At 42.4% G+C, this 121,896-nt stretch overlaps 3 protein-coding genes across 4 annotated transcripts; all 3 read right to left on the reverse strand.

Moving 5' to 3' along the window:
• Nucleotides 1-62,643: 62,643 nt before the first annotated feature.
• On the reverse strand, nt 62,644-81,604 carry LOC306927533 (uncharacterized protein). The gene is made up of 8 exons (XM_079507305.1): nt 81,424-81,604; nt 76,579-76,723; nt 75,495-75,603; nt 74,783-74,910; nt 68,572-68,853; nt 67,528-67,920; nt 66,351-67,103; nt 62,644-64,864 (listed from the first exon to the last, which is right to left on the reverse strand). The coding sequence occupies exons 1-8, from the start codon at nt 81,514-81,516 to the stop codon at nt 64,221-64,223; spliced, it is 2,547 nt and encodes an 848-aa protein (XP_079363431.1). The 5' UTR covers nt 81,517-81,604; the 3' UTR covers nt 62,644-64,220.
• Nucleotides 81,605-86,873: 5,269 nt separating this feature from the next.
• LOC306927613 (uncharacterized protein) lies at nt 86,874-99,523 on the reverse strand. The gene is made up of 5 exons (XM_079507414.1): nt 99,397-99,523; nt 95,074-95,355; nt 93,932-94,285; nt 91,603-91,863; nt 86,874-88,229 (listed from the first exon to the last, which is right to left on the reverse strand). Exons 3-5 carry the CDS (start codon nt 94,173-94,175, stop codon nt 87,280-87,282), a joined length of 1,455 nt encoding a protein of 484 aa, XP_079363540.1. The 5' UTR covers nt 94,176-94,285; nt 95,074-95,355; nt 99,397-99,523; the 3' UTR covers nt 86,874-87,279.
• A 5,320-nt stretch (nt 99,524-104,843) lies between these two features.
• Nucleotides 104,844-118,176, reverse strand: LOC306927775 (uncharacterized protein). Of its 2 annotated transcripts, none has more exons than XM_079507628.1 (8): nt 118,055-118,176; nt 116,824-116,959; nt 115,252-115,372; nt 114,381-114,508; nt 113,037-113,318; nt 111,895-112,248; nt 109,566-109,826; nt 104,844-106,199 (listed from the first exon to the last, which is right to left on the reverse strand). In XM_079507628.1, exons 1-8 carry the CDS (start codon nt 118,154-118,156, stop codon nt 105,250-105,252), a joined length of 2,334 nt encoding a protein of 777 aa, XP_079363754.1. In that variant the 5' UTR covers nt 118,157-118,176; the 3' UTR covers nt 104,844-105,249. The 2 variants fall into 2 exon arrangements, with proteins under 2 accessions (XP_079363754.1, XP_079363755.1); XM_079507629.1 differs by lacking the exon at nt 118,055-118,176 and adding an exon at nt 117,043-117,530.
• Between the last annotated feature and the right edge of the window lie 3,720 nt (nt 118,177-121,896).

Consider the following 121,896-nt stretch of genomic DNA (forward strand, 5'->3'; position numbering starts at 1 on the left):
CAAATCCTCAAAAATGATGCAAAACGGCATGCTATAGTATGCCGTTCGAGACCATGGGCTATAGCCCATCGCCATGGTCATAAATTTGAAAAACAAAGGATTTGAAAAAAAGACGAAAATGACTCCGAGACGATGGGCTATAGCCCATGGTCTCGGAGTGATTTTTGTCTTTTTTTCAAATCCTCAAAAATGATGGAAAACGGCATGCTATAGTATGCCGTTCGAGACCATGGGCTATAGCCCATCGCCATGGTCATAAATTATGAAAAACAAGGATTTGAAAAAAAGACGAAAGTGACTCCGAGACGATGGGCTATAGCCCATGGTCTCGGAGTGATTTTCGTCTTTTTTTCAAATCCTCAAAAATGATGGAAAACGGCATGCTATAGTATGCCGTTCGAGACCATGGGCTATAGCCCATCGCCATTGTTCATAAATGATGAAAAACAAGGATTTTTAAAAAAGACGAAAATGACTCCGAGACGATGGGCTATAGCCCATGGTCTCGGAGTGATTTTCGTCTTTTTTTCAAATCCTAAAAAATGATGCAAAACGGCATGCTATAGTATGCCGTTCGAGACCATGGGCTATAGCCCATCGCCATGGTCATAAATGGCGGATTTATGACCATGGCGGTCACAAGGATTTGAAAAAAAGACGAAAATGACTCCGAGACGATGGGCTATAGCCCATGGTCTCGGAGTGATTTTCGTCTTTTTTTCAAATCCTCAAAAATGATGGAAAACGGCTTGCTATAGTATGCCGTTCGAGACCATGGGCTATATAGCCCATCGCCATGGTCATAAATTATGAAAAACAAGGATTTGAAAAAAAGACGAAAATGACTCCGAGACGATGGGCCCATGGTCTCGGAGTGATTTTCGTCTTTTTTTCAAATCCTCAAAAATGATGGAAAACGGCTTGCTATAGTATGCCGTTCGAGACCATGGGCTATATAGCCCATCGCCATGGTCATAAATGATGAAAAACAAGGATTTGAAAAAAAGACGAAAATGACTCCGAGACGATGGGCTATAGCCCATGGTCTCGGAGTGATTTTCGTCTTTTTTTCAAATCCTCAAAAATGATGGAAAACGGCATGCTATAGTATGCCGTTCGAGACCATGGGCTATAGCCCATCGCCATGGTCATAAATTATGAAAAACAAGGATTTGAAAAAAAGACGAAAGTGACTCCGAGACGATGGGCTATAGCCCATGGTCTCGGAGTGATGTTCGTCTTTTTTTCAAATCCTCAAAAATGATGGAAAACGGCATGCTATAGTATGCCGTTCGAGACCATGGGCTATAGCCCATCGCCATTGTTCATACATGATGAAAAACAAGGATTTTAAAAAAAGACGAAAATGACTCCGAGACGATGGGCTATAGCCCATGGTCTCGGAGTGATTTTCGTCTTTTTTTCAAATCCTCAAAAATGATGGAAAACGGCATGCTATAGTATGCCGTTCGAGACCATGGGCTATAGCCCATCGCCATGGTCATAAATTATGAAAAACAAGGATTTGAAAAAAAGACGAAAGTGACTCCGAGACGATGGGCTATAGCCCATGGTCTCGGAGTGATTTTCGTCTTTTTTTCAAATCCTCAAAAATGATGGAAAACGGCATGCTATAGTATGCCGTTCGAGACCATGGGCTATAGCCCATCGCCATTGTTCATAAATGATGAAAAACAAGGATTTTAAAAAAAGACGAAAATGACTCCGAGACGATGGGCTATAGCCCATGGTCTCGGAGTGATTTTCGTCTTTTTTTCAAATCCTCAAAAATGATGGAAAACGGCATGCTATAGTATGCCGTTCGAGACCATGGGCTATAGCCCATCGCCATGGTCATAAATTATGAAAAACAAGGATTTGAAAAAAAGACGAAAATGACTCCGAGACGATGGGCTATAGCCCACGGTCTCGGAGTGATTTTCGTCTTTTTTTCAAATCCTCAAAAATGATGCAAAACGGCATGCTATAGTATGCCGTTCGAGACCATGGGCTATAGCCCATCGCCATGGTCATAAATGATGAAAAACAAGGATTTGAAAAAAGACGAAAATGACTCCGAGACGATGGGCTATAGCCCATGGTCTCGGAGTGATTTTCGTCTTTTTTTCAAATCCTCAAAAATGATGGAAAACGGCATGCTATAGTATGCCGTTCGAGACCATGGGCTATAGCCCATCGCCATGGTCATAAATTATGAAAAACAAGGATTTGAAAAAAAGACGAAAATGACTCCGAGACGATGGGCTATAGCCCATGGTCTTGGAGTGATTTTCGTCTTTTTTTCAAATCCTCAAAAATGATGGAAAACGGCATGCTATAGTATGCCGTTCGAGACCATGGGCTATAGCCCATCGCCATTGTTCATAAATGATGAAAAACAAGGATTTTAAAAAAAGACGAAAATGACTCCGAGACGATGGGCTATAGCCCATGGTCTCGGAGTGATTTTCGTCTTTTTTTCAAATCCTCAAAAATGATGGAAAACGGCATGCTATAGTATGCCGTTCGAGACCATGGGCTATAGCCCATCGCCATGGTCATAAATTATGAAAAACAAGGATTTGAAAAAAAGACGAAAATGACTCCGAGACGATGGGCTATAGCCCACGGTCTCGGAGTGATTTTCGTCTTTTTTTCAAATCCTCAAAAATGATGCAAAACGGCATGCTATAGTATGCCGTTCGAGACCATGGGCTATAGCCCATCGCCATGGTCATAAATGATGAAAAACAAGGATTTGAAAAAAAGACGAAAATGACTCCGAGACGATGGGCTATAGCCCATGGTCTTGGAGTGATTTTCGTCTTTTTTTCAAATCCTCAAAAATGATGCAAAACGGCATGCTATAGTATGCCGTTCGAGACCATGGGCTATAGCCCATCGCCATGGTCATAAATTATGAAAAACAAAGGATTTGAAAAAAAGACGAAAATGACTCCGAGACGATGGGCTATAGCCCATGGTCTCGGAGTGATTTTCGTCTTTTTTTCAAATCCTCAAAAATGATGGAAAACGGCATGCTATAGTATGCCGTTCGAGACCATGGGCTATAGCCCATCGCCATGGTCATAAATTATGAAAAACAAGGATTTGAAAAAAAGACGAAAGTGACTCCGAGACGATGGGCTATAGCCCATGGTCTCGGAGTGATTTTCGTCTTTTTTTCAAATCCTCAAAAATGATGGAAAACGGCATGCTATAGTATGCCGTTCGAGACCATGGGCTATAGCCCATCGCCATTGTTCATAAATGATGAAAAACAAGGATTTGAAAAAAAGACGAAAATGACTCCGAGACGATGGGCTATAGCCCATGGTCTCGGAGTGATTTTCGTCTTTTTTTCAAATCCTCAAAAATGATGGAAAACGGCTTGCTATAGTATGCCGTTCGAGACCATGGGCTATATAGCCCATCGCCATGGTCATAAATGATGAAAAACAAGGATTTGAAAAAAAGACGAAAATGACTCCGAGACGATGGGCTATAGCCCATGGTCTCGGAGTGATTTTCGTCTTTTTTTCAAATCCTCAAAAATGATGGAAAACGGCATGCTATAGTATGCCGTTCGAGACCATGGGCTATAGCCCATCGCCATGGTCATAAATTATGAAAAACAAGGATTTGAAAAAAAGACGAAAATGACTCCGAGACGATGGGCTATAGCCCATGGTCTCGGAGTGATTTTCGTCTTTTTTTCAAATCCTCAAAAATGATGGAAAACGGCATGCTATAGTATGCCGTTCGAGACCATGGGCTATAGCCCATCGCCATTGTTCATAAATGATGAAAAACAAGGATTTGAAAAAAAGACGAAAATGACTCCGAGACGATGGGCTATAGCCCATGGTCTCGGAGTGATTTTCGTCTTTTTTTCAAATCCTCAAAAATGATGGAAAACGGCTTGCTATAGTATGCCGTTCGAGACCATGGGCTATATAGCCCATCGCCATGGTCATAAATTATGAAAAACAAGGATTTGAAAAAAAGACGAAAATGACTCCGAGACGATGGGCTATAGCCCATGGTCTCGGAGTGATTTTCGTCTTTTTTTCAAATCCTCAAAAATGATGGAAAACGGCTTGCTATAGTATGCCGTTCGAGACCATGGGCTATATAGCCCATCGCCATGGTCATAAATGATGAAAAACAAGGATTTGAAAAAAAGACGAAAATGACTCCGAGACGATGGGCTATAGCCCATGGTCTCGGAGTGATTTTCGTCTTTTTTTCAAATCCTCAAAAATGATGGAAAACGGCATGCTATAGTATGCCGTTCGAGACCATGGGCTATAGCCCATCGCCATGGTCATAAATTATGAAAAACAAGGATTTGAAAAAAAGACGAAAATGACTCCGAGACGATGGGCTATAGCCCATGGTCTCGGAGTGATTTTCGTCTTTTTTTCAAATCCTCAAAAATGATGGAAAACGGCATGCTATAGTATGCCGTTCGAGACCATGGGCTATAGCCCATCGCCATGGTCATAAATTATGAAAAACAAGGATTTGAAAAAAAGACGAAAATGACTCCGAGACGATGGGCTATAGCCCACGGTCTCGGAGTGATTTTCGTCTTTTTTTCAAATCCTCAAAAATGATGCAAAACGGCATGCTATAGTATGCCGTTCGAGACCATGGGCTATAGCCCATCGCCATGGTCATAAATGATGAAAAACAAGGATTTGAAAAAAAGACGAAAATGACTCCGAGACGATGGGCTATAGCCCATGGTCTTGGAGTGATTTTCGTCTTTTTTTCAAATCCTCAAAAATGATGCAAAACGGCATGCTATAGTATGCCGTTCGAGACCATGGGCTATAGCCCATCGCCATGGTCATAAATTATGAAAAACAAAGGATTTGAAAAAAAGACGAAAATGACTCCGAGACGATGGGCTATAGCCCATGGTCTCGGAGTGATTTTCGTCTTTTTTTCAAATCCTCAAAAATGATGGAAAACGGCATGCTATAGTATGCCGTTCGAGACCATGGGCTATAGCCCATCGCCATGGTCATAAATTATGAAAAACAAGGATTTGAAAAAAAGACGAAAGTGACTCCGAGACGATGGGCTATAGCCCATGGTCTCGGAGTGATTTTCGTCTTTTTTTCAAATCCTCAAAAATGATGGAAAACGGCATGCTATAGTATGCCGTTCGAGACCATGGGCTATAGCCCATCGCCATTGTTCATAAATGATGAAAAACAAGGATTTTAAAAAAAGACGAAAATGACTCCGAGACGATGGGCTATAGCCCATGGTCTCGGAGTGATTTTCGTCTTTTTTTCAAATCCTCAAAAATGATGGAAAACGGCATGCTATAGTATGCCGTTCGAGACCATGGGCTATAGCCCATCGCCATGGTCATAAATTATGAAAAACAAGGATTTGAAAAAAAGACGAAAATGACTCCGAGACGATGGGCTATAGCCCACGGTCTCGGAGTGATTTTCGTCTTTTTTTCAAATCCTCAAAAATGATGCAAAACGGCATGCTATAGTATGCCGTTCGAGACCATGGGCTATAGCCCATCGCCATGGTCATAAATGATGAAAAACAAGGATTTGAAAAAAGACGAAAATGACTCCGAGACGATGGGCTATAGCCCATGGTCTCGGAGTGATTTTCGTCTTTTTTTCAAATCCTCAAAAATGATGGAAAACGGCATGCTATAGTATGCCGTTCGAGACCATGGGCTATAGCCCATCGCCATGGTCATAAATTATGAAAAACAAGGATTTGAAAAAAAGACGAAAATGACTCCGAGACGATGGGCTATAGCCCATGGTCTTGGAGTGATTTTCGTCTTTTTTTCAAATCCTCAAAAATGATGGAAAACGGCATGCTATAGTATGCCGTTCGAGACCATGGGCTATAGCCCATCGCCATTGTTCATAAATGATGAAAAAGAAGGATTTTAAAAAAAGACGAAAATGACTCCGAGACGATGGGCTATAGCCCATGGTCTCGGAGTGATTTTCGTCTTTTTTTCAAATCCTCAAAAATGATGGAAAACGGCATGCTATAGTATGCCGTTCGAGACCATGGGCTATAGCCCATCGCCATGGTCATAAATTATGAAAAACAAGGATTTGAAAAAAAGACGAAAATGACTCCGAGACGATGGGCTATAGCCCACGGTCTCGGAGTGATTTTCGTCTTTTTTTCAAATCCTCAAAAATGATGCAAAACGGCATGCTATAGTATGCCGTTCGAGACCATGGGCTATAGCCCATCGCCATGGTCATAAATGATGAAAAACAAGGATTTGAAAAAAAGACGAAAATGACTCCGAGACGATGGGCTATAGCCCATGGTCTTGGAGTGATTTTCGTCTTTTTTTCAAATCCTCAAAAATGATGCAAAACGGCATGCTATAGTATGCCGTTCGAGACCATGGGCTATAGCCCATCGCCATGGTCATAAATTATGAAAAACAAAGGATTTGAAAAAAAGACGAAAATGACTCCGAGACGATGGGCTATAGCCCATGGTCTCGGAGTGATTTTCGTCTTTTTTTCAAATCCTCAAAAATGATGGAAAACGGCATGCTATAGTATGCCGTTCGAGACCATGGGCTATAGCCCATCGCCATGGTCATAAATTATGAAAAACAAGGATTTGAAAAAAAGACGAAAGTGACTCCGAGACGATGGGCTATAGCCCATGGTCTCGGAGTGATTTTCGTCTTTTTTTCAAATCCTCAAAAATGATGGAAAACGGCATGCTATAGTATGCCGTTCGAGACCATGGGCTATAGCCCATCGCCATTGTTCATAAATGATGAAAAACAAGGATTTGAAAAAAAGACGAAAATGACTCCGAGACGATGGGCTATAGCCCATGGTCTCGGAGTGATTTTCGTCTTTTTTTCAAATCCTCAAAAATGATGGAAAACGGCTTGCTATAGTATGCCGTTCGAGACCATGGGCTATATAGCCCATCGCCATGGTCATAAATTTTGAAAAACAAGGATTTGAAAAAAAGACGAAAATGACTCCGAGACGATGGGCTATAGCCCATGGTCTCGGAGTGATTTTCGTCTTTTTTTCAAATCCTCAAAAATGATGGAAAACGGCTTGCTATAGTATGCCGTTCGAGACCATGGGCTATATAGCCCATCGCCATGGTCATAAATGATGAAAAACAAGGATTTGAAAAAAAGACGAAAATGACTCCGAGACGATGGGCTATAGCCCATGGTCTTGGAGTGATTTTCGTCTTTTTTTCAAATCCTCAAAAATGATGCAAAACGGCATGCTATAGTATGCCGTTCGAGACCATGGGCTATAGCCCATCGCCATGGTCATAAATTATGAAAAACAAAGGATTTGAAAAAAAGACGAAAATGACTCCGAGACGATGGGCTATAGCCCATGGTCTCGGAGTGATTTTCGTCTTTTTTTCAAATCCTCAAAAATGATGGAAAACGGCATGCTATAGTATGCCGTTCGAGACCATGGGCTATAGCCCATCGCCATGGTCATAAATTATGAAAAACAAGGATTTGAAAAAAAGACGAAAGTGACTCCGAGACGATGGGCTATAGCCCATGGTCTCGGAGTGATTTTCGTCTTTTTTTCAAATCCTCAAAAATGATGGAAAACGGCATGCTATAGTATGCCGTTCGAGACCATGGGCTATAGCCCATCGCCATTGTTCATAAATGATGAAAAACAAGGATTTGAAAAAAAGACGAAAATGACTCCGAGACGATGGGCTATAGCCCATGGTCTCGGAGTGATTTTCGTCTTTTTTTCAAATCCTCAAAAATGATGGAAAACGGCTTGCTATAGTATGCCGTTCGAGACCATGGGCTATATAGCCCATCGCCATGGTCATAAATTATGAAAAACAAGGATTTGAAAAAAAGACGAAAATGACTCCGAGACGATGGGCTATAGCCCATGGTCTCGGAGTGATTTTCGTCTTTTTTTCAAATCCTCAAAAATGATGGAAAACGGCTTGCTATAGTATGCCGTTCGAGACCATGGGCTATATAGCCCATCGCCATGGTCATAAATGATGAAAAACAAGGATTTGAAAAAAAGACGAAAATGACTCCGAGACGATGGGCTATAGCCCATGGTCTCGGAGTGATTTTCGTCTTTTTTTCAAATCCTCAAAAATGATGGAAAACGGCATGCTATAGTATGCCGTTCGAGACCATGGGCTATAGCCCATCGCCATTGTTCATAAATGATGAAAAACAAGGATTTGAAAAAAAGACGAAAATGACTCCGAGACGATGGGCTATAGCCCATGGTCTCGGAGTGATTTTCGTCTTTTTTTCAAATCCTCAAAAATGATGGAAAACGGCTTGCTATAGTATGCCGTTCGAGACCATGGGCTATATAGCCCATCGCCATGGTCATAAATGATGAAAAACAAGGATTTGAAAAAAAGACGAAAATGACTCCGAGACGATGGGCTATAGCCCATGGTCTTGGAGTGATTTTCGTCTTTTTTTCAAATCCTCAAAAATGATGCAAAACGGCATGCTATAGTATGCCGTTCGAGACCATGGGCTATAGCCCATCGCCATGGTCATAAATTATGAAAAACAAAGGATTTGAAAAAAAGACGAAAATGACTCCGAGACGATGGGCTATAGCCCATGGTCTCGGAGTGATTTTCGTCTTTTTTTCAAATCCTCAAAAATGATGGAAAACGGCATGCTATAGTATGCCGTTCGAGACCATGGGCTATAGCCCATCGCCATGGTCATAAATTATGAAAAACAAGGATTTGAAAAAAAGACGAAAGTGACTCCGAGACGATGGGCTATAGCCCATGGTCTCGGAGTGATTTTCGTCTTTTTTTCAAATCCTCAAAAATGATGGAAAACGGCATGCTATAGTATGCCGTTCGAGACCATGGGCTATAGCCCATCGCCATTGTTCATAAATGATGAAAAACAAGGATTTGAAAAAAAGACGAAAATGACTCCGAGACGATGGGCTATAGCCCATGGTCTCGGAGTGATTTTCGTCTTTTTTTCAAATCCTCAAAAATGATGGAAAACGGCTTGCTATAGTATGCCGTTCGAGACCATGGGCTATATAGCCCATCGCCATGGTCATAAATTATGAAAAACAAGGATTTGAAAAAAAGACGAAAATGACTCCGAGACGATGGGCTATAGCCCATGGTCTCGGAGTGATTTTCGTCTTTTTTTCAAATCCTCAAAAATGATGGAAAACGGCTTGCTATAGTATGCCGTTCGAGACCATGGGCTATATAGCCCATCGCCATGGTCATAAATGATGAAAAACAAGGATTTGAAAAAAAGACGAAAATGACTCCGAGACGATGGGCTATAGCCCATGGTCTCGGAGTGATTTTCGTCTTTTTTTCAAATCCTCAAAAATGATGGAAAACGGCATGCTATAGTATGCCGTTCGAGACCATGGGCTATAGCCCATCGCCATGGTCATAAATTATGAAAAACAAGGATTTGAAAAAAAGACGAAAGTGACTCCGAGACGATGGGCTATAGCCCATGGTCTCGGAGTGATGTTCGTCTTTTTTTCAAATCCTCAAAAATGATGGAAAACGGCATGCTATAGTATGCCGTTCGAGACCATGGGCTATAGCCCATCGCCATGGTCATAAATTATGAAAAACAAGGATTTGAAAAAAAGACGAAAATGACTCCGAGACAATGGGCTATAGCCCACGGTCTCGGAGTGATTTTCATCTTTTTTTCAAATCCTCAAAAATGATGCAAAACGGCATGCTATAGTATGCCGTTCGAGACCATGGGCTATAGCCCATCGCCATGGTCATAAATGATGAAAAACAAGGATTTGAAAAAAAGACGAAAATGACTCCGAGACGATGGGCTATAGCCCATGGTCTTGGAGTGATTTTCGTCTTTTTTTCAAATCCTCAAAAATGATGCAAAACGGCATGCTATAGTATGCCGTTCGAGACCATGGGCTATAGCCCATCGCCATGGTCATAAATTATGAAAAACAAAGGATTTGAAAAAAAGACGAAAATTACTCCGAGACGATGGGCTATAGCCCATGGTCTCGGAGTGATTTTCGTCTTTTTTTCAAATCCTCAAAAATGATGGAAAACGGCTTGCTATAGTATGCCGTTCGAGACCATGGGCTATATAGCCCATCGCCATGGTCATAAATGATGAAAAACAAGGATTTGAAAAAAAGACGAAAATGACTCCGAGACGATGGGCTATAGCCCATGGTCTCGGAGTGATTTTCGTCTTTTTTTCAAATCCTCAAAAATGATGGAAAACGGCATGCTATAGTATGCCGTTCGAGACCATGGGCTATAGCCCATCGCCATGGTCATAAATTATGAAAAACAAGTTTTTGAAAAAAAGACGAAAGTGACTCCGAGACGATGGGCTATAGCCCATGGTCTCGGAGTGATGTTCGTCTTTTTTTCAAATCCTCAAAAATGATGGAAAACGGCATGCTATAGTATGCCGTTCGAGACCATGGGCTATAGCCCATCGCCATTGTTCATAAATGATGAAAAACAAGGATTTTAAAAAAAGACGAAAATGACTCCGAGACGATGGGCTATAGCCCATGGTCTCGGAGTGATTTTCGTCTTTTTTTCAAATCCTCAAAAATGATGGAAAACGGCATGCTATAGTATGCCGTTCGAGACCATGGGCTATAGCCCATCGCCATGGTCATAAATTATGAAAAACAAGGATTTGAAAAAAAGACGAAAATGACTCCGAGACAATGGGCTATAGCCCATGGTCTCGGAGTGATTTTCGTCTTTTTTTCAAATCGTCAAAAATGATGGAAAACGGCTTGCTATAGTATGCCGTTCGAGACCATGGGCTATATAGCCCATCGCCATGGTCATAAATGATGAAAAACAAGGATTTGAAAAAAAGACGAAAATGACTCCGAGACGATGGGCTATAGCCCATGGTCTCGGAGTGATTTTCGTCTTTTTTTCAAATCCTCAAAAATGATGGAAAACGGCATGCTATAGTATGCCGTTCGAGACCATGGGCTATAGCCCATCGCCATGGTCATAAATTATGAAAAACAAGGATTTGAAAAAAAGACGAAAGTGACTCCGAGACGATGGGCTATAGCCCATGGTCTCGGAGTGATGTTCGTCTTTTTTTCAAATCCTCAAAAATGATGGAAAACGGCATGCTATAGTATGCCGTTCGAGACCATGGGCTATAGCCCATCGCCATTGTTCATAAATTATGAAAAACAAGGATTTTAAAAAAAGACGAAAATGACTCCGAGACGATGGGCTATAGCCCATGGTCTCGGAGTGATTTTCGTCTTTTTTTCAAATCCTCAAAAATGATGGAAAACGGCATGCTATAGTATGCCGTTCGAGACCATGGGCTATAGCCCATCGCCATGGTCATAAATTATGAAAAACAAGGATTTGAAAAAAAGACGAAAATGACTCCGAGACGATGGGCTATAGCCCACGGTCTCGGAGTGATTTTCGTCTTTTTTTCAAATCCTCAAAAATGATGCAAAACGGCATGCTATAGTATGCCGTTCGAGACCATGGGCTATAGCCCATCGCCATGGTCATAAATGATGAAAAACAAGGATTTGAAAAAAGACGAAAATGACTCCGAGACGATGGGCTATAGCCCATGGTCTCGGAGTGATTTTCGTCTTTTTTTCAAATCCTCAAAAATGATGGAAAACGGCATGCTATATATAGTATGCCGTTCGAGACCATGGGCTATAGCCCATCGCCATGGTCATAAATTATGAAAAACAAGGATTTGAAAAAAAGACGAAAATGACTCCGAGACGATGGGCTATAGCCCATGGTCTCGGAGTGATTTTCGTCTTTTTTTCAAATCCTCAAAAATGATGGAAAACGGCATGCTATAGTATGCCGTTCGAGACCATGGGCTATAGCCCATCGCCATGGTCATAAATTATGAAAAACAAGGATTTGAAAAAAAGACGAAAATGACTCCGAGACGATGGGCTATAGCCCACGGTCTCGGAGTGATTTTCGTCTTTTTTTCAAATCCTCAAAAATGATGCAAAACGGCATGCTATAGTATGCCGTTCGAGACCATGGGCTATAGCCCATCGCCATGGTCATAAATGATGAAAAACAAGGATTTGAAAAAAGACGAAAATGACTCCGAGACGATGGGCTATAGCCCATGGTCTCGGAGTGATTTTCGTCTTTTTTTCAAATCCTCAAAAATGATGGAAAACGGCATGCTATATATAGTATGCCGTTCGAGACCATGGGCTATAGCCCATCGCCATGGTCATAAATTATGAAAAACAAGGATTTGAAAAAAAGACGAAAATGACTCCGAGACGATGGGCTATAGCCCATGGTCTCGGAGTGATTTTCGTCTTTTTTTCAAATCCTCAAAAATGATGGAAAACGGCATGCTATAGTATGCCGTTCGAGACCATGGGCTATAGCCCATCGCCATGGTCATAAATTATGAAAAACAAGGATTTGAAAAAAAGACGAAAAGGACTCCGAGACGATGGGCTATAGCCCACGGTCTCGGAGTGATTTTCGTCTTTTTTTCAAATCCTCAAAAATGATGCAAAACGGCATGCTATAGTATGCCGTTCGAGACCATGGGCTATAGCCCATCGCCATGGTCATAAATGATGAAAAACAAGGATTTGAAAAAAGACGAAAATGACTCCGAGACGATGGGCTATAGCCCATGGTCTCGGAGTGATTTTCGTCTTTTTTTCAAATCCTCAAAAATGATGCAAAACGGCATGCTATAGTATGCCGTTCGAGACCATGGGCTATAGCCCATCGCCATGGTCATAAATGATGAAAAACAAGGATTTGAAAAAAAGACGAAAATGACTCCGAGACGATGGGCTATAGCCCATGGTCTTGGAGTGATTTTCGTCTTTTTTTCAAATCCTCAAAAATGATGCAAAACGGCATGCTATAGTATGCCGTTCGAGACCATGGGCTATAGCCCATCGCCATGGTCATAAATTATGAAAAACAAAGGATTTGAAAAAAAGACGAAAATTACTCCGAGACGATGGGCTATAGCCCATGGTCTCGGAGTGATTTTCGTCTTTTTTTCAAATCCTCAAAAATGATGGAAAACGGCTTGCTATAGTATGCCGTTCGAGACCATGGGCTATATAGCCCATCGCCATGGTCATAAATGATGAAAAACAAGGATTTGAAAAAAAGACGAAAATGACTCCGAGACGATGGGCTATAGCCCATGGTCTCGGAGTGATTTTCGTCTTTTTTTCAAATCCTCAAAAATGATGGAAAACGGCATGCTATAGTATGCCGTTCGAGACCATGGGCTATAGCCCATCGCCATGGTCATAAATTATGAAAAACAAGTTTTTGAAAAAAAGACGAAAGTGACTCCGAGACGATGGGCTATAGCCCATGGTCTCGGAGTGATGTTCGTCTTTTTTTCAAATCCTCAAAAATGATGGAAAACGGCATGCTATAGTATGCCGTTCGAGACCATGGGCTATAGCCCATCGCCATTGTTCATAAATGATGAAAAACAAGGATTTTAAAAAAAGACGAAAATGACTCCGAGACGATGGGCTATAGCCCATGGTCTCGGAGTGATTTTCGTCTTTTTTTCAAATCCTCAAAAATGATGGAAAACGGCATGCTATAGTATGCCGTTCGAGACCATGGGCTATAGCCCATCGCCATGGTCATAAATTATGAAAAACAAGGATTTGAAAAAAAGACGAAAATGACTCCGAGACAATGGGCTATAGCCCATGGTCTCGGAGTGATTTTCGTCTTTTTTTCAAATCGTCAAAAATGATGGAAAACGGCTTGCTATAGTATGCCGTTCGAGACCATGGGCTATATAGCCCATCGCCATGGTCATAAATGATGAAAAACAAGGATTTGAAAAAAAGACGAAAATGACTCCGAGACGATGGGCTATAGCCCATGGTCTCGGAGTGATTTTCGTCTTTTTTTCAAATCCTCAAAAATGATGGAAAACGGCATGCTATAGTATGCCGTTCGAGACCATGGGCTATAGCCCATCGCCATGGTCATAAATTATGAAAAACAAGGATTTGAAAAAAAGACGAAAGTGACTCCGAGACGATGGGCTATAGCCCATGGTCTCGGAGTGATGTTCGTCTTTTTTTCAAATCCTCAAAAATGATGGAAAACGGCATGCTATAGTATGCCGTTCGAGACCATGGGCTATAGCCCATCGCCATTGTTCATAAATTATGAAAAACAAGGATTTTAAAAAAAGACGAAAATGACTCCGAGACGATGGGCTATAGCCCATGGTCTCGGAGTGATTTTCGTCTTTTTTTCAAATCCTCAAAAATGATGGAAAACGGCATGCTATAGTATGCCGTTCGAGACCATGGGCTATAGCCCATCGCCATGGTCATAAATTATGAAAAACAAGGATTTGAAAAAAAGACGAAAATGACTCCGAGACGATGGGCTATAGCCCACGGTCTCGGAGTGATTTTCGTCTTTTTTTCAAATCCTCAAAAATGATGCAAAACGGCATGCTATAGTATGCCGTTCGAGACCATGGGCTATAGCCCATCGCCATGGTCATAAATGATGAAAAACAAGGATTTGAAAAAAGACGAAAATGACTCCGAGACGATGGGCTATAGCCCATGGTCTCGGAGTGATTTTCGTCTTTTTTTCAAATCCTCAAAAATGATGGAAAACGGCATGCTATATATAGTATGCCGTTCGAGACCATGGGCTATAGCCCATCGCCATGGTCATAAATTATGAAAAACAAGGATTTGAAAAAAAGACGAAAATGACTCCGAGACGATGGGCTATAGCCCATGGTCTCGGAGTGATTTTCGTCTTTTTTTCAAATCCTCAAAAATGATGGAAAACGGCATGCTATAGTATGCCGTTCGAGACCATGGGCTATAGCCCATCGCCATGGTCATAAATTATGAAAAACAAGGATTTGAAAAAAAGACGAAAAGGACTCCGAGACGATGGGCTATAGCCCACGGTCTCGGAGTGATTTTCGTCTTTTTTTCAAATCCTCAAAAATGATGCAAAACGGCATGCTATAGTATGCCGTTCGAGACCATGGGCTATAGCCCATCGCCATGGTCATAAATGATGAAAAACAAGGATTTGAAAAAAGACGAAAATGACTCCGAGACGATGGGCTATAGCCCATGGTCTCGGAGTGATTTTCGTCTTTTTTTCAAATCCTCAAAAATGATGGAAAACGGCATGCTATAGTATGCCGTTCGAGACCATGGGCTATAGCCCATCGCCATGGTCATAAATTATGAAAAACAAGGATTTGAAAAAAAGACGAAAATGACTCCGAGACGATGGGCTATAGCCCATGGTCTTGGAGTGATTTTCTTCTTTTTTTCAAATCCTCAAAAATGATGCAAAACGGCATGCTATAGTATGCCGTTCGAGACCATGGGCTATAGCCCATCGCCATGGTCATAAATTATGAAAAACAAAGGATTTGAAAAAAAGACGAAAATGACTCCGAGACGATGGGCTATAGCCCATGGTCTCGGATTGATTTTCGTCTTTTTTTCAAATCCTCAAAAATGATGGAAAACGGCATGCTATAGTATGCCGTTCGAGACCATGGGCTATAGCCCATCGCCATTGTTCATAAATGATGAAAAAGAAGGATTTAAAAAAAAGACGAAAATGACTCCGAGACGATGGGCTATAGCCCATGGTCTCGGAGTGATTTTCGTCTTTTTTTCAAATCCTCAAAAATGATGGAAAACGGCATGCTATAGTATGCCGTTCGAGACCATGGGCTATAGCCCATCGCCATGGTCATAAATGATGAAAAACGAGGATTTGAAAAAAAGACGAAAATGACTCCGAGACGATGGGCTATAGCCCATGGTCTCGGAGTGATTTTCGTCTTTTTTTCAAATCCTCAAAAATGATGGAAAAAGGCATGCTACAGTATGCCGTTCGAGACCATGGGCTATAGCCCATCGCCATGGTCATAAATGATGAAAAACAAGGATTTGAAAAAAAGACGAAAATGACTCCGAGACGATGGGCTATAGCCCATGGTCTCGGAGTGATTTTCGTCTTTTTTTCAAATCCTCAAAAATGATGGAAAACGGCATGCTATAGTATGCCGTTCGAGACCATGGGCTATAGCCCATCGCCATGGTCATAAATTATGAAAAACAAGGATTTGAAAAAAAGACGAAAATGACTCCGAGACGATGGGCTATAGCCCACGGTCTCGGAGTGATTTTCGTCTTTTTTTCAAATCCTCAAAAATGATGCAAAACGGCATGCTATAGTATGCCGTTCGAGACCATGGGCTATAGCCCATCGCCATGGTCATAAATGATGAAAAACAAGGATTTGAAAAAAGACGAAAATGACTCCGAGACGATGGGCTATAGCCCATGGTCTCGGAGTGATTTTCGTCTTTTTTTCAAATCCTCAAAAATGATGGAAAACGGCATGCTATATATAGTATGCCGTTCGAGACCATGGGCTATAGCCCATCGCCATGGTCATAAATTATGAAAAACAAGGATTTGAAAAAAAGACGAAAATGACTCCGAGACGATGGGCTATAGCCCATGGTCTCGGAGTGATTTTCGTCTTTTTTTCAAATCCTCAAAAATGATGGAAAACGGCATGCTATAGTATGCCGTTCGAGACCATGGGCTATAGCCCATCGCCATGGTCATAAATTATGAAAAACAAGGATTTGAAAAAAAGACGAAAAGGACTCCGAGACGATGGGCTATAGCCCACGGTCTCGGAGTGATTTTCGTCTTTTTTTCAAATCCTCAAAAATGATGCAAAACGGCATGCTATAGTATGCCGTTCGAGACCATGGGCTATAGCCCATCGCCATGGTCATAAATGATGAAAAACAAGGATTTGAAAAAAGACGAAAATGACTCCGAGACGATGGGCTATAGCCCATGGTCTCGGAGTGATTTTCGTCTTTTTTTCAAATCCTCAAAAATGATGGAAAACGGCATGCTATAGTATGCCGTTCGAGACCATGGGCTATAGCCCATCGCCATGGTCATAAATTATGAAAAACAAGGATTTGAAAAAAAGACGAAAATGACTCCGAGACGATGGGCTATAGCCCATGGTCTTGGAGTGATTTTCTTCTTTTTTTCAAATCCTCAAAAATGATGCAAAACGGCATGCTATAGTATGCCGTTCGAGACCATGGGCTATAGCCCATCGCCATGGTCATAAATTATGAAAAACAAAGGATTTGAAAAAAAGACGAAAATGACTCCGAGACGATGGGCTATAGCCCATGGTCTCGGATTGATTTTCGTCTTTTTTTCAAATCCTCAAAAATGATGGAAAACGGCATGCTATAGTATGCCGTTCGAGACCATGGGCTATAGCCCATCGCCATTGTTCATAAATGATGAAAAAGAAGGATTTAAAAAAAAGACGAAAATGACTCCGAGACGATGGGCTATAGCCCATGGTCTCGGAGTGATTTTCGTCTTTTTTTCAAATCCTCAAAAATGATGGAAAACGGCATGCTATAGTATGCCGTTCGAGACCATGGGCTATAGCCCATCGCCATGGTCATAAATGATGAAAAACGAGGATTTGAAAAAAAGACGAAAATGACTCCGAGACGATGGGCTATAGCCCATGGTCTCGGAGTGATTTTCGTCTTTTTTTCAAATCCTCAAAAATGATGGAAAAAGGCATGCTACAGTATGCCGTTCGAGACCATGGGCTATAGCCCATCGCCATGGTCATAAATGATGAAAAACAAGGATTTGAAAAAAAGACGAAAATGACTCCGAGACGATGGGCTATAGCCCATGGTCTCGGAGTGATTTTCGTCTTTTTTTCAAATCCTCAAAAATGATGGAAAACGGCATGCTATAGTATGCCGTTCGAGACCATGGGCTATAGCCCATCGCCATTGTTCATAAATGATGAAAAACAAGGATTTTAAAAAAAGACGAAAATGACTCCGAGACGATGGGCTATAGCCCATGGTCTCGGAGTGATTTTCTTCTTTTTTTCAAATCCTCAAAAATGATGGAAAACGGCATGCTATAGTATGCCGTTCGAGACCATGGGCTATAGCCCATCGCCATGGTCATAAATTATGAAAAACAAGGATTTGAAAAAAAGACGAAAGTGACTCCGAGACGATGGGCTATAGCCCATCGCCATGGTCATAAATTATGAAAAACAAAGGATTTGAAAAAAAGACGAAAATGACTCCGAGATGATGGGCTATAGCCCATGGTCTCGGAGTGATTTTCGTCTTTTTTTCAAATCCTCAAAAATGATGGAAAACGGCATGCTATAGTATGCCGTTCGAGACCATGGGCTATAGCCATCGCTATTGTTCATAAATGATGAAAAACAAGGATTTTAAAAAAAGACGAAAATGACTCCGAGACGATGGGCTATAGCCCATGGTCTCGGAGTGATTTTCGTCTTTTTTTCAAATCCTAAAAAATGATGCAAAACCGCATGCTATAGTATGCCGTTCGAGACCATGGGCTATAGCCCATCGCTATTGTTCATAAATGATGAAAAACAAGGATTTTAAAAAAAGACGAAAATGACTCCGAGACGATGGGCTATAGCCCATGGTCTCGGAGTGATTTTCGTCTTTTTTTCAAATCCTAAAAAATTATGCAAAACGGCATGCTATAGTATGCCGTTCGAGACCATGGGCTATAGCCCATCGCCATGGTCATAAATTATGAAAAACAAGGATTTGAAAAAAAGACGAAAATGACTCTGAGACGATGGGCTATAGCCCATGGTCTCGGAGTGATTTTCGTCTTTTTTTCAAATCCTCAAAAATGATGGAAAACGGCTTGCTATAGTATGCCGTTCGAGACCATGGGCTATATAGCCCATCGCCATGGTCATAAATGATGAAAAACAAGGATTTGAAAAAAAGACGAAAATGACTCCGAGACGATGGGCTATAGCCCATGGTCTCGGAGTGATTTTCGTCTTTTTTTCAAATCCTCAAAAATGATGGAAAACGGCATGCTATAGTATGCCGTTCGAGACCATGGGCTATAGCCCATCGCCATGGTCATAAATTATGAAAAACAAGGATTTGAAAAAAAGACGAAAGTGACTCCGAGACGATGGGCTATAGCCCATGGTCTCGGAGTGATGTTCGTCTTTTTTTCAAATCCTCAAAAATGATGGAAAACGGCATGCTATAGTATGCCGTTCGAGACCATGGGCTATAGCCCATCGCCATTGTTCATAAATGATGAAAAACAAGGATTTTAAAAAAAGACGAAAATGACTCCGAGACGATGGGCTATAGCCCATGGTCTCAGAGTGATTTTCGTCTTTTTTTCAAATCCTCAAAAAGTATGGAAAACGGGATGCTATAGTATGCCGTTCGAGACCATGGGCTATAGCCCATCGCCATGGTCATAAATTATGAAAAACAAGGATTTGAAAAAAAGACGAAAATGACTCCGAGACGATGGGCTATAGCCCACGGTCTCGGAGTGATTTTCGTCTTTTTTTCAAATCCTCAAAAATGATGAAAAACGGCATGCTATAGTATGCCGTTCGAGACCATGGGCTATAGCCCATCGCCATGGTCATAAATGATGAAAAACAAAGGATTTGAAAAAAAGACGAAAATGACTCCGAGACGATGGGCTATAGCCCATGGTCTCGGAGTGATTTTCGTCTTTTTTTCAAATCCTCAAAAACGATGGAAAACGGCATGCTATAGTATGCCGTTCGAGACCATGGGCTATAGCCCATCGCCATGGTCATAAATTATGAAAAACAAGGATTTGAAAAAAAGACGAAAGTTACTCCGAGACGATGGGCTATAGCCCATGGTCTCGGAGTGATTTTCGTCTTTTTTTCAAATCCTCAAAAATGATGGAAAACGGCATGCTATAGTATGCCGTTCGAGACCATGGGCTATAGCCCATCGCCATGGTCATAAATTATGAAAAACAAGGATTTGAAAAAAAGACGAAAATGACTCCGAGACGATGGGCTATAGCCCACGGTCTCGGAGTGATTTTCGTCTTTTTTTCAAATCCTAAAAAATGATGCAAAACGGCATGCTATAGTATGCCGTTCGAGACCATGGGCTATAGCCCATCGCCATGGTCATAAATGATGAAAAACAAGGATTTGAAAAAAAGACGAAAATGACTCCGAGACGATGGGCTATAGCCCACGGTCTCGGAGTGATTTTCGTCTTTTTTTCAAATCCTAAAAAATGATGCAAAACGGCATGCTATAGTATGCCGTTCGAGACCATGGGCTATAGCCCATCGCCATGGTCATAAATGATGAAAAACAAAGGATTTGAAAAAAAGACGAAAATGACTCCGAGACGATGGGCTATAGCCCATGGTCTCGGAGTGATTTTCGTCTTTTTTTCAAATCCTCAAAAACGATGGAAAACGGCATGCTATAGTATGCCGTTCGAGACCATGGGCTATAGCCCATCGCCATGGTCATAAATTATGAAAAACAAGGATTTGAAAAAAAGACGAAAGTGACTCCGAGACGATGGGCTATAGCCCATGGTCTCGGAGTGATTTTCGTCTTTTTTTCAAATCCTCAAAAATGATGGAAAACGGCATGCTATAGTATGCCGTTCGAGACCATGGGCTATAGCCCATCGCCATGGTCATAAATTATGAAAAACAAGGATTTGAAAAAAAGACGAAAATGACTCCGAGACGATGGGCTATAGCCCACGGTCTCGGAGTGATTTTCGTCTTTTTTTCAAATCCTAAAAAATGATGCAAAACGGCATGCTATAGTATGCCGTTCGAGACCATGGGCTATAGCCCATCGCCATGGTCATAAATGATGAAAAACAAGGATTTGAAAAAAAGACGAAAATGACTCCGAGACGATGGGCTATAGCCCATGGTATTGGAGTGATTTTCGTCTTTTTTTCAAATCCTCAAAAATGATGCAAAACGGCATGCTATAGTATGCCGTTCGAGACCATGGGCTATAGCCCATCGCCATGGTCATAAATTATGAAAAACAAAGGATTTGAAAAAAAGACGAAAATGACTCCGAGACGATGGGCTATAGCCCATGGTCTCGGAGTTATTTTCGTCTTTTTTTCAAATCCTCAAAAACGATGGAAAACGGCATGCTATAGTATGCCGTTCGAGACCATGGGCTATAGCCCATCGCCATGGTCATAAATTATGAAAAACAAGGATTTGAAAAAAAGACGAAAGTGACTCCGAGACGATGGGCTATAGCCCATGGTCTCGGAGTGATTTTCGTCTTTTTTTCAAATCCTCAAAAATGATGGAAAACGGCATGCTATAGTATGCCGTTCGAGACCATGGGCTATAGCCCATCGCCATTGTTCATAAATGATGAAAAACAAGGATTTTAAAAAAAGACGAAAATGACTCCGAGACGATGGGCTATAGCCCATGGTCTCGGAGTGATTTTCGTCTTTTTTTCAAATCCTAAAAAATGATGCAAAACGGCATGCTATAGTATGCCGTTCGAGACCATGGGCTATAGCCCATCGCCATGGTCATAAATTATGAAAAACAAGGATTTGAAAAAAAGACGAAAATGACTCCGAGACGATGGGCTATAGCCCATGGTCTCGGAGTGATTTTCGTCTTTTTTTCAAATCCTCAAAAATGATGGAAAACGGCTTGCTATAGTATGCCGTTCGAGACCATGGGCTATATAGCCCATCGCCATGGTCATAAATTATGAAAAACAAGGATTCGAAAAAAAGACGAAAATGACTCCGAGACGATGGGCTATAGCCCATGGTCTCGGAGTGATTTTCGTCTTTTTTTCAAATCCTCAAAAATGATGGAAAACGGCTTGCTATAGTATGCCGTTCGAGACCATGGGCTATATAGCCCATCGCCATGGTCATAAATGATGAAAAACAAGGATTTGAAAAAAAGACGAAAATGACTCCGAGACGATGGGCTATAGCCCATGGTCTCGGAGTGATTTTCGTCTTTTTTTCAAATCCTCAAAAATGATGGAAAACGGCATGCTATAGTATGCCGTTCGAGACCATGGGCTATAGCCCATCGCCATGGTCATAAATTATGAAAAACAAGGATTTGAAAAAAAGACGAAAGTGACTCCGAGACGATGGGCTATAGCCCATGGTCTCGGAGTGATGTTCGTCTTTTTTTCAAATCCTCAAAAATGATGGAAAACGGCATGCTATAGTATGTCGTTCGAGACCATGGGCTATAGCCCATCGCCATTGTTCATAAATGATGAAAAACAAGGATTTTAAAAAAAGACGAAAATGACTCCGAGACGATGGGCTATAGCCCATGGTCTCGGAGTGATTTTCGTCTTTTTTTCAAATCCTCAAAAATGATGGAAAACGGCATGCTATAGTATGCCGTTCGAGACCATGGGCTATAGCCCATCGCCATGGTCATAAATTATGAAAAACAAGGATTTGAAAAAAAGACGAAAATGACTCCGAGACGATGGGCTATAGCCCACGGTCTCGGAGTGATTTTCGTCTTTTTTTCAAATCCTCAAAAATGATGCAAAACGGCATGCTATAGTATGCCGTTCGAGACCATGGGCTATAGCCCATCGCCATGGTCATAAATGATGAAAAACAAGGATTTGAAAAAAGACGAAAATGACTCCGAGACGATGGGCTATAGCCCATGGTCTCGGAGTGATTTTCGTCTTTTTTTCAAATCCTCAAAAATGATGGAAAACGGCATGCTATAGTATGCCGTTCGAGACCATGGGCTATAGCCCATCGCCATGGTCATAAATTATGAAAAACAAGGATTTGAAAAAAAGACGAAAATGACTCCGAGACGATGGGCTATAGCCCATGGTCTTGGAGTGATTTTCGTCCTTTTTTCAAATCCTCAAAAATGATGCAAAACGGCATGCTATAGTATGCCGTTCGAGACCATGGGCTATAGCCCATCGCCATGGTCATAAATTATGAAAAACAAAGGATTTGAAAAAAAGACGAAAATGACTCCGAGACGATGGGCTATAGCCCATGGTCTCGGATTGATTTTCGTCTTTTTTTCAAATCCTCAAAAATGATGGAAAACGGCATGCTATAGTATGCCGTTCGAGACCATGGGCTATAGCCCATCGCCATTGTTCATAAATGATGAAAAAGAAGGATTTAAAAAAAAGACGAAAATGACTCCGAGACGATGGGCTATAGCCCATGGTCTCGGAGTGATTTTCGTCTTTTTTTCAAATCCTCAAAAATGATGGAAAACGGCATGCTATAGTATGCCGTTCGAGACCATGGGCTATAGCCCATCGCCATGGTCATAAATGATGAAAAACGAGGATTTAAAAAAAAGACGAAAATGACTCCGAGACGATGGGCTATATATAGCCCATGGTCTCGGAGTGATTTTCGTCTTTTTTTCAAATCCTCAAAAATGATGGAAAAAGGCATGCTACAGTATGCCGTTCGAGACCATGGGCTATAGCCCATCGCCATGGTCATAAATGATGAAAAACAAGCATTTGAAAAAAAGACGAAAATGACTCCGAGACGATGGGCTATAGCCCATGGTCTCGGAGTGATTTTCGTCTTTTTTTCAAATCCTCAAAAATGATGGAAAACGGCATGCTATAGTATGCCGTTCGAGACCATGGGCTATAGCCCATCGCCATTGTTCATGATGAAAAACAAGGATTTTAAAAAAAGACGAAAATGACTCCGAGACGATGGGCTATAGCCCATGGTCTCGGAGTGATTTTCGTCTTTTTTTCAAATCCTCAAAAATGATGGAAAACGGCATGCTATAGTATGCCGTTCGAGACCATGGGCTATAGCCATCGCTATTGTTCATAAATGATGAAAAACAAGGATTTTAAAAAAAGACGAAAATGACTCCGAGACGATGGGCTATAGCCCATGGTCTCGGAGTGATTTTCGTCTTTTTTTCAAATCCTAAAAAATGATGCAAAACGGCATGCTATAGTATGCCGTTCGAGACCATGGGCTATAGCCATCGCTATTGTTCATAAATGATGAAAAACAAGGATTTTAAAAAAAGACGAAAATGACTCCGAGACGATGGGCTATAGCCCATGGTCTCGGAGTGATTTTCGTCTTTTTTTCAAATCCTAAAAAATGATGCAAAACCGCATGCTATAGTATGCCGTTCGAGACCATGGGCTATAGCCCATCGCTATTGTTCATAAATGATGAAAAACAAGGATTTTAAAAAAAGACGAAAATGACTCCGAGACGATGGGCTATAGCCCATGGTCTCGGAGTGATTTTCGTCTTTTTTTCAAATCCTAAAAAATTATGCAAAACGGCATGCTATAGTATGCCGTTCGAGACCATGGGCTATAGCCCATCGCCATGGTCATAAATTATGAAAAACAAGGATTTGAAAAAAAGACGAAAATGACTCTGAGACGATGGGCTATAGCCCATGGTCTCGGAGTGATTTTCGTCTTTTTTTCAAATCCTCAAAAATGATGGAAAACGGCTTGCTATAGTATGCCGTTCGAGACCATGGGCTATATAGCCCATCGCCATGGTCATAAATTATGAAAAACAAGGATTTGAAAAAAAGACGAAAATGACTCCGAGACGATGGGCTATAGCCCATGGTCTCGGAGTGATTTTCGTCTTTTTTTCAAATCCTCAAAAATGATGGAAAACGGCTTGCTATAGTATGCCGTTCGAGACCATGGGCTATATAGCCCATCGCCATGGTCATAAATGATGAAAAACAAGGATTTGAAAAAAAGACGAAAATGACTCCGAGACGATGGGCTATAGCCCATGGTCTCGGAGTGATTTTCGTCTTTTTTTCAAATCCTCAAAAATGATGGAAAACGGCATGCTATAGTATGCCGTTCGAGACCATGGGCTATAGCCCATCGCCATGGTCATAAATTATGAAAAACAAGGATTTGAAAAAAAGACGAAAGTGACTCCGAGACGATGGGCTATAGCCCATGGTCTCGGAGTGATGTTCGTCTTTTTTTCAAATCCTCAAAAATGATGGAAAACGGCATGCTATAGTATGCCGTTCGAGACCATGGGCTATAGCCCATCGCCATTGTTCATAAATGATGAAAAACAAGGATTTTAAAAAAAGACGAAAATGACTCCGAGACGATGGGCTATAGCCCATGGTCTCAGAGTGATTTTCGTCTTTTTTTCAAATCCTCAAAAAGTATGGAAAACGGCATGCTATAGTATGCCGTTCGAGACCATGGGCTATAGCCCATCGCCATGGTCATAAATTATGAAAAACAAGGATTTGAAAAAAAGACGAAAATGACTCCGAGACGATGGGCTATAGCCCACGGTCTCGGAGTGATTTTCGTCTTTTTTTCAAATCCTCAAAAATGATGAAAAACGGCATGCTATAGTATGCCGTTCGAGACCATGGGCTATAGCCCATCGCCATGGTCATAAATGATGAAAAACAAAGGATTTGAAAAAAAGACGAAAATGACTCCGAGACGATGGGCTATAGCCCATGGTCTCGGAGTGATTTTCGTCTTTTTTTCAAATCCTCAAAAACGATGGAAAACGGCATGCTATAGTATGCCGTTCGAGACCATGGGCTATAGCCCATCGCCATGGTCATAAATTATGAAAAACAAGGATTTGAAAAAAAGACGAAAGTGACTCCGAGACGATGGGCTATAGCCCATGGTCTCGGAGTGATTTTCGTCTTTTTTTCAAATCCTCAAAAATGATGGAAAACGGCATGCTATAGTATGCCGTTCGAGACCATGGGCTATAGCCCATCGCCATGGTCATAAATTATGAAAAACAAGGATTTGAAAAAAAGACGAAAATGACTCCGAGACGATGGGCTATAGCCCATGGTCTCGGAGTGATTTTCGTCTTTTTTTCAAATCCTCAAAAATGATGGAAAACGGCATGCTATAGTATGCCGTTCGAGACCATGGGCTATAGCCCATCGCCATGGTCATAAATTATGAAAAACAAGGATTTGAAAAAAAGACGAAAGTGACTCCGAGACGATGGGCTATAGCCCATGGTCTCGGAGTGATGTTCGTCTTTTTTTCAAATCCTCAAAAATGATGGAAAACGGCATGCTATAGTATGTCGTTCGAGACCATGGGCTATAGCCCATCGCCATTGTTCATAAATGATGAAAAACAAGGATTTTAAAAAAAGACGAAAATGACTCCGAGACGATGGGCTATAGCCCATGGTCTCGGAGTGATTTTCGTCTTTTTTTCAAATCCTCAAAAATGATGGAAAACGGCATGCTATAGTATGCCGTTCGAGACCATGGGCTATAGCCCATCGCCATGGTCATAAATTATGAAAAACAAGGATTTGAAAAAAAGACGAAAATGACTCCGAGACGATGGGCTATAGCCCACGGTCTCGGAGTGATTTTCGTCTTTTTTTCAAATCCTCAAAAATGATGCAAAACGGCATGCTATAGTATGCCGTTCGAGACCATGGGCTATAGCCCATCGCCATGGTCATAAATGATGAAAAACAAGGATTTGAAAAAAGACGAAAATGACTCCGAGACGATGGGCTATAGCCCATGGTCTCGGAGTGATTTTCGTCTTTTTTTCAAATCCTCAAAAATGATGGAAAACGGCATGCTATAGTATGCCGTTCGAGACCATGGGCTATAGCCCATCGCCATGGTCATAAATTATGAAAAACAAGGATTTGAAAAAAAGACGAAAATGACTCCGAGACGATGGGCTATAGCCCATGGTCTTGGAGTGATTTTCGTCCTTTTTTCAAATCCTCAAAAATGATGCAAAACGGCATGCTATAGTATGCCGTTCGAGACCATGGGCTATAGCCCATCGCCATGGTCATAAATTATGAAAAACAAAGGATTTGAAAAAAAGACGAAAATGACTCCGAGACGATGGGCTATAGCCCATGGTCTCGGATTGATTTTCGTCTTTTTTTCAAATCCTCAAAAATGATGGAAAACGGCATGCTATAGTATGCCGTTCGAGACCATGGGCTATAGCCCATCGCCATTGTTCATAAATGATGAAAAAGAAGGATTTAAAAAAAAGACGAAAATGACTCCGAGACGATGGGCTATAGCCCATGGTCTCGGAGTGATTTTCGTCTTTTTTTCAAATCCTCAAAAATGATGGAAAACGGCATGCTATAGTATGCCGTTCGAGACCATGGGCTATAGCCCATCGCCATGGTCATAAATGATGAAAAACGAGGATTTAAAAAAAAGACGAAAATGACTCCGAGACGATGGGCTATATATAGCCCATGGTCTCGGAGTGATTTTCGTCTTTTTTTCAAATCCTCAAAAATGATGGAAAAAGGCATGCTACAGTATGCCGTTCGAGACCATGGGCTATAGCCCATCGCCATGGTCATAAATGATGAAAAACAAGCATTTGAAAAAAAGACGAAAATGACTCCGAGACGATGGGCTATAGCCCATGGTCTCGGAGTGATTTTCGTCTTTTTTTCAAATCCTCAAAAATGATGGAAAACGGCATGCTATAGTATGCCGTTCGAGACCATGGGCTATAGCCCATCGCCATGGTCATAAATTATGAAAAACAAGGATTTGAAAAAAAGACGAAAGTGACTCCGAGACGATGGGCTATAGCCCATGGTCTCGGAGTGATTTTCGTCTTTTTTTCAAATCCTCAAAAATGATGGAAAACGGCATGCTATAGTATGCCGTTCGAGACCATGGGCTATAGCCCATCGCTATTGTTCATAAATGATGAAAAACAAGGATTTTAAAAAAAGACGAAAATGACTCCGAGACGATGGGCTATAGCCCACGGTCTCGGAGTGATTTTCGTCTTTTTTTCAAATCCTCAAAAATGATGCAAAACGGCATGCTATAGTATGCCGTTCGAGACCATGGGCTATAGCCCATCGCCATGGTCATAAATGATGAAAAACAAGGATTTGAAAAAAAGACGAAAATGACTCCGAGACGATGGGCTATAGCCCATGGTCTCGGAGTGATTTTCGTCTTTTTTTCAAATCCTCAAAAATGATGGAAAACGGCATGCTATAGTATGCCGTTCGAGACCATGGGCTATAGCCCATCGCCATGGTCATAAATTATGAAAAACAAGGATTTGAAAAAAAGACGAAAATCACTCCGAGACGATGGGCTATAGCCCATGGTCTCGGAATGATTTTCGTCTTTTTTTCAAATCCTCAAAAATGATGGAAAACGGCATGCTATAGTATGCCGTTCGAGACCATGGGCTATAGCCCATCGCCATGGTCATAAATTATGAAAAACAAGGATTTGAAAAAAAGACGAAAATGACTCCGAGACGATGGGCTATAGCCCATGGTCTTGGAGTGATTTTCGTCTTTTTTTCAAATCCTCAAAAATGATGCAAAACGGCATGCTATAGTATGCCGTTCGAGACCATGGGCTTTAGCCCATCGCCATGGTCATAAATTATGAAAAACAAAGGATTTAAAAAAAGACGAAAATGACTCCTATAGCCCATGGTCTCGGAGTGATTTTCGTCTTTTTTTCAAATCCTCAAAAATGATGGAAAACGGCATGCTACAGTATGCCGTTCGAGACCATGGGCTATAGCCCATCGCCATTGTTCATAAATGATGAAAAACAAGGATTTTAAAAAAAGACGAAAATGACTCCGAGACGATGGGCTATAGCCCATGGTCTCGGAGTGATTTTCGTCTTTTTTTCAAATCCTAAAAAATGATGCAAAACGGCATGCTATAGTATGCCGTTCGAGACCATGGGCTATAGCCCATCGCCATGGTCATAAATTATGAAAAACAAGGATTTGAAAAAAAGACGAAAATGACTCCGAGACCATGGGCTATAGCCCATGGTCTCGGAGTGATTTTCGTCTTTTTTTCAAATCCTCAAAAATGATGGAAAACGGCTTGCTATAGTATGCCGTTCGAGACCATGGGCTATATAGCCCATCGCCATGGTCATAAATGATGAAAAACAAGGATTTGAAAAAAAGACGAAAATGACTCCGAGACGATGGGCTATAGCCCATGGTCTTGGAGTGATTTTCGTCTTTTTTTCAAATCCTCAAAAATGATGGAAAACGGCATGCTATAGTATGCCGTTCGAGACCATGGGCTATAGCCCATCGCCATGGTCATAAATTATGAAAAACAAAGGATTTAAAAAAAGACGAAAATGACTCCGAGACGATGGGCTATAGCCCATGGTCTCGGAGTGATTTTCGTCTTTTTTTCAAATCCTCAAAAATGATGGAAAACGGCATGCTACAGTATGCCGTTCGAGACCATGGGCTATAGCCCATCGCCATTGTTCATAAATGATGAAAAACAAGGATTTTAAAAAAAGACGAAAATGACTCCGAGACGATGGGCTATAGCCCATGGTCTCGGAGTGATTTTCGTCTTTTTTTCAAATCCTAAAAAATGATGCAAAACGGAATGCTATAGTATGCCGTTCGAGACCATGGGCTATAGCCCATCGCCATGGTCATAAATTATGAAAAACAAGGATTTGAAAAAAAGTCGAAAATGACTCCGAGACGATGGGCTATAGCCCATGGTCTCGGAATGATTTTCGTCTTTTTTTCAAATCCTCAAAAATGATGGAAAACGGCATGCTATAGTATGCCGTTCGAGACCATGGGCTATAGCCCATCGCCATGGTCATAAATTATGAAAAACAAGGATTTTAAAAAAAGACGAAAATGACTCCGAGACGATGGGCTATAGCCCATGGTCTCGGAGTGATTTTCGTCTTTTTTTCAAATCCTCAAAAATGATGGAAAACGGCATGCTATAGTATGCCGTTCGAGACCATGGGCTATAGCCCATCGCCATGGTCATAAATTATGAAAAACAAGGATTTGAAAAAAAGACGAAAGTGACTCCGAGACGATGGGCTATAGCCCATATCCTCGGAGTGATTTTCGTCTTTTTTTCAAATCCTCAAAAATGATGGAAAACGGCATGCTATAGTATGCCGTTCGAGACCATGGGCTATAGCCCATCGCTATTGTTCATAAATGATGAAAAACAAGGATTTTAAAAAAAGACGAAAATGACTCCGAGACGATGGGCTATAGCCCACGGTCTCGGAGTGATTTTCGTCTTTTTTTCAAATCCTCAAAAATGATGCAAAACGGCATGCTATAGTATGCCGTTCGAGACCATGGGCTATAGCCCATCGCCATGGTCATAAATGATGAAAAACAAGGATTTGAAAAAAAGACGAAAATGACTCCGAGACGATGGGCTATAGCCCATGGTCTCGGAGTGATTTTCGTCTTTTTTTCAAATCCTCAAAAATGATGGAAAACGGCATGCTATAGTATGCCGTTCGAGACCATGGGCTATAGCCCATCGCCATGGTCATAAATTATGAAAAACAAGGATTTGAAAAAAAGACGAAAATGACTCCGAGACGATGGGCTATAGCCCATGGTCTCGGAATGATTTTCGTCTTTTTTTCAAATCCTCAAAAATGATGGAAAACGGCATGCTATAGTATGCCGTTCGAGACCATGGGCTATAGCCCATCGCCATGGTCATAAATTATGAAAAACAAGGATTTGAAAAAAAGACGAAAATGACTCCGAGACGATGGGCTATAGCCCATGGTCTTGGAGTGATTTTCGTCTTTTTTTCAAATCCTCAAAAATGATGCAAAACGGCATGCTATAGTATGCCGTTCGAGACCATGGGCTTTAGCCCATCGCCATGGTCATAAATTATGAAAAACAAAGGATTTAAAAAAAGACGAAAATGACTCCGAGACGATGGGCTATAGCCCATGGTCTCGGAGTGATTTTCGTCTTTTTTTCAAATCCTCAAAAATGATGGAAAACGGCATGCTACAGTATGCCGTTCGAGACCATGGGCTATAGCCCATCGCCATTGTTCATAAATGATGAAAAACAAGGATTTAAAAAAAAGACGAAAATGACTCCGAGACGATGGGCTATAGCCCATGGTCTCGGAGTGATTTTCGTCTTTTTTTCAAATCCTAAAAAATGATGCAAAACGGCATGCTATAGTATGCCGTTCGAGACCATGGGCTATAGCCCATCGCCATGGTCATAAATTATGAAAAACAAGGATTTGAAAAAAAGACGAAAATGACTCCGAGACCATGGGCTATAGCCCACGGTCTCGGAGTGATTTTCGTCTTTTTTTCAAATCCTCAAAAATGATGCAAAACGGCATGCTATAGTATGCCGTTCGAGACCATGGGCTATAGCCCATCGCCATGGTCATAAATGATGAAAAACAAGGATTTGAAAAAAAGACGAAAATGACTCCGAGACGATGGGCTATAGCCCATGGTCTCGGAGTGATTTTCGTCTTTTTTTCAAATCCTCAAAAATGATGGAAAACGGCATGCTATAGTATGCCGTTCGAGACCATGGGCTATAGCCCATCGCCATGGTCATAAATTATGAAAAACAAGGATTTGAAAAAAAGACGAAAATCACTCCGAGACGATGGGCTATAGCCCATGGTCTCGGAATGATTTTCGTCTTTTTTTCAAATCCTCAAAAATGATGGAAAACGGCATGCTATAGTATGCCGTTCGAGACCATGGGCTATAGCCCATCGCCATGGTCATAAATTATGAAAAACAAGGATTTGAAAAAAAGACGAAAATGACTCCGAGACGATGGGCTATAGCCCATGGTCTTGGAGTGATTTTCGTCTTTTTTTCAAATCCTCAAAAATGATGCAAAACGGCATGCTATAGTATGCCGTTCGAGACCATGGGCTTTAGCCCATCGCCATGGTCATAAATTATGAAAAACAAAGGATTTAAAAAAAGACGAAAATGACTCCTATAGCCCATGGTCTCGGAGTGATTTTCGTCTTTTTTTCAAATCCTCAAAAATGATGGAAAACGGCATGCTACAGTATGCCGTTCGAGACCATGGGCTATAGCCCATCGCCATTGTTCATAAATGATGAAAAACAAGGATTTTAAAAAAAGACGAAAATGACTCCGAGACGATGGGCTATAGCCCATGGTCTCGGAGTGATTTTCGTCTTTTTTTCAAATCCTAAAAAATGATGCAAAACGGCATGCTATAGTATGCCGTTCGAGACCATGGGCTATAGCCCATCGCCATGGTCATAAATTATGAAAAACAAGGATTTGAAAAAAAGACGAAAATGACTCCGAGACCATGGGCTATAGCCCATGGTCTCGGAGTGATTTTCGTCTTTTTTTCAAATCCTCAAAAATGATGGAAAACGGCTTGCTATAGTATGCCGTTCGAGACCATGGGCTATATAGCCCATCGCCATGGTCATAAATGATGAAAAACAAGGATTTGAAAAAAAGACGAAAATGACTCCGAGACGATGGGCTATAGCCCATGGTCTTGGAGTGATTTTCGTCTTTTTTTCAAATCCTCAAAAATGATGGAAAACGGCATGCTATAGTATGCCGTTCGAGACCATGGGCTATAGCCCATCGCCATGGTCATAAATTATGAAAAACAAAGGATTTAAAAAAAGACGAAAATGACTCCGAGACGATGGGCTATAGCCCATGGTCTCGGAGTGATTTTCGTCTTTTTTTCAAATCCTCAAAAATGATGGAAAACGGCATGCTACAGTATGCCGTTCGAGACCATGGGCTATAGCCCATCGCCATTGTTCATAAATGATGAAAAACAAGGATTTTAAAAAAAGACGAAAATGACTCCGAGACGATGGGCTATAGCCCATGGTCTCGGAGTGATTTTCGTCTTTTTTTCAAATCCTAAAAAATGATGCAAAACGGAATGCTATAGTATGCCGTTCGAGACCATGGGCTATAGCCCATCGCCATGGTCATAAATTATGAAAAACAAGGATTTGAAAAAAAGACGAAAATGACTCCGAGACGATGGGCTATAGCCCATGGTCTCGGAATGATTTTCGTCTTTTTTTCAAATCCTCAAAAATGATGGAAAACGGCATGCTATAGTATGCCGTTCGAGACCATGGGCTATAGCCCATCGCCATGGTCATAAATTATGAAAAACAAGGATTTAAAAAAAAGACGAAAATGACTCCGAGACGATGGGCTATAGCCCATGGTCTTGGAGTGATTTTCGTCTTTTTTTCAAATCCTCAAAAATGATGCAAAACGGCATGCTATAGTATGCCGTTCGAGACCATGGGCTATAGCCCATCGCCATGGTCATAAATTATGAAAAACAAGGATTTTAAAAAAAGACGAAAATGACTCCGAGACGATGGGCTATAGCCCATGGTCTCGGAGTGATTTTCGTCTTTTTTTCAAATCCTCAAAAATGATGGAAAACGGCATGCTATAGTATGCCGTTCGAGACCATGGGCTATAGCCCATCGCCATGGTCATAAATTATGAAAAACAAGGATTTGAAAAAAAGACGAAAGTGACTCCGAGACGATGGGCTATAGCCCATGGTCTCGGAGTGATTTTCGTCTTTTTTTCAAATCCTCAAAAATGATGGAAAACGGCATGCTATAGTATGCCGTTCGAGACCATGGGCTATAGCCCATCGCTATTGTTCATAAATGATGAAAAACAAGGATTTTAAAAAAAGACGAAAATGACTCCGAGACGATGGGCTATAGCCCACGGTCTCGGAGTGATTTTCGTCTTTTTTTCAAATCCTCAAAAATGATGCAAAACGGCATGCTATAGTATGCCGTTCGAGACCATGGGCTATAGCCCATCGCCATGGTCATAAATGATGAAAAACAAGGATTTGAAAAAAAGACGAAAATGACTCCGAGACGATGGGCTATAGCCCATGGTCTCGGAGTGATTTTCGTCTTTTTTTCAAATCCTCAAAAATGATGGAAAACGGCATGCTATAGTATGCCGTTCGAGACCATGGGCTATAGCCCATCGCCATGGTCATAAATTATGAAAAACAAGGATTTGAAAAAAAGACGAAAATGACTCCGAGACGATGGGCTATAGCCCATGGTCTCGGAATGATTTTCGTCTTTTTTTCAAATCCTCAAAAATGATGGAAAACGGCATGCTATAGTATGCCGTTCGAGACCATGGGCTATAGCCCATCGCCATGGTCATAAATTATGAAAAACAAGGATTTGAAAAAAAGACGAAAATGACTCCGAGACGATGGGCTATAGCCCATGGTCTTGGAGTGATTTTCGTCTTTTTTTCAAATCCTCAAAAATGATGCAAAACGGCATGCTATAGTATGCCGTTCGAGACCATGGGCTTTAGCCCATCGCCATGGTCATAAATTATGAAAAACAAAGGATTTAAAAAAAGACGAAAATGACTCCGAGACGATGGGCTATAGCCCATGGTCTCGGAGTGATTTTCGTCTTTTTTTCAAATCCTCAAAAATGATGGAAAACGGCATGCTACAGTATGCCGTTCGAGACCATGGGCTATAGCCCATCGCCATTGTTCATAAATGATGAAAAACAAGGATTTAAAAAAAAGACGAAAATGACTCCGAGACGATGGGCTATAGCCCATGGTCTCGGAGTGATTTTCGTCTTTTTTTCAAATCCTAAAAAATGATGCAAAACGGCATGCTATAGTATGCCGTTCGAGACCATGGGCTATAGCCCATCGCCATGGTCATAAATTATGAAAAACAAGGATTTGAAAAAAAGACGAAAATGACTCCGAGACCATGGGCTATAGCCCATGGTCTCGGAGTGATTTTCGTCTTTTTTTCAAATCCTCAAAAATGATGGAAAACGGCTTGCTATAGTATGCCGTTCGAGACCATGGGCTATATAGCCCATCGCCATGGTCATAAATGATGAAAAACAAGGATTTGAAAAAAAGACGAAAATGACTCCGAGACGATGGGCTATAGCCCATGGTCTTGGAGTGATTTTCGTCTTTTTTTCAAATCCTCAAAAATGATGGAAAACGGCATGCTATAGTATGCCGTTCGAGACCATGGGCTATAGCCCATCGCCATGGTCATAAATTATGAAAAACAAAGGATTTAAAAAAAGTTGAAAATGACTCCGAGACGATTGGCTATAGCCCATGGTCTCGGAGTGATTTTCGTCTTTTTTTCAAATCCTCAAAAATGATGGAAAACGGCATGCTACAGTATGCCGTTCGAGACCATGGGCTATAGCCCATCGCCATTGTTCATAAATGATGAAAAACAAGGATTTTAAAAAAAGACGAAAATGACTCCGAGACGATGGGCTATAGCCCATGGTCTCGGAGTGATTTTCGTCTTTTTTTCAAATCCTAAAAAATGATGCAAAACGGAATGCTATAGTATGCCGTTCGAGACCATGGGCTATAGCCCATCGCCATGGTCATAAATTATGAAAAACAAGGATTTGAAAAAAAGACGAAAATGACTCCGAGACGATGGGCTATAGCCCATGGTCTCGGAATGATTTTCGTCTTTTTTTCAAATCCTCAAAAATGATGGAAAACGGCATGCTATAGTATGCCGTTCGAGACCATGGGCTATAGCCCATCGCCATGGTCATAAATTATGAAAAACAAGGATTTAAAAAAAAGACGAAAATGACTCCGAGACGATGGGCTATAGCCCATGGTCTTGGAGTGATTTTCGTCTTTTTTTCAAATCCTCAAAAATGATGCAAAACGGCATGCTATAGTATGCCGTTCGAGACCATGGGCTATAGCCCATCGCCATGGTCATAAATTATGAAAAACAAAGGATTTGAAAAAAAGACGAAAATGACTCCGAAACGATGGGCTATAGCCCATGGTCTCGGAGTGATTTTCGTCTTTTTTTCAAATCCTCAAAAATGATGGAAAACGGCATGCTATAGTATGCCGTTCGAGACCATGGGCTATAGCCCATCGCCATGGTCATAAATGATGAAAAACAAGGATTTGAAAAAAGACGAAAATGACTCCGAGACGATGGGCTATAGCCCATGGTCTCGGAGTGATTTTCGTCTTTTTTTCAAATCCTCAAAAATTATGGAAAACGGCATGCTATAGTATGCCGTTCGAGACCATGGGCTATAGCCCATCGCCATTGTTCATAAATGATGAAAAAGAAGGATTTAAAAAAAAGACGAAAATGACTCCGAGACGATGGGCTATAGCCCATGGTCTCGGAGTGATTTTCGTCTTTTTTTCAAATCCTCAAAAATGATGGAAAACGGCATGCTATAGTATGCCGTTCGAGACCATGGGCTATAGCCCATCGCCATGGTCATAAATGATGAAAAACGAGGATTTGAAAAAAAGACGAAAATGACTCCGAGACGATGGGCTATAGCCCATGGTCTCGGAGTGATTTTCGTCTTTTTTTCAAATCCTCAAAAATGATGGAAAACGGCATGCTATAGTATGCCGTTCGAGACCATGGGCTATAGCCCATCGCTATTGTTCATAAATGATGAAAAACAAGGATTTTAAAAAAAGACGAAAATGACTCCGAGACGATGGGCTATAGCCCACGGTCTCGGAGTGATTTTCGTCTTTTTTTCAAATCCTCAAAAATGATGCAAAACGGCATGCTATAGTATGCCGTTCGAGACCATGGGCTATAGCCCATCGCCATGGTCATAAATGATGAAAAACAAGGATTTGAAAAAAAGACGAAAATGACTCCGAGACGATGGGCTATAGCCCATGGTCTCGGAGTGATTTTCGTCTTTTTTTCAAATCCTCAAAAATGATGGAAAACGGCATGCTATAGTATGCCGTTCGAGACCATGGGCTATAGCCCATCGCCATTGTTCATAAATGATGAAAAACAAGGATTTTAAAAAAAGAAGAAAATGACTCCGAGACGATGGGCTATAGCCCATGGTCTCGGAGTGATTTTCGTCTTTTTTTCAAATCCTCAAAAATGATGGAAAACGGCATGCTATAGTATGCCGTTCGAGACCATGGGCTATAGCCCATCGCCATGGTCATAAATTATGAAAAACAAGGATTTGAAAAAAAGACGAAAGTGACTCCGAGACGATGGGCTATAGCCCATGGTCTCGGAGTGATTTTCGTCTTTTTTTCAAATCCTCAAAAATGATGCAAAACGGCATGCTATAGTATGCCGTTCGAGACCATGGGCTTTAGCCCATCGCCATGGTCATAAATTATGAAAAACAAAGGATTTAAAAAAAGACGAAAATGACTCCGAGACGATGGGCTATAGCCCATGGTCTCGGAGTGATTTTCGTCTTTTTTTCAAATCCTCAAAAATGATGGAAAACGGCATGCTACAGTATGCCGTTCGAGACCATGGGCTATAGCCCATCGCCATTGTTCATAAATGATGAAAAACAAGGATTTTAAAAAAAGACGAAAATGACTCCGAGACGATGGGCTATAGCCCATGGTCTCGGAGTGATTTTCGTCTTTTTTTCAAATCCTAAAAAATTATGCAAAACGGCATGCTATAGTATGCCGTTCGAGACCATGGGCTATAGCCCATCGCCATGGTCATAAATTATGAAAAACAAGGATTTGAAAAAAAGACGAAAATGACTCCGAGACCATGGGCTATAGCCCATGGTCTCGGAGTGATTTTCGTCTTTTTTTCAAATCCTCAAAAATGATGGAAAACGGCTTGCTATAGTATGCCGTTCGAGACCATGGGCTATATAGCCCATCGCCATGGTCATAAATGATGAAAAACAAGGATTTGAAAAAAAGACGAAAATGACTCCGAGACGATGGGCTATAGCCCATGGTCTTGGAGTGATTTTCGTCTTTTTTTCAAATCCTCAAAAATGATGGAAAACGGCATGCTATAGTATGCCGTTCGAGACCATGGGCTAAAGCCCATCGCCATGGTCATAAATTATGAAAAACAAAGGATTTAAAAAAAGACGAAAATGACTCCGAGACGATGGGCTATAGCCCATGGTCTCGGAGTGATTTTCGTCTTTTTTTCAAATCCTCAAAAATGATGGAAAACGGCATGCTACAGTATGCCGTTCGAGACCATGGGCTATAGCCCATCGCCATTGTTCATAAATGATGAAAAACAAGGATTTTAAAAAAAGACAAAAATGACTCCGAGACGATGGGCTATAGCCCATGGTCTCGGAGTGATTTTCGTCTTTTTTTCAAATCCTAAAAAATGATGCAAAACGGAATGCTATAGTATGCCGTTCGAGACCATGGGCTATAGCCCATCGCCATGGTCATAAATTATGAAAAACAAGGATTTGAAAAAAAGACGAAAATGACTCCGAGACGATGGGCTATAGCCCATGGTCTCGGAGTGATTTTCGTCTTTTTTTCAAATCCTCAAAAATGATGGAAAACGGCTTGCTATAGTATGCCGTTCGAGACCATGGGCTATATAGCCCATCGCCATGGTCATAAATGATGAAAAACAAAGATTTGAAAAAAAGACGAAAATGACTCCGAGACGATGGGCTATAGCCCATGGTCTCGGAATGATTTTCGTCTTTTTTTCAACTCCTCAAAAATGATGGAAAACGGCATGCTATAGTATGCTGTTCGAGACCATGGGCTATAGCCCATCGCCATGGTCATAAATGATGAAAAACGAGGATTTGAAAAAAAGACGAAAATGACTCCGAGACGATGGGCTATAGCCCATGGTCTCGGAGTGATTTTCGTCTTTTTTTCAAATCCTCAAAAATGATTGAAAACGGCATGCTATAGTATGCCGTTCGAGACCATGGGCTATAGCCCATCGCCATGGTCATAAATTATGAAAAACAAGGATTTGAAAAAAAGACGAAAATGACTCCGAGACGATGGGCTATAGCCCATGGTCTCGGAGTGATTTTCGTCTTTTTTTCAAATCCTCAAAAATGATGGAAAACGGCTTGCTATAGTATGCCGTTCGAGACCATGGGCTATATAGCCCATCGCCATGGTCATAAATGATGAAAAACAAGGATTTGAAAAAAAGACGAAAATGACTCCGAGACGATGGGCTATAGCCCATGGTCTCGGAATGATTTTCGTCTTTTTTTCAAATCCTCAAAAATGATGGAAAACGGCATGCTATAGTATGCCGTTCGAGACCATGGGCTATAGCCCATCGCCATGGTCATAAATGATGAAAAACGAGGATTTGAAAAAAAGACGAAAATGACTCCGAGACGATGGGCTATAGCCCATGGTCTCGGAGTGATTTTCGTCTTTTTTTCAAATCCTCAAAAATGATTGAAAACGGCATGCTATAGTATGCCGTTCGAGACCATGGGCTATAGCCCATCGCCATGGTCATAAATTATGAAAAACAAGGATTTAAAAAAAAGACGAAAATGACTCCGAGACGATGGGCTATAGCCCACGGTCTCGGAGTGATTTTCGTCTTTTTTTCAAATCCTCAAAAATGATGCAAAACGGCATGCTATAGTATGCCGTTCGAGACCATGGGCTATAGCCCATCGCCATGGTCATAAATTATGAAAAACAAAGGATTTGAAAAAAAGACGAAAATGACTCCGAGACGATGGGCTATAGCCCATGGTCTCGGAGTGATTTTCGTCTTTTTTTCAAATCCTCAAAAATGATGGAAAACGGCATGCTATAGTATGCCGTTCGAGACCATGGGCTATAGCCCATCGCCATTGTTCATAAATGATGAAAAACAAGGATTTGAAAAAAAGACGAAAATGACTCCGAGACGATGGGCTATAGCCCATGGTCTCGGAGTGATTTTCGTCTTTTTTTCAAATCCTCAAAAATGATGGAAAACGGCATGCTATAGTATGCCGTTCGAGACCATGGGCTATAGCCCATCGCCATTGTTCATAAATGATGAAAAACAAGGATTTTAAAAAAAAAAGAAAATGACTCCGAGACGATGGGCTATAGCCCATGGTCTCGGAGTGATTTTCGTCTTTTTTTCAAATCCTAAAAAATGATGCAAAACGGCATGCTATAGTATGCCGTTCGAGACCATGGGCTATAGCCCATCGCCATGGTCATAAATTATGAAAAACAAGGATTTGAAAAAAAGACGAAAATGACTCCGAGACGATGGGCTATAGCCCATGGTCTCGGAGTGATTTTCATCTTTTTTTCAAATCCTCAAAAATGATGGAAAACGGCTTGCTATAGTATGCCGTTCGAGAACATGGGCTATATAGCCCATCGCCATGGTCATAAATGATGAAAAACAAGGATTTGAAAAAAAGACGAAAATAACTCCGAGACGATGGGCTATAGCCCATGGTCTCGGAGTGATTTTCGTCTTTTTTTCAAATCCTCAAAAATGATTGAAAACGGCATGCTATAGTATGCCGTTCGAGACCATGGGCTATAGCCCATCGCCATGGTCATAAATGATGAAAAACAAGGATTTTAAAAAAAGACGAAAATGACTCCGAGACGATGGGCTATAGCCCATGGTCTTGGAGTGATTTTCGTCTTTTTTTCAAATCCTCAAAAATGATGCAAAACGGCATGCTATAGTATGCCGTTCGAGAACATGGGCTATATAGCCCATCGCCATGGTCATAAATGATGAAAAACAAGGATTTGAAAAAAAGACGAAAATAACTCCGAGACGATGGGCTATAGCCCATGGTCTCGGAGTGATTTTCGTCTTTTTTTCAAATCCTCAAAAATGATGCAAAACGGCATGCTATAGTATGCCGTTCGAGACCATGGGCTATAGCCCATCGCCATGGTCATAAATGATGAAAAACGAGGATTTGAAAAGACGAAAATGACTCCGAGACGATGGGCTATAGCCCATGATCTCGGAGTGATTTTCGTCTTTTTTTCAAATCCTCAAAAATGATGCAAAACGGCATGCTATAGTATGCCGTTCGAGACCATGGGCTATAGCCCATCGCCATGGTCATAAATTATGAAAAACAAGGATTTGAAAAAAAGACGAAAATGACTCCGAGACGATGGGCTATAGCCCATGGTCTTGGAGTGATTTTCGTCTTTTTTTCAAATCCTCAAAAATGATGCAAAACGGCATGCTATAGTATGCCGTTCGAGACCATGGGCTATAGCCCATCGCCATGGTCATAAATTATGAAAAACAAGGATTTGAAAAAAAGACGAAAATGACTCCGAGACGATGGGCTATAGCCCATGGTCTCGGAGTGATTTTCGTCTTTTTTTCAAATCCTCAAAAATGATGGAAAACGGCTTGCTATAGTATGCCGTTCGAGACCATGGGCTATATAGCCCATCGCCATGGTCATAAATGATGAAAAACAAGGATTTGAAAAAAAGACGAAAATGACTCCGAGACGATGGGCTATAGCCCATGGTCTCGGAGTGATTTTCGTCTTTTTTTCAAATCCTCAAAAATGATGGAAAACGGCATGCTATAGTATGCCGTTCGAGACCATGGGCTATAGCCCATCGCCATGGTCATAAATTATGAAAAATGAGGATTTGAAAAAAAGACGAAAATGACTCCGAGACGATGGGCTATAGCCCATGGTCTCGGAGTGATTTTCGCCTTTTTTTCAAATCCTAATAAATGATGCAAAACGGCATGCTATAGTATCCCGTTCGAGACCATGGGCTATAGCCCATCGCCATGGTCATAAATTATGAAAAACAAGGATTTGAAAAAAAGACGAAAATGACTCCGAGACGATGGGCTATAGCCCATGGTCTCGGAGTGATTTTCGTCTTTTTTTCAAATCCTCAAAAATGATGGAAAATGGCTTGCTATAGTATGCCGTTCGAGACCATGGGCTATATAGCCCATCGCCATGGTCATAAATGATGAAAAACAAGGATTTGAAAAAAAGACGAAAATGACTCCGAGACGATGGGCTATAGCCCATGGTCTCGGAGTGATTTTCGTCTTTTTTTTTTTGAAATCCTCAAAAATGATGCAAAACGGCATGCTATAGTATGCCGTTCGAGACCATGGGCTATAGCCCATCGCCATGGTCATAAATTATGAAAAACAAGGATTTGAAAAAAAGACGAAAATGACTCCGAGACGATGGGCTATAGCCCATGGTCTCGGAGTGATTTTCGTCTTTTTTTCAAATCCTCAAAAATGATTCAAAACGGCATGCTATAGTATGCCGTTCGAGACCATGGGCTATAGCCCATCGCCATTGTTCATAAATGATGAAAAACAAGGATTTTAAAAAAAGACGAAAATGACTCCGAGACGATGAGCTATATCCCATGGTCTCGGAGTGATTTTCGTCTTTTTTTCAAATCCTCAAAAATGATGGAAAACGGCTTGCTATAGTATGCCGTTCGAGACCATGGGCTATAGCCCATCGCCATGGTCATAAATTATGAAAAACAAGGATTTGAAAAAAAGACGAAAATGACTCCGAGACGATGGGCTATAGCCCATGGTCTCGGAGTGATTTTCGTCTTTTTTTCAAATCCTCAAAAATGATGGAAAATGGCTTGCTATAGTATGCCGTTCGAGACCATGGGCTATATAGCCCATCGCCATGGTCATAAATGATGAAAAACAAGGATTTGAAAAAAAGACGAAAATGACTCCGAGACGATGGGCTATAGCCCATGGTCTCGGAGTGATTTTCGTCTTTTTTTTTTGAAATCCTCAAAAATGATGCAAAACGGCATGCTATAGTATGCCGTTCGAGACCATGGGCTATAGCCCATCGCCATGGTCATAAATTATGAAAAACAAGGATTTGAAAAAAAGACGAAAATGACTCCGAGACGATGGGCTATAGCCCATGGTCTCGGAGTGATTTTCGTCTTTTTTTCAAATCCTCAAAAATGATTCAAAACGGCATGCTATAGTATGCCGTTCGAGACCATGGGCTATAGCCCATCGCCATTGTTCATAAATGATGAAAAACAAGGATTTGAAAAGACGAAAATGACTCCGAGACGATGGGCTATAGCCCATGATCTCGGAGTGATTTTCGTCTTTTTTTCAAATCCTCAAAAATGATGCAAAACGGCATGCTATAGTATGCCGTTCGAGACCATGGGCTATAGCCCATCGCCATGGTCATAAATTATGAAAAACAAGGATTTGAAAAAAAGACGAAAATGACTCCGAGACGATGGGCTATAGCCCATGGTCTTGGAGTGATTTTCGTCTTTTTTTCAAATCCTCAAAAATGATGCAAAACGGCATGCTATAGTATGCCGTTCGAGACCATGGGCTATAGCCCATCGCCATGGTCATAAATTATGAAAAACAAGGATTTGAAAAAAAGACGAAAATGACTCCGAGACGATGGGCTATAGCCCATGGTCTCGGAGTGATTTTCGTCTTTTTTTCAAATCCTCAAAAATGATGGAAAACGGCTTGCTATAGTATGCCGTTCGAGACCATGGGCTATATAGCCCATCGCCATGGTCATAAATGATGAAAAACAAGGATTTGAAAAAAAGACGAAAATGACTCCGAGACGATGGGCTATAGCCCATGGTCTCGGAGTGATTTTCGTCTTTTTTTCAAATCCTCAAAAATGATGGAAAACGGCATGCTATAGTATGCCGTTCGAGACCATGGGCTATAGCCCATCGCCATGGTCATAAATTATGAAAAATGAGGATTTGAAAAAAAGACGAAAATGACTCCGAGACGATGGGCTATAGCCCATGGTCTCGGAGTGATTTTCGCCTTTTTTTCAAATCCTAATAAATGATGCAAAACGGCATGCTATAGTATCCCGTTCGAGACCATGGGCTATAGCCCATCGCCATGGTCATAAATTATGAAAAACAAGGATTTGAAAAAAAGACGAAAATGACTCCGAGACGATGGGCTATAGCCCATGGTCTCGGAGTGATTTTCGTCTTTTTCTTCAAATCCTCAAAAATGATGGAAAATGGCTTGCTATAGTATGCCGTTCGAGACCATGGGCTATATAGCCCATCGCCATGGTCATAAATGATGAAAAACAAGGATTTGAAAAAAAGACGAAAATGACTCCGAGACGATGGGCTATAGCCCATGGTCTCGGAGTGATTTTCGTCTTTTTTTTTTTGAAATCCTCAAAAATGATGCAAAACGGCATGCTATAGTATGCCGTTCGAGACCATGGGCTATAGCCCATCGCCATGGTCATAAATTATGAAAAACAAGGATTTGAAAAAAAGACGAAAATGACTCCGAGACGATGGGCTATAGCCCATGGTCTCGGAGTGATTTTCGTCTTTTTTTCAAATCCTCAAAAATGATTCAAAACGGCATGCTATAGTATGCCGTTCGAGACCATGGGCTATAGCCCATCGCCATTGTTCATAAATGATGAAAAACAAGGATTTTAAAAAAAGACGAAAATGACTCCGAGACGATGAGCTATATCCCATGGTCTCGGAGTGATTTTCGTCTTTTTTTCAAATCCTCAAAAATGATGGAAAACGGCTTGCTATAGTATGCCGTTCGAGACCATGGGCTATAGCCCATCGCCATGGTCATAAATTATGAAAAACAAGGATTTGAAAAAAAGACGAAAATGACTCCGAGACGATGGGCTATAGCCCATGGTCTCGGAGTGATTTTCGTCTTTTTTTCAAATCCTCAAAAATGATGGAAAATGGCTTGCTATAGTATGCCGTTCGAGACCATGGGCTATATAGCCCATCGCCATGGTCATAAATGATGAAAAACAAGGATTTGAAAAAAAGACGAAAATGACTCCGAGACGATGGGCTATAGCCCATGGTCTCGGAGTGATTTTCGTCTTTTTTTTTTGAAATCCTCAAAAATGATGCAAAACGGCATGCTATAGTATGCCGTTCGAGACCATGGGCTATAGCCCATCGCCATGGTCATAAATTATGAAAAACAAGGATTTGAAAAAAAGACGAAAATGACTCCGAGACGATGGGCTATAGCCCATGGTCTCGGAGTGATTTTCGTCTTTTTTTCAAATCCTCAAAAATGATTCAAAACGGCATGCTATAGTATGCCGTTCGAGACCATGGGCTATAGCCCATCGCCATTGTTCATAAATGATGAAAAACAAGGATTTTAAAAAAAGACGAAAATGACTCCGAGACGATGAGCTATATCCCATGGTCTCGGAGTGATTTTCGTCTTTTTTTCAAATCCTCAAAAATGATGGAAAACGGCTTGCTATAGTATGCCGTTCGAGACCATGGGCTATAGCCCATCGCCATGGTCATAAATTATGAAAAACAAGGATTTGAAAAAAAGACGAAAATGACTCCGAGACGATGGGCTATAGCCCATGGTCTCGGAGTGATTTTCGTCTTTTTTTCAAATCCTCAAAAATGATGGAAAATGGCTTGCTATAGTATGCCGTTCGAGACCATGGGCTATATAGCCCATCGCCATGGTCATAAATGATGAAAAACAAGGATTTGAAAAAAAGACGAAAATGACTCCGAGACGATGGGCTATAGCCCATGGTCTCGGAGTGATTTTCGTCTTTTTTTTTTGAAATCCTCAAAAATGATGCAAAACGGCATGCTATAGTATGCCGTTCGAGACCATGGGCTATAGCCCATCGCCATGGTCATAAATTATGAAAAACAAGGATTTGAAAAAAAGACGAAAATGACTCCGAGACGATGGGCTATAGCCCATGGTCTCGGAGTGATTTTCGTCTTTTTTTCAAATCCTCAAAAATGATTCAAAACGGCATGCTATAGTATGCCGTTCGAGACCATGGGCTATAGCCCATCGCCATTGTTCATAAATGATGAAAAACAAGGATTTTAAAAAAAGACGAAAATGACTCCGAGACGATGGGCTATAGCCCATGGTCTCGGAGTGATTTTCGTCTTTTTTTCAAATCCTCAAAAATGATGGAAAACGGCTTGCTATAGTATGCCGTTCGAGACCATGGGCTATAGCCCATCGCCATTGTTCATAAATGATGAAAAACAAGGATTTTAAAAAAAGACGAAAATGACTCCGAGACGATGGGCTATATCCCATGGTCTCGGAGTGATTTTCGTCTTTTTTTCAAATCCTCAAAAATGATGGAAAACGGCTTGCTATAGTATGCCGTTCGAGACCATGGGCTATAGCCCATCGCCATGGTCATAAATTATGAAAAACAAAGGATTTAAAAAAAGACGAAAATGACTCCGAGACGATGGGCTATAGCCCATGGTCTCGGAGTGATTTTCGTCTTTTTTTCAAATCCTCAAAAATGATGGAAAACGGCATGCTACAGTATGCCGTTCGAGACCATGGGCTATAGCCCATCGCCATTGTTCATAAATGATGAAAAACAAGGATTTTAAAAAAAGACGAAAATGACTCCGAGACGATGGGCTATAGCCCATGGTCTCGGAGTGATTTTCGTCTTTTTTTCAAATCCTAAAAAATGATGCAAAACGGAATGCTATAGTATGCCGTTCGAGACCATGGGCTATAGCCCATCGCCATGGTCATAAATTATGAAAAACAAGGATTTTAAAAAAAGACGAAAATGACTCCGAGACGATGGGCTATAGCCCATGGTCTCGGAGTGATTTTCGTCTTTTTTTCAAATCCTCAAAAATGATGGAAAACGGCTTGCTATAGTATGCCGTTCGAGACCATGGGCTATATAGCCCATCGCCATGGTCATAAATGATGAAAAACAAGGATTTGAAAAAAAGACGAAAATGACTCCGAGACGATGGGCTTTAGCCCATGGTCTCGGAATGATTTTCGTCTTTTTTTCAAATCCTCAAAAATGATGGAAAACGGCATGCTATAGTATGCCGTTCGAGACCATGGGCTATAGCCCATCGCCATGGTCATAAATGATGAAAAACGAGGATTTGAAAAAAAGACGAAAATGACTCCGAGACGATGGGCTATAGCCCATGGTCTCGGCGTGATTTTCGTCTTTTTTTCAAATCCTCAAAAATGATTGAAAACGGCATGCTATAGTATGCCGTTCGAGACCATGGGCTATAGCCCATCGCCATGGTCATAAATTATGAAAAACAAGGATTTGAAAAAAAGACGAAAATGACTCCGAGACGATGGGCTATAGCCCATGGTCTCGGAGTGATTTTCGTCTTTTTTTCAAATCCTCAAAAATGATGGAAAACGGCTTGCTATAGTATGCCGTTCGAGACCATGGGCTATATAGCCCATCGCCATGGTCATAAATGATGAAAAACAAGGATTTGAAAAAAAGACGAAAATGACTCCGAGACGATGGGCTATAGCCCATGGTCTCGGAATGATTTTCGTCTTTTTTTCAAATCCTCAAAAATGATGGAAAACGGCATGCTATAGTATGCCGTTCGAGACCATGAGCTATAGCCCATCGCCATGGTCATAAATGATGAAAAACGAGGATTTGAAAAAAAGACGAAAATGACTCCGAGACGATGGGCTATAGCCCATGGTCTCGGAGTGATTTTCGTCTTTTTTTCAAATCCTCAAAAATGATTGAAAACGGCATGCTATAGTATGCCGTTCGAGACCATGGGCTATAGCCCATCGCCATGGTCATAAATTATGAAAAACAAGGATTTAAAAAAAAGACGAAAATGACTCCGAGACGATGGGCTATAGCCCATGGTCTTGGAGTGATTTTCGTCTTTTTTTCAAATCCTCAAAAATGATGCAAAACGGCATGCTATAGTATGCCGTTCGAGACCATGGGCTATAGCCCATCGCCATGGTCATAAATTATGAAAAACAAAGGATTTGAAAAAAAGACGAAAATGACTCCGAAACGATGGGCTATAGCCCATGGTCTCGGAGTGATTTTCGTCTTTTTTTCAAATCCTCAAAAATGATGGAAAACGGCATGCTATAGTATGCCGTTCGAGACCATGGGCTATAGCCCATCGCCATGGTCATAAATTATGAAAAACAAGGATTTTAAAAAAAGACGAAAATGACTCCGAGACGATGGGCTATAGCCCACGGTCTCGGAGTGATTTTCGTCTTTTTTTCAAATCCTCAAAAATGATGCAAAACGGCATGCTATAGTATGCCGTTCGAGACCATGGGCTATAGCCCATCGCCATGGTCATAAATGATGAAAAACGAGGATTTGAAAAAAAGACGAAAATTACTCCGAGACGATGGGCTATAGCCCATGGTCTCGGAGTGATTTTCGTCTTTTTTTCAAATCCTCAAAAATAATGGAAAACGGCATGCTATAGTATGCCGTTCGAGACCATGGGCTATAGCCCATCGCCATGGTCATAAATGATGAAAAACGAGGATTTGAAAAAAAGACGAAAATGACTCCGAGACGATGGGCTATAGCCCATGGTCTCGGAGTGATTTTCGTCTTTTTTTCAAATCCTCAAAAATGATGGAAAACGGCATGCTATAGTATGCCGTTCGAGACCATGGGCTATAGCCCATCGCCATGGTCATAAATGATGAAAAACAAGGATTTGAAAAAAAGACGAAAATGACTCCGAGACGATGGGCTATAGCCCACGGTCTCGGAGTGATTTTCGTCTTTTTTTCAAATCCTCAAAAATGATGCAAAACGGCATGCTATAGTATGCCGTTCGAGACCATGGGCTATAGCCCATCGCCATGGTCATAAATGATGAAAAACGAGGATTTGAAAAGACGAAAATTACTCCGAGACGATGGGCTATAGCCCATGATCTCGGAGTGATTTTCGTCTTTTTTTCAAATCCTCAAAAATGATGCAAAACGGCATGCTATAATATGCCGTTCGAGACCATGAGCTATAGCCCATCGCCATGGTCATAAATTATGAAAAACAAGGATTTGAAAATAATACGAAAATTACTCCGAGACGATGGGCTATAGCCCATGGTCTCGGAGTGATTTTCGTCTTTTTTTCAAATCCTCAAAAATGATGCAAAACGGCATGCTATAGTATGCCGTTCGAGACCATGGGCTATAGCCCATCGCCATGGTCATAAATTATGAAAAACAAGGATTTGAAAAAAAGACGAAAATGACTCCGAGACGATGGGCTATAGCCCATGGTCTTGGAGTGATTTTCGTCTTTTTTTCAAATCCTCAAAAATGATGCAAAACGGCATGCTATAGTATGCCGTTCGAGAACATGGGCTATATAGCCCATCGCCATGGTCATAAATGATGAAAAACAAGGATTTGAAAAAAAGACGAAAATAACTCCGAGACGATGGGCTATAGCCCATGGTCTCGGAGTGATTTTCGTCTTTTTTTCAAATCCTCAAAAATTATTGAAAACGGCATGCTATAGTATGCCGTTCGAGACCATGGGCTATAGCCCATCGCCATGGTCATAAATGATGAAAAACAAGGATTTGAAAAAAAGACGAAAATGACTCCGAGACGATGGGCTATAGCCCACGGTCTCGGAGTGATTTTCGTCTTTTTTTCAAATCCTCAAAAATGATGCAAAACGGCATGCTATAGTATGCCGTTCGAGACCATGGGCTATAGCCCATCGCCATGGTCATAAATTATGAAAAACGAGGATTTGAAAAGACGAAAATGACTCCGAGACGATGGGCTATAGCCCATGATCTCGGAGTGATTTTCGTCTTTTTTTCAAATCCTCAAAAATGATGCAAAACGGCATGCTATAGTATGCCGTTCGAGACCATGGGCTATAGCCCATCGCCATGGTCATAAATTATGAAAAACAAGGATTTGAAAAAAAGACGAAAATTACTCCGAGACGATGGGCTATAGCCCATGGTCTCGGAGTGATTTTCGTCTTTTTTTCAAATCCTCAAAAATGATGCAAAACGGCATGCTATAGTATGCCGTTCGAGACCATGGGCTATAGCCCATCGCCATGGTCATAAATTATGAAAAACAAGGATTTGAAAAAAAGACGAAAATGACTCCGAGACGATGGGCTATAGCCCATGGTCTTGGAGTGATTTTCGTCTTTTTTTCAAATCCTCAAAAATGATGCAAAACGGCATGCTATAGTATGCCGTTCGAGACCATGGGCTATAGTAGCCTGATTATCAGACTGTAGCTTTCTTGAAGCTTCAGTCTGACATTGTCTCCTGTCTGAGCGATTTCAAGGGGGAGGGGATTAGAATTTCCCTCAACCCTCTGTGTGTTGCGCTGCGTGATGACGCTGAAAACGGGACTCGGCGCTGATTGGTTGTTCGTTAGACCCACCCCCCCACCACCGATTCTCATTGGATAATACATTTTTGTACCGAAGAAATTATAGGTTCACAGCGCAACACCAGACCAAGAGATGCAGTCCACTCAGAGAGTGGGCGGGGTCTTTGGGCTGGATCCAGGCTAGGGCTATAGCCCATCGCCATGGTCATAAATTATGAAAAACAAGGATTTGAAAAAAAGACGAAAATGACTCCGAGACGATGGGCTATAGCCCATGGTCTCGGAGTGATTTTCGTCTTTTTTTCAAATCCTCAAAAATGATGGAAAACGGCTTGCTATAGTATGCCGTTCGAGACCATGGGCTATATAGCCCATCGCCATGGTCATAAATGATGAAAAACAAGGATTTGAAAAAAAGACGAAAATGACTCCGAGACGATGGGCTATAGCCCATGGTCTCGGAGTGATTTTCGTCTTTTTTTCAAATCCTCAAAAATGATGGAAAACGGCATGCTATAGTATGCCGTTCGAGACCATGGGCTATAGCCCATCGCCATGGTCATAAATTATGAAAAATGAGGATTTGAAAAAAAGACGAAAATGACTCCGAGACGATGGGCTATAGCCCATGGTCTCGGAGTGATTTTCGTCTTTTTTTCAAATCCTCAAAAATGATGCAAAACGGCATGCTATAGTATGCCGTTCGAGACCATGAGCTATAGCCCATCGCCATGGTCATAAATTATGAAAAACAAGGATTTGAAAAAAATACGAAAATTACTCCGAGACGATGGGCTATAGCCCATGGTCTCGGAGTGATTTTCGTCTTTTTTTCAAATCCTCAAAAATGATGCAAAACGGCATGCTATAGTATGCCGTTCGAGACCATGGGCTATAGCCCATCGCCATGGTCATAAATTATGAAAAACAAGGATTTGAAAAAAAGACGAAAATGACTCCGAGACGATGGGCTATAGCCCATGGTCTTGGAGTGATTTTCGTCTTTTTTTCAAATCCTCAAAAATGATGCAAAACGGCATGCTATAGTATGCCGTTCGAGAACATGGGCTATATAGCCCATCGCCATGGTCATAAATGATGAAAAACAAGGATTTGAAAAAAAGACGAAAATAACTCCGAGACGATGGGCTATAGCCCATGGTCTCGGAGTGATTTTCGTCTTTTTTTCAAATCCTCAAAAATTATTGAAAACGGCATGCTATAGTATGCCGTTCGAGACCATGGGCTATAGCCCATCGCCATGGTCATAAATGATGAAAAACAAGGATTTGAAAAAAAGACGAAAATGACTCCGAGACGATGGGCTATAGCCCACGGTCTCGGAGTGATTTTCGTCTTTTTTTCAAATCCTCAAAAATGATGCAAAACGGCATGCTATAGTATGCCGTTCGAGACCATGGGCTATAGCCCATCGCCATGGTCATAAATTATGAAAAACGAGGATTTGAAAAGACGAAAATGACTCCGAGACGATGGGCTATAGCCCATGATCTCGGAGTGATTTTCGTCTTTTTTTCAAATCCTCAAAAATGATGCAAAACGGCATGCTATAGTATGCCGTTCGAGACCATGGGCTATAGCCCATCGCCATGGTCATAAATTATGAAAAACAAGGATTTGAAAAAAAGACGAAAATTACTCCGAGACGATGGGCTATAGCCCATGGTCTCGGAGTGATTTTCGTCTTTTTTTCAAATCCTCAAAAATGATGCAAAACGGCATGCTATAGTATGCCGTTCGAGACCATGGGCTATAGCCCATCGCCATGGTCATAAATTATGAAAAACAAGGATTTGAAAAAAAGACGAAAATGACTCCGAGACGATGGGCTATAGCCCATGGTCTTGGAGTGATTTTCGTCTTTTTTTCAAATCCTCAAAAATGATGCAAAACGGCATGCTATAGTATGCCGTTCGAGACCATGGGCTATAGTAGCCTGATTATCAGACTGTAGCTTTCTTGAAGCTTCAGTCTGACATTGTCTCCTGTCTGAGCGATTTCAAGGGGGAGGGGATTAGAATTTCCCTCAACCCTCTGTGTGTTGCGCTGCGTGATGACGCTGAAAACGGGACTCGGCGCTGATTGGTTGTTCGTTAGACCCACCCCCCCACCACCGATTCTCATTGGATAATACATTTTTGTACCGAAGAAATTATAGGTTCACAGCGCAACACCAGACCAAGAGATGCAGTCCACTCAGAGAGTGGGCGGGGTCTTTGGGCTGGATCCAGGCTAGGGCTATAGCCCATCGCCATGGTCATAAATTATGAAAAACAAGGATTTGAAAAAAAGACGAAAATGACTCCGAGACGATGGGCTATAGCCCATGGTCTCGGAGTGATTTTCGTCTTTTTTTCAAATCCTCAAAAATGATGGAAAACGGCTTGCTATAGTATGCCGTTCGAGACCATGGGCTATATAGCCCATCGCCATGGTCATAAATGATGAAAAACAAGGATTTGAAAAAAAGACGAAAATGACTCCGAGACGATGGGCTATAGCCCATGGTCTCGGAGTGATTTTCGTCTTTTTTTCAAATCCTCAAAAATGATGGAAAACGGCATGCTATAGTATGCCGTTCGAGACCATGGGCTATAGCCCATCGCCATGGTCATAAATTATGAAAAATGAGGATTTGAAAAAAAGACGAAAATGACTCCGAGACGATGGGCTATAGCCCATGGTCTCGGAGTGATTTTCGCCTTTTTTTCAAATCCTAATAAATGATGCAAAACGGCATGCTATAGTATCCCGTTCGAGACCATGGGCTATAGCCCATCGCCATGGTCATAAATTATGAAAAACAAGGATTTGAAAAAAAGACGAAAATGACTCCGAGACGATGGGCTATAGCCCATGGTCTCGGAGTGATTTTCGTCTTTTTTTCAAATCCTCAAAAATGATGGAAAACGGCATGCTACAGTATGCCGTTCGAGACCATGGGCTATAGCCCATCGCCATTGTTCATAAATGATGAAAAACAAGGATTTTAAAAAAAGACGAAAATGACTCCGAGACGATGGGCTATAGCCCATGGTCTCGGAGTGATTTTCGTCTTTTTTTCAAATCCTAAAAAATGATGCAAAACGGAATGCTATAGTATGCCGTTCGAGACCATGGGCTATAGCCCATCGCCATGGTCATAAATTATGAAAAACAAGGATTTTAAAAAAAGACGAAAATGACTCCGAGACGATGGGCTATAGCCCATGGTCTCGGAGTGATTTTCGTCTTTTTTTCAAATCCTCAAAAATGATGGAAAACGGCTTGCTATAGTATGCCGTTCGAGACCATGGGCTATATAGCCCATCGCCATGGTCATAAATGATGAAAAACAAGGATTTGAAAAAAAGACGAAAATGACTCCGAGACGATGGGCTATAGCCCATGGTCTCGGAATGATTTTCGTCTTTTTTTCAAATCCTCAAAAATGATGGAAAACGGCATGCTATAGTATGCCGTTCGAGACCATGGGCTATAGCCCATCGCCATGGTCATAAATGATGAAAAACGAGGATTTGAAAAAAAGACGAAAATGACTCCGAGACGATGGGCTATAGCCCATGGTCTCGGCGTGATTTTCGTCTTTTTTTCAAATCCTCAAAAATGATTGAAAACGGCATGCTATAGTATGCCGTTCGAGACCATGGGCTATAGCCCATCGCCATGGTCATAAATTATGAAAAACAAGGATTTGAAAAAAAGACGAAAATGACTCCGAGACGATGGGCTATAGCCCATGGTCTCGGAGTGATTTTCGTCTTTTTTTCAAATCCTCAAAAATGATGGAAAACGGCTTGCTATAGTATGCCGTTCGAGACCATGGGCTATATAGCCCATCGCCATGGTCATAAATGATGAAAAACAAGGATTTGAAAAAAAGACGAAAATGACTCCGAGACGATGGGCTATAGCCCATGGTCTCGGAATGATTTTCGTCTTTTTTTCAAATCCTCAAAAATGATGGAAAACGGCATGCTATAGTATGCCGTTCGAGACCATGAGCTATAGCCCATCGCCATGGTCATAAATGATGAAAAACGAGGATTTGAAAAAAAGACGAAAATGACTCCGAGACGATGGGCTATAGCCCATGGTCTCGGAGTGATTTTCGTCTTTTTTTCAAATCCTCAAAAATGATTGAAAACGGCATGCTATAGTATGCCGTTCGAGACCATGGGCTATAGCCCATCGCCATGGTCATAAATTATGAAAAACAAGGATTTAAAAAAAAGACGAAAATGACTCCGAGACGATGGGCTATAGCCCATGGTCTTGGAGTGATTTTCGTCTTTTTTTCAAATCCTCAAAAATGATGCAAAACGGCATGCTATAGTATGCCGTTCGAGACCATGGGCTATAGCCCATCGCCATGGTCATAAATTATGAAAAACAAAGGATTTGAAAAAAAGACGAAAATGACTCCGAAACGATGGGCTATAGCCCATGGTCTCGGAGTGATTTTCGTCTTTTTTTCAAATCCTCAAAAATGATGGAAAACGGCATGCTATAGTATGCCGTTCGAGACCATGGGCTATAGCCCATCGCCATGGTCATAAATTATGAAAAACAAGGATTTTAAAAAAAGACGAAAATGACTCCGAGACGATGGGCTATAGCCCACGGTCTCGGAGTGATTTTCGTCTTTTTTTCAAATCCTCAAAAATGATGCAAAACGGCATGCTATAGTATGCCGTTCGAGACCATGGGCTATAGCCCATCGCCATGGTCATAAATGATGAAAAACGAGGATTTGAAAAAAAGACGAAAATGACTCCGAGACGATGGGCTATAGCCCATGGTCTCAGAGTGATTTTCGTCTTTTTTTCAAATCCTCAAAAATGATGCAAGACGGCATGCTATAGTATTCCGTTCGAGACCATGGGCTATAGCCCATCGCCATGGTCATAAATTATGAAAAACAAGGATTTGAAAAAAAGACGAAAATTACTCCGAGACGATGGGCTATAGCCCATGGTCTCGGAGTGATTTTCGTCTTTTTTTCAAATCCTCAAAAATAATGGAAAACGGCATGCTATAGTATGCCGTTCGAGACCATGGGCTATAGCCCATCGCCATGGTCATAAATGATGAAAAACGAGGATTTGAAAAAAAGACGAAAATGACTCCGAGACGATGGGCTATAGCCCATGGTCTCGGAGTGATTTTCGTCTTTTTTTCAAATCCTCAAAAATGATGGAAAACGGCATGCTATAGTATGCCGTTCGAGACCATGGGCTATAGCCCATCGCCATGGTCATAAATGATGAAAAACAAGGATTTGAAAAAAAGACGAAAATGACTCCGAGACGATGGGCTATAGCCCACGGTCTCGGAGTGATTTTCGTCTTTTTTTCAAATCCTCAAAAATGATGCAAAACGGCATGCTATAGTATGCCGTTCGAGACCATGGGCTATAGCCCATCGCCATGGTCATAAATGATGAAAAACGAGGATTTGAAAAGACGAAAATTACTCCGAGACGATGGGCTATAGCCCATGATCTCGGAGTGATTTTCGTCTTTTTTTCAAATCCTCAAAAATGATGCAAAACGGCATGCTATAGTATGCCGTTCGAGACCATGAGCTATAGCCCATCGCCATGGTCATAAATTATGAAAAACAAGGATTTGAAAAAAATACGAAAATTACTCCGAGACGATGGGCTATAGCCCATGGTCTCGGAGTGATTTTCGTCTTTTTTTCAAATCCTCAAAAATGATGCAAAACGGCATGCTATAGTATGCCGTTCGAGACCATGGGCTATAGCCCATCGCCATGGTCATAAATTATGAAAAACAAGGATTTGAAAAAAAGACGAAAATGACTCCGAGACGATGGGCTATAGCCCATGGTCTTGGAGTGATTTTCGTCTTTTTTTCAAATCCTCAAAAATGATGCAAAACGGCATGCTATAGTATGCCGTTCGAGAACATGGGCTATATAGCCCATCGCCATGGTCATAAATGATGAAAAACAAGGATTTGAAAAAAAGACGAAAATAACTCCGAGACGATGGGCTATAGCCCATGGTCTCGGAGTGATTTTCGTCTTTTTTTCAAATCCTCAAAAATTATTGAAAACGGCATGCTATAGTATGCCGTTCGAGACCATGGGCTATAGCCCATCGCCATGGTCATAAATGATGAAAAACAAGGATTTGAAAAAAAGACGAAAATGACTCCGAGACGATGGGCTATAGCCCACGGTCTCGGAGTGATTTTCGTCTTTTTTTCAAATCCTCAAAAATGATGCAAAACGGCATGCTATAGTATGCCGTTCGAGACCATGGGCTATAGCCCATCGCCATGGTCATAAATTATGAAAAACGAGGATTTGAAAAGACGAAAATGACTCCGAGACGATGGGCTATAGCCCATGATCTCGGAGTGATTTTCGTCTTTTTTTCAAATCCTCAAAAATGATGCAAAACGGCATGCTATAGTATGCCGTTCGAGACCATGGGCTATAGCCCATCGCCATGGTCATAAATTATGAAAAACAAGGATTTGAAAAAAAGACGAAAATTACTCCGAGACGATGGGCTATAGCCCATGGTCTCGGAGTGATTTTCGTCTTTTTTTCAAATCCTCAAAAATGATGCAAAACGGCATGCTATAGTATGCCGTTCGAGACCATGGGCTATAGCCCATCGCCATGGTCATAAATTATGAAAAACAAGGATTTGAAAAAAAGACGAAAATGACTCCGAGACGATGGGCTATAGCCCATGGTCTTGGAGTGATTTTCGTCTTTTTTTCAAATCCTCAAAAATGATGCAAAACGGCATGCTATAGTATGCCGTTCGAGACCATGGGCTATAGTAGCCTGATTATCAGACTGTAGCTTTCTTGAAGCTTCAGTCTGACATTGTCTCCTGTCTGAGCGATTTCAAGGGGGAGGGGATTAGAATTTCCCTCAACCCTCTGTGTGTTGCGCTGCGTGATGACGCTGAAAACGGGACTCGGCGCTGATTGGTTGTTCGTTAGACCCACCCCCCCACCACCGATTCTCATTGGATAATACATTTTTGTACCGAAGAAATTATAGGTTCACAGCGCAACACCAGACCAAGAGATGCAGTCCACTCAGAGAGTGGGCGGGGTCTTTGGGCTGGATCCAGGCTAGGGCTATAGCCCATCGCCATGGTCATAAATTATGAAAAACAAGGATTTGAAAAAAAGACGAAAATGACTCCGAGACGATGGGCTATAGCCCATGGTCTCGGAGTGATTTTCGTCTTTTTTTCAAATCCTCAAAAATGATGGAAAACGGCTTGCTATAGTATGCCGTTCGAGACCATGGGCTATATAGCCCATCGCCATGGTCATAAATGATGAAAAACAAGGATTTGAAAAAAAGACGAAAATGACTCCGAGACGATGGGCTATAGCCCATGGTCTCGGAGTGATTTTCGTCTTTTTTTCAAATCCTCAAAAATGATGGAAAACGGCATGCTATAGTATGCCGTTCGAGACCATGGGCTATAGCCCATCGCCATGGTCATAAATTATGAAAAATGAGGATTTGAAAAAAAGACGAAAATGACTCCGAGACGATGGGCTATAGCCCATGGTCTCGGAGTGATTTTCGCCTTTTTTTCAAATCCTAATAAATGATGCAAAACGGCATGCTATAGTATCCCGTTCGAGACCATGGGCTATAGCCCATCGCCATGGTCATAAATTATGAAAAACAAGGATTTGAAAAAAAGACGAAAATGACTCCGAGACGATGGGCTATAGCCCATGGTCTCGGAGTGATTTTCGTCTTTTTTTCAAATCCTCAAAAATGATGGAAAATGGCTTGCTATAGTATGCCGTTCGAGACCATGGGCTATATAGCCCATCGCCATGGTCATAAATGATGAAAAACAAGGATTTGAAAAAAAGACGAAAATGACTCCGAGACGATGGGCTATAGCCCATGGTCTCGGAGTGATTTTCGTCTTTTTTTTTTGAAATCCTCAAAAATGATGCAAAACGGCATGCTATAGTATGCCGTTCGAGACCATGGGCTATAGCCCATCGCCATGGTCATAAATTATGAAAAACAAGGATTTGAAAAAAAGACGAAAATGACTCCGAGACGATGGGCTATAGCCCATGGTCTCGGAGTGATTTTCGTCTTTTTTTCAAATCCTCAAAAATGATTCAAAACGGCATGCTATAGTATGCCGTTCGAGACCATGGGCTATAGCCCATCGCCATTGTTCATAAATGATGAAAAACAAGGATTTTAAAAAAAGACGAAAATGACTCCGAGACGATGGGCTATAGCCCATGGTCTCGGAGTGATTTTCGTCTTTTTTTCAAATCCTCAAAAATGATGGAAAACGGCTTGCTATAGTATGCCGTTCGAGACCATGGGCTATAGCCCATCGCCATTGTTCATAAATGATGAAAAACAAGGATTTTAAAAAAAGACGAAAATGACTCCGAGACGATGGGCTATATCCCATGGTCTCGGAGTGATTTTCGTCTTTTTTTCAAATCCTCAAAAATGATGGAAAACGGCTTGCTATAGTATGCCGTTCGAGACCATGGGCTATAGCCCATCGCCATGGTCATAAATGATGAAAAACAAGGATTTGAAAAAAAGACGAAAATGACTCCGAGACGATGGGCAGTGGGCTATATATAGCCCATGGTCTCGGAGTGATTTTCGTCTTTTTTTCAAATCCTCAAAAATGATGGAAAACGGCCATGGTTTGGGACGGCATAATATATTTTGTCTTATTTTCATGATTTTGGGACACTATGTCAGAGCCAGGACCTGAACCTGCAGCCTCCTGATTCCCAGGCAGGCTCTGTACCCAGTGAGCCACTGTGCATGCTGTTCTTAAAAGGCCGAATAGATAATGACAGAAGAGCCAGAGACTTGTTTCCATTGTGGTTCATAAACATTCAAACGTCTAGAGATAAACAACAGCAAAAGAAACAATAGCCAAATCTCCTGTTATTTTATTTTTTGTATTTTATTTTTTGTATCAATGTACTCAAAGGGAACATCAGACTGTGTTGTGGCAGGTAGCTAGTAGATCAGTGACTTAGCACACTGGCTGCATGATCTGGAGATTGTGGGTTCAAACCCCACTCAAACCTTTACTTGCCAAAATCTGCCATTGACCCCCATTCTGAATTTCTCAAATTTAAAAGCACTATATTTCTAAAACGATGAAACATTTCAAAGATTCCTTTTCAGGCAAACATGTCCACCGTAAGATGAACCTAAATAGGTTTGAATGGGGTTTCTAGGTGTAAGTATGTAGGACTAGTAGCATGCCAAAGTTTGTGCTATTGCCATTGGGAATGCATTGGGCGTTTAACTTAAATAACTCAGAAACTACAACACATTTCAAAGTAAAAAGTTCCAGCATGTGTCTCCACAGAAAGCTGAATTATAAAAATTGTGAATGGAGTTTCTAGGTGAAAGTGCTTTTTTGACGTGCCAATATCTGCCATTGAGCCCCATTGTAAATGTCTCAAATTTGAAAGCACTATATTTCTAAAACGATGAAACATTTCAAAGATTCCTTTTCAGGCAAACATGTCCACCGTAAGATGAACCTAAATAGGTTTGAATGGTGTTTCTAGGTGTAAGTATGTAGGACTAGTAGCATGCCAAAGTTTGTGCTATTGCCATTGGGAATGCATTGGGCGTTTAACTTAAATAACTCAGAAACTACAAAACATTTCAAAGTAAAAAGTTCCAGCATGTGTCTCCACAGTAAGCTGAATTATAAAACGTGTGAATGGAGTTTCTAGGTGAAAGTGCTTTTTTGACGTGCCACTATCTGCCATTGTAAATTTCTCAAATTTAAAGCACTATATTTCTAAAACTATGAAACATTTCAAAGATTCCTTTTCAGGCAAACATGTCCACCATAAGATGAACCTAAATAGGTTTGAATGGGGATTCTAGGTGTAAGTATGTAGGACTAGTAGCATGCCAAAGTTATAATTTTTTTCGGACGGCATACTATAGCATGTCGTTTTTCGTGATTTTGGACTATTTGAAAAAAAGATGAAAATCATGAAAAAACGACATACTATGGTCATGGTTTCGGACGGCATACTATAGCATGTCGTTTTTCATGATTTTGGAGGATTTGAAAAAAAGATGAAAATCATGAAAAAACGACATACTATAGTCCATGGTTTGGGACGGCATAATATATTTTGTCATATTTTCATGATTTTGGGACACTATGTCAGAGCCAGGACTTGAACCTGCAGCCTCCTGATTCCCAGGCAGGCTCTGTACCCAGTGAGCCACTGTGCAAGCTGTTCTTAAAAGGCCCAATAGATAATGACAGAAGAGCCAGAGACTTGTTTCCATTGAGGTTCATAAACATTCAAACGTCTAGAGATAAACAACAGCAAAAGAAACAATAGACAAATCTCCTGTTATTGTTTTCTTTTGTATTTTATTTTTGTATCAATGTTGTACTCAAAGGGAACAGCAGACTGTGTTGTGGCAGGTAGCTAGTAGATCAGTAACTTAGCACACTGTCTGCATTATCTGGAGATTGTGGGTCCAAACCCCACTCAAATCTTTACTTGCCAAAATCTGCCATTGACCCCCATTCTGAATTTCTCAAATTTAAAAGCACTATATTTCTAAAACTATGAAACATTTCAAAGATTCCTTTTCAGGCAAACATGTCCACCGTAAGATGAACCCAAATAGGTTTGAATGGGGTTTCTAGGTGTAAGTATGTAGGACTAGTAGCATGCCAAAGTTTGTGCTATTGCCATTGGGAATGCATTGGGCGTTTAACTTAAATAACTCAGAAACTACAAAACATTTCAAAGTAAAAAGTTCCAGCATGTGTCTCCACAGAAAGCTGAATTATACAAAGTGTGAATGGAGTTTCTAGGTGAAAGTGCTTTTTTGACGTGCCAATATCTGCCCTTGAGCCCCATTGTAAATGTCTCAAATTTGAAAGCACTATATTTCTAAAACGATGAAACATTTCAAAGATTCCTTTTCAGGCAAACATGTCCACCGTAAGATGAACCTAAATAGGTTTGAATGGGGTTTCTAGGTGTAAGTATGTAGGACTAGTAGCATGCCAAAGTTTGTGCTATTGCCATTGGGAATGCATTGGGCGTTTAAGTTAAATAACTCAGAAACTACAAAACATTTCAAAGAAAAAAGTTCCAGCATGTGTCTCCACAGTAAGCTGAATTATAAAACGTGTGAATGGAGTTTCTAGGTGAAAGTGATTTTGACGTGCCACTATCTGCCATTGTAAATTTCTCAAATTTAAAGCACTATATTTCTAAAACTATGAAACATTTCAAAGATTCCTTTTCAGGCAAACATGTCCACCGTAAGATGAACCTAAATAGGTTTGAATGGGGATTCTAGGTGTAAGTATGTAGGACTAGTAGCATGCCAAAGTTATAATTTTTTTCAGACGGCATACTATAGCATGTCGTTTTTCGTGATTTTGGACTATTTGAAAAAAAGATGAAAATCATGAAAAAACGACATACTATGGTCATGGTTTCGGACGGCATACTATAGCATGTCGTTTTTCATGATTTTGGAGGATTTGAAAAAAAGATGAAAATCATGAAAAAACGACATACTATAGTCCATGGTTTGGGACGGCATAATATATTTTGTCATATTTTCATGATTTTGGGACACTATGTCAGAGCCAGGACTTGAACCTGCAGCCTCCTGATTCCCAGGCAGGCTCTGTACCCAGTGAGCCACTGTGCATGCTGTTCTTAAAAGGCCGAATAGATAATGACAGAAGAGCCAGAGACTTGTTTCCATTGTGGTTCATAAACATTCGCATATAGCCCATGATAAAAAATTATGAAAAACGAGGATTAAAAAAACAAAAAACGGAATGCTATAGTATGCCGTTCGAGATGGGCATAGCCCATAGTCAAAAATGATGAAAAACGAGGATTTGAAAAAAAGACGAAAATAACTCCGAGACCATGGGCTATAGTCCATGGTCTCGGAGGGATTTTCGTCTTTTTTTCAAATCCTCAAAGATGATGAAAAATGCCGTTCGAGATGGGCCTATATGTTTTTCTTGATTTTCATGTATTCTTTTTCATCGTCGAAATTCACGAAAAACAACATACTATAGTATGCGGTTGAAAAAACGCATACTATAGTTGAAAAATAATACTGCCTTTCATTCACTTCAGTAAATGAAAGGGGATGTATATTTTAACCATGAGAGAAGTGTTATCACCACCGCACAAAGAGCTTAAAATACTCAGGCAAAAACTGAGAAGTTTTGAGGCAGCTGATCGAGGCAGACCAAGAGACACAGGCAGACAGATGATGTTCTCGGAGGTCTGTTATAGTACAGAGTACAAAAGCAGTCATGACATGGACCATGGTCGGACAGCCTCGATCGCAGCCTCTGACCGTACAACACAAATGTAGACATTTAGTTTGGTCTTATAAAAGGACAGTACATGCATGCAGGGAGTGCGCTCAGGTTTCCACCCCCCGAAAAGTACAGACAAGACAGTCAGGATTCAAGAAGCCTGTCTCCAGTCCACATGATTGACACTTACATGCAAATAGGATTTGCTATCTGTGACCATTTGGGCACCCCATGATATCTTTATTTGTAACTGGTCAGGTGCTCACCATGGGGGCCTATCCTGCTAAAACATCTAGTGTTTACACTTTAGTAAATGTATGCTGTTAATGTGATTCCTAGCTCAAATATGTACATCAAAGGCAACAGCACAGCTTTATGATCTTACATGACTTTATTTTAGTTCGTTTTTTAGTAATAGTATAACACAACATTACAGATACTTTAGTTGTCACTGAACACTACTTTGTTTTCTGCCCCCTCATTAGTGCAACTCTCTTATCCCGTGCGCGCGCACGCACGCACACACGCACACGCACACACACACACACACACACACACACACACACACACACACACACACACACACACACACACACACACACACACACACACACACACACACACACACACACACACACACACACACACACACACACACACACACACACACACACACACACACACACACACACACATTTCATTCAGTTAAGGCAAATCACAGCAATAACATTCATTTAAAGGTGATACATACAATATATAGATTATACAATAACTATATTCCCATAGTAATCGTTTCTATAGTGTTTGTTCAGTAAGCACCTACAGTACACTCCGTTATCTACTGTTCAATCAAAAAGGTTGGTGTTGTATCAGAGTATTTATTTTGTATCCAGGATAATTAGATACAAGGTGTTTCTCGAACCTTTTAATCAATACCCAAACAAGTTAGGCCACCCTTAGATATATAGGTTCAACCCAGTAATATGTATAAGAGGGATACAGATCTTAAAGGTTGTACATTTCATAATGTTGCTTAGAAAAATAAGATTTTAGAATACTATATTTTGCAGGGGAAATAAGCGTAATTAAAACTAACATAATTTCCAGACTAGCAATACCAATTCAAAGTACATATCAAATGTTCCCAATTTAGTCAAAATCATATTATCCATGTTTTCTACTATAATGGTAATAATCAAATCAAATCTCGTAATCTCGTGGTATTGGCACAGGAGGATGAAATAGCTATTCACAAGATATCTTGAGGTTGGCACAGATTGGGTTAACCCATTTAGACCCGAGGCCGATTTTATTTTAAAGACTTCTAAATAGTTTTCTGAAAAACCTGTTTGTGTCAGGGGTTCTCAAACTATTTCATGCAAGGACCCCAAAAATGATATGTAATTGTCCGCCGACCCCCATCTAAAAATATGTTGTTCCAGGGACCCCCCAGAAACAAAGATTTGAGTGAAAAATGTTCGCTCTGAAAGAATATATATTCAAAGATTTGTGCCACATTTTCAAGATTTTTCAAAAATAGCAGATCTACAAGCTCGTAGCGCGGCACTCGTTTCAATAGAAGTATAACATATTACATAAAAGGGGTTCCCGTCCTGAATGGGTTAAGGGAGAACAGGCATTGAAAAGGCTGATTTGATAGCCATGTCCTTCGACAACATGACACTATGAAAAATAGCTGATCTACATGTGTTGGAATGCATGCAACATGTTACGTGTGACGTGTTAGGAGTTTGTGGATCTGCTATTGTCTAGTTTCATCACATCTTATTCTCCACACTATGGTGCCCATGTCAGTGAGTCAGGTGTCTCTCCAGGTCACCTGACTCACTGACACCTGACTCACTGACACTGTCAGTGTTTAGAGTCAAAACGTTTTAGAGTTGAAAGGTTTTTCTTAAAGTTTTGTACTTTTTCTGTTTTGTATGCATCTACGGAGTTAACATTACTCTAGACACCCAGGTGTCAAATAATCCTTCCTTGTGTATTTTTGGTTTCTTCTTGCAGTGGCACAAGGGTGCCACAAGCCACAAGGGTGTGTCTTCAAAGTTCTTAGGTCAGCGAATCTCTTGTCACACTCATTACAATGGAATGGTTTTGCTCCAGTGTGGACACGCTGGTGTTTCTTCAGAGCACCTGACTCAATGAAACGCTTGTCGCAGAGTTTGCAGTGGAATGGTTTTTCTCCAGTGTGAATGCGCATGTGTCTGCTCAGGGAACCTGCCTGCCTGAATCTCTTGCCACATTGTTTACAGCAGTAAGGTCTTTCTCCAGTGTGGATGTAGAGATGTTCCTTCAGAGCACTTGCGACAGGGAAACTCTTACCACATTGTTCACAGGGGAAAGGTTCGTCTTTGCCCAACGTGTGGGATAGCTGGTGTGCCTTCAGGGCACCTGCCCCACTGAAATGCCTGCCACACTGATTACAGATGTGGGCTTTTACTTCTTGTGTACAGTGCGTTTGGCGGGGGAGGTCGCTGTGGCATCTCTTGATGTGTCTATCGAGGAAGATCTGATCTGTGAAGGCGTACGGACACTCAGAGTAAGAACAATAGAAGGTCTGACCATGGGAAGGCTCAGACCTCACTCCTGAGGGGGGAGGGGGAGAGAGAGAGAGATCAGATTATGGCACTCCTTTAGCTGTCACCTTATACATTTGATCTTAATGTTCTTACTGACAAAAAAATACATTAAAGCAATAATTCATTCAAAAATACATTATATTTTGCTCAGCTGCTAATTAGGCTGCTATTCAAATAAAGCCACCATTGTTGTGTCATATTTTGCTTTGCAGTCGCTACTGTGCATGTGCAACTATCAGCAGATTGTAACTGGAGAGAGATGGCTTACTCTCTCCTAGTTACATTTAAGGCCCAAACCACATCAGCTGCAACTCCTTGCAACAAAACAAACCACATCAATGCAACCGATTGCAACTGCCATTGGGAATAATGGCTGCAAGGAGTTGCATGGCGACCCTCTGGTGTGGTTAGGGCTTACACTGGAAAAACTCTGGTTAAGTGGAAAAACACAAACCAAAGCAAAAAAAACTCCAGCTATGAGTTGCCGATTACTAAATTGAAACTGGAAAATTATACAAATGAAGCTGATAAATGGGTACGCTCTCCTGATTGGCAGATTTGTTTTGAAAATTCATTTTCTGTTTAAACCCATTTAGGACTGAGGAAATGTTGCTATATACTGTAGATAGCAACAAGAACCCCAAAATGGGTTCCCGTCCTGAATGGGTTAAAGCTCCGTAGAGATGGGGGGGACGTCTGTTACTGAACATACACTATACTATAGTGTATGTTCAGTCAGACACGGCTCCTCCCTATATGAACCCATTGTACTGTAACTTCAAACACCATTTTAAAGGTGTAGGGAAACGGAAATGGTGGGCATTTTATTTTGAAGTTTCAGATGGTTTCAACATGAAACGCCGCTCTGAAGTTTCTGAACCAATCAGAGCGTCGCATCCCTTCAGGCGATGGGACGGTAGCTATGCTATACTTAGGAGCATGGTGTGTGTTTGTGTTTACAAGTCAGATAGTCAGTCAGCTGTACCAGTTTACTGTTATGTGGCTTATTTCTACCCTATAATGTTTTCAGATACATATTTTAGCGTGATGATTAAGTTGAAACCGAGTAATACACTGTCTGGGTGTTATCTTGAATGGGAATAAAAACTGAGGATTTCTGTAATCAGTAGCAGCATGTGCTGGACGAATGCGCAGGGGAATTAAACGGATGAGCGTCATTTTTATTGGCTTTTATCGATGTGTATCTCTACACGCAGCACGTTTTCGTTTTCAGGAAGTAATTAAAAAAATATTTTTATGGACTTTTGATATAAAAACACACAGAAATGAGAATTTGCCCATTTCTTTGGCATCCATTGTTAGGTATGCCCATATGATGACCACGGATATGGTCTAAAAGTGTGAAAAACGTATTTTTCATTTCACTACGCCTTTAAACAAACGTCCCTGGTGACTAATATTGGCCTTCTAATGTGTGAGAGGGCTGTGGTGTTTTATTATAAATTGTATTACTACAGCCCTCGGTTAGTTACCGTTGGTGTTGGCTTGTGTCGTTGAAGTCACATCTTTGTTGAGTTTTCTGCCTTTCTTCTGCTTCTTTCTCTTATTGTTTGACTGAGACTTTGAATACGACCAATCAGAGTCAGAGTTGTTGCCCCTGTCGTCTGTTGGTTCCCGCAACTTGTCAGAATGACTAACATTCTCCTCCTCATATTTGCTGCATTGCTGCAGGGGTGCTGGTGGATGCAGAGCCTGGTGAACCATGTTCAGAGGGTTTTTGTGAAGGACCACCGCTGCTGCATTCACATTAGCCAGGAGAGAAGCGGAAGGTTCATCTCTTTGTGACTTGGCAGACTCATCGAAATGGACACGCTCATGTTTCTTCAGAGCACCGGTCTCAATGAAACGCATGTCACAGAGTTTACAGTGGAATGGTTTCTCTCCAGTGTGAATACGCATGTGTCTGCTCAGGGAACCCGACTGCCTGAATCTCATGCCACATTGTTTACAGCCGAAAGGTTTTTCTCCGGTGTGGATGCGGAGATGTTCCTTCAGGACAGCGGCCGAACTGAACCCCCTGCCACACAGATCGCACATGTGGGTTGTGTAGGTGGGATGCTGAAGGGATTGCTGGAAGGAGATGAACTGTCCATTCCTTATCATTTGGCAGTAGAGGTGACTGTGGGTTCTCTTGATGTGTCTATAGAGGAATTCCTGAGCTGTGAAGGCGAACGGACACTCAGAACAAGTGAAGGTCTGGCTCTGGGAAGGCTGGGACTTCACTCCTGAGGGAGAGGAGAGGGAGAGAGAGAAAGAGAGAGACAGACAGACAGACAGACAGAGAGAGAGAGAGAGAGAGAGAGAGAGAGAGAGAGAGAGAGAGAGTACTTGTAAACACTCCATCTGTGCAACAGATTAACTATGACATGGAAATAATAGAGAAAACATTATTATAATGATGCGTTCCAGCTCAAAATCAGAGCAGAGTACGCCATTTGAAGGTTATGGTCTATTGGCTAAAGCTAGGATCATGCTTTAACATGACAAAAAATGAAATCGCTGCAAAATAGGCTTCATTTGTGGTCTGTAAATGTTTATTATTAAAAAGGTAGGGTAAGGAATTTTCTTTGTTTAAAAGAAGTGATAAAAAATTACTTTTTTTTCTTTACTTTTTCATTTTCTAAATTACTACAGCCCTCGGTTAGTTACCGTTGGTGTTGGCTTGTGTCGTCTGTGTCGTTGAAGTCACATCTTTGTTGAGTTTTCTGCCTTTCTTCTGCTTCTTTCTCTTATTGTTTGACTGATACTTTGAATACGACCAATCAGAGTCAGAGTCGTTGCCCCTGTCGTCTGTTGGTTCCAACCACGTGTCAGAATGGTTAACATTCTCCTCCTCATAATTGCTGCATTGCTGCAGGGGTGCTGCTGGATGGAGAGACTGGTGAACCATGTTCAGAGGGAGTTTGTGGAGAAGCACCACTGCTGGATTCACATTAGCCAGAAGAGAAGTGGAAGATTTATCTCGTTGTGGGTGTTGTGACTTGGCAGCAGGACTGCTAGATGTCACAGGGCTCACATATGGAGATAAATAAGATGTATTGCCTGGGAAGGAGAAAATTTGGAAAATATAAGAAATCCTTCCGTTAATAATTGCATGTCGTCAGTTGCAGTATCTTGTGTGTACTGTACATGCGTTTTCTTTTGTAAAACACTCGACTTTAATGGCTGAACTTTGCGCCATGGCGACTTAGGGGTGTGTCCACACCAATTTTACTATATACAGGGTGTAATGTGTCCCTGACAAAACCCAATGTCCTTGTTCATGATAGGAAAGAACGTAGGCTTCAAATCTATGGAAGTGACTGATAAGACCAGCTCGGAGCGCAAAGTCTGTGGGGAAAATAGAATTGTGCCGTGATCGCGCCAAACCACACCACATTTTGAAAAAAATCACCCCCACGCACCAAATTGTCTAACATGTGAATTTAACAACTGCGTCGGTGGGCACTGTGTCACATTATGCCAGGCACATGATAGGACCCTTTAGGCCTATTTATAGTCGAGTTTTAGGTGATAAGGTGACCACCGACTACTACAACATGACGTCACCTCGCCACCGGTGGTAAGCAACTCACCGCTTACCCAAACACATTTCCCTGTTTTTACTAACCACCTTTTCGGTGGGCACCTTATCACCTAAAACTGGACTATAAATAGGCCTTTTGTGTCTTTTGTGATTTAAAGCTGACTCACCTGTGCTGGCCTCCTCCCACTCATCACTGTCATCAGTGACTTCCGTGTCAGATCCCATTTCAACTTCGACTTCAATTTCAGAACAGTATGAAGAGACGACTTCTTCACCATCATCTATACTTTTCCCTGCTAGTAACACTGATCCACCAGGCTCCTCTGGTCTTTGAAGTAACTCCTCCTGGTTCCCTTTAATGTGTGGAGGCTCTGGTTCCTCCTGGGACAGACTGGGGTTTCTCTCCTGGTCAGAAGAAACGCCGTCTTCATACACAACCACATGGAAGTCTAGGAGCAGAAGAATAGCATGATAGTGACTACTGGATTCTTAAAATATAAATACATTTCTTCTATCTTTCTTGTTACAAAATATGTTGCGTCTTGCTTAGACGAACTAAACAGTTAATAATGTTATTACAGTAATTAGAGGTGTTAATAATTACAGGTTATTACATTAATAACTATATGCCATCAGAGGGCTTTTGGAAAAAAATAGAAATCATCAATTATGGAAAGAATTTGAATTCATAATACTTAGTTACTTTGCCAAACAAATAGTAATCATTAATAATTGTGCTGCATGTGATGTTGTTGGTTAAAACAAAACAATATAACAGTACAGTTTTACAAGTAGCCGAACCGGTGGAGTTAGCCATAAATATACATGGTAGGACACCATGGCTTTATGTGATGACCTGGCCAGGATTTAAAACATATCCTGGCTCTCTGTTCCTCTTCCATCTTGAAAGAGAGAAAAGAAGAAAATCTACTATTCTGCCACCAAAATGTGGAATTCCCCGACACCATCCCTTAAAAAAGTGAATCAATGGCTTCTTTCAAAGTAAAGTAAGTAGCCTTGCCGAGCCATGAGGCCCATAGAGCGTTGCAGTCCCGCCCCCTTTCATGACGACGCCAGGCCCAGGAAATTAATCCCAATGCATTTTTCCCATAGACATTTCAAAAAGTATTTATTTAAAGACCTTTTAAGCATCGTACAAAGCCAACTCGAGTCGTGACAAATCATGACAACAAACACAATATTTTGGACCAAACAAATAATTACAAAGAAGAAAAACAACAAAAAAGTGTTTTTTCCTACTTTCTAATTCTTTGTTTGTGTGTTTATTGTCATGATTTGTCACGACAAGAGTTGGCTTTGTCCGCGGCGTAAACGTCTTTAAATAAATACTTTCTGAAAAGTCTATGAGGAAAACGAACAGGGATTTATTTTCCGGGTCTCTCAAGGGGGCGGGACTGCGACGCTCTATAGGGCAGGAGCCTATCTCCTGTTTCTGTAGCGTGAGGCAGCTTGATATACAAGTACACCCCCTGGACATGACGCTAGTATGTCGCAGGGACTTACCCCCAATTTAACCCTTAATGCTGAGTGTCAAGCAGGGAGGCACTGGGTCCCATTTTTTTGTCTTTGGTATGACCCGGCCGGGGATCGAACCCCCGACCTCCCAGTCTCAGGGCGGACACCCTAACCACAAGGCCACTGAGCTGGTGCTTCTTTCAAAACAGGACTGAAAATCCATCTTTTAAGGGGAAGTGAACTCACTTTTCCCATAGAAAGGAGATGGCAGTCACTGCCGACATTTTTAAGTTTTTTTTTCCCCTTTTACCTCTTTGTACATTAGGTGGCCCTATCTTGGGCGCGCCTTACCCGTTATCCCTAAACTTTTTGCCATCTTGAAAAAACATTTTAAAATAGTTCAACTAGCCGATCAAAATTGACACATTGTGAGCTTGTAGATTGGGGTAAAAGTGTTTTATTTTGTTGATGTATTTTGGTGTTATTTTTATGCTATGCTGATGAATTGAATACATAGGACCACAGTGGACACATCTGATTTGGCCTACATGAATTGATTGCTGTGAAACTTGTTGAAGCAGCGATATTGAGTGCTTATTAGAGTTCTCAAATTCTGCCCGAACCCGAGGGTACCCGACCCGACCCGACGGGTTCGGGCCGAGCCGGGCTGAAATATATGCTAATTGGTAGGGCCGGGTCGGGCTCTCGGGTTGGCGCTGCTAAAGGGGATTTTTTTGTTTTTTGTTTTTTTTTTTCAATAAAAATGATTCTGTTCTGTCAATCTGTCTTTGTGTATTTATTTATTAATAATGAACAGCAGTGCTGTCAGTGTGTTGTGTTGCTCCGCTGACAGTGACTGGATTGGGAATTTGGGATGTAAAACTTTTGGAGAGAGAGAGAGAACAGCACGCGTTGCGCTGCTCGCGCAGCATAAAGTCTGTCAGACTGAGTGAGGCTGAGGGGCGCCTGATTTATACTTCATTGCAATCTGGTGTTGCGCACAAAATAGACATTCAATCTACAAACCCACTGAAGTCCACAATGCACCATGAGCTAACGCTTTTTTAACTTGTAGATCGTTTTTTTTAAAGGGCCATAAATCACACAGTGCGCAGAGAGGATGATGGGGGGGGCGTGTCCGACTCAGGTTAACAGCAGGTCACAGGCAGCCAGAGGGGTGAAGAACTTTAGACGGAGAAGATGGATGCCAAATCGATAAAAAGAAAACTTGCGACAGGAGAATTGAGTCTATCTGCTAACGAAGCTGGGAAGGCCAAAGCATGGGAGAGATTTAAATTGGTCGTGAACTCCGAAGGGAAGGTGTTGGACTTCACCCAGTGCACAAAATGCAAACAGGTGCTGAGCTACAACAGCAAGACAACGGGTACATCCACCATGAATCGTCACATAAAAGATTCGTGCTCTGGTGGAACAACAGCAGCATCACCATCAGGCTCAGGGGGGCAGCAGTCAACAATGGCCACATTTGTGACAAGGAGTGCCGCGACTGTCCCTCTAAAACTGAAGCAAGCAATGACAGAAAAGTGTGTCTATTTTTGTGCAAAGGACATCAGGCCTTTTTATATTGTGGAAGGCGATGGCTTCATGGAATTAGCCCAGGAGCTAATTAACGTCGGGGCCACGCACGGTAAAGTACAGGCCAGCTCCGTTATTCCATGCCCCAACACCATAGCCACACACTGCAGGGCCTTGGCTGAGGAGAAACGAGAAGCCTTCACAGACCAGGTGAAAAATCATCTAAAAAACGGAGGCACAGTAGGAATGTCAACTGACATGTGGACAGATGATTTCCGAAAAATTAGTTATCTTGCCATTACATGCCATTTTGTAGGGGAAGATTTCAAATTGATCGGAAAAAATCTGACCACAGCCATGTTCCCATTGGAATTGAAAAAGACAGGGGACAACATTAAACGGGAGATAGTCACCAAGCTGGTGAACAAGTTTGGATTTGAACCAATTTCCCTGAGCAAAATTGTTTGGGTCACTGACCAGGGGTCCAATATGATTAAAGCCTTGCAGTCCTACACCAGACTTGACTGCCAGGATCATGTCCTTAATACGGTCTTGAAGCATGGCCTGGAACATGACACCGCACTTGTTGCAAATGCCCCTGACATCGCTGAAACCCTGACTGCAGCGAGGGCCCTTGTGAGGTAGGCTTTGTTTGTTTGTTATACTGTTACTATAATTATAGCACTAATGACTACGATACTAAATTAGGCTATAGGCTACTTTTCGTTTTCTTCTCAGGTTATTATAGGCTATAGGCTATGTGTGTGTTACACAATTAAAAAGCTAATTAAAATGTGCGTAATTTGCGTGTTCCGGTTTTTAATTTGTTATTATTGTATTACACTGTCTAGGTATGTCAAGCAGTCGGGATTAGCAGCGCAGCTGAGTAAGACCCTGCTGCAGGTGGCTGAGACGAGATTCAGCTCTGTATACATGTGTCTGAAGTCCATTCAGGATATATACAGAGAGCTGCACGACAAGCTGGAGTCTCGTGGAGAGGGTGAGCGAGTGGAAAAGGTGGGCCCTGACACGCTGGCATTTCTTGTGTCCTTCCTCAAGCCCTTTTGGGACGCACAGCGGGAACTGGAGGGGGACAAATACCCCACTCTCCAACTTGTCTGTCTGTGGAGAGAAAGACTGAGGGGGCACTGTGCTCCCAACGCACAAGACGCACCAGAGCAAGCTTTTGTGCGCCAGCGTCATGCGCAGTGGCTGGAAAAAAAACTGGACATTACAGCTCTCCACAAGGCTGCAACTTTTCTGTGGCCAAAATTTAACCAGTTGCGCATGCTGTCTGCTACTGAAAGGGCCACCGTTCACGAATACGTGAAGTCCCGCCTGGCCACACGACCACCAGAGGAGGACGAGACAGTGGTGATTGAAGAAACTGGAGAAGAGGAGGGGGGCGAAGAAGAGGAGGCTGGTGGAGATGCTGCTGCTCCAGAGCCTCCAGCTCCCAAGAGACCACGTCAGTTTGACGAGTGGGAGAACCGCTTTGGAGCAGATGATGAAACTGAGGAGGATGAGGTGGAGAGCTACATACGCCAGAGGCCAACCATGAGTGACGAACGGGATCTGCTGGGCTGGTGGGAAAAAAACGCCACAGCTTATCCCAGGCTCGCTAACTTGGCACGGAATGTTCTGGGTGTCCCGGCCAGCAGCAGCAGCAGTGAGAGGGTCTTCAGTGCGGCAGGCCGCACTATCGAGGAGAGGAGAACACGCCTCAAGCCAGACACTGTGGATGCATTGTTGTTCCTCCACGGCAATAAGTAGCCTAACTATTGTAGCTTAATGTCTTAATTTGTACAAGAAAAGGACTGGTCAAAGATCGGTGTGCACTGTCCACTGCAGTTTGTGTGTGTTGTGTTTTAAATTTAGTCTCTAGACTCGATAGTGTGCTTGTCGAGATTTAACTATTTTATTTAAGTTAGAAGTGCTATTTATATCTTTATTCAGACAGTAACAGTATTCACTTTATATTTTGCTTTTACTGTTCTTCTGCTTCTAAGTCACTTTAAGTCAGAAACTCGGTTTCTGTTAATTTGTTTTGTTTCATTCGTTTCATTTTTGGCTGCTAATGTTTATTGTTAATCAGGATCAGAAACTAGGTTTCTGTTATTTTGTTTTGTTTCATTCGTTTTACTTTTTGCTGCTAATCAGAAACTAGGTTTCTGTCATTTTGTTTATTACGTTTATTTGTTATACAAGTTTTTTTCAGAGTCAGAGTGAGACTGTTATTTTGTTAGTTTAGTTTATATTATTTTATTTACAAGTTTCGAAGTTTGCACTGCTGCTAAGCCTACACATAATAATAAAGTTGGGAGTATGGAGTTGAAGTATCGTATGCTGTGTGTGATTATTACTGTGATATATGATAAATAATTAATAATAGTCAATAATAATGAATTAAGAAGAAGATTCAAAAGTCTATTACTAAAGAAAGTGTGTAGCTGTGCCAGCCTATGTATGACTATGAATATGATTAACGACTGACTACTGCGGAGTCTGGCTGGCCTGGTCATGAGGTGGTAAACTGGTAAGTGTTGTTATAGGTGTTATAGCCTTCCCTTTGTTAGAAGAAAGAAAATAATAGCCTGAATTTACATGACTAAAGGTGTTACACTTACAGCCGCGGCACGGCGGTGCTCAGCAGCACGCAGCAGAGCAGACGCACGGATTCAAGGCAGACAGATAAAGCATTGATTGATTGACTGAATACTTTATTAGCAGTTTACATACAAGCGCAAGACAGTAGGCTACAGTTCAAAATACAAGGTCTGCTTGAGCTTGCCTTGTTCTCATACTAGAATATGATTTGTTTTGTACTACTGCTACTACTGCACAGCGCAAGTGCATGCATGGTCAGTGGCGTCTGTCGCTCACCGAACATAGCAGGTCTGCGACTGCAGTAGAACATGTTTTGGGTTTGTCAGCAGCGGCAGCGCCGTCAGGGAGAGAGAGAGAGAGAGAGAGAGAATGAGAGCTACAAAGGGGATTTAACATTCTAGTGCTAAATACCTATTTCGTAGGCCTACTATAACCTATTTCGCGCAGAAGAGAACTTACTAAGTTAACATTATGTTTTCAACAACTGAACATGATTGTGATGTTTCCATTTAGAAAACTATTATAATGTCCGTTGACTCCATTCTCTCTCTCACTCGCGAGTCGCAACATGGCACTGCCTGCGCAGTGCGCACACTAACAATCTTTTTTTTTTTTTTTTTCCTCTCGGGTTTTGTCGGGTTTTCGGGCCTAAAATGATGAGAACTGTTCGGGCCGAGCCGGGCCTCGGGCTGGCCCAGTCGGGCCCAGTTAGAGCCGGGCTTGAATTTTCAGGCCCGTTGAGAACTCTAGTGCTTATACCGTTCATCTCCCATGTGCAGGCATCTGGACGTTTGTGTGCATCTATCTCCATGTCTAGTTGAATGGGCAGCAGCACTTCTGTTTGGGAGGGATTCTCATGGTTCACTGGAGGGTCATCATCATCAAAGCTAAGGAAGAAATGGAACGGTCACATTTAAAATAACTTTTGACATTATGACAAAGGCTGACGACCCCCCACCCCAGCCCTGACACACATTCACACAAACACGCACAATTATCAGACATATAACCGCTTAAACCCTATATACACATCACTGTAATGTCAAATCGCTGAAATAGCCGAACAGCGATTTTCACCAAATGTCCCCCAGAATATGGTTACATTTAACAGTGTTATTTCTGTGGGGGTTTTTCTCATGTGAAAACTTAAAAGTTATAAGATGACAAGAAGACGCAGGCAGAGACAGTGCTTAGAATGTTCTACCACAAACTTTGGCGACGCCCAGGGGATGACAAAGACTTGCAAAATATAAAAAATATATAAACAATAGGCCATATTCAATCTCACAACTGGCAGGTTAGAACAATGTGCTATTTTTTAATTTTTCAAATACATAAAAATACAAATGTAAATGATTTTCACAATACGATAATAGATGTATTTTGTCCAACATACTGTGACTGTAGATTTTGTCTCGTAAAACTCAGCCTTACTAGCAAGTAGCAACCCTACTGCAGGCTTTGGACTTACCTGAGGTGCGCTGGAGGTTCTGTGCTGATGGAAACGGCTTTGTATTTCTTATCATTGCCCTCAAAGATCTCTTCACATTCTGATGCCTTCAGTAGCATAATTATAGAAGCTGTAGATTGGCAATAGGAAAAACAAAAATAATCAGTGTGGGTTAATGTAACATTTCTGTTCACTGCAATACCACAGACATAAAAAGGCCATCTCTTCCGGCTCTGTTGAAGGCTACATTTTCCCGAGATTCCTTGCGAAGCATAGCGGAAGCAAAGCGGAAGCTTGCGAAGCTTCAGCGTGCGTAGCGGATGGGGACGTTCGGTTGGCCAATCAGAGGAAATGAAAAACGTTTGTTTCTTCATGCCAATAAAGCTCCCTTGGATTGAATTTATAAGTCCCGGAAAAGACACGCTGTGATTGCACTTCTGCCTGACTTCCTGCCTTCAATGGACACGTCGCTCCAATGAACTGCAGCGGCCAATGAGACATCTATTTTTTTGAGGGGCGCTAGCCCCTCCTATATACAGGTTTAATGTTTGTTTTTCCTTAGACAAACGTTAAAAGCACCATTGACAATGGACAGAATTTAATGTTTGTTTTGGTACTAACAGTTACACTAACATTAAACAAACATTAAACCAGAAACGTAACGCTAACCCTAAACCCTAAGGTAAGTGGGGAACATAGAACCTGGGGAACATAGAACCTGGGGAACATAGGGATGACCCCACATTAATTGCCATTAACAATGAACAGAGTTTAATGTTTGTTTTGTCTGTTACTGCGCAAATCGTCCTCGATGTTGTAAGATGATAAGAGCGCCCCTCACTTCACATGGGTGTGATTTTTTTTATATTTATGTGCAATACCAATCTGAGAACCCATCGTCGAAAAACAGCGCCCTCTTTTCCTTTGAATTGACAGAGTCAACAGTCTGTCTCGAGAGACTACAGCAATGCAAGTTCAGCTTTGTTGTTATGGTTATGTTCACATGAGCAACAGAAACAGGCTTTCAATGGAAGACGGCGACATTCTAATTTCCACTGCTCAAAATAAAGTTCAGCCGGTTTCAAAATGTTTCAGTGGATCTCACCATTTTTGTGGATTTTAGTTGATGAACCCGATGAACCAACAATGATCTTCAACCACTGCCACTCCTGGGCCGAGGCCTTCCTCCTCCATAAGAGCGGGTAGTGTTGGTACAGAGACCCTCTGGACATACGCAGGTAGTTTCCCACCTGGAGGAGACACAGTCAGACTTATATGGCTTTGTTGCATTGTGATGTTCACAGCACACTTGATAATCACAAATCACAATGCGGGATGACCATGGGGCCCATTTCACGAAACCTAGATAGCGGATTAACCCAGGATTTATCAGATAATAAGATACACTGTGACTTCATGACGTGCACCGTCAGTTTTGGTGTAGCTCCGTTAGAGTGCAGTCAGTGCACAAATGTAACCAAATGGACTCCTCAGAATTTAATTAACTATAGTATAAGCACTAAGTAGCTCTGGATAAAGAAAGATTGTAAATGTAGAAGTATCCTAATTTAAGAGAAATTCAAGCTTAGGCCTACTCTATAGTAAAACATTGCAGTTCAAATTAACATCTAATAAGGGAAAATTAGCGAAATGTGTGGCAAATCTGCAAACAAAATGCTTACCACTAGCTTTCTTCACAGATGTGTTCATAAAGGTGTCTACAATTACATATAAATTTGTTCCAACCCAACTCCCTTGGGAAACTTTGTGACAGCTGCTGAAAGTTGGGGTACCATTGAACAACCAATATAAGGAAACATTTTCCAAATTTCATTATACTTTAAGTTGCATGTGACATGTCAAACTAGGGGGTTCTCATGATTCTGAATCCATTGCAAGCATTAGTTTTGCACAAAAAACACTCCTTCGCCTAAAAATGGCCATAGACGTATGAGGTCAGCACATTTGGGCAAGTGGCTATGGCCGAATTTAGCCCTAGGATTGTTTTCGTGCAAAACTAATGCTTGGAATGGATTCAGCATCATGAAAACCCCCTAGTTTGACATGTGACATGCTACTTAAAGCATAATGACATTTTGGGAACTTTGCCTTATATTGGTTGTTAATGGTACCCCAATTTTAAGCAGCTGTCACAAAGTTTCCCAAGGGAGATTTGCAACACATTTCACTAATTTTCTCTAACTAATCACTTAGTTAGTAAGTTAGAAATAAGGAAGTCAGAATAAATAGTGAACATATTAGATTAGATATGACAAACTAAAGTCTACTATACGAAAAAAAACTAAAATGCTGTTCCAACACAGTCAGGATGTCAGCTATGACCTACTAGGCTACTACTACTCCACTGTAGCAGTAGCCTACTTTAATGCTTAGTATGAGGTATAAAGTACAGCAGCCTTGTGTTCCTAAAACATAAAGATTGGGTATTGGGTAAGACTGACGTTATGTATCTTTCAGGACCTTTCACTGTTTGTCTCAACCATTACTCAATGGCTCTGGTCTCAGCCACCGCGGTAGATATTTTGACATTCCGTTTTTTTTTTTTTTTAATGTTGCCGCTACTGTTGGAGCAGCCATAAACTACACAGGTTCATCCCGATGTTCTGGGCATCTTTGTAATGTTAGTGTTAGTAAAAAGCAGGTAAAAAAGTAACGTTTGAGGCAGACTGACTAAAGGTGGCCTTACACTAGCCGATTTTTTTCCAATCTGAAATCTGATAGCACCACACACTACAGGGGCAGAGCAAATATCAAACATTCTTGATGTTGATCGGGTCGATCCCGGTCGCACTTTGAGCGGTCGGGCACCCCCCGAGCGTCAATGCCCGATTATCGGCTAGTGTAAGGCCACCTTTAGTCAGTCACTTTTACATTCACTGTAGTAGAAGCTTGGTGCGGGGAAACCACAGATGTGTCGTCTCCGCCTACAGGAAATACGTAGGCTGCGACCATGAGACCCGTTACGGAATCGGTCAATACAGTTGGTCCAGTTGAGTGACAGAGAGCCCTTCGCTAAAACGGAAACCGCACCCCAGAAAGTGATTGTCCAATGCAAATCCATATACAGTAGTTTAACAATTGTTGCTATGCAGGACAAGCTTTCGTCACCTCATGCTGTCAGTGCTATTTTGCATGGCTGTGTTGTTGAACACATAGGCAGGTTAACGTCGACTGACCCGCCCAGGTGATGACAATAATACTAATGACCGTATTCACATGAAAACCCCTGTAGGGCGGTCGTTAAAGTTGATACTGTTTCTCCCTCTGTCATTTCCTCGTATTTCTAGTTTATTTAATTAATGTCATGCACATTTGTCCAGTGCATAGCCTACTGCAGGCCTGGTTGACTAGATTTAGAAGACATTTAGATGTTCTTACTACTGAGAATACTATATGGAGAAATCCTGTCATTGTCTCCACCAGGCCGAAGGCATGGGGAGAGAGTATGTTTTGCACTCCGTCTGTGTGTGTGTGTGTGTGTGTGTGTGCTTCCGTCCTTCCTTCCTTCTGTCCGTCTGTTACCAGCTAATCTCTGCCACCGTTGGCCCGATCCATGCCAAACTTTGCACACACACTCCCTGGATGCCAACGACGAACCTCTGCCCCAAATATTCCTCAACGGCCTGTTATAGCGCCACCATGAGGCCGATTTAGACAAAACACATTTCTGTAGATTACTCGTACACATTTTATCCATACATCACACAATTCGGTATACACTATCTAGTGTATCATGTGATCAACACGGATCTGCACCATTTCCCATCTTCCATCCTGATTGGCTAAGATTGCCTTCCAAAGCTCACATGATTGGTCCGTTTCGAACAAAATGCCACAAATCACAAACAGTGTGCAATTTCCGTGAAATTATACACGCACATTTCCACTAGGCCGAGGACGACATGCCACTAATTTTTTCCCCAAATCAGCCTCAAGGTGGCGCTATAACAGGCCAATTCCTGTTTTTAGCTTTAACTGCATCGATCTGTATACAACTTATGTATGCGCACTCCCTAGAGGCCATGGAAAAACATTGTCCCTGCATCCCTCCACATCTTCCGGTTATAGCGCCACCATGAGGCCGATTTCTGCAAAAGACATTGCTTATGTTAGTCGCACAGATTTCATCCAAATGTCACGCAAATCGGTACACATGATCTCTGTAGTCATGTGATCAAGACGAGTCTGTTGGATTTCTCAGATTCTACACTGATTGGCTAACATTGCCTTCCAAAGTTTTCAGGAGTGGCCCGTTTTGTACGAAATGCTGCACATGTCCTGCTCATCCAGAATTCTATCCTCATGCTATGAGTGATCTGGCTCTGCATTTCCTCAACAAAATGAAGAAAATTGTTGCAAAAAAAGAACAAACAAAAAAAACATGTTTATATTACTCCTAAACATTTTGCCAAACATCTCACACAGTCCTATCCTCCTGGTGGAGACCTGTGCCCAGAAGGGCACTTTTTCTAGTTTAACATGCATCTCAATGGGTGAGGAGGACAGCTTGCTCTGTCTCCTCGCTGCCAACGTGCCTATTGGACAAGGACGGGTTGGGTAGGGCCTTAGCGAAGGGCTAATAAGTGTCCCCTCAGACCTTCTGCGCCTATGTTACTCCCCCTTCTCTCTCTCACTTTCTCCCCTACTCTCTCACCTCTCCTACCAAGTTTTGAGGTAAAAATTAGTAAATACATGCATTAAATAAAAAGACCATTTGTTGCAGTGTGATGCGTTGTGAGCATGTAGATCGACTATTTTCGCTAAATAGATTTGTTTTATACATAATGTGTTTCCCGATGATTATTATTATTGCGACAGTAGGTCGCATTTACTATGAAAACCTGCATCTCCCGTCCGTCATTCACCCACGCCTCCATGTATGGTCACACACACCTCCATATATGGTCACACCTCGTGACATCACGTCTCCATTTATGGTCATACCTCATGACATCACACCTCCATATATGGTCACACCTCGTGACACGACAATGTCACGCCATGGCCATATATGAAGATCACGACACTGACCTCATCTAACCCTGGATAACCATACATGGAGAAGACTGGATCTTCACCTAGATCTGCATATATGGAGCCAGCCAGCAACTCTACATAAGACCTCAAACCCTTAGATTCCATATACGGAGCTGACCTGTTCTGACAATTCCATATGTTGATCCTAACCCACCCGTCCTTCCTATTCTGACATTCCATATGTTGGTCTGACCTCATCAAACCCTGTACACTCAAGACACACTCCATATATGGCCAGTACATAATTAGTTCCATATGTTGCCAGCACTCCCCCAGCAGTCTGCCGTCACCCAGGCGTCTTACTGGTTATTATTGCATCCCTACTATTCACTGTTTGGTCAGATGAATTGAATATGAAGGACTCCAATGGAAACAAGTCATAAATGTGCTTTCTTGGGTTATAAATCCTCTTAGCAGTACCTTGTATTGTGTATGTAACTTTCCTGTGCTATTTCAATCAATGGTGAATTATAAATCAATGGTTGGTTTGATTGTTTTTACAGAATGCCGAATGGGTACATTTCAAACTAAAGCACAGCTCAATACAAAAACTGTTACTGTGGACGACGACACCATAACGCATTACACTCGTTTACAACAGGGTCCACCATTTCCAATTCATCAGAACATTTTAGAGTCGTACAAGAACTAACTGAATTAACTTAGATCGAATTATCAATCTTCATTTTTTTCCAGAGGCACAGACCAGTACGTGAAATAGAGACAAGTAATTTCAATCATGTTACTGTTAATATATCATTGTGTAACATGGAATGATTGAGGCGCTTTCATTTAGCAGTGTAGCATCAACTACGAGTAAAATAAAATGCTACATTGAAGCTTTACACTTGGGAGACAAACATCAGAAACGAGTTCATTATTTGCTACATACCTCTGATCCCACCATGAAAAACTCTCCATCTTGTTCCAACTGGAATTTAATAGGCTTCTGCTCTAATGTGTTAGCTCTAATGTTAGTAAACATTGTGGTGGTGTTTTGTAGTCGTCTTGTTGTGGTTGCTGTGCGCGCCTGTGCGGCAGACAGGAAGTGGCTTCTTCTTATTTTACTTCTATGGCAGGTTGCAACCATTGCATTCATCTACCGCCACCTATTGTATGTATGTAGCATGCGCCGGCTTGATTGATTGATTGATTATCATTGATTGATTAAAGTATTTAACAGTTTGCAGAATTACAGTACATTTCAAGCACAACTCAATACAAAAACTGTCAACTGTGAGTGGACGACCAATAAAGCACTACGCTTGTTTACAAGAGGGTCCAGTGGGTCCACCATGTTCAATTCATCGTAACATTTGACATTTAGACATACAAGTATACACTTCTATATAGCCAAAAACAGGAAATCATCATAGAGGTAAAAAGGGAAAAGAAAACATGAGGGGGAAAAGAAGTGGGTGGGGGATTCAGTTTCGAATTGCAGCCGTCCATAGGTGCCCTTGAGTGGTTTTGAAGGAGTCAAGGAATTTGCATGTCTTAATAATGACTGTTGGTAGGGCATTCCACATTTTGGTGGCATAAGAGCGAAATGAATTTAGTCCCTTGTTTGTGCCAAATCTGGGTTGCACATTGTTTGTTAAGCTCCCTCTGGTGTTGTGGGTGTGGACTTCGCTGACATTAAGGAAGTATTTAGACAGGTACATGGGTATCTTGGTGGTGTATCGAATCTTGAGGACCAGACCCATTGCAAGATTCTGTACTCCGTCGTCAACCCTAAGCCATGCCAGCCTGTCAAAGTGGGCAGGGGTGAGGTGGGTTCGGGGAGTGAGGCCAAGTAGTAGCCTGACCAGTTTGTTTTGGGAGGTCTGGAGCCTTGTTTTAAGGGCCTTTGAGGTGCTGTAGTACCAAGAGGTGCATGCATAGTCGAAGAAACCTTGTACGAGAGCTTCTGTTAGGCTCTTCAAGGTGTTTTTGTCGACCAGTGAGGTGATCCTTTATAGGAATCTTGTTCTTTGGTTGACTTTTTTGATTACGTTGGTGGCCATATTATCACGGAAAGATTTGCCTCCAGGATGGAACCAAGGTAGGTAATTTCATCTTTTCGTATGATAATATTGTCACCCACTCTAACAAGAAGCCATCTGCCATGCTGAGATTACGATTTGATCCAAAGAGAATGGATTCCGTTTTTCCCAGGTGTAAAGATAGTTTGTTATCAGCGAGCCAGGTGCAGATTATACAGAGGTCGGAGCTGAGGGCCTTTTCAACCTGCGCTTTTTTCCTGTCCGAGACCAGCAGTGCTGAGTCATCTGCGAACAGGAACAAGTTGCAGTCACAAGCTGATGTCATGTCGTTTACATATATTAGGTCCTAGTATGCTTCCTTGTGGAACGCCACAGCTCACTGGGAGGGGGGGGGGGGGGGGGGGGGGGGGGGGAAGTATTCCGTTCACCTCCACCATCTGTTCTCTCCCCTCCAGGTAGGATTGCATCCAGCTCACTGATGTGCTATCAAAACCAATTGCTTTTAGCTTGTTAACCAGTATGGAGTGGTTCAGTGTCAAAAGCCTTTTGGAGGTCCAGCATGACCATGCCGCAGTATTTGCCAGCATCCACCTCGTGTTTGATGTGGTCTCCCAAATAGAGGAGCCATGTGTCAGTGGAGTGGGATGTTCTGAAGCCGGATTGAAATTCGTACATTAATTATTTTGTGACAATTGTTGCCATCACTTTCGAGATCTGCTCTGGTATGCGCTTTCTGGATTAGGTCACATAATTAAACAGCTAGTACGAGTTTATTTTGGTCATATAGGCCTATTAATTAAGGCTTTAATTAAGTTAATTGAATTAAGCCTATACAATGTCACATCATATGGATTAGACCGAGATCAATCTGAGAACCCATGGGCAAAACATTAAGGAAAAACATCAGACCTGTCTGAAGTGAGTGGTATAACAGCGCCCTCTGTTGGTACCATAAACATACATACACAGACATACATACCGGTATGCCCTCATTTATCAACAGAATGTATTGCCGGAATCACCGCAATTTCCGGCATTTATCATTCCAGCGTGAACTTGAACTTTGGCGTGCACCCAGCAAAATATCACGTCAGGTCGGGAGCATAGAGTATTAAAAGGATAGAGACTGATCTGGCGCGAAGCTCCGCCCACTCCCCGCTATTCATGTCAGTGGAAGTTGCTCAGTGGCGTTTTGAAGCACCCGGAAGGACCGTCTCAAAACGTCTACTTCCGCATTGGACCACCACATTTTGGTGGTCCAATGCGGAAGTGCAACAGAGCGCTCAATGTTAAAGCCCAGCTGCATGTTTCCCGGTCATGAATCCACAGGTCCGCCTGTAGTCCCTCCTCTTACCATGGAGAGGCATTGGAGAGAGACTACTGCAGCTGTAGAGTCAAGTCTCCCAGCAGGTACTGTAATCTACAGCAGGCCCATGTCTTCCTGAGTGACAGAGACAGACAGGACAGGAGGAGATGCAGCCATTTGCAAAACAGCAGCATGTGTGTGCGGTTGTCACAGGCTGTGCGAGTCCAAACTCATTCCAATGACATGTGAGATATTTGTTATTTAATTCATGGTTCACAGGTTCAGGTTTTTGTTCACAAATATATCTTGTTGAATGAATAAAGACTTTAATAATTTAATATACAACTAACAACACACACTCACTCAGTGACAGTTGCTTGCAAGTTGCATGCGTGCGTGCGTGTGTGTGTGTGTGTGGGGGGGGGGGGGGGGGGTTGGGAGTGAGGCGGGCAGCGAGGCGAGAGGGGGAAACTTTTTTATTCGCTTTCCATCATGTAACTATGGTTTCCATACGTTGTTTGGTTGTTTTGCAGTTGTTCATGTCGCAAAAACGAGGGCGTGCCAGCCGTCACATTTACACTATTGATAAATGAGGGCCATAGGGAGAGCGGGACGGACAAAGCTCAGCATTGGAGTGGCTGCACCCTATGGTGGCAACCATAGGGTCCACCTCTGTCCCTCTCATGTAAGTAATTGACAATATATAAAGTCACAATACCAATTGTGATGAGGCAGTATTGCTGTTTTAAGGTTCATTTCCTGAAAATGTACATTTTGGAGTAAGGTGGTTTCTCCCCGACAGCAGAGATATTATAGTAATAAATTGAATAATAATATAATAGTAACTTGCTTGAAAGTTGTAACGATTATATTATAAAGCATAAATGATAGGTTTACATGGATTAGACTGAAATCAATCTGAGAAGCCATGGGCAAAAACTTACTTAATCATTACTAATATATAATTAATATATAATTAATTAAACTACTTTTTTAGTTCATTGTCCAAGCCGTTCCATAGATTACACAACTACCTTTATTTTTGGTTCTTGCCTTAGTCCCTTTAAAATGACCAAATCCCCTTAGGTTATACCTGCTCTCTCTAGATCCGAACAGCTCTGACCTGGATAGGCTACAGCATGGAAGCATGGGCCTTGTACATTAGGACTGTATTGAAGAATATATATCACAAACTAGAAAAAGTGCCCCTCGGGGCACAGGACAGGTCTCCACCAGGATAATAGCGTGTGTGATATTTGGACAAAATATCAAACAGATCTGTGTTGAACACATGACTATAGAGGTGTTGTCCTGGACAGTCAGCTCTCGTTCAAAACACACATCACAGCTGTCACTAGATCCTGTAGGTTTACACTCTACAACATACGACGAATTAGACCGTTCCTCACCCAGGAGTCAGCCCAGCTCCTAATCCAGACAACAGTCTTGTCAAAACTTGACTATTGTAACTCCCTCCTTACTGGCCTACCGGCATGTGCACTTAAGCCCCTCCAACTGATCCAAAATGCCGCAGCCCGCTTGGTCTTCAACCAGCCAAAATTCTCACACGTCACCCCCCTTCTCCGCTCCCTCCATTGGCTCCCGGTCGCTGCCCGCACAGAATACAAAACTCTGATGCTGGCATTCAAAGCAACCAAAGGCATGGCCCCCCCATATCTCACAAGTATGATCGTACCCTACAAACCCTCCCGCGCACTCAGATCAGCCAACGCAGGGAAGCTGGAGGTACCTTCACTAAAAATGCCGGGACAACGCTCCACACGTCCCAAACTCTTCTCCCTTCTGGCTCCAAAACTATGGAATGCACTTCCCATCACAGTCAGAACTGCAGCCTCACTCCCAATCTTCCGCCGTAGTCTGAAAACCCACCTCTTCAGACTCCACCATGGCCCGTAGCACTTGCCCTAGCCTAGCCCCTTAGATAGCACATTATGTAGACTTAGATAGTATTTTAAACAGACTTATAGCTTGTTACGTAGACAGCTCTAGAATTGCACTTTATGTAGTCATAGCACTTTATAGTACACATGTATAATATATTATATAGTATAGTATGTATAGTTTACATAGATACTCCACTGTTACGTTCTTAGTCTACGCATGATTCATGATAACTACTTTTTATATATGTGATGTATGCCATGCTTTTGTTATTGCTTAATGTAAGTCGCTCTGGATTAAGAGCGTCTGCTAAATGCCTAAATTGTAAATTGTAAATTGTAGTGTATACTGATTTGCGTGATGTATGGATAAAATCTGTAAGAGTAATGTAAAGAAATGTGCTTTGCCAAAGTCAGCCTCATGGTGGCGCTATTACCAGCAGATGCGAAAAATGTAGGGCAAAGGTTTTTCTTTGGCCTCTAGAGATAACAAAGTTGTACACAAATGGGTGTTATAGGTAAGAACATGAATTGGCCTGTTATAGCCCCATCATGAAGCTGATTTGAATTATTTTAAGTGGCATTTCTTCCTTGGCCTAGTGGGAATGTTTCACGGAAATTGCACGCCGTGTTCATGACTTGAAGCATTTTGTTCAAAACGGACCAATACTGCAAACTTTTGATGGATTGAGTAATACATAGAGAGTATACACTCTCTATAGTCATGTGATCAACACGGATCACATGACTATAGAGAGTGTATACCGATTTGCGTGATGTATGGGTAAAATCTGTACGAGTAATGCAATGTGTTTAGCAAAAATCGGCCTCATGGTGGCGCTATAAAAGGCAGTTCTGAATCATTTGGGGCAGAGGTGTGTTGTTGGCATCCAAGGAGTGCGTGTGCAGAGTTTGGCATCGGCCAGGCCCAACGGTGATTAGCTGGTAACGGACGGACGGACAGACACACAGACGGACACATGGATTGGCTCAAAGCGGATTGGCTCAAAGAGACCTGGAACTGGATGAGGACAGCCAGGAATCTGATCTGCCAGGAGTACCACAGGAACAGTGAAATATAGCAGCAATAACCACAGTTAATGGCATCAACATGAAAGGAATAAAAAGGAAATGCTCGTACACTGAGGACTCCAATACGACAGATGCTTTTATTGCACCAAAATTATCTGTTGACGTTTCGGGCACAGGGGTCTTCTTCAGACTAGAAAAGCTGTCATCATAAAACTTAGAAAAAGCACACTTGCCATTTACTTAAGTTTAATTCACATTTTATTTTAATTTGAAAAGGTGTGTGCTGCTGCAACTACTGTTTTTAAGCCTGTTGGGCTAATTATGCGCTGATAACTTGCACATTAGGCAATAGCCTACAATATTTACAAAGTTCACACTGAACTTGAAGTTGCTTTTTGGTATTACACCTACCGTTAGGCTACAAACTTGCACTTTTATCGTTCATATTAAAAGCCACTTTGCTATTGTGGAATTATTATAACATTATGTCTATCATAGCCTACATGTGGCAAACGTGTGTTTATTCAGAGCACCTGACTCAATGAAACACTTGTGACATTGTTACAGTGAGGTTTTTCTCCAGCGTGTCCACATGTGTCTGTTCCGGGACCCTGACTGACTGAAGCTCTTGCCACATTTTTACAGCGAGAAGGTTTATTCCAGTGTGTCCACATGTGTTTTTGCAGGGACCCTGACGTCCAGAAACTCTTGCCACATTGTTTACAGCAAAAATGTTTTTCTTTAGTGTGGATGTTTCCACACCTATGTATCTTCAGAGAAAGCATGTGGCTGAAACACATATCACAGCGTTTACACAGGAAATGATTGTCTCCCATGAGGGATAGCTGGTGTGACTTCAGATGACCAAACAACTTGAAACTCTTGCCACATTGTCTACAACAGAAAGGTTTTTCTCCAGTGTGGATGCGGAGATGTCTCTTCCGAGCAGACGGGTGGCTGAAACACATGTCACAGTGTTTGCACGGGAAATGATTGTCTCCCATGAGGGATAGCTGGTGTGACTTCAGATCACCAAACGACTTGAAACCCATGCCACATTGTTCACAACAGAAGAACGCACATCTCCGCACTGGAAAAATTCCAGTGCGGAGATGTGCGTTCAGAGCACTTTGGACAGTGAAACTCATGTCATCTCCCGTGTGGGAGCTCTGGTGTGCTTTCAGGACACCTGCCCCACTGAAATGCCTGCCACCCTGATCACTGATGTGGGATTTTACTTTTGGTGTATGACTGTGAGATTCCAGTGTTTCTGTGTCTCCTTGTTTCTGGCTGGTTATAGAATAGGTGGGTTTCTGAATGGATTCCGAAGTGATCTGTCCGTCGTCCTTCATTTGGACGTATAGGTACCTGTGCTTATACTTGATGTGTCTATAGAGGTAGACCGGAGCTGTGAAGGAGATCGGACACTCTGAACAAGTGAAGGCCTGACTCTGGGAAGGCTGGAACCTCACTCCTGAGGGAGAGGAGAGGGAGAGAGAAAGAGAGAGGTACTTGTAAACACAACAGATTAACAATAATGACATGAAAAGAATGGACAAAACATTCTTATGACATGTTCCAGGTCAAAATCAGAGCAGAGTAGGCCATTTGAAGGTTAAATGGTGCATTTATATAGCGCTTTTATCCAAAGCTCTTTACATAGATTCAGGGGTCCTACACATTTGGAATTTCAAAATACCATAGTTTTTCCAGACTCTAATTCCGGGCCCATGGGTCGCACACGGGAAAGCTGCAGCCGAAACATCGAGGTGTCAGGAGATAAAAAGTGGACCGTTCAGTGTCAAAGAGACTTCCAGGGCGGCCAGGCGGGGCCCTTCCACAGGCAGGGGACTCAGGTGGAGGCCCCTGGTCCCTGCCCGGTCGGTGATTCCAGTGCGTGATTCAAGATACCGACGCGGTTGTGTAAAGACTCGCCCCCGTCAGCCTCTGATTGGCGTACCGAACGGCCCCTGTTGCCACGGAAACGGTTGACAGCGTGATGTCAGGCCATGACATCACGTCACTCTATATAGTATGGCGAGCAGAGCAGTAGAGTAGAATTAGTATATCATTAAGACTATAATAAAAGGAGGTATCTCGAGATAGACTTTAGACTCGAACGTTTACCAACTCTGTTCCCTCCCCAGCTCTTAAGAAGACATACAGATCCTTAGGCCATAAGGCCTCCCTGAACGCGAACCCTTATAGACTCCCCTGACCGTCCCCTATACGTACGGAGATCTCGGTTACAGCCCCTTCTGTGACGCATCATCATCATCATCATCATTTTTCGACCGCGGTCGAGATCGTGGATTTCACAATAACACGCCAGACTTCCTGGTCCTTCATTGCCATCCCCAGTTCCTGCTTACTGATGCCTGTGTCCCTAGCGATGACATCAAGAACGACAGTTTTCTACCTCTGGTCTGCTTTGAGGCAGGACTCCGTGTGACGCACACGGAACTGCTGAGCCTCTTCCGTCATGTGTTAAATGGAAATGGTGCCGGTGTGGTCAGTAGTACCAGTAACTGGTGACGCCCCCCTCGCGACTTTCCATATTTGCGGGATTCTGGGGGACGAGAATTTACTAATCTGTTTCAGATTTCAACTCGAACAGGGCTGTTCGACACGGCTACTTGCACGCTCGGTGGTGTCTCTCGTGGCTAAAGTTCGCTTTAGACGGCGCCCATCCATTGTGGTCTAAAACTATACTTTATCGGCCAAAAACAAGGGATTCGATCCCACATCCCAGGAGGTGTGGATTGGGAGTCTAATTCCTCCGCTAACATATTTTTGGGGGCCGAACAAATAATTAGAAAGATCAAATCAGACCCGTCTGAAGTGAGTGGTGCTGTTGGTACTGTACTGTACTTCGTAGTACTGTACTATACTGTACTTTGTAGTACTGTACTATACTGTACTTTGTAGTACTGTACTATACTGTACTGTACTGTACTGTACTTTGTAGTACTGTACTGTACTATACTGTACTTCATAGTACTGTACTGTACTTTGTAGTACTGTTTGTAGTGCTGTACTGTACTATACTTCATAGTACTGTAATTTGTAGTACAGTACTGTACTATTCTTCATATTACTGTACTGTACTATACTGTGCTATACTTCATAGTATTACTGTACTGTACTGTACTGTACTGTACTGTACTGTACTGTACTGTACTGTACTGTACTGTACTGTACTGTACTGTAACACGTTGTGAGCTTGTAGATCTGAGAATAACAGCGACACTTGGTGGTGAGAAACCGCTACTTCCGTGCTCAGACCCAGGGACACAGCCAGGGACACAGCCAGCCAGGCAGAGACACATAGCTGGGCATAGGAGTGCTTCACCCTATGGTTGCACCACTCAAAAAGAGCAGGGTACAACACTTTTCTTTTTTTCCTAATTATTTGTTCGGCCCAAATTTTTTTGTGTATTCTTATGATTTATCAGGAGCCGAGTCGGCCTTAAAATGTGTAGTACCAAAGGTTTTCAAATCTTTTGAAAAAAGCAGATCGGCTATTTTCAAATGGCCGATATTTATGTAAGGCTTGAGTGTTTACTTCATGTTTTTGTCTCCACCAGGCCGAAGGCATGGGGAGAGAGTATGTTTTGCACTCCGTCCGTCCGTCCGTCCGTCCGTCCGTCCGTGTGTCCGTCCGTCCGTCCGTCTGTGATCAGCTAATCTCCGGCACCGTTAACCCGGTCGATGCCAAATTTTGCACACACACTCCCTGGATGCCAACGATGAACCTCTGCCCCAAAATTTCCAGAACGGCCTGTTATAGCGCCACCAGGAGGCCGCTTTGTGCAAAACAAGTTTTTGGACAGTACACCTACAGATTTTGTCCAAACAGCACGCAAATTGGTACACAGTCTCTCTAGAGCCATTCAACAAAACGGGTCTTTCAGATTTCTCAGACTCCATCCTGATTGGCTAAGATTGGCTTCCAAAGCAAGCAGGAGTGCTCAGTTTCAAACAAAATGCTGCAAATCATAACACATCGTGTGATTTCCGTGAAATTGTGCACGCACATTCCCACTAGGCCGAGGAAGAAATGCCACATGAACATTTTAAACTCAGCCTCATGGTGGTGCTATAATTGGCAGGAAAGTGTTTTTACCTCTAACTGCACGGATCTGTGGATAACTTTGTATGCCAACTCCCTAGAGGCCAAGGAAAAACCATTGCCTGGAATTTTTCACATCTGCTCTTTATAGCGCCACCAGGGGGCCGACATATGTAAAACACATTTTCTAATATTACTCAGATTTTATCCAAATTTCACGCAAATCGGTACACATGCTCTCCATAGTCATGTGATCAAGACGGGTTTGTTTGATTTCTCATAATCCACCCTCATTGGCTACGATTGGCTTCTAAACTTTTCAGGAGTAGCCCGCTTTGTACCCGTTTTGTACAAATCGCCACAACTACTCAACGCAGCGTCCGATTGTGGTGAAACTGTGCATGCATATTCCCACTAGGCTTTGGAAGAAATGCCACTTGACAGTTTTCAAATCAGCCTCATGGTGGCGCTACAACAGGCCAAGCCAGGCCAAACATCACACTCACACTCCTATCCTCCTGGTGGAGACCTGTGCCCAGAAGGGCACTTTTTCTAGTTTTTTTATATAATAATCGAAATCTACAAAGTAACTAAAGTTTTCAAATAAATGTAGTGGAGTAAAAGTAGAATATTTGGTTCTGAAATGTAGTGAAGTAGAAGTAAAAGTATTGGAAATTGGAAATACTCAAGTACAAATACCTCAACATTTCCAACACTGGATTTAGAAAATGCATTATTGTTCGTTAAAAGGGCCCGTGTCTAGGCCTCTTTCTACCTGCAGGCTTCTTCCTCCTCATCCTCAGGCTCGTGGACACGTATTGCTCCAGCTCTCTCAGCGTGGAGGGCTTCAGCGTCTCAAAGTCGATCTCGATCCCTTCGAGGTTGGAGTTCAGCGACGGCTCTCGTGACTGTATTATTTTAATGATCCAGCCCAGCTTGTCGGCGCACAGCTTGTTGATGTCCATGCTCAGCTGATGCCTCTCCTTGTACGACAATGGCTCACACTTCTCACCGGACTCGCCCCCTCCAAAAACACCTGCGAGAGATTCAGCCACAACGAGGTGTGAAAATAGAGGTTGGTTTGTTGTACATTCTTTTTGTAATTTTTGTAACCCATTTTTGCCTAAACTGTACTCCTGGGCGCTACTCTCCCTCTGCCAACCTGGGGAGAGCCCCGAACTGAGCTCATGCTTCTTTCAATACAAGAGGAGTGAGCATGCCACTTCTCATCACCTGACAGGGGGGGGGGGGTTTCCCGGTAGGACATAGCGTGTGGAAGGAACACATTATTCCAATTTCCAACCAGATCCTTTCCCCTCTAGCTGGCCAGGGAGAGGCAGTATAGTATAGAGCAGGGGTAGGCAACTTTAGGCACCAGTGCGGCGATCACTGGCACACTGGCATGTGTGAGATTTTTGGTTAAAAATAAACTATTTAAAAATGTAGTCAAGTCCCTCACATTTGTATGTAAATTACATTCTGCACATAATTCTACAGTGTCCCCTGTCCGGGAAAACAGAACAACAGTAATAGTCTATAATAGATTATTTTACATTTTGCATACTTTTCTAGACCTGGAAAAGTATGAAATACTTTCCATACTTGCGTAGGAACCCTGTAGTCACACATTCACACACACGTGACATTCATACACTGATGGCGGAGGAAACCATGCAAGGCACCAACCTGCACTTTGGGAACAATTAGGGGTTCAGAGTCTTGCTCAAGGACACGTCGACACTAACTCTGGGGGAGCCCGGGATCGAACTGGGACCCTTGCAGTTCCCATCCGGCTTAACCTTTATTATATTATTAAAAGGTAGGGTACATGATTTTCAATTTTAAGTGTTGAATAATTGCTATAGAGAGTAAATGGAGTCTTCCCATCTCTACAGCTCTTTCACTTAATTCAAATATCACTTATTTTTTTGTTTTGTTGTGATAGTCCTCCCTACTATAGACTGTGCTGACCATATAAGGAGTTCCTCTCTGTCCCCAGTTAACCCCTGGGGTAAAAAACAACAACATAAGTTTCGTTTTTGGCTAGGTGACCCAGCCTTCATCCAATCAGGATAGAGAGGGGCCTTCCGCCAATCATGATCGAGCGGGGAAGGGCCTTGGTGTGCGTGCTGTTGGCCTGTTGCGTGTCTTCCCTCTGTAGTGCGTGCATGTGCACATCTTGTTACCGGGGAAGACCGGGGGGTTTTCCAAATCACTGAATGCTCCTTTAAATAGATTTTCAGGTCAGGATACCAATTTTATCTCATCAGGATAGAGAACTCAGTCAGGATACAGAAGTGATGACAAATTAAGTTTGACTGCCTAGTTTTCACTAACTTTTGAAGAACCACCGTGCCGACATCATCGTTCATCATCATCATCGCCGCTCAATAACAACGAGCGAAGGACAGAGCCCATCACCATTGGAATGCATTGAGCCTCAATTTCCCATAAGCCTTTGCATGCCAGTGCGACTGAAAGTTTCCGGTGACGTCATCCGTCCCACTCTATTAAAAACGCAAATTAAACAATGAAAACCTAACTTGTGTAAGTCGTGAACGGGAGGGAAGCTGTTCTACAATCAATTAACTCATGTAACTCGTGAATGGGAGGGAAAGTGTTAATGAGGAGACAAAATTGTTGCTGGAACACCATAGAAATTAAGCTAATAAATGGGTACTCTCTCGTGATTGGCTGACATTTTGTCACCTACATGCAAATGTAATTCATGTTTATAAAAGAGCTGGAAAGATCCAGGTCTTTTAGTCACTAAACTAACACTTTATAGCAATGATTACTATCAGAATATAGAGCTTTAACATTTAAAAAAAAAACATCACGTACGCTGCCTTTAAATGCAACCAGCCTGGTTTGTTTAAAGGGGTATTTCAGAAATCCTTCTGAAGTCTTTTAACGTCTAAATCAGGCTTTTGTGTGCACCCCAGAAAGTGTTTAAGCTGCTATTAATTATTAAATCAAGCAGCTTGATTTAATAATTAATATGTATTTAGAGTGATATTTTTATCAGACACGCTATACACCCTCCCTATATGACCCGGATGCATTGAAAACACACATCGCTTAGTGTGAAATCGGTTAGTTACCGTTGGTGTTGGCTTGTGGCGTCTGTGTCGTTGAAGTCACATCTATGTTGAGTTTTCTGCCTTTCTTCTGCTTCTTTCTCTTCTTGTTTGACTGAGACTTGTCAGAGTCGTTGTCCCTGTCGTCTGTTGGTTCCCGCAACTTGTCAGAATGATTAAAATTCTCCTCCTCATCATTGCTGCATTGCTGCAGGGGTGCTGGTGGATGAACCATGCGTTTGTGAAGAACCACCACTGCTGGATTCATGTTAGCCAGAAGAGAAGTGGAAGGTTCATCTCTTTGTGGGTGTTGTGACTTGGCAGCAGGACTGTTAGATGTCGCAGGGCTCACAGATGGAGATAAATAAGATGTATGGCCTGGGAAGGAGAAAAGTTAGGAAAATATGACATCCTTACGTTAGGTTTTTTTTGTGAAATCAGTTGATTTTCTTAACATGTTTTTTGTAAACAGTGAGAGCCCTATTTTTGAACTTTGCGCCATGGCGACTTAGGTTTGTGTCCACGTCAATTTTACTCTCTACAGGGCGATTATGTGGGCGCAAACTTTAGCCCCTGACGAAACCAATGTACTTGTGCATTAAAAAATAATGTCAGGAGGAGACGCGTAGGAAACAAAAGTTCTCCTCTCATCGAAACACTGAAATGAGGTGTCCAAAACAACGCAGTGAACGGCCGTTACTACTCCTCCCCACACCCATGTCTGTGTTGTCACAACTGTTGTATCCCACTGACTCACCTTCCAATGAGGAGCCCTGATCGGGAGGACATATGGCTTTCGTCCTACTCCTCCCAGCTAACGCTCCCCACTGACAGGTGCCGCCCCAGCCCACAGGAGTACATGCAATGACTATTATAATCAGTTTATCACCCTCCAGGCTTCCCTCGCCCGACAACAAGGGCCAATTGTGTTTTGCATACACGCCCGACAAAGCACCACAGTGGAATCGACCCCACAACCTGGTGGTGGGCAGGGACTTACCATTGCGCCACCCGAGCGCCCATCGCATGCCATTTTAAGACAAAGTCCCACCCACATAAAATATTGGCTACGGTGCGAATAGAACAACTGCACCGGTGGGACGATACAGAATGTGTTTTGCACTGTGTGTCTTGTGTGATGTCAGTGTATTTAAAGCTGAACTGACCTGCGCTGGTCTCCTCCCACTCATCACTGTCATCAGTGACTTCAGTGGCAGAGTCAGAATCCAGTTCAACGACGTCAGAACAGTATGAAGAGACGACTTCTTCACCATCACCTACACCTTTCCCTGCTTGTAACACTGATCCATCAGGTTCCTCTGGTCTTAGAAGTATCTCCTCCTGATTTTCTTTAACGGGTGGAGGCTCTGGTTCCTCCTGAGACAGACTGGGGCTCCTCTCCTGCTCAGGAGAAACCTCGTCATCATACACAACCACTTGCAGGAAGTCTAGGAGTAGAAGAACAACATGAGATTATTAGTGAACACTGGATTTCTAAAAGATAAATCAATTTCTTCTATCTGTCTTGTTACAAAACATGTCTCTTGCTTAGATGAACCAAACAGATAATAACTACTTATTATAGATAATTACAGGTGTTAAGGATATTATATTAAAGGGTGTTCTGAGACATCAGGCTTAAAGGTTTTAGCAAGAAAACCTCTCCGTTCAAAATACATTATGGAAAAGTATGGTCATTTGAATTCATATTATTTTACGTTTAAGTTACTTTGCCAAACAAATGAACAAAATGTGCTACTATATATGATGTCATTGGTTAAAAGAAAATAATATAACAGTACAAGTAGCCTAACATAACATTATGGCACGGGTCCAGGATTGAAAACAAATGCTGGCTTGCGGTCCCTCCTCCATCTTGAGAAAGTTCTTCTACTATTACTGCCACCAAAATGTGGAATGCCCTGACACCATCCATCCCTTTTACCACTTTGTACATTTAGTGCAATGCCTTGCTCCACCCCTTACTTCAAATACCTGATCTACAAGCTCACAACATGTTGAACATTTGAAAATGTTTTTCAAAATGGTAAAAAGAAAAAGAAAAAAAGGTATATTTAGGGATAAGGGGTAAGTGAGGGAGCAAGGGAGAGCAAGATAGGTCAGCATGGCGATAACCCCTGTTTGTGACTGCTATACTTTTTGTCTAATACATTTGTCTAAAACACACACACACACACTGTGTACACACACACACACACACACACACACACACACACACACACACACACACACACACACACACACACACACACACACACACACACACACACACACACACACACACACACACACACACACACACACACACACACACACACAAGGGGAAACACTGACCAGGCACACCTGATGCTACAGAATGAATCAGGCTTGAAATCAGAGTTGGCCATGAATTGATTGTTGTGAAACTTGGAGCAGTGATATTGAGTGTTTACTGTAATACTGTTTATACTGTGTCGTCTCCGCCTACAGGAAATACGTAGGCTGCGACCATGAGACCCGTTACGGAATCGGTCAATACAGTTGGTCCAGTTGAGTGACAGAGAGCCCTTCGCTAAAACGGAAACCGCACCCCAGAAAGTGATTGTCCAATGCAAATCCATATACAGTAGTTTAACAATTGTTGCTATGCAGGACAAGCTTTCGTCACCTCATGCTGTCAGTGCTATTTTGCATGGCTGTGTTGTTGAACACATAGGCAGGTTAACGTCGACTGACCCGCCCAGGTGATGACAATAATACTAATGACCGTATTCACATGAAAACCCCTGTAGGGCGGTCGTTAAAGTTGATACTGTTTCTCCCTCTGTCATTTCCTCGTATTTCTAGTTTATTTAATTAATGTCATGCACATTTGTCCAGTGCATAGCCTACTGCAGGCCTGGTTGACTAGATTTAGAAGACATTTAGATGTTCTTACTACTGAGAATACTATATGGAGAAATCCTGTCATTGTCTCCACCAGGCCGAAGGCATGGGGAGAGAGTATGTTTTGCACTCCGTCTGTGTGTGTGTGTGTGTGTGTGTGTGCTTCCGTCCTTCCTTCCTTCTGTCCGTCTGTTACCAGCTAATCTCTGCCACCGTTGGCCCGATCCATGCCAAACTTTGCACACACACTCCCTGGATGCCAACGACGAACCTCTGCCCCAAATATTCCTCAACGGCCTGTTATAGCGCCACCATGAGGCCGATTTAGACAAAACACATTTCTGTAGATTACTCGTACACATTTTATCCATACATCACACAATTCGGTATACACTATCTAGTGTATCATGTGATCAACACGGATCTGCACCATTTCCCATCTTCCATCCTGATTGGCTAAGATTGCCTTCCAAAGCTCACATGATTGGTCCGTTTCGAACAAAATGCCACAAATCACAAACAGTGTGCAATTTCCGTGAAATTATACACGCACATTTCCACTAGGCCGAGGACGACATGCCACTAATTTTTTCCCCAAATCAGCCTCAAGGTGGCGCTATAACAGGCCAATTCCTGTTTTTAGCTTTAACTGCATCGATCTGTATACAACTTATGTATGCGCACTCCCTAGAGGCCATGGAAAAACATTGTCCCTGCATCCCTCCACATCTTCCGGTTATAGCGCCACCATGAGGCCGATTTCTGCAAAAGACATTGCTTATGTTAGTCGCACAGATTTCATCCAAATGTCACGCAAATCGGTACACATGATCTCTGTAGTCATGTGATCAAGACGAGTCTGTTGGATTTCTCAGATTCTACACTGATTGGCTAACATTGCCTTCCAAAGTTTTCAGGAGTGGCCCGTTTTGTACGAAATGCTGCACATGTCCTGCTCATCCAGAATTCTATCCTCATGCTATGAGTGATCTGGCTCTGCATTTCCTCAACAAAATGAAGAAAATTGTTGCAAAAAAAGAACAAACAAAAAAAACATGTTTATATTACTCCTAAACATTTTGCCAAACATCTCACACAGTCCTATCCTCCTGGTGGAGACCTGTGCCCAGAAGGGCACTTTTTCTAGTTTAACATGCATCTCAATGGGTGAGGAGGACAGCTTGCTCTGTCTCCTCGCTGCCAACGTGCCTATTGGACAAGGACGGGTTGGGTAGGGCCTTAGCGAAGGGCTAATAAGTGTCCCCTCAGACCTTCTGCGCCTATGTTACTCCCCCTTCTCTCTCTCACTTTCTCCCCTACTCTCTCACCTCTCCTACCAAGTTTTGAGGTAAAAATTAGTAAATACATGCATTAAATAAAAAGACCATTTGTTGCAGTGTGATGCGTTGTGAGCATGTAGATCGACTATTTTCGCTAAATAGATTTGTTTTATACATAATGTGTTTCCCGATGATTATTATTATTGCGACAGTAGGTCGCATTTACTATGAAAACCTGCATCTCCCGTCCGTCATTCACCCACGCCTCCATGTATGGTCACACACACCTCCATATATGGTCACACCTCGTGACATCACGTCTCCATTTATGGTCATACCTCATGACATCACACCTCCATATATGGTCACACCTCGTGACACGACAATGTCACGCCATGGCCATATATGAAGATCACGACACTGACCTCATCTAACCCTGGATAACCATACATGGAGAAGACTGGATCTTCACCTAGATCTGCATATATGGAGCCAGCCAGCAACTCTACATAAGACCTCAAACCCTTAGATTCCATATACGGAGCTGACCTGTTCTGACAATTCCATATGTTGATCCTAACCCACCCGTCCTTCCTATTCTGACATTCCATATGTTGGTCTGACCTCATCAAACCCTGTACACTCAAGACACACTCCATATATGGCCAGTACATAATTAGTTCCATATGTTGCCAGCACTCCCCCAGCAGTCTGCCGTCACCCAGGCGTCTTACTGGTTATTATTGCATCCCTACTATTCACTGTTTGGTCAGATGAATTGAATATGAAGGACTCCAATGGAAACAAGTCATAAATGTGCTTTCTTGGGTTATAAATCCTCTTAGCAGTACCTTGTATTGTGTATGTAACTTTCCTGTGCTATTTCAATCAATGGTGAATTATAAATCAATGGTTGGTTTGATTGTTTTTACAGAATGCCGAATGGGTACATTTCAAACTAAAGCACAGCTCAATACAAAAACTGTTACTGTGGACGACGACACCATAACGCATTACACTCGTTTACAACAGGGTCCACCATTTCCAATTCATCAGAACATTTTAGAGTCGTACAAGAACTAACTGAATTAACTTAGATCGAATTATCAATCTTCATTTTTTTCCAGAGGCACAGACCAGTACGTGAAATAGAGACAAGTAATTTCAATCATGTTACTGTTAATATATCATTGTGTAACATGGAATGATTGAGGCGCTTTCATTTAGCAGTGTAGCATCAACTACGAGTAAAATAAAATGCTACATTGAAGCTTTACACTTGGGAGACAAACATCAGAAACGAGTTCATTATTTGCTACATACCTCTGATCCCACCATGAAAAACTCTCCATCTTGTTCCAACTGGAATTTAATAGGCTTCTGCTCTAATGTGTTAGCTCTAATGTTAGTAAACATTGTGGTGGTGTTTTGTAGTCGTCTTGTTGTGGTTGCTGTGCGCGCCTGTGCGGCAGACAGGAAGTGGCTTCTTCTTATTTTACTTCTATGGCAGGTTGCAACCATTGCATTCATCTACCGCCACCTATTGTATGTATGTAGCATGCGCCGGCTTGATTGATTGATTGATTATCATTGATTGATTAAAGTATTTAACAGTTTGCAGAATTACAGTACATTTCAAGCACAACTCAATACAAAAACTGTCAACTGTGAGTGGACGACCAATAAAGCACTACGCTTGTTTACAAGAGGGTCCAGTGGGTCCACCATGTTCAATTCATCGTAACATTTGACATTTAGACATACAAGTATACACTTCTATATAGCCAAAAACAGGAAATCATCATAGAGGTAAAAAGGGAAAAGAAAACATGAGGGGGAAAAGAAGTGGGTGGGGGATTCAGTTTCGAATTGCAGCCGTCCATAGGTGCCCTTGAGTGGTTTTGAAGGAGTCAAGGAATTTGCATGTCTTAATAATGACTGTTGGTAGGGCATTCCACATTTTGGTGGCATAAGAGCGAAATGAATTTAGTCCCTTGTTTGTGCCAAATCTGGGTTGCACATTGTTTGTTAAGCTCCCTCTGGTGTTGTGGGTGTGGACTTCGCTGACATTAAGGAAGTATTTAGACAGGTACATGGGTATCTTGGTGGTGTATCGAATCTTGAGGACCAGACCCATTGCAAGATTCTGTACTCCGTCGTCAACCCTAAGCCATGCCAGCCTGTCAAAGTGGGCAGGGGTGAGGTGGGTTCGGGGAGTGAGGCCAAGTAGTAGCCTGACCAGTTTGTTTTGGGAGGTCTGGAGCCTTGTTTTAAGGGCCTTTGAGGTGCTGTAGTACCAAGAGGTGCATGCATAGTCGAAGAAACCTTGTACGAGAGCTTCTGTTAGGCTCTTCAAGGTGTTTTTGTCGACCAGTGAGGTGATCCTTTATAGGAATCTTGTTCTTTGGTTGACTTTTTTGATTACGTTGGTGGCCATATTATCACGGAAAGATTTGCCTCCAGGATGGAACCAAGGTAGGTAATTTCATCTTTTCGTATGATAATATTGTCACCCACTCTAACAAGAAGCCATCTGCCATGCTGAGATTACGATTTGATCCAAAGAGAATGGATTCCGTTTTTCCCAGGTGTAAAGATAGTTTGTTATCAGCGAGCCAGGTGCAGATTATACAGAGGTCGGAGCTGAGGGCCTTTTCAACCTGCGCTTTTTTCCTGTCCGAGACCAGCAGTGCTGAGTCATCTGCGAACAGGAACAAGTTGCAGTCACAAGCTGATGTCATGTCGTTTACATATATTAGGTCCTAGTATGCTTCCTTGTGGAACGCCACAGCTCACTGGGAGGGGGGGGGGGGGGGGGGGGGGGGGGAAGTATTCCGTTCACCTCCACCATCTGTTCTCTCCCCTCCAGGTAGGATTGCATCCAGCTCACTGATGTGCTATCAAAACCAATTGCTTTTAGCTTGTTAACCAGTATGGAGTGGTTCAGTGTCAAAAGCCTTTTGGAGGTCCAGCATGACCATGCCGCAGTATTTGCCAGCATCCACCTCGTGTTTGATGTGGTCTCCCAAATAGAGGAGCCATGTGTCAGTGGAGTGGGATGTTCTGAAGCCGGATTGAAATTCGTACATTAATTATTTTGTGACAATTGTTGCCATCACTTTCGAGATCTGCTCTGGTATGCGCTTTCTGGATTAGGTCACATAATTAAACAGCTAGTACGAGTTTATTTTGGTCATATAGGCCTATTAATTAAGGCTTTAATTAAGTTAATTGAATTAAGCCTATACAATGTCACATCATATGGATTAGACCGAGATCAATCTGAGAACCCATGGGCAAAACATTAAGGAAAAACATCAGACCTGTCTGAAGTGAGTGGTATAACAGCGCCCTCTGTTGGTACATAAACATACATACACAGACATACATACCGGTATGCCCTCATTTATCAACAGAATGTATTGCCGGAATCACCGCAATTTCCGGCATTTATCATTCCAGCGTGAACTTGAACTTTGGCGTGCACCCAGCAAAATATCACGTCAGGTCGGGAGCATAGAGTATTAAAAGGATAGAGACTGATCTGGCGCGAAGCTCCGCCCACTCCCCGCTATTCATGTCAGTGGAAGTTGCTCAGTGGCGTTTTGAAGCACCCGGAAGGACCGTCTCAAAACGTCTACTTCCGCATTGGACCACCACATTTTGGTGGTCCAATGCGGAAGTGCAACAGAGCGCTCAATGTTAAAGCCCAGCTGCATGTTTCCCGGTCATGAATCCACAGGTCCGCCTGTAGTCCCTCCTCTTACCATGGAGAGGCATTGGAGAGAGACTACTGCAGCTGTAGAGTCAAGTCTCCCAGCAGGTACTGTAATCTACAGCAGGCCCATGTCTTCCTGAGTGACAGAGACAGACAGGACAGGAGGAGATGCAGCCATTTGCAAAACAGCAGCATGTGTGTGCGGTTGTCACAGGCTGTGCGAGTCCAAACTCATTCCAATGACATGTGAGATATTTGTTATTTAATTCATGGTTCACAGGTTCAGGTTTTTGTTCACAAATATATCTTGTTGAATGAATAAAGACTTTAATAATTTAATATACAACTAACAACACACACTCACTCAGTGACAGTTGCTTGCAAGTTGCATGCGTGCGTGCGTGTGTGTGTGTGTGTGGGGGGGGGGGGGGGGGGTTGGGAGTGAGGCGGGCAGCGAGGCGAGAGGGGGAAACTTTTTTATTCGCTTTCCATCATGTAACTATGGTTTCCATACGTTGTTTGGTTGTTTTGCAGTTGTTCATGTCGCAAAAACGAGGGCGTGCCAGCCGTCACATTTACACTATTGATAAATGAGGGCCATAGGGAGAGCGGGACGGACAAAGCTCAGCATTGGAGTGGCTGCACCCTATGGTGGCAACCATAGGGTCCACCTCTGTCCCTCTCATGTAAGTAATTGACAATATATAAAGTCACAATACCAATTGTGATGAGGCAGTATTGCTGTTTTAAGGTTCATTTCCTGAAAATGTACATTTTGGAGTAAGGTGGTTTCTCCCCGACAGCAGAGATATTATAGTAATAAATTGAATAATAATATAATAGTAACTTGCTTGAAAGTTGTAACGATTATATTATAAAGCATAAATGATAGGTTTACATGGATTAGACTGAAATCAATCTGAGAAGCCATGGGCAAAAACTTACTTAATCATTACTAATATATAATTAATATATAATTAATTAAACTACTTTTTTAGTTCATTGTCCAAGCCGTTCCATAGATTACACAACTACCTTTATTTTTGGTTCTTGCCTTAGTCCCTTTAAAATGACCAAATCCCCTTAGGTTATACCTGCTCTCTCTAGATCCGAACAGCTCTGACCTGGATAGGCTACAGCATGGAAGCATGGGCCTTGTACATTAGGACTGTATTGAAGAATATATATCACAAACTAGAAAAAGTGCCCCTCGGGGCACAGGACAGGTCTCCACCAGGATAATAGCGTGTGTGATATTTGGACAAAATATCAAACAGATCTGTGTTGAACACATGACTATAGAGGTGTTGTCCTGGACAGTCAGCTCTCGTTCAAAACACACATCACAGCTGTCACTAGATCCTGTAGGTTTACACTCTACAACATACGACGAATTAGACCGTTCCTCACCCAGGAGTCAGCCCAGCTCCTAATCCAGACAACAGTCTTGTCAAAACTTGACTATTGTAACTCCCTCCTTACTGGCCTACCGGCATGTGCACTTAAGCCCCTCCAACTGATCCAAAATGCCGCAGCCCGCTTGGTCTTCAACCAGCCAAAATTCTCACACGTCACCCCCCTTCTCCGCTCCCTCCATTGGCTCCCGGTCGCTGCCCGCACAGAATACAAAACTCTGATGCTGGCATTCAAAGCAACCAAAGGCATGGCCCCCCCATATCTCACAAGTATGATCGTACCCTACAAACCCTCCCGCGCACTCAGATCAGCCAACGCAGGGAAGCTGGAGGTACCTTCACTAAAAATGCCGGGACAACGCTCCACACGTCCCAAACTCTTCTCCCTTCTGGCTCCAAAACTATGGAATGCACTTCCCATCACAGTCAGAACTGCAGCCTCACTCCCAATCTTCCGCCGTAGTCTGAAAACCCACCTCTTCAGACTCCACCATGGCCCGTAGCACTTGCCCTAGCCTAGCCCCTTAGATAGCACATTATGTAGACTTAGATAGTATTTTAAACAGACTTATAGCTTGTTACGTAGACAGCTCTAGAATTGCACTTTATGTAGTCATAGCACTTTATAGTACACATGTATAATATATTATATAGTATAGTATGTATAGTTTACATAGATACTCCACTGTTACGTTCTTAGTCTACGCATGATTCATGATAACTACTTTTTATATATGTGATGTATGCCATGCTTTTGTTATTGCTTAATGTAAGTCGCTCTGGATTAAGAGCGTCTGCTAAATGCCTAAATTGTAAATTGTAAATTGTAGTGTATACTGATTTGCGTGATGTATGGATAAAATCTGTAAGAGTAATGTAAAGAAATGTGCTTTGCCAAAGTCAGCCTCATGGTGGCGCTATTACCAGCAGATGCGAAAAATGTAGGGCAAAGGTTTTTCTTTGGCCTCTAGAGATAACAAAGTTGTACACAAATGGGTGTTATAGGTAAGAACATGAATTGGCCTGTTATAGCCCCATCATGAAGCTGATTTGAATTATTTTAAGTGGCATTTCTTCCTTGGCCTAGTGGGAATGTTTCACGGAAATTGCACGCCGTGTTCATGACTTGAAGCATTTTGTTCAAAACGGACCAATACTGCAAACTTTTGATGGATTGAGTAATACATAGAGAGTATACACTCTCTATAGTCATGTGATCAACACGGATCACATGACTATAGAGAGTGTATACCGATTTGCGTGATGTATGGGTAAAATCTGTACGAGTAATGCAATGTGTTTAGCAAAAATCGGCCTCATGGTGGCGCTATAAAAGGCAGTTCTGAATCATTTGGGGCAGAGGTGTGTTGTTGGCATCCAAGGAGTGCGTGTGCAGAGTTTGGCATCGGCCAGGCCCAACGGTGATTAGCTGGTAACGGACGGACGGACAGACACACAGACGGACACATGGATTGGCTCAAAGCGGATTGGCTCAAAGAGACCTGGAACTGGATGAGGACAGCCAGGAATCTGATCTGCCAGGAGTACCACAGGAACAGTGAAATATAGCAGCAATAACCACAGTTAATGGCATCAACATGAAAGGAATAAAAAGGAAATGCTCGTACACTGAGGACTCCAATACGACAGATGCTTTTATTGCACCAAAATTATCTGTTGACGTTTCGGGCACAGGGGTCTTCTTCAGACTAGAAAAGCTGTCATCATAAAACTTAGAAAAAGCACACTTGCCATTTACTTAAGTTTAATTCACATTTTATTTTAATTTGAAAAGGTGTGTGCTGCTGCAACTACTGTTTTTAAGCCTGTTGGGCTAATTATGCGCTGATAACTTGCACATTAGGCAATAGCCTACAATATTTACAAAGTTCACACTGAACTTGAAGTTGCTTTTTGGTATTACACCTACCGTTAGGCTACAAACTTGCACTTTTATCGTTCATATTAAAAGCCACTTTGCTATTGTGGAATTATTATAACATTATGTCTATCATAGCCTACATGTGGCAAACGTGTGTTTATTCAGAGCACCTGACTCAATGAAACACTTGTGACATTGTTACAGTGAGGTTTTTCTCCAGCGTGTCCACATGTGTCTGTTCCGGGACCCTGACTGACTGAAGCTCTTGCCACATTTTTACAGCGAGAAGGTTTATTCCAGTGTGTCCACATGTGTTTTTGCAGGGACCCTGACGTCCAGAAACTCTTGCCACATTGTTTACAGCAAAAATGTTTTTCTTTAGTGTGGATGTTTCCACACCTATGTATCTTCAGAGAAAGCATGTGGCTGAAACACATATCACAGCGTTTACACAGGAAATGATTGTCTCCCATGAGGGATAGCTGGTGTGACTTCAGATGACCAAACAACTTGAAACTCTTGCCACATTGTCTACAACAGAAAGGTTTTTCTCCAGTGTGGATGCGGAGATGTCTCTTCCGAGCAGACGGGTGGCTGAAACACATGTCACAGTGTTTGCACGGGAAATGATTGTCTCCCATGAGGGATAGCTGGTGTGACTTCAGATCACCAAACGACTTGAAACCCATGCCACATTGTTCACAACAGAAGAACGCACATCTCCGCACTGGAAAAATTCCAGTGCGGAGATGTGCGTTCAGAGCACTTTGGACAGTGAAACTCATGTCATCTCCCGTGTGGGAGCTCTGGTGTGCTTTCAGGACACCTGCCCCACTGAAATGCCTGCCACCCTGATCACTGATGTGGGATTTTACTTTTGGTGTATGACTGTGAGATTCCAGTGTTTCTGTGTCTCCTTGTTTCTGGCTGGTTATAGAATAGGTGGGTTTCTGAATGGATTCCGAAGTGATCTGTCCGTCGTCCTTCATTTGGACGTATAGGTACCTGTGCTTATACTTGATGTGTCTATAGAGGTAGACCGGAGCTGTGAAGGAGATCGGACACTCTGAACAAGTGAAGGCCTGACTCTGGGAAGGCTGGAACCTCACTCCTGAGGGAGAGGAGAGGGAGAGAGAAAGAGAGAGGTACTTGTAAACACAACAGATTAACAATAATGACATGAAAAGAATGGACAAAACATTCTTATGACATGTTCCAGGTCAAAATCAGAGCAGAGTAGGCCATTTGAAGGTTAAATGGTGCATTTATATAGCGCTTTTATCCAAAGCTCTTTACATAGATTCAGGGGTCCTACACATTTGGAATTTCAAAATACCATAGTTTTTCCAGACTCTAATTCCGGGCCCATGGGTCGCACACGGGAAAGCTGCAGCCGAAACATCGAGGTGTCAGGAGATAAAAAGTGGACCGTTCAGTGTCAAAGAGACTTCCAGGGCGGCCAGGCGGGGCCCTTCCACAGGCAGGGGACTCAGGTGGAGGCCCCTGGTCCCTGCCCGGTCGGTGATTCCAGTGCGTGATTCAAGATACCGACGCGGTTGTGTAAAGACTCGCCCCCGTCAGCCTCTGATTGGCGTACCGAACGGCCCCTGTTGCCACGGAAACGGTTGACAGCGTGATGTCAGGCCATGACATCACGTCACTCTATATAGTATGGCGAGCAGAGCAGTAGAGTAGAATTAGTATATCATTAAGACTATAATAAAAGGAGGTATCTCGAGATAGACTTTAGACTCGAACGTTTACCAACTCTGTTCCCTCCCCAGCTCTTAAGAAGACATACAGATCCTTAGGCCATAAGGCCTCCCTGAACGCGAACCCTTATAGACTCCCCTGACCGTCCCCTATACGTACGGAGATCTCGGTTACAGCCCCTTCTGTGACGCATCATCATCATCATCATCATTTTTCGACCGCGGTCGAGATCGTGGATTTCACAATAACACGCCAGACTTCCTGGTCCTTCATTGCCATCCCCAGTTCCTGCTTACTGATGCCTGTGTCCCTAGCGATGACATCAAGAACGACAGTTTTCTACCTCTGGTCTGCTTTGAGGCAGGACTCCGTGTGACGCACACGGAACTGCTGAGCCTCTTCCGTCATGTGTTAAATGGAAATGGTGCCGGTGTGGTCAGTAGTACCAGTAACTGGTGACGCCCCCCTCGCGACTTTCCATATTTGCGGGATTCTGGGGGACGAGAATTTACTAATCTGTTTCAGATTTCAACTCGAACAGGGCTGTTCGACACGGCTACTTGCACGCTCGGTGGTGTCTCTCGTGGCTAAAGTTCGCTTTAGACGGCGCCCATCCATTGTGGTCTAAAACTATACTTTATCGGCCAAAAACAAGGGATTCGATCCCACATCCCAGGAGGTGTGGATTGGGAGTCTAATTCCTCCGCTAACATATTTTTGGGGGCCGAACAAATAATTAGAAAGATCAAATCAGACCCGTCTGAAGTGAGTGGTGCTGTTGGTACTGTACTGTACTTCGTAGTACTGTACTATACTGTACTTTGTAGTACTGTACTATACTGTACTTTGTAGTACTGTACTATACTGTACTGTACTGTACTGTACTTTGTAGTACTGTACTGTACTATACTGTACTTCATAGTACTGTACTGTACTTTGTAGTACTGTTTGTAGTGCTGTACTGTACTATACTTCATAGTACTGTAATTTGTAGTACAGTACTGTACTATTCTTCATATTACTGTACTGTACTATACTGTGCTATACTTCATAGTATTTTTACTGTACTGTACTGTACTGTACTGTACTGTACTGTACTGTACTGTACTGTACTGTACTGTACTGTAACACGTTGTGAGCTTGTAGATCTGAGAATAACAGCGACACTTGGTGGTGAGAAACCGCTACTTCCGTGCTCAGACCCAGGGACACAGCCAGGGACACAGCCAGCCAGGCAGAGACACATAGCTGGGCATAGGAGTGCTTCACCCTATGGTTGCACCACTCAAAAAGAGCAGGGTACAACACTTTTCTTTTTTTCCTAATTATTTGTTCGGCCCAAATTTTTTTGTGTATTCTTATGATTTATCAGGAGCCGAGTCGGCCTTAAAATGTGTAGTACCAAAGGTTTTCAAATCTTTTGAAAAAAGCAGATCGGCTATTTTCAAATGGCCGATATTTATGTAAGGCTTGAGTGTTTACTTCATGTTTTTGTCTCCACCAGGCCGAAGGCATGGGGAGAGAGTATGTTTTGCACTCCGTCCGTCCGTCCGTCCGTCCGTCCGTCCGTGTGTCCGTCCGTCCGTCCGTCTGTGATCAGCTAATCTCCGGCACCGTTAACCCGGTCGATGCCAAATTTTGCACACACACTCCCTGGATGCCAACGATGAACCTCTGCCCCAAAATTTCCAGAACGGCCTGTTATAGCGCCACCAGGAGGCCGCTTTGTGCAAAACAAGTTTTTGGACAGTACACCTACAGATTTTGTCCAAACAGCACGCAAATTGGTACACAGTCTCTCTAGAGCCATTCAACAAAACGGGTCTTTCAGATTTCTCAGACTCCATCCTGATTGGCTAAGATTGGCTTCCAAAGCAAGCAGGAGTGCTCAGTTTCAAACAAAATGCTGCAAATCATAACACATCGTGTGATTTCCGTGAAATTGTGCACGCACATTCCCACTAGGCCGAGGAAGAAATGCCACATGAACATTTTAAACTCAGCCTCATGGTGGTGCTATAATTGGCAGGAAAGTGTTTTTACCTCTAACTGCACGGATCTGTGGATAACTTTGTATGCCAACTCCCTAGAGGCCAAGGAAAAACCATTGCCTGGAATTTTTCACATCTGCTCTTTATAGCGCCACCAGGGGGCCGACATATGTAAAACACATTTTCTAATATTACTCAGATTTTATCCAAATTTCACGCAAATCGGTACACATGCTCTCCATAGTCATGTGATCAAGACGGGTTTGTTTGATTTCTCATAATCCACCCTCATTGGCTACGATTGGCTTCTAAACTTTTCAGGAGTAGCCCGCTTTGTACCCGTTTTGTACAAATCGCCACAACTACTCAACGCAGCGTCCGATTGTGGTGAAACTGTGCATGCATATTCCCACTAGGCTTTGGAAGAAATGCCACTTGACAGTTTTCAAATCAGCCTCATGGTGGCGCTACAACAGGCCAAGCCAGGCCAAACATCACACTCACACTCCTATCCTCCTGGTGGAGACCTGTGCCCAGAAGGGCACTTTTTCTAGTTTTTTTATATAATAATCGAAATCTACAAAGTAACTAAAGTTTTCAAATAAATGTAGTGGAGTAAAAGTAGAATATTTGGTTCTGAAATGTAGTGAAGTAGAAGTAAAAGTATTGGAAATTGGAAATACTCAAGTACAAATACCTCAACATTTCCAACACTGGATTTAGAAAATGCATTATTGTTCGTTAAAAGGGCCCGTGTCTAGGCCTCTTTCTACCTGCAGGCTTCTTCCTCCTCATCCTCAGGCTCGTGGACACGTATTGCTCCAGCTCTCTCAGCGTGGAGGGCTTCAGCGTCTCAAAGTCGATCTCGATCCCTTCGAGGTTGGAGTTCAGCGACGGCTCTCGTGACTGTATTATTTTAATGATCCAGCCCAGCTTGTCGGCGCACAGCTTGTTGATGTCCATGCTCAGCTGATGCCTCTCCTTGTACGACAATGGCTCACACTTCTCACCGGACTCGCCCCCTCCAAAAACACCTGCGAGAGATTCAGCCACAACGAGGTGTGAAAATAGAGGTTGGTTTGTTGTACATTCTTTTTGTAATTTTTGTAACCCATTTTTGCCTAAACTGTACTCCTGGGCGCTACTCTCCCTCTGCCAACCTGGGGAGAGCCCCGAACTGAGCTCATGCTTCTTTCAATACAAGAGGAGTGAGCATGCCACTTCTCATCACCTGACAGGGGGGGGGGGGTTTCCCGGTAGGACATAGCGTGTGGAAGGAACACATTATTCCAATTTCCAACCAGATCCTTTCCCCTCTAGCTGGCCAGGGAGAGGCAGTATAGTATAGAGCAGGGGTAGGCAACTTTAGGCACCAGTGCGGCGATCACTGGCACACTGGCATGTGTGAGATTTTTGGTTAAAAATAAACTATTTAAAAATGTAGTCAAGTCCCTCACATTTGTATGTAAATTACATTCTGCACATAATTCTACAGTGTCCCCTGTCCGGGAAAACAGAACAACAGTAATAGTCTATAATAGATTATTTTACATTTTGCATACTTTTCTAGACCTGGAAAAGTATGAAATACTTTCCATACTTGCGTAGGAACCCTGTAGTCACACATTCACACACACGTGACATTCATACACTGATGGCGGAGGAAACCATGCAAGGCACCAACCTGCACTTTGGGAACAATTAGGGGTTCAGAGTCTTGCTCAAGGACACGTCGACACTAACTCTGGGGGAGCCCGGGATCGAACTGGGACCCTTGCAGTTCCCATCCGGCTTAACCTTTATTATATTATTAAAAGGTAGGGTACATGATTTTCAATTTTAAGTGTTGAATAATTGCTATAGAGAGTAAATGGAGTCTTCCCATCTCTACAGCTCTTTCACTTAATTCAAATATCACTTATTTTTTTGTTTTGTTGTGATAGTCCTCCCTACTATAGACTGTGCTGACCATATAAGGAGTTCCTCTCTGTCCCCAGTTAACCCCTGGGGTAAAAAACAACAACATAAGTTTCGTTTTTGGCTAGGTGACCCAGCCTTCATCCAATCAGGATAGAGAGGGGCCTTCCGCCAATCATGATCGAGCGGGGAAGGGCCTTGGTGTGCGTGCTGTTGGCCTGTTGCGTGTCTTCCCTCTGTAGTGCGTGCATGTGCACATCTTGTTACCGGGGAAGACCGGGGGGTTTTCCAAATCACTGAATGCTCCTTTAAATAGATTTTCAGGTCAGGATACCAATTTTATCTCATCAGGATAGAGAACTCAGTCAGGATACAGAAGTGATGACAAATTAAGTTTGACTGCCTAGTTTTCACTAACTTTTGAAGAACCACCGTGCCGACATCATCGTTCATCATCATCATCGCCGCTCAATAACAACGAGCGAAGGACAGAGCCCATCACCATTGGAATGCATTGAGCCTCAATTTCCCATAAGCCTTTGCATGCCAGTGCGACTGAAAGTTTCCGGTGACGTCATCCGTCCCACTCTATTAAAAACGCAAATTAAACAATGAAAACCTAACTTGTGTAAGTCGTGAACGGGAGGGAAGCTGTTCTACAATCAATTAACTCATGTAACTCGTGAATGGGAGGGAAAGTGTTAATGAGGAGACAAAATTGTTGCTGGAACACCATAGAAATTAAGCTAATAAATGGGTACTCTCTCGTGATTGGCTGACATTTTGTCACCTACATGCAAATGTAATTCATGTTTATAAAAGAGCTGGAAAGATCCAGGTCTTTTAGTCACTAAACTAACACTTTATAGCAATGATTACTATCAGAATATAGAGCTTTAACATTTAAAAAAAAAACATCACGTACGCTGCCTTTAAATGCAACCAGCCTGGTTTGTTTAAAGGGGTATTTCAGAAATCCTTCTGAAGTCTTTTAACGTCTAAATCAGGCTTTTGTGTGCACCCCAGAAAGTGTTTAAGCTGCTATTAATTATTAAATCAAGCAGCTTGATTTAATAATTAATATGTATTTAGAGTGATATTTTTATCAGACACGCTATACACCCTCCCTATATGACCCGGATGCATTGAAAACACACATCGCTTAGTGTGAAATCGGTTAGTTACCGTTGGTGTTGGCTTGTGGCGTCTGTGTCGTTGAAGTCACATCTATGTTGAGTTTTCTGCCTTTCTTCTGCTTCTTTCTCTTCTTGTTTGACTGAGACTTGTCAGAGTCGTTGTCCCTGTCGTCTGTTGGTTCCCGCAACTTGTCAGAATGATTAAAATTCTCCTCCTCATCATTGCTGCATTGCTGCAGGGGTGCTGGTGGATGAACCATGCGTTTGTGAAGAACCACCACTGCTGGATTCATGTTAGCCAGAAGAGAAGTGGAAGGTTCATCTCTTTGTGGGTGTTGTGACTTGGCAGCAGGACTGTTAGATGTCGCAGGGCTCACAGATGGAGATAAATAAGATGTATGGCCTGGGAAGGAGAAAAGTTAGGAAAATATGACATCCTTACGTTAGGTTTTTTTTGTGAAATCAGTTGATTTTCTTAACATGTTTTTTGTAAACAGTGAGAGCCCTATTTTTGAACTTTGCGCCATGGCGACTTAGGTTTGTGTCCACGTCAATTTTACTCTCTACAGGGCGATTATGTGGGCGCAAACTTTAGCCCCTGACGAAACCAATGTACTTGTGCATTAAAAAATAATGTCAGGAGGAGACGCGTAGGAAACAAAAGTTCTCCTCTCATCGAAACACTGAAATGAGGTGTCCAAAACAACGCAGTGAACGGCCGTTACTACTCCTCCCCACACCCATGTCTGTGTTGTCACAACTGTTGTATCCCACTGACTCACCTTCCAATGAGGAGCCCTGATCGGGAGGACATATGGCTTTCGTCCTACTCCTCCCAGCTAACGCTCCCCACTGACAGGTGCCGCCCCAGCCCACAGGAGTACATGCAATGACTATTATAATCAGTTTATCACCCTCCAGGCTTCCCTCGCCCGACAACAAGGGCCAATTGTGTTTTGCATACACGCCCGACAAAGCACCACAGTGGAATCGACCCCACAACCTGGTGGTGGGCAGGGACTTACCATTGCGCCACCCGAGCGCCCATCGCATGCCATTTTAAGACAAAGTCCCACCCACATAAAATATTGGCTACGGTGCGAATAGAACAACTGCACCGGTGGGACGATACAGAATGTGTTTTGCACTGTGTGTCTTGTGTGATGTCAGTGTATTTAAAGCTGAACTGACCTGCGCTGGTCTCCTCCCACTCATCACTGTCATCAGTGACTTCAGTGGCAGAGTCAGAATCCAGTTCAACGACGTCAGAACAGTATGAAGAGACGACTTCTTCACCATCACCTACACCTTTCCCTGCTTGTAACACTGATCCATCAGGTTCCTCTGGTCTTAGAAGTATCTCCTCCTGATTTTCTTTAACGGGTGGAGGCTCTGGTTCCTCCTGAGACAGACTGGGGCTCCTCTCCTGCTCAGGAGAAACCTCGTCATCATACACAACCACTTGCAGGAAGTCTAGGAGTAGAAGAACAACATGAGATTATTAGTGAACACTGGATTTCTAAAAGATAAATCAATTTCTTCTATCTGTCTTGTTACAAAACATGTCTCTTGCTTAGATGAACCAAACAGATAATAACTACTTATTATAGATAATTACAGGTGTTAAGGATATTATATTAAAGGGTGTTCTGAGACATCAGGCTTAAAGGTTTTAGCAAGAAAACCTCTCCGTTCAAAATACATTATGGAAAAGTATGGTCATTTGAATTCATATTATTTTACGTTTAAGTTACTTTGCCAAACAAATGAACAAAATGTGCTACTATATATGATGTCATTGGTTAAAAGAAAATAATATAACAGTACAAGTAGCCTAACATAACATTATGGCACGGGTCCAGGATTGAAAACAAATGCTGGCTTGCGGTCCCTCCTCCATCTTGAGAAAGTTCTTCTACTATTACTGCCACCAAAATGTGGAATGCCCTGACACCATCCATCCCTTTTACCACTTTGTACATTTAGTGCAATGCCTTGCTCCACCCCTTACTTCAAATACCTGATCTACAAGCTCACAACATGTTGAACATTTGAAAATGTTTTTCAAAATGGTAAAAAGAAAAAGAAAAAAAGGTATATTTAGGGATAAGGGGTAAGTGAGGGAGCAAGGGAGAGCAAGATAGGTCAGCATGGCGATAACCCCTGTTTGTGACTGCTATACTTTTTGTCTAATACATTTGTCTAAAACACACACACACACACTGTGTACACACACACACACACACACACACACACACACACACACACACACACACACACACACACACACACACACACACACACACACACACACACACACACACACACACACACACACACACACACACACACACACACACACACACACACACACACACACACACACACACACACACACACACACAAGGGGAAACACTGACCAGGCACACCTGATGCTACAGAATGAATCAGGCTTGAAATCAGAGTTGGCCATGAATTGATTGTTGTGAAACTTGGAGCAGTGATATTGAGTGTTTACTGTAATACTGTTTATACCGTTCATCTCCATTGTGAGGGCCTCTGGCCATTTGAGTCCATCTATGTCCATGTCTAGATGAATGGGCAGCAGCACTTCTGTTTGGGAGGGATTCTCATGGTTCACTGCAGGGTCATCATTGTCAAAGCTAAGGAAGAAATGGAACAGTCAAACTTTTTTTTTTTACTTTTAACAAACTTTAGACACTTAAAAGTTCCATCAGGGCTCTATAGCTGGACCTCAGGTGCAGCAATTCTCAACCATTTATCGTTGGAGCCCCCCTTCTGACAGACATATGACCATTTGTATATACTTCACTGCAATGTCAAATCCAAATCTCCTCATGCCCAGAATAGGGACACTGGCGTTCATGTGGTTAAATGTAACAGTTATTTCTGTTCTTTTGATGACGTACACATTCAAAGTTACAGGATGACAAATACTGTAAGAAGACAACGCAGGCAGAGACAGTGCTTAGACATTATTTTGTTAATGATTTTCTACAACAGCATTTTTGGCTACCTCAATAACAAACACGGCCTCATGGACAAGGAAGGTCCTGTGAGCTTTGGTGACTCCCAGTGAATGCCAAAGATGCTGCTCTGGTTGTTGTTCTATACTTAAATCTTTCTGTCTTAGAAACAATAGGCCATATATTCAAGCTTACAGCTGATAGGTCTGCCGTTTTGGCAAAATTGTGAAAGGTGGGCTACTTTCGTATAAATAGAAATGTATATTATCGTCACTCACAATGAATATTATAGTCACAAATTATAGATGTATTTTGTCCCATATACCGTGAACTTATATTTAGTCTTATATCGCTCAGTCCTAATAGCCACCCTACTGTAGGCTTTGGAGAAACTACAGAGGGGGTACAGTAGAACTTACCTGAGGTGCGCTGGAGGTGGTATGATGATGGGAACTGGTTTGGGAACGGCTTTGTATTTCTCATCATTGCCCTCAAAGATTTCTTCACATTCTGATGCCTTCAGTAGCATAACTCTAGGGGCTGTAGATTGGCAATAGGAAAGGAAACAAAAAAAGAATCATCGTGGGCCGCTAAGCGCTAATGTAACATTTCTGTTCACAACAATACAAGTTCAGCTTTGTCGTTATGGTCCTGTAGGCCTCTCCCCTGAAAGGTGTTCAGTCGACAAGTCAGTCGAGACGAGAAAGGCACACATTATTTGATTCGAGCCATCAGTTTCTTTTTTTTTGGGTGGGTAAATTATTTTTACTAATCCATACGACCCGGCCCCGGAGTTACTTCTTTGTGGATGGAACCGGACCCGGCTCCGGTCCGGGTCGGATCCCAGGTATTTCGACCTCCATGTCTAGTCCATACCCGTCCGTGGATATTAGCACCCAAAATATGTACAGAGTTTGGGTTATGCGCTGTGCAAAGTATAAGATGCTGAGGTACCTGCAACAGTTCCAACACACGCACGCTCGCGGGGCCTGTCATGAACACACACACGCACGCACAAACGTTTAAACTGTTTGAGCAAAGATGTGTGTGGCTGTGCAGCCTGTGCTAATAACACAACCTGGATTAGACACGTGTGCAAGCCATCCCATCGCCACGTCGGGAACACACACACAAACACGTTTAAATTATTTGAGCCAAGCTATGGGTACTACTGCAGTGCTAACACAATCTGTATTAGACACACACGTGAGCGACCCGTCTCCATTAAGATGATATCCGAAGCGCTCTCCCGCTTCTAAAACGTAGTGTGTGGACACGGACCGTAAATTAAATCCTATATGTTTGCATCGGTCTAACAGTGCCTGTGTGCCATGTGCCTGTCTAACAGTGGCACCGGAACAGTTTGATTCATTCATCCCATAGCTTGGAGGGACTGTAATAACGTAGAACAGGGATATTCAACTTGTGGCCCTTGGAGCAATTTATCAATTCAAATAATGTTTTTTTTGGGAGGGCTAATGGTTACTTACAGATATGGTATGTGTGATATGAAATAATCATAATTAACATAATCACAGTAATCCTTAATCATATTCAAGGGCTTTTGGAATAGAAATGAGACCGACTCCAGTCACTTTAGAACACTGCAGAGGGCGCGTGTGTGTGTGTGTGTGCGTGTGTGCGTGCGTGCGTGTATGTGTACAGCTTATGCTTGTTGACGCTTGTTAATGTCAAGGCAATTATGATTATGCACTGTCAAATAGGTCTAGATCTATTCTAACCGTATAACATTATACTTTGTCTAATAATAAAAGTAGTATATTTTCTTAAATCTGGAGACAATTCATAATTATCTAAACTTGACATTATTATCCAGCTCATTACAGCTTCTTCTTTTTTTGCACTCTATCGATCGCATGTTTTATTTTATTAGCTATGCTGCTGCATTGTCTGAAGGAATGCCAAACAATAGGTTTTACTCGTATGTATCTGTACACAAGTTGTAACAGTAAAGTACAACCTTGACTCACCTGATGATGAACAAACAATGGTCCACATGTCTGTCTGCCTCAATTTCTTTCTCTCCTCGAATGAGGCCAGCCTCCTCCATAAGCTCGGGTAGTGTTGGTACAGAGACCCGTTGGACATACCCATGTAGTTTCCCACCTGGAGGACACACAGTTAACGTTATATGGCTTTGCTGCATTGTGATGTTCACAGCACACTTGAAAATCGCAATGCAGGGTGACCTGATAGCAGGGTGGTTAGAGCATGTACCACATGGGCTCTAACGTCTGGTGTCGAGTCCCTGGTTCAATTCCCAGCCAGCAGGACAATTTGCCTCATAGGAGGGCAGTGGGCAGTGGGCAGTTCAGAAACCCGTCCTCCAGTTACATCATCGTTAGGCAGATTATTATTATTATTATTAGGAATGGGATGTCATCCCACAGCAAAATGTGGCTAGGTTGGTGATTAGGAGGAGGTGCTAAGCTGTTGTGGCTGTGTGGATCTTACACACACTAGTGAGTAACACTAAGTGCACATTTTAGAAGTGTAAAAATGGCCAATGTGTGTTGTTTTTACCAGCTGCGAAGCAGAGCTGGTTTCATTATTACTGTGGGAGAGTGCAATCATCCAATCCGCTAATCAACTCAAAACAAGGGCGAATACCAACCATTTGCCATTTGGGAAAATTGTCTGGAGGCGCTACCTATACTCTAAGGGCACTACCCACACATTTAGCTGCATTGTACATTCCAGGAATGCCCGATACAAAACTATATAAAATACAATACCATTATTAAATGGGATAAATAACCGACCGAACTTTTTGTGCCGAGTTTAGGTCTATTATTGTGTAACCTGGAATGACTGTGGCGTTGCCAACCATAGATAGTTTATATATATATCTATGTTGCCAACATTAGCAGTTGAGCATCGACGTGGCAGCGGTGGCCGAACGGATAGCGGCGCGGTCTAGATACCGGAAAGTTCCCAGTTCGAATCAGCCGTCCGACACGTTAAAATTACCACCGCTGAAATGCCCTTGAACAAGGCATCAACCACTACGATGAAATGTGTTCTATGAGCAGGGCCTGGCTGGAAACAAGTTCTTGAGCTTAGCCCAGATACCCTGGGTAAATATAGATTTCATTTCATTTCATTTCATTTCACTTCACTAGGAGTACAATGCTACATCGAAGCTTTACACTGACTGGGGAGAGACAAACATCAGAAACGAGTTCATTATTTGCTACATACCTCTGATCCAACCATGAAAAACTCTCCATCTTGTTCCAACTGGAATTTAATAGGTTCCCGCTCTGATGTGTTATTTAACGACAACACATTCGATGACAACATTGTGCTGCTGCTGTTGTTGTTGTGTGATTGCTGCTGTGTGCGGCAGGAAGGAAGTGGCTTCTTCTCTTAGCTCAACGGCAAACATTGTGGCAGGTTAGCTGCATACCGCCACCTACTGTACCGGAGCTATTATACCATTATATTTAATAAAGAGTTTATTAGTCCGTTCATAATATTCAGATCTATTTATTATTATTATTGCTCTCTTCTGAATTAATCTGAAATGTATAACATTAGGGTTTGTATATGCGTTTCCCCATATCTCCACACAATAGGTAATGTACGGAACTATTAGGGAACAATACAGAAAGTACAGTGATTTTTTATATATATTCAGTTTGATATAATATTGCAATATAGTTTTTGACATTTTAATAGCCTACTTCCACTCAGCATTAGATGATGCATTTTTGTCACGTAGGAGTCTCAAACAAGGTTATTGTTTCTTACACTATAAATCTGTGCAACATTTTGAAATTACATATTTACACCTGTGATTTCCCTTTTTTGGCTGTGTACGATAGTTTTCTTTCAAATATGATGCCTCCGGTATGATAATTAAACATGTCCCATTTGGAAACACTGATTGCTACCTACCTCTGTCGACGATGGATATGGTCTGGCCTTAATAAAATAAAATAAAATAAAAATGCCAGAATAACAGATATCTTAATTAACATACCCTGGCCTATTTTGAAAATGTAAACAAAGTAGAAAAGATTTGAACAATGTATTTTCTGATGGAGAATGGAATCCCGCATTGTGAGAGAGGTGCGTAGAGGTAGTGGTTGACAACAACCATATCACAAGAAAATATTAAATGACCTACAGTACCTAGGGTCCATCCTGGAGGCAAATCTTTCCTGTGATAAAATGGCCACCGCAATGTAATAAAAGTCAACCAAAGAACAAGATTCCTGTACAAGATCTCCTCACTGGTCAACAAAAACACCTTGAAGACCCTAACAGGAGCCCTCATACAAGGCAAGTTTAAATTAAACTGCACGAGGAAGCTCGCTATGAAGATTGCGTCTTCTGACGTGATCACAGAAGCATGTTATACTCTCACACCTGCAGGCAAGTGATTGGCTGTGTCTGCGACTAATGTGCACCTTGACCCACCCACCGCGGAAGAGATACCCGACTCCGCTCGCTACTCAGATGGTGACTTCGTCAACCTCCCGTCAGCCGCCTACGTGAAGCGGGCAGTCGATGCGGCCATGAGGGCCCCAGCCGACGAAGGACCAAGTTTAGCAGCAGCCGACATCCCTTACTCCCCACCCCTAGCCCCAGGCTGCAGCCGCACCTGAAGCAGCGCGCCAGGTCGGAGCTCAGAGTCAAGCTCCAGCTCAGCCCCAGGTCGCCTTCGAAATGGACAGGTTAGTATTGATTGATATTTTCAAGAGAGCCTCTGTGCCCAGCGGTCTGAAATGGCCGGCTGAAGAAGCAACGGCAGCAGAGACAAGGATCAAGCAGCTCCCCGTCCCAAACAGATTCTGCCTTTGGCATCCTGGGAGCACCCCAACACCTATCCTTCCCCCACTCACACAAAAGAGATCTTGACTGTGTAAACATGAAGAAGCTGGGTCTGGAATCTCTACCCGAAATGGACAGATTGTTAGCTTCCTATTTGTTGCGTGTCCCGAGGTCCCCCCGCAGAAGGAACCCTCGTTCATTCTTCCTCAGGAAAAATACATGTTCACCATGGTGAAGAAAGCGTACTCCACTCTAGCGCTCTCCGTGACAGCTATTAATCCATGCCCTCCCTGCTGGCGCTTATTTGTCATTACCTGCCATGCTTTAAGCCGGCGCGGCGTCTTTAAGAGGCCGGAACCATCGAAATTGAGGCACTTGCACACACACGGAAGCATATCAGTGGTGCACCCTACATATGTGTGTTACCATCAAAAGCGAGGTAGACAATTTATTTTATTTTATTCACCTTCAAAAACATGGTAGTTTCATAGGATCACCTCAATCTGAGGGCAATTTCAATGGATTGAGTTTTTTGGGTCGTGTCCAGCGTGGGATCCGTTGATGTAAAATGGATGAAGACATCACCAACATGGAGGGTAAGGGTTGCTTACCCTTAAGGGTTGCTGACTGGACGCCATAACCGGTAAACATTAGAAACGAAGGGGTCGTCCAATAGCGTCCTAGGCGATATTTAATCACATTTACCTCCCACATCTTTAAGACAGCGGGAGAGAAGCTGGAACTGGAACACATCTATGAGCTGCGGAGGATCCACAAAGAAACGCTCACACTAACCAATTACAACACAAGATGACGGGACAAGCCTGCATGGCTGCCCTGATGGAACTGGAGAGAGCTACAAGATAATCTTTTCTCAGGCACTGCGGCGGATGCGGCGGATACGAGAACAGACAGAAAAAGAACAAGGCGGCACAGGCTAACATGCCAACATAGGAAAAGCCGCCTCACAGCAACAAAAACAAGTCGTCTTAGGACCACTCTATAGGAACCGGAGGGACAACGAGAGAGACCTCGACCCCAGAACTTCTTTCAAAGCTCCGGAGGCAGCCAGAGCTCCCTCCGCTTCAGGTGGCCAACAACAGCACCGACAGCAGCATCGTAAGAAGGACACCGGGACCCGGAGACAGCACTCATCCTCGCCCCTGGGGGCGTAAGCGCCCCCAGGGGCAGCAACAACAACGATGTTGACGAATGCGGCACTTTTACGCATGATACGCCGTGGGGATTGCTTCACGTCAGTACATCTCAAGGATGCCTACTTTCATATCTTCATTTACCCATCTCCGTCCCCCAAATTCCTGCGGTTCGGGGGACGGGTGTACGAATACCTAGTCGTTCCTTTCGGGATGTCTTTAAGTTCTAGGGTGGCCATATCCCTCTTGAGACAATGGGAGTTCATATAGCGAGCTACATCGGTGACTGGCTACTTTGCGCGGATTCGTAACGGGAGGCACGACAACACACCAGCTGGGTGGTAAGTCATCTGCAGTCCCTGGACTTCAGCTTAAACTATGAGAAGAGTGTGCTTATCCCAGCGAGGTCAGCAGAATTCATAGGTATGACACTAAACTACCTCTCTTAGGCTTGACTGTCACAGGACAGAGTGAATGTTTCGGACATGCCAGAAGATGGCTGGACTCATGGTTTCTGCTATAACCATGTTACGACTAGGTAGACTATTCATGGGACCTTTTCAGAGGACAGGATCGGAGTCCATGGGCCTAGACACTCTAGCGCACGTCTGGCCTAGAGGTCTGCTGTATGCGTTTCCCCCCATATCCCTGATATATCCAGTCCTAGAGAGAGTGAGGTCCCAGGGCCTGTCAGTGATATTAGTAGCCACAGGGCTCGTGGAGATCTGAGATAACATCTCTTCTGTATGACCACCCTTGGCAGCTCCCACTGCGCAGAGACCTCCTGGCGCAAGCGAGAGGCGAGATCTTCCACCCGCAGCCAGGAGATCTAGATCTATGGGCCTGGCCCTTAAGAGGATGAACGTCCACTCGGAAGGTCTGCCTCAGAGTTTCATTGACACTATACAGAGCGCGAGAGCCCAGTCCACTACAGACACCTACTGCGTGAGATGGAGCGCATTTGAGAAGTGGTGTCTACAGGAGCGTGCCGTCTTTCCAGGCGTTGGTGAAAGTCATTCTGTCTTTCCTTCAGAGCCTGATGGACAAGGAATTGTCTTACAACTGATATTTCGACCTGCCATGTCGGATTTGGTAATGACACCATTTGGA

Source organism: Electrona antarctica (assembly GCF_951216825.1).
Source record: "Electrona antarctica genome assembly, chromosome: 8".
NCBI classification, from domain to species: Eukaryota; Metazoa; Chordata; class Actinopteri; order Myctophiformes; family Myctophidae; genus Electrona; species Electrona antarctica.

What these genes read in the sequence shown, in the direction of transcription:
- LOC306927533 (XM_079507305.1), bottom strand. Translation starts at nt 81,516, where the DNA reads ATGTTTACTAACATTAGAGCTAACACATTAGAGCAGAAGCCTATTAAA. An exon ending in GAACCTCCAGCGCACCTCAG is followed by an intron (nt 74,911 to 75,494) that starts GTAAGTCCAAAG and finishes TTTCTTCCTTAG; the next exon opens with CTTTGATGATGATGACCCTC. An exon ending in GACACAAGCCAACACCAACG is followed by an intron (nt 67,104 to 67,527) that starts GTAACTAACCGA and finishes CCTCTCCCTCAG; the next exon opens with GAGTGAAGTCCCAGCCTTCC.
- LOC306927613 (XM_079507414.1), bottom strand. Translation starts at nt 94,175, where the DNA reads ATGAATCCAGCAGTGGTGGTTCTTCACAAACGCATGGTTCATCCACCA. An exon ending in GCCACAAGCCAACACCAACG is followed by an intron (nt 91,864 to 93,931) that starts GTAACTAACCGA and finishes AATCTCTCGCAG; the next exon opens with GTGTTTTTGGAGGGGGCGAG. An exon ending in GAGGAGGAAGAAGCCTGCAG is followed by an intron (nt 88,230 to 91,602) that starts GTAGAAAGAGGC and finishes CCTCTCCCTCAG; the next exon opens with GAGTGAGGTTCCAGCCTTCC.
- LOC306927775 (XM_079507628.1), bottom strand. Translation starts at nt 118,156, where the DNA reads ATGTTGTCATCGAATGTGTTGTCGTTAAATAACACATCAGAGCGGGAA. An exon ending in GTGGGAGGAGACCAGCGCAG is followed by an intron (nt 112,249 to 113,036) that starts GTCAGTTCAGCT and finishes TCTCCTTCCCAG; the next exon opens with GCCATACATCTTATTTATCT. An exon ending in GAGGAGGAAGAAGCCTGCAG is followed by an intron (nt 106,200 to 109,565) that starts GTAGAAAGAGGC and finishes CCTCTCCCTCAG; the next exon opens with GAGTGAGGTTCCAGCCTTCC.